General features: G+C 61.1%; 6 protein-coding genes across 11 annotated transcripts; all 6 read right to left on the bottom strand.

Annotated features, from left to right (window-relative positions):
- Positions 1 to 6,689: 6,689 nt before the first annotated feature.
- SUSD2 (sushi domain containing 2) lies at positions 6,690 to 14,304 on the bottom strand. The gene is made up of 16 exons (XM_068989962.1): positions 14,225 to 14,304; positions 13,740 to 13,829; positions 11,849 to 12,056; positions 11,522 to 11,673; positions 10,923 to 11,090; positions 10,291 to 10,465; positions 9,963 to 10,164; positions 9,667 to 9,752; positions 9,320 to 9,588; positions 9,103 to 9,246; positions 8,847 to 9,005; positions 8,306 to 8,551; positions 7,921 to 8,193; positions 7,621 to 7,797; positions 7,326 to 7,428; positions 6,690 to 7,195 (listed from the first exon to the last, which is right to left on the bottom strand). Exons 2-16 carry the CDS (start codon positions 13,813 to 13,815, stop codon positions 7,171 to 7,173), a joined length of 2,463 nt encoding a protein of 820 aa, XP_068846063.1. The 5' UTR covers positions 13,816 to 13,829; positions 14,225 to 14,304; the 3' UTR covers positions 6,690 to 7,170.
- Positions 14,305 to 24,655: 10,351 nt separating this feature from the next.
- CABIN1 (calcineurin binding protein 1) lies at positions 24,656 to 99,974 on the bottom strand. The gene is made up of 36 exons (XM_068989478.1): positions 99,938 to 99,974; positions 92,854 to 92,911; positions 92,300 to 92,392; positions 91,818 to 91,931; positions 91,193 to 91,327; positions 90,860 to 91,040; positions 88,802 to 88,931; positions 86,264 to 86,550; positions 85,258 to 85,426; positions 83,481 to 83,617; positions 82,048 to 82,265; positions 81,268 to 81,346; positions 80,659 to 80,846; positions 79,877 to 80,017; positions 78,850 to 79,044; positions 73,267 to 73,503; positions 72,946 to 73,102; positions 69,975 to 70,090; positions 68,225 to 68,386; positions 67,384 to 67,590; positions 67,150 to 67,295; positions 65,389 to 65,650; positions 64,338 to 64,598; positions 63,164 to 63,315; positions 61,792 to 61,967; positions 56,073 to 56,255; positions 54,397 to 54,728; positions 49,013 to 49,126; positions 31,903 to 32,066; positions 31,584 to 31,680; positions 30,479 to 31,153; positions 28,779 to 28,853; positions 27,333 to 27,579; positions 25,994 to 26,137; positions 25,048 to 25,274; positions 24,656 to 24,958 (listed from the first exon to the last, which is right to left on the bottom strand). Exons 2-36 carry the CDS (start codon positions 92,854 to 92,856, stop codon positions 24,815 to 24,817), a joined length of 6,348 nt encoding a protein of 2,115 aa, XP_068845579.1. The 5' UTR covers positions 92,857 to 92,911; positions 99,938 to 99,974; the 3' UTR covers positions 24,656 to 24,814.
- A 2,740-nt stretch (positions 99,975 to 102,714) lies between these two features.
- On the bottom strand, positions 102,715 to 105,472 carry LOC138093992 (D-dopachrome decarboxylase). 2 transcript variants are annotated; one of them, XM_068990176.1, is made up of 4 exons: positions 105,210 to 105,472; positions 104,692 to 104,867; positions 104,205 to 104,275; positions 102,775 to 102,915 (listed from the first exon to the last, which is right to left on the bottom strand). In XM_068990176.1, the coding sequence occupies exons 1-3, from the start codon at positions 105,438 to 105,440 to the stop codon at positions 104,245 to 104,247; spliced, it is 438 nt and encodes a 145-aa protein (XP_068846277.1). In that variant the 5' UTR covers positions 105,441 to 105,472; the 3' UTR covers positions 102,775 to 102,915; positions 104,205 to 104,244. The 2 variants fall into 2 exon arrangements, with proteins under 2 accessions (XP_068846276.1, XP_068846277.1); XM_068990175.1 differs by lacking the exon at positions 104,205 to 104,275 and having other exon boundaries at positions 102,715 to 102,915; positions 105,210 to 105,458.
- Positions 105,473 to 105,577: 105 nt separating this feature from the next.
- On the bottom strand, positions 105,578 to 111,441 carry LOC138093991 (glutathione S-transferase theta-3-like). 2 transcript variants are annotated; one of them, XM_068990173.1, is made up of 5 exons: positions 111,267 to 111,441; positions 109,828 to 109,915; positions 109,199 to 109,349; positions 107,053 to 107,229; positions 105,598 to 106,742 (listed from the first exon to the last, which is right to left on the bottom strand). In XM_068990173.1, exons 1-5 carry the CDS (start codon positions 111,376 to 111,378, stop codon positions 106,551 to 106,553), a joined length of 720 nt encoding a protein of 239 aa, XP_068846274.1. In that variant the 5' UTR covers positions 111,379 to 111,441; the 3' UTR covers positions 105,598 to 106,550. The 2 variants fall into 2 exon arrangements, with proteins under 2 accessions (XP_068846275.1, XP_068846274.1); XM_068990174.1 differs by lacking the exons at positions 107,053 to 107,229; positions 109,199 to 109,349 and having other exon boundaries at positions 105,578 to 106,742.
- Positions 111,442 to 113,606: 2,165 nt separating this feature from the next.
- Positions 113,607 to 121,166, bottom strand: LOC138094120 (glutathione S-transferase theta-1). Of its 4 annotated transcripts, none has more exons than XM_068990286.1 (5): positions 120,992 to 121,166; positions 118,741 to 118,828; positions 117,406 to 117,556; positions 114,207 to 114,386; positions 113,607 to 114,022 (listed from the first exon to the last, which is right to left on the bottom strand). In XM_068990286.1, the coding sequence occupies exons 1-5, from the start codon at positions 121,101 to 121,103 to the stop codon at positions 113,828 to 113,830; spliced, it is 726 nt and encodes a 241-aa protein (XP_068846387.1). In that variant the 5' UTR covers positions 121,104 to 121,166; the 3' UTR covers positions 113,607 to 113,827. The 4 variants fall into 4 exon arrangements, with proteins under 4 accessions (XP_068846387.1, XP_068846388.1, XP_068846389.1 ...); XM_068990287.1 differs by having other exon boundaries at positions 114,207 to 114,383; XM_068990288.1 differs by lacking the exons at positions 114,207 to 114,386; positions 117,406 to 117,556.
- Positions 121,167 to 123,866: 2,700 nt separating this feature from the next.
- Positions 123,867 to 128,072, bottom strand: LOC138093743 (glutathione S-transferase theta-4). Its single transcript, XM_068989871.1, has 5 exons — positions 127,961 to 128,072; positions 127,009 to 127,096; positions 126,352 to 126,502; positions 125,266 to 125,442; positions 123,867 to 124,214 (listed from the first exon to the last, which is right to left on the bottom strand). Exons 1-5 carry the CDS (start codon positions 128,070 to 128,072, stop codon positions 124,017 to 124,019), a joined length of 726 nt encoding a protein of 241 aa, XP_068845972.1. The 3' UTR covers positions 123,867 to 124,016.
- Between the last annotated feature and the right edge of the window lie 7,861 nt (positions 128,073 to 135,933).

The raw sequence follows: 135,933 nt of genomic DNA, 5'->3' as shown, positions 1-135,933 counted from the left end.
CGAGTCTCCTGCATCTCCTGAAACTGGCAGGCGGATTCTTTATCCGAGCCACCTGGGAGGCCCACGTCGAGGATCCTGAAGTCCCAAAGCTCCTAGGGTCCTGGAGCGTAAGTGCCAGAGGTGGAAACCTGGGAGGCGGGCGGAGTAAAGCAGTCTGGACCTCCTCCCTCACACCACATACAGAAATTAATTTGGGATGAACCTTAGGCCTAAATGGGAAGTCTAAAATAGTTGCGGGGGTGGGGGTTGATGGACCTCAAGAGGAGGGGGAAACGTATATAAACTTCTCATGGCTGATTCACGCTGTTGTAGAGCAGAAGCCGACACAAAGTTGTAACGCAATTAACCTCCAGTGAGAAAGAAAAAGTCATAAAATAATTGCCTCAGCAACTGGTCCAGCATCACTGATTATAAAGACCTTCACTTTCTTGATAAATTGCATCAGTGCTTTTGTGAAGCAGACAAGAACTCAAGTGAAGCAAGCCATCAGACTTTAACACACACTGTAAACACAGTAGGCTAGAAGAGCTTGGGAATAAACCTCAGAAATCCGTCAGCCACCAAGTCCACAAAGAAATGCAAACATATATGGGATTTTTGTCTCTGCTAAAAGAGCACTTCAAAGCAGTAGGGAGAAGATGAATTGTTAACCATCAGCACGAGAGCAAGCAGGGAGCCATCTGAGAGAGTAAAGCAGGGCCCCTGCTCTTTTTAGTTAACTCCAGTCGGACCAAGATTTAAGAATAAACCCGTTTAAAAATGAAACTGGAAAGAAAAGGAAAAAAAACCCAAAAGTAAAATTGTTCATTAGAAATGAAACTACTCCCCCGCCAAAACACCATACAGCTATTGTAAGAAAATGAGAGAATGTTCTGTTTATGCTCTTTGAGTAGGGAAGTCCTTTATTGGGCATGACATAAGATCAGGAAGCCATGTTGTTGTTGTGGTTGTTTTAAAAGGATGCTGGGGAGATTGGGATGGACACATACACCCTGTTCTATTTGAACTGGATAACCAGAAAGGACTACTGTGCTGCACATAGGACTCTGCTCGATACCATGTGGCAGCCTGGATGGGAGGGAACCTGGGGGCAGAATGCTTGCATGTGTGCGTGTGTGCGTGGCTGAGTCCCTTCACTGGTCACCTGAAACTGTCACAAATAAAAAGGTTTTTTTTTATTTTTAAAGAAAGGGTAAGCTAGGACCTCGGTTGGGACTCTGCTTCTAATGCAGGGGGTGGGGTTTGACCCCCGGTCAGGAAACTAAGCTCCCACACACTGAGCAGGATGGTCAAAGCTGTTCTCAAAAGAGAAAAGATCTGAACACACGGACATTTAAAATGTTGATGTGGAAAATATTTTAAAAGACCAATGACAACCTTGGGGAAAGATAGTTTCAATACATAACGTGACCTGAGCCTGCTTTCTTTAGTATTTAAATATTTAATAGCAAAGACCAAGACTCCCTTAGAAAGACCCGCAAGGATGTGACTCATGAGACTCTGGGAAGAGAGCTGCAAATGCTTACTTCAGTGCATACAGTCGTTCAACCTCACTGATAAATGTGCCAGTTAAAACAACGAGATCCCACAAAGCAAACAGCTGCAGCCCAAAGGCTTCGTCTTTGAATGCTTCCAAACACTGATAGCAGGGGAAAAAAACAGTCTTACACAAACTTCCCCAGAACAGAGAAAATATTGCCCAACTGTTAATGAGGCCAGCAGAATCCTGAGAACAAAACTTGACAAGGACAGCTCATGAAAGAAAAGTACAGGGTGACTTCACTCACTCGCAGAGGTGAAGAATCCCTAACTGATACATGAATTCACCACTATCAATTTGGGCTTATTCTGGGAATGCGTGGTCGGTTGAACATTACAAAATCAAGCAATTCTGGGAACTCCCTAGCAGTCTAGTGGTTAGGACCGCCAAGGGCCTGAGTTCAATCCCTGGCCTGGGAATTAAGATCCCACAAACCCGGCAACACGGCCAAACAAACAAAAACAAACCCTCAAGCGATGCACTTCCCTGCGTTAAGGGACTAACAGAACAGAGAGGAAAAAAACCACCCACCCTCTCAACAAATGCAGAAAGGCATCCGATACTTTGCCAACTTCCATGGACGACCAAAACTCCCAGGAACTAGGAACAGAAGGAAACTTGCTGAATCTGGTAAGTGGCGGCTACGAAAGCCTACTGGAAACGCCATACTTCACGGCAAAACCTACCAGCCTTCCTTTTGAGACCGAGGCCAACTTCTTCTGAGAAGGACACACGGCGTTTGCTGGCTTTCCCTGTTTCCTTTCCACGCGGAAAGAGAAGTCCTCGCCCAGGCAATCAGGTGAGAGAAACAAACACAAGGTGAAAGAACAGGCAAGGAGGACACGAAACTGTCCGTACGTGCAGGTACTTAAGAGGAAAGCTGAGAGAAACCCCAGGGAGGTGAGCAAGGCCGCCGGAGCCGAGGGAAGCGCGCAAAAAGCAGCGCTATTTCTATGCGTCCCCCACAAACAGAAGACACTTCTTTCTGGACTGAAACCACTTATGACAGCATGTTTAAAAATCCAAACCTCGAAGTGAAAGAAACAGGTATTCAAGACCCCGACGCTGACCAGTGCTGCAAACTCTAAGGGCAGGAGGTGAAGAAGTGAAAGTGAAGTGAAGTCGCTCAGTCGTGCCCGACCCTTTGCGACCCATGGACTGTAGCCCACCAAGCTCCTCCGTCCATGGGATTCTCCAGGCAAGAGCACTGGAGTGGGTTGCCATTTCCGTCTCCAAATATGAAGAAGGCTTGAATAAACAGAAGGTTATACTATGTTCACAGACTAAAAGAGTTAGGACGGTGCAGAGACCAGTTCTCCCCACATCCACCCATAAATCCGATGCAATTCTAATAAAAATCCTCTTTTTTGGGGGAGGGGTCTGTTTGTGGGGGTTTTTTTGTGTGTGTAAGTTGTGTGTGTGTAAAACTCATGTGGGAACACCAAGGACTAGGGCTAGCCCCGGCAGTGCTGAATGAAAGTGAAAGTCGCTCAGTCGTGTCCGACTCTTTGTGACCCCCCTGGACTATTCAGTCCATGGAGTTCTCCAGGCTGGAATACTGGAGTGGGTAGTCTTTCCCTTCTCCAGGGGATCTTCCCAACCCAGGGATCAAACCCAGGTCCCCCGCATTTCAGGCGGTCTTAAGCAAGAGCGTAGCAGAGGACTCACACTACCAGGTGTCGGGAGCAAGCCACGGTAACTGGGCGACCTGGCACCAGCACAGAGATACGCTGGACCCTGGGACGGGACAGTCACCTGACCTCTGACAGAGGAGACACAGCCGTGCAACGCGGCCGGGACTGTGTTTCAAAAGACAGAGCCGAGCCCACCAGGTATTCACGTGAGACAGGCGTATCCTGACCTGCCCCACACAAGGCACAGACACCACTCCAGGTGCATCTGATCATAAAATCGGACACAACAACGCCTTCATCGGAGCCGCAGAGCAGCTCGGCGACCGGGAGAGGCAAACAGGATGCAAAAAGCCCTGAGTGTAACAGAAACCGCCCCGATGAAGCTACACAGAACAGCAGCATTCTGAAGAAAGAAAACGCCGAGCGCAGCTCGCGGTCCGCCGCCTGGGGACTGAGAGGCAAGAAATTCTCGTGCTTGAGTTTTAAGATTTTTAATTGTGGTGAAATACAGGTGGGGCTTCCCTGGTGGCTCAGTGGTAAAGACTCTGCCTGCCAATGCAGGAGATACGGGTTTCCATCCCTGGGTCCGGGAAGACCCCCCAGGAGGAGGAAACAGCAACCCACTTCAGCACCCCTGCCTGGAGAACCCCATGGACAGAGCAGCCTGGTGGGCTACAGCCACGGGGTCACGAAAGAGTCGGACGTGACTCAGCAAATAAACAGCAGCAGCAAGACCCACGCGACACAGAACTGACCGTCTTCACCATTTCTCAGGGTCCCGCTCAGCGGCGCTGAGCACACGCACGCGGTTGCACAAACATCACCGCCGTGCTCTTCCCAAGCTGAAGCCCTCCAGCTCTGGGGAGTCCCCTGGTGGTCTAGCAGTTAGGATTCGGCGCCTTCACTGCTGGGGCGCGGGTCGGGGAACTGGCCAGAAACAGCGGCTCCCTATTTCCTGGGAGATCTCTATTCCACCCTCTGTCTCTAGGCATTGGCCCCGGGGCCCTCATGTACGTGGGATTGCCCAGTAGTCGTCCTTTTGTGTCTGGCTATTGCGCTCAGCACAACGGCCTCAAGGTGCGTCCACCTTCTCTGTAACAGGCGTCAGAGTTTCCTGCCTTTTCATGGCCCAGCGGAATCCCGTTGTATACAGACATGCCGCACCCGTTCACCCGTCTATCTGCGGATGGACCCTTAAGCTGCCTCCGCCTTCTGGCTGTCGTGAATAACTCTGCCGCTGTGAACACTGGAGGGTCCGTCTGAATGATTTAAAACCTTGCGCGCACAGTGTTTGTCAACACTGGTGACAAACGTCAGGTCACCTTTTGCGCATCTCTGGGCCTGGTGCCTAGTTCACAGGACCAGCGGCTGCAACGCACAGACCCAAACGGCGCCACGGCTTACTCACAGGCACGCTTATTTTTTGTTCCCAAAGCAAGACTGCATGCGTTAAACAGGTCGGGGCAGGGGCCCCTTCTACACGCTGGGCACCCAGGTTGGCATAGCTTCTAGTCCGGGGGAGCAGGGGAAAGGGCAGGTGGAGGGGTTTGCCTGGGGAGGCGTTAAGGCCCAGCCTGGAAAGTTCCCCACCCGCTTCTGCTGGCAGGCAGTGACGTGACTGCTCCAGGCACACGGGGCGCTGGAGGTTGCTGAGCCCCTACTCAAATAAACGGCTTCCGTCCTCTGCCCGGAGGCAGACTCCCCGAGGAAGCGCCGCCCGCCCCCACGGTGCAGGGCCTGGTCATCCCTTCCTCCCGAGCAGGACAGACCATGGGGACGGGGGTCTCCCAGCAAGGGCCTGGCCTGGGGGGGGCACTGGGTCACCTGGGGCTCTGTGGGAGGGAGCAGCCTGCCGAGGGGTCCCTGCCCCGACATCAGCAACAGGAGGCCCAGGGGGGAGGCGGGAGGAGTGTGAGGGCTCCTTCCTCGGAGGCTGGGGGTGTCAGGGGCCGTTGCTGCTGAGGCCCAGGCCCCCACGTGGCTCCATGGCCTCCTCCCCTCCCCCGGCACTGGGCTCCAGGGCTGTCCTCCCCTCTCTGAGGCCAGGGTCCTCACCACTGATGTTTGCAGGGGCCCTGTGCCCAGCCCTGGGGCCCTGCAGCCTCACACAGGCCTGGCCGCACCCCCACACTCCCTCAGGGCCCCGGGAAAACCTCTGCCAGGTGTTGGGGCTTCCCAGGCTGGTCGGCCCCTGGCACTGGGAAAGCCTGACGTCTGCGGCCAGGGCCACAATGGATCCCTTCTCCTGCCCAGGGTGGGGGTGAGGGGGTGACTCCCAGGCCCAGAGGGACGGGGTGGGGTGGGGAGCCAAGAGGAGGCCAGGCTTCCCTCTCAGGCCTCAGCGGCCGCCCCCACATTGCTCACCCACAAATGCCCAGCCTGGCCCTGCCAGGGAGGCGCGGGGCTCCGGCTGGTGGGAGGCCAGCCCTGCCTGATCTCATCCCCAGGGAGGAAAGTACCTGCCCTGGGGCCAAGGGGTGGGCACTCAGCCCCCGTCCTGAGCTGGGAGCCAGGGGTGGGTAGGTGCCCGGTGGGGTCTGGAAGGACATGCACTGACTGGGCACCACCCCCGGGACCCTCCCACCTTTGCTGTGTTCCCTCAAACACGCCCCACCACACGCAGCACCCTAGGACTCCCGGCAGGGGCACCTGCTGCCCGCCCCCTCCCCGCCCGGGCCTCTCTGCCCAGGACCCTCTGCCAAAGGCAGGGCTGAGGAGGTAGGGAGGTCAGTGCCTGCTGAACCGTGGGTAACCTGTACAACTTCCAAGACTGGCGATTCGAGGCGTCCCCCACCCCAGGTGGGCCTGCATGAGCCTTGGCCGAGGTGGTGACCACAAGCCTGCTGGGGCACTTGCCCGGCCCTCCCTGGTGGCCTGGGTCCCCGGGAGCGTCCACCTCCGCGATTCTTACCCTCTGCTGCCCCCACGTGGCCACTCTCAGCACGGCCGTGAGAAGGCTGCTCAGGGCGCCCTACCCAGGGCCCCAGGTGTCTCCAGGTTGCGCCCTGCCCCTCGATCCTCTTAGGCAGAGCCACCAGCCCTGGGCAGCAGGCACCCACCTCCAACCCACAAGCCCCGGCACTTCCCCGTCTGAGACCTCTGATGGAAACCCAGCACCATCCTACCCAGGCACCCCAGAGTGCCCATTCAATACCCTCACGAGAGGCCTGGGCCCTGTACACTCGCCTCTGGAGAGTCGTGGGCAAAGGGCCCAGGGGCCTGGACCAGCTGGACGTGGCGCTACCGCACTGCCTCTGGGGCTGGGCCAGAGCTGGGTGCCCAGTGTAGCACCCCGTGCACCCTTCCGCTCCCATGACGCAGTCACCGTTCTAGATCCCACTTCACAGGCGGAGAGTCGGAGCCTGGGGACGGGCCGGTCACTCTGGGTGCCGTGCACTGCCCAGGGCGACCACTGGACTCCCGGGAACGAGGCACGCCACCACAAGCATCGACACCATGGAGGGCACCAGAGCTTGTTTTCTGCCCCCATCCCAGAAGACTCAGAGTTACAAGGCTGGAGCGTAGGAGGGCTCTCTCCATGCCCAAGGCTGGACCCAGCCACAGTCTCTGGCAGCCAGCCCCCAGGGCCTGGGAATCAAGGGAGCTCGGCCCTGGGGCTCACTGCTGGGTCAGCAGGCTCACCCTGGGGGTCAGGGGCACGGGCACGGGATCCGAGGTACTGGCCTTTGCACATCAGGTACTGGGATGTCAGGGCTCGGGAGACAGGCCTCGGGATTCAAGGGTACGGAGCCCCGGGCCTGCAGGGAACAGAGCCACAGGAGCTCCCCGGTTACAGTTCGGGGTTCGGGCCTTCGGTGACAGAGCAGGGCACTTGGCTTGAAAAGCTCAGGTACCAGGTGTCCGGGTTCCACGTGTCTGGCGCTAGGAACCCGAGTATTCAAGTACTGGGGTGCAGGCTCTTGGAAGTTTGGGAGGCTGCGCTTTGGCCTCGGGGAGGCTCCGTGCATCTTGTGCCACTGGCCAAGTGTGCTTTGCTCAGGGTTGCGAACCCCAGACGGCCCTGCAACAGAGTTGTGGTCTAGCGCAGGCACGGTGGTCCCATGCCCGCCCCGGGGTGGGGGTGGGGGTGCGGGGGCGGGCCCAGGAGAACCGAGGAGGAGTGGGCCCGGCCTGGGAGAGAGGGGTCTCACGTGTTGCTCTTCCGGCGGCGTAGGAACCAGTAGCCAAGCCCAACCAGGGCCACCAGCCCCAGGCCTCCAAAGATGATGCCCAGCAGCACCGCGTAGCTCCGTCCTGGAGAGGCGGTGGGCTGTGAGTGCGCCCAGCAACCGAGTGCAGGCGTGCGCACATGCATGCGTGGGGCGGACTTGGGGCGCGGGCGCGTGGGTCGGTGGGCGGGGCTAGGCTGACTGGTGGGCGGGGTTAGGCAGTATGGGTAGGGCTAGGACTAGTGGGCGGGGCTTCTGATGGGCGGGGTGTTCTCACCTGGCTGGCACGTGGGGGTGGGCCAGGACCAGGTGCCGTCGGCCTGGCAGGTGCTGGCCTCTGCCCCAGCCAGGCTGTAGCCGTTGTTGCAGCGGAAGCGGACGGTGGAGCCCACCAGGTACCTCTCACCCTGCTTGTGTCCGTTGGCAGGCGGGGCCAGCCAGCCACAGGACACCACTGGGGTGGGGGCGGGGCACAGACGTCAGACCTGAGCTCGCCGCCCGCTGTCACCAGCCTGGGGGGCCGTGTCCCAGCGCCAGGCGCCCGCGCGCCGCCCCCCCCTCCCCCCGTCACCCTCACCGGGCTGCAGGCTCTGCACGCGAAGCAGGTGTTGCATGTGGGCCACTCGTGAGGCGTTGCCCACGCTCAGGCTCCCGGTGGCCGCCACGTCGAATTTGCAGAAACTGTCGTCCCCACACAGGTCGGCTGCCGCACTCGCCTGGCTGGGGCTCGCGGAGCTTTCCTCCGGGAAGAGGGGCAGGAAAGTGGGGTCATGCTTAGGCTGTTCCTTGAAGTTTTCCACCAGGAACTTGGAGTCGTAGGTGAGCAGAGAGGAGGCGTTCTGCACGGCCCCTGGGAAGACAGCAGCAGGCCTGGAGGGGGGGGAGGGCCTGGGGGCTCCCCGCACCTGCACCGAGCCCTCCCCAGGGCCGTGCCCCCTCCCCTCCTGCCCGTGGCCTCTTACAGTCAGCCCCGAAGCGGAACAGCTCTCGAGAACTGGCGCTGGGCGGCAGGACCTCCCCACTGCGCAGGGTGAAGTCATCGGCCGGGTTGTCGTTGAGCGTCCCGAGGAGGCCCCGCGTGTGGGTCAGGAACTTCTCAGGCAGCAGGACCGCCACACTCAGGAACGGCCCTTGGAGGCTGATCTCCAGGCCGGCCTCTGACGTCAGCATAACTGATACTCTGTCCCCAGTGGCCGACAGAAACATGCCTGGGCACACGTGGAGGTGGGGTCAGGGTCGCCCCTGTGGGTGCTGGGCTGTGACCCCACGCGGGGGCTAGCACCGTGGGCTTCAGGGCCAGGAGGGCGTCCCCAGGGCCCAGCCTGCCTTGACACTCCCGCACCCTGGGCAGCGGGTCTGAGTGCCCAGGCCCTGAAAGGAGCTCCCACACCAGGGTCCTGTAAGGGGGAGACTGGCTGTTGGCCCTCATACCCTGACTCCACCCTGTGTCCCCCTTCCCTTCCTGCTAGGACCCCCAGATGGGGCCCCCACCATCCCACTCACCCTTCAGGTCCATCCAGCGCTGCTCCGCAAAGCTGAGCACCTCCTGGTTCAGCAGCACCTGCAGGACCCCCGCACCGTCCCCCAGCCGGACCTCCACCACGTCTGAGTTGGCCTCCTGGATGGCCACCGCAGTCAGCCCCGTGCCTCGGTCCTGAGAGCCTGGGATGATGGGTGCAAAATGGGGTCCACCGGGCTCAGCTTCCCCCTCCCCAGGGATGACCCTGAGCCACCCAGAGCCCCCGGGGCCTGGCCTCACCCTCGGGCGCCATCCTGGTCTGGGCCCGCGCCTGCACCCGCAAGTCGGTCAGCGCGGCCTCCAGCAGCACGTACTCGCCACGTCCATTGAATGTGAAGTTGGTGCCGTCGAAAGTGACGAAGTGTGGGTCCCCGAAAGCGGAGGCTGGAAAGATCGGAAGGTGAGGTGGGTGGTCCTGACTCTGCCCTGGGCAGTGCGCGCCCGTCCCAGCACCCACCCAGGCGAGGGGGCCGGTAGCTGCGGCAGTCGCTGGAGGGCCGTCTGTTCATGTAGCGGAAGCACTCAGGTGCCCAGAGGCAGCAGTGGTAGAAGCTGATGACGTCGTAGATCCAGTGGGAGAGGCCGGGCACGCGGGGCGGCACGCGGTAGGGGGGTGAGCCCCAGTCGTGGCCGCGGTCCGGGGTGCTGCCCCCGGTGGAGTCGGCCGTCAGGAGCTGTGTGCCCTCCGCCGTGTAGCAGCACTGCTGGCCGGAGTCGTACTTGGGGCTGCGGCACAGACAGGGTCAGGGCCGCCCTGGCCCGGCCCCGGCCCTCCCCGCGCCCTGCCCTCCATCTCGGGCTCACCTGGCTTGCACTGAGCGCACGCAGTGCACAGCGCCTGGGTGGTAGGTGCACACGCTGCCCCGCTCCAGGTCACAGCCGTAGTCTGTCTGCAGAGGGGCTGGCGGCTGTCACCTGCACGGGCTCGGGGCTCCACCATCCCCTACCCCTGTGGGGCCTCGGACCCCCAGCCTCACCTCCCAGGCCTCCGCCTCCCTTCCCTGTGATGCCTCGAGCACCGTGGCCCTTGCTGGTGGGGGCAGCCAGCCCTAGCCTGCCCCTCGCCCACTCCCACTCTCTGTCTGGGGTGGGGGGCTCACGTGGAAGCGGCCGGAGTCAGCCCGGGCCTGGGCCAGGGTGCAAGGGCAGTCGGGCAGCTCCTCCAGGAACGTGGGCAGCTGGTCCTCCAGCTCCTCCCAGGCCAGGCACTGGTTTCGGGCCCAGGCCACAGGGTCCATCCGGAAGTCGTCACCCAGGTGCCAGGCCAGCGCGTGCTCGTTGCTCCAGAGCGCTTGCACATCCCTGTGGGGGATGCACGCACGCTCGGGGCTGCCATCCCTGCCCCAGCCCTGGCCCCGCCCCCGCCATCGTCCACTGTAGGGCAGCAGACAGACAGGCCCAGGGCCCGTCCTCCGGGGCGGTCCTTACTGCTCCCCTGCGCGGTGTCTGCTGTCCACAATGCGGAGGGAACCCACTTCCCATCTCTGGAAGTTCTGCGGGGCAGGTTTCGGCGTGAAGGTGAAGGAACCGGAGTTGTGGACGTTGGTAGCCAAGGAATACAGGTATGACCACGCTGCTGCCCACTCCTGGGAATATGGCTGCCCTGAGGGGGTGGGGGCGGGGGAGAAGGCCTCATCAGCCCCGGGGCCTGACCCAGGAGCCCCCCGGGGCGCAGGTGGGGGTGGGTGCCACGGACAGATGGCCCCCACACGCGGGCCTGCCCTGCTGGGGGAGGGAGCCAGGCCCAGGCCTGCTGGTCCTCCAGGGGCTCCGAGAGGATGGCGTGGGGCACATCTTCCCTATTTCCAGGACAAGCCGTGTATCCAGGAACTGCGAACGTCTGCACCTCCTCCAGCCCCGGTACCCAGGCAGTCACCCCCCACCCGCCTCCCTGTGCCGATCCAGCCAGTTGCCCTTTCCTGCCAACACCTTCTGGCTCGAAATCCCCGCCTGGAATCCCCCCACCTGGAGTCTCCTTTCTGCCATGTCCGTGAGCTCCAGGCTCCCGGTGGGGGTCAGGGGCTCGACCCCTGCAGCGGAGGGCCTGCTGCCGGCCTCACCTGTCTCCTCGTAGCCCCATAGCTCGATGGTGACGGTGTCCGAGGGCAGGGCCGAGGTGTTCCAGGTCAGGGTGAGGTTGCCCTGCGTGCCAGGAGTGCCGTAGTACTGCCAGCGGGTCTCGTTCACCAGCTGGCTCTTCTCGGAGTCCGACACTTTGCCGGGGTGCACTGGGCGGGGGGCGGGGAGGTGAGGGCTGAAAGAAGGCCTGGGGCCCTAGGGCGTCTGGGGAGGAGGTCCGGGGCTCTTTGAGCTGTGGGGACCTCCTAAGGCAGTCCCTCGGGAGCTACAGTGCCCTTGTAGTAGGAAAGGTCAGGGCTGGGAGAGGAGGGGCCCTGATCTTTGTCCCCCGGGCTGGCTCCTCCCCTGCCCTGGCCAGAGCCAACTCCCCCCTAGTCCTCCTCCCTCTGGGCTGGAACCCCCGCGTGGATGCCAGTGGGTGGAGAAAGGAGTCTGGGGAGCCCACACCCAGGGCAGGCCTCCAAAGTGACTGGTTCAACCAGATTATTGCCCGGGAGAGTCCCTGTGAGGGCACTGGGCCCAGGAGGGTGCGGCCCGGTGCCCTCCTCCCCTGCCATCCGGCCGTCACCGTCGGGCTCACCGGAGAGCCAGGTGCCCGAGCGCGGGAAGGAGCGGCCGTTGTCCATGGAGAGCGTGAGTGGGATGCGGCCGGACTCGTAGAGCAGGGGAGACACGCAGTGCACTCGGCCGGAGGCGTCCACGTAGCCGCGGGTCTGGATGCTCTCCTTAAAGCTGCGAGGGGCAGAGGGGGTGGACAGGCTGGGCCGGCAGGGGCCGACCCTCTCCGAGGCTCCCAGCCTCCTCCCAGGGAACCCATCGGGCCAGTAGCTCCAGCCCTCGGTCCTGGGGCCCCACCCAGCCCACCAGGGGGTCTGGGCCCCAGCGTGCCCCCTCGGGGGCCTCCCACCTGCAGATCACACTGTCAGCGGGGTTGGACCAGTTGAGATGCTGGACCACAAAGTCCTTGCCTCCCATCATGGAGCCAGAGTAGGGCGAGATCTCCAGGCAGAAATCCCGGACATCCACGCAGCAGCTGGCCAGGCCAAAGCAGGTCGGGTGGCAGGAACATGGCCCGCTCTGGTCTCCGCAGCGCTGGGAGCAGCTCCCCTGGGCACCTGGAGGAGAGGGCACGGAGGGCCGCGTCGCGCAGGGTGCCTGTCTCGCTCTCCCTGGGAGCCCCTTACAAGCAGCCCCAGGAGACAGCTGGCTGGGAACAGCGCTGACCACCATGAGGACACAGCAGAAACCCCGCAGGGCTCGGAGTCAGGGGTGGCGGTTAATTCTTAGTTCGTTGGCCTGAATGACTGGCTGGAATTGGGGGAGATCTGGGGACACGTGAAATCACTCAGTCGTGTCTGACTCTTCGCAACTGCGTGGACTGTAGAGCCCACCAAGCCTCTCCGTCCATGGGATTTTCCAGGCGAGAGGACTGGAGTGGGGTGCCATTTCCTTCTCCCCTCCCTGCCTGGGCAGACTGACTCTCAGCAACCAAGTCGGTGTGCTTGATGGGTACGCGTGCCTGACCCCCACCTCTCCCCCGCCCCGATGTGCGGGGAGCTGCCTCCACTTCCTAAAGCATCAGTGGACCGGAGCCTGCAAAAGGACCTCCCTGGCTCACCCAGCCTGGGGTCTGGGGATGTGGCTGCCAAGAGTCCCCTTGGAGGCCCACTAGGGGCTGGTGCCAGCTGAACTTGTCCCATCCTCTGCTGGGCATTGCGGGCTTGCCCACCACGGGTTAAGCCCTGAAGGGAGCCCACCCCACCCTCGGGGGAGAAGGTGAGGGGTGCTCCCCTCCTTTTAGGGGACATTTCCGGCAGAGGACTCAGCCAGGCCAGGAGAGGGGAGAGGGCAGTTTGGTGGGAGGGGGGGGTGCTGTGGGGAGCCGTCCCGCTGGGGCTGGCCTGGCCACGCGGCTTGGAGGGTGGAGACCAGGGGACGCTGCAGGCCCCTGTCCCATCTGGCCCGTCCCAGCCGCCCCCACCCCCACCCCGGCGCTGGTCAAGGGCCAAGCCTGGGCCTGAGCCACCACTGCAGCCCTGCCTCATGCAGTGCAGGGCCTGGCACTCAGGAGCGTCAATAAATATTTATTGACCGAGGCTGTGATGGCCTGAGGGGTGGGGCAGGAGGCTGAGTGAAGCTCTAAGTAAGACAAGCGGCAGGGGGATGTGGTGCCTCCTAGGATGGGAAGCTGGCCGGGAGGGGGCTGGGGAACGGGTGAAAACCAGCCTGGCCTGGCCCGGCGGGGCTCAGGGGCCTGGCTCCGGAGCGCAGGGCCTTTCCCAGGACTCGCTCGGGCTCAGCCCCCCTGAGAGGGACCCGTGGTCCTGCCTCCAGCTGGCCAGGGGGCCCAGTGGGGCTGAGGGCTCCTCCATCAAGGCTCAGGTCCCAGTCCAAGGGCTTGGCTGCGCTCACCCTCCCCGGCAACCTCCCTCCCGGCCACGACCACCTTCCGGCTCCCAGCTAGCTTAGAGTAGGCATAGCCCAGAACACCCCCACCCCAATCCCGACCAGCAGCCCCTTGGCCCTGGGCTCCCCAGAATTTCTTCTTCCTCTTAGCACCCTCCAGGATGGACACGGATCTGAGCAAACTCCAGGAGATGCTGAAGGACGGGGAAGCCTGGCACGCTGCCGCGCACGGGGTCGCAGAGTCAGACGCGACCGAGCGACTGAACGCATCAGCCCCCAGTGTGGTCACAGACCGCCAGACGGATGGACAGAAGTCCAAGCCCAGGGAGGTTCTGCGCTGGGTCTGACTGCAGCGGGCAGACAGGGGACGGCAGGGCAGGGCGGGGGCATACCTGCTGCAGGCCGGAGGCCCGGGCCGGGGACAGTCGCCAGCAGCAGCAGGGCCCAGGGCAGCAGGGACGGCTTCATGGTGCGGCCCGCGTCTGCAGACGGCGCAGCAGGGGCCGGAGGTGGCGGGTCAAATATTCCCCAAGCCCGGCCCCGCCCCGCGCTGCCGCCCCGCCCCGCCCCGCCCCGCCCGGTCCCCTCTCAAAGTCCACAGGTGCCCGAAGCGCCCGCAGGGCTCAAGCTGCCCCGTTAGCACATTCCTGGCCCTCCGGCCCCTGACCCAGGGGAGGGGACCGGCATCCTGAAGCCGGACGTCCGGGACGGCCGCTCAGACCCCGGATCCCAGTCCCCACCCCCCGCCCCCAGGCCTGCTCCGCAGGGCCGCGCTCTCGCCTGGGAAGGGATGATGCTGCGGTGGGGAGAAGGCACAGCGTTCCCTGCCATCCCGGGATTCCAGCCCCCGGGGGTCCTGGGGCCACGGGCCTCGAACCTCAGCTGCCCCACTGGGAGCTGGACTTCCCAGGTCCTCCCCACAGCCGGGGTGGGGTGCGGGAGCTGGCACCTTCCTGCCGGTGCCTGCCTGCGGTCTGCTGTGTAGGCGCTGGGGCACGGCCCCGACTGGGCGAGGGCGGAGACACCCCCGGTGGGCGGAGGGGAAGGAAGGGGGGAGGGGCGGGGCCGGGAGCCCCCGGCAGGTGAACCCTGGGGGCAGGGTGGGGGGCTGAGGCCCGGACCCTGGTCTCCTCTCTGCTCGGCTCGCTGGGCTGCTGGCGGGGTTCCGGGAAGAAACGGGGTCATCTGTGCTCTCCTGAAGCGCTTCTGCCCCGAGCCTGGGGGCCAGAGAGGAGCCGCCCCGCCCCGCCCGCCCCCGCCCCGTCACTCTGAGTTTGCATAATCTCTTCCTGTCCCACACTTCTCTTCTGTTTATGCAGGTGTGGAAACTGAGGCCCAGACCGGGAGAGGCAGCCAGGTCCCTGGGAGAGGTGGTTTCCGGGAGCCTCCGCGGCCAGGGTAGGCGGGGAGGACCCAGGGCGGAGACTCACTCGGGCCCTGCCACCTGGGCCAGGTCTAGACAGTGGTCGCTTCTCAAGGCAACCGAAGGGGACAGGGCCCTGGACCCCTTAGGGAATTGAAGCTAGCGGGGGGGGGCCCTGGGCTGTGAGAGGCCTCAGGGCCCTGGGGGGTCAGCCAGCCTGGCTCCCTGGTCACTGCCCGCTCCCCCCCACTACCCCGCAGTGATCCAGAGAGCCGGCAGGGGTGGGGGAGGGGGGGTGTGGCCACAACTGCTAAGCAGATGCTGGGCACTCAGAGCACTTCTGGGGCCAGCTGCCCTGGGTGTGGTCCTCCGGTCCCCAAGCCAGCCTGGGGGGCTGGTACTGGGACTTGCTCCAGGGCCCTGACCACGGCTTAGGGAGCACGGACGTGAAAAAATGCACAGCGTGAGAGTTAAGTTTTATTTGGGGCAAAATAAAAAGGCAGAGGAACCAGAGATCAAACTGCCAACATCCGCTGGATCATGGAAAAAGCGAGAGAGTTCCAGAAAAACATCTATTTCTGCTTTATTGACTATGCCAAAGCCTTTGACTGTGTGGATCACAATAAACTGTGGAAAATTCTGAAAGAGATGGGAATACCAGACCACCTGACCTGCGTCGAGAAATCTGTGTGCAGGTCAGGAAGCAGCAGTTAGAAATGGACATGGAACAACAGGCTGGTTCCAAATAGGAAAAGGAGTACGTCAAGGCTGTATATTGTCACCCTGCTTATTGAACTTCTATGCAGAGTACATCATGAGAAATGCTCGGCTGGAAGAAGCACAAGCTGGAATCAAGATTGCCGGGAGAAATATCAATAACTTCAGATATGCAGATGACACCACCCTTATGACAGAAAGTGAAGAGGAACTAAAGAGCCTCTTGATGAAAGTGAAAGAGGAGAGTGAAAAAGTTGGCTTAAAGCTCAACATTCAGAAAACGAAGATCATGGCGTCTGGTCCCATCACTTCATGGCAAATAGATGGAGAAACATTGGAAACAGTGTCAGACTTTATTTTTGGGGGGGCTCCAAAATCACTGCAGATGGTGACTGCAGCCATGAAATTAAAAGACGCTTACTCCTTGGAAGAAAAGTTATGACTAACCTAGACAGCATATTGAAAAGCAGAGACATTACTTTGCCGACTAAGGTCCATCTAGTCAAGGCTATAGTTTTTCCTGTGGTTATGTATGGATGCGAGAGTTGGTCTGTGAAGAAGGCTGAGCGCCGAAGAACTGATGCTTTTGAACCGTGGTGTTGGAGAAGACTCTTGAGAGTCCCATGGACTGCAAGGAGATCCAACCAGTCCATTCTGAAGGAGATCAGCCCTGGGATTTCTTTGGAAGGAATGATGCTAAAGCTGAAACTTCAGTTCTTTGGCCACCTCATGCGAAGAGTTGACTCACTGGAAAAGACTCTGATGCTGGGAGGGATTGGGGAAAGGAGGAGAAGGGGACGACAGAGGATGAGATGGCTGGATGGCATCGCCGACTCGATGGACATGAGTCTGAGTGAACTTCGGGAGCTGGTGATGGACAGGGAGGCCTGGCGTGCTGCGATTCATGGGGTCGCAAAGAGTCGGACACAACTGAGCGACTGAACTGAACTGACTGAAAGACTTTTTCCAGTTGTCACGTATGAATGTGAGAATTGGACCATAAAGAAGGCTGAGCACTGAAGAACTGGTGCTTTTGAACTGTGGTGTTGGAGAAGACTCTTGAGAGTCCCTTGGAGTGCAAGGAGCTCCAACCAGTCCATCCTAAAGGAGATCAGTCCTCAGTATTCACTGGAAGGACTGATGCTGAAGCTAAAGCTCCAGTACTTTCGCCACCTGATGGGAAGAGCCATTGGAAATGACCCTGATGCTGGGAAAGATTGAAGGCAGGAGGAGAAGGGGACGACAAGAGGATGGGATGGCTGGATGGCATCAACGACTCGACAGATGTGAGTTTGAGCAAACTCTGGTGAAGAAGGGATTCATAGGGCCTGGACTCCATCTGAGGCCTGTTCATGCTGATCATGCTCGGCCACCTTTCCAATGGACTCTGAACTCCGTGTTTAGTGCCTATGAAGACAACAACAGAAGGGTAAGACCCCCTCCAGACAGGGGAACCTTGAAGATCGTATGTAGGTTACTCATCGCCTAAGAGAAAACACACGCTAATCACCCCTTCCTCCAGACAGGCCATAACATTTTCTGTATCTATCGGAGAGTAACCTCGGGTTTATTGATTACTGGCTAATTGAGCACATGAGCACAGAGCACGTGAATGATGGGGTTCTTGGGATTGTATTTTCCTTGGTTTATGTAAGTCTCAAGGAATTTGGGGTGGTGGGTTCAGACATGTACACATGGGGTATAAAAGATTTTCACAAATGCTGGTCGGGGTCCTTGGCTAAGAGGAGACTCCGCCTCGGGCCCCAGTGTCATAAACCGCACTCCCCTATCTGCACTGTCCCTCTGAGTGAGTTTGTTTCCCGGAACGCGTGGCTACAACACTGGGAGACGGTGAAGGACAGGGAGGCCTGGCGTGCTGCAGTCCACGGGGTCGCAAAGAGTCGACACGATGGAGCCAGTGAACGACAGCAGAGGCCTGCAGCCCAGGAGACAGCCCCTCACACGGCTCTGAGAGACCGCTCCAAAGCAGCCGCGGGGAGGCCACTGTGTGTGTGACTTGGGGAAGGGTAGGCTCGTGCAATCAAGAACGTATTTTTACAGAGGTTTTTTACTAGTCTCGTGAAGCCTTTGCTGGTCACAAGGAAGAGTCATCACCATGAAGGGTTTAGAGCTTTTCTAGATATGAGGAGGTATAAGAACTGGGCTTATAAAGTCAGCTCCTGAATCCCTAACTCTCTGAAGACCTGTCCCGCCGGTTTCCTGGGGCACAGAGGGCCTGGTTCCTGCGCTCCACCCTGAACTCCTTCAGCGGGTGTTGGAGGTCAGCTGCTGCTGGGGCACATGGCTTATTCCTCGTGGAGGCAGATGCGAGCGCCCTTGGCGAGGACCACTTTGAAGTAGGCAGGGCCCTCACGGTGATAAACTTGACCGTACTTTGGGAGGCATTTCGCAGGCACTTTGTGACCATTTTGTCCCACTTTGCTAGAAAGGCTCATTCCTAGGTGGGCTGTTACTGGACTAAGTCTATCAACAATAACCAGAGGGCTCTGGCCCAGCTGTCTTACTCAGTGTGTGAAGGTCCGGAAAAATCCCCGCCTGTTCTATCTTCCCATATCTAGAGTTACACTATCACAGTCACTGAACGCATACGGAACCATACATTTGATCAACTGCTTCAGGTCAGCTAGTCATTATTTTTGCTGGAGGTTCAGTCGCACATTTGGTAATATTAACACAAGAGACAATTATCTGGTAGAACAGGCAAAGAACAACTAACGCAGCTGGCAGTATTTTAAAGGGACAAGTAAGAATTAAGCCAGGAACTTCCACTAGGTGTAACCCAGTGTACTCTCAGGCCCTCTGACATAGTACGGCTCTTCATCATTCAGGGGTGTTAGCCTCAGGCTCCCAGCCCAGCTTCCTAGTGTTACCAGGCTGGCCATCCTTAGTATAACCTACCTGCTTCCAAGATAAAGGAGGCCCTAAATCCGAAATGACCACAGCCTGATTGTTTCATTCCTTGACTAAATTTGCTTGTTGCTCCGACTGAGCTTGAGTGACTTAGAGGAAGCTTCATATGATGGCTGGGGTCAGAGCAGGCATTCTTAATTGGCCAGCTGAGAGGATCCCACCTAGTGATATCAAGAGTAGCCCACAGGGGACTGAACTTTCTTTCTTCTAGAAAAAATTTCTAAGGGTCATCCAATTAGAGCCTTGGAGTAGAGAAACTCACCAAGGTAGCCTAGAAGACTAGACACAGGTGATTGGCCACAACCCAATACTTGGACTGACTTTTTAAAACTAGCATAGGATCGTGTTCAAGATAGAAAAACGTTTGATTTATATGCAAAGGTCTAAGAAGTCAAGACAACATTATAAATGGTCATGCAAGTCAGGCCCAGCGTCTTGGGTAAGCTGCCTACCTCTGATGTCACCTTCTCTCCATCCTGGTCTAACTGTGATTTCCTCTGTTTGAGCATCCTTTTAAGGTGAGTTTGACATCAGCAGTCCTGTCTATAGACCAGTCAGAAGAGACCTATAGAAGAGGGAATTAATCCAAGGGTCAATTTCCCTTCATTTTCACTGCACATAAGCTAGTTAAGAGTAACTGATCGAAAGCCCTTCCACCCAGGTTGGAGACAGTCCTTTCTGGTGTACATAATCCCCTGTTTGGAGGTTGTGGGAATTGAGATGACTGAGATAAACTTCAGAAATAAAATTTAGAATGTCCTTTTAATCATTCAATTAAGTTTCCATTAATATAGCATAACAGCAAGGAACTTATCTGGGAAGTGAGTCAGTAACTACAGACCTCTGTTAACAAAACTGGGATTTAACATTCATCGAAATGTTATCTTTTTCTCTCTAAAATTATTCTCATTTCTACCAAATATATTCAAATTAAAACTAATTTGTTTGCAAAAATAAGTCTGAAAAAAAAAGAAAATAATAACTCTGATCTAAAAAAAAAAACAAACAAACCTTGGCCTGAAACTTTATATAACGATAATTGATCATAGGGTTTTGCTTTACTGAAATTTTTTATAAGGACTGTCAGACTGAACTTCTTAAAAAAAAAAAACCCTCTCAGGGCCAGGAAGGTCAGGCCAAGAGCTTATCACATGTCTCACCCACAGATCTTGGTGAATCCCTTCCTTTACAAGGTTGCCAAAATACCTTGAGATTTTTATACCTGATGGTGAGGTAGCTTACCTAATCTGTCTGTTAAAGCTGCTGGAAACCTGAGAGTTTACAAACTCTGGAGGGAGATAATAGAGAAAAAAAAGTTAAATGTTTCAATTCTGCTTACAAAAGTTTAATTTACCAAATTACTATAAGTCATAATTCGTTTGAAGGGAAGGTTTTTGTTACACCTGTAAAACAGATTCGGCCCAGTAACTTCTGATTACAATTGATAAAGTAACTGGGTTACTGCTGTGCCATACCTCACTTGCAGATAATAACTAGAATTTTGACTGACATTTGACCAGCACCTGTCAGAATTTTAGGAACTCCATATAAATTTTAAAATATCTATATTAGTAACATTTGCCATACACTATAACCTGAGAAGACTGTTGAGAGTCCCTTGGACTGCAAGGAGATCCAACCAGTCCATCCTAAAGGAGATCAGCCCTGGGATTTCTTTGGAAGGAATGATGCTAAAGCTGAAACTCCAGTACTTTGGCCACCTCATGTGAAGAGTTGACTCATTGGAAAAGACTCTGATGCTGGGAGGGATTGGGGGTAGGAGGAGAAGGGGACGACCGAGGATGAGATGGCTGGATGGCATCACGGACTTGATGGACGTGGGTCTGAGAGAACTCCGGGAGTTGGTGTTGGACAGGGAGGCCTGGCGTGCTGCGATTCATGGGGTCGCAAAGAGTCGGACACGACTGAGCGACTGAACTGAACTGATAACCTGAGAAGACTTACTGCTCATTTGACAATACTTCCCATGCGATGTAACATATCAGATGAAGCTAGTTTGTATCTCTTTTTGGGATGTTTCAGGAGGCTCTTTGAAGCACTCAAAGTTAGGGAGAGGTCAAAAAGACTTAGGAAACTTTGCAAAGAATATCAAAGGGGTTTAAAACACTCAGAGATAATCACAGGTCATTGTGAAACAAGTCATCACTTAACCAAAGTAACAATAAAAGATTTCAAAGGTAAATACAGAGCAGATTATCTAAAAGTAAAGAAATTACAATCTGTTATCAAAGGCAGTTCAACCTGTTAAGAAAACTTGTACCATGCACAAAATTCTTCTATTGGAGTCCACTTTCCAAAACTTTTCTGCAGACATCACTTAATTTGCCCATTCAAAAACAAACACCTCTTAGGTCAGGCATCCTTCCTTTTCCCATAATAAAATGTAACCCCATTCCTCACGCCTCTTTACTGAAAACACATATCTTACTCTCCTTAGACCTTTATATTAGCATTCTGTAGATTGGTGAGCATAAATACCAATGATAGTTTCTAAAAAAACATTTGCTTTCTTATAGAGAACATCTCAAGATGGCATCAAACATTCATTAACAGTCCAAGATACCTTTAGTTTCTCTGTAAGAGAAAGCCAGTTATCAGCAATTAATGTTGCGCGTTATCATTTTATTTGGGAGTACCCTATCCATTAAGTAAACTTCCATCACTTAATGTAGCAGAACCCTAGAAATTCAATTTACCAAAATCTGGACAGACTAAAACATAATTACTCTTAACAGAGTTTATTGAAAAGCTTTAACCCATTTACATTTTCTTTCCTAAAATGTTTCTTCATATCAAGTAAATTTCCTTGCTGACAAAGTTGTAACAGCTATAATATTATTTTACTTAGCTTATATTAAAATAAACCTAGGCCAAATGATACGAGTATCAGTCAGTTCAGTCGCTCAGTCGTGTCCAACTCTTTGCGATCCCATGAATCGCAGCACGCCAGGCCTCCCTGTCCATCACCAACTCCCGGAGTTCACTCAGACTCACGTCCATCGAGTCCGTGATGCCATCCAGCCATCTCATCCTCGGTCGTCCCCTTCTCCTCCTGCCCCCAATCCCTCCCAGCATCAGAGTCTTTTCCAATGAGCCAACTCTTCACATGAGGTGGCCAAAGTACTGGAATTTCAGCTTTAGCATCATTCCTTCCAAAGAAATCCCAGGTTGATCTCCTTCAGAATGGACTGGTTGGATCTCCTTGCAGTCCAAGGGTCTCTCAAGAGTCTTCTCCAACACCACAGTTCAAAAGCATCAATTCTTCGGCACTCAGCATTCTTCGCAGTCCAACTCTCACATCCATACATGACCACAGGAAAAACCATAGCCTTGACTACACGGACCTTAGTTGGCAAAGTAATGTCTCTGCTTTTCAATATGCTGTCTAGGTTGGTCATAACTTTTCTTCCAAGGAGTAAATGTCTTTTAATTTCATGGCTGCAATCACCATCTGCAGTGATTTTGGAGCCCCCAAAAATAAAGTCTGCCACTGTTTCCACTGTTTCCCCATCTATTTGCCATGAAGTGATGGGACTGGATGCCATGATCTTCATTTTCTGAATGTTGAGCTTTAAGCCAACTTTTTCGCTCTCCTCTTTCACGTTCATCAAGAGGCTTTTTAGTTCCTCTTCACTTTCTGCCATAAGGGTGGTGTCATCTGCATATCTGAGGTTATTGATATTTCTCCCAGCAATCTTGATTCCAGCTTGCGTTTCTTCCAGTCCAGCGTTTCTCATGATGTACTCTGCATAGAAGTTCAATAAGCAGGGTGACAATATACAGCCTTGACGTACTCCTTTTCCTATTTGGAACCAGCCTGTTGTTCCATGTCCAGTTCTAACTGTTGCTTCCTGACCTGCATATAGGTTTCTCAAGAGGCAGGTCAGGCGCTCTGGTATTCCCATCTCTTTCAGAATTTTCCACAGTTTATTGTGATCCACACAGTCAAAGGCTTTGGCATAATCAATAAAGCAGAAATAGATGTTTTTCTGGAACTCTCTTGCTTTTCCCATGATCCAGCGGATGTTGGCAATTTGATCTCTGGTTCCTCTGCCTTTTCTCAAACCAGCTTGAACATCAGGAAGTTCATGGTTCACGTATTGCTGAAGCCTGGCTTGGAGATACTTAATTTTATATTTGATGTTGATGAATGTATACATTTCTATATTAATTAGGCCAACAAACTTCACCATTAAATACCAGGTATAATTTAATATTGAATATTTCCCAGTTCCTGTGAACCTGAAATTCACTTAGCTTAATTTCTCTTGAAATTAGAATTTTCTGATTTGTAGGCGCTTACTTTTCTTTAGGCCAATTAAATTAGAGCTCACTTACAAATTAAACTTCATTAGAATTCTGAGCCATACATTCAGACACAGCAAGAGGTCTAGCCTCGCTTTCTCGGCTTCGTCATGAATCAGATATCTCAATATGAAACTCACCAGTATGTAAGAAGTATTTTTAAAGGCTTCATTCCCTGTCTTTCTTTCTTCAGTTTCACGATAAGGTAAGTGGTCCTGGGAGCTCTGATCTCAAGGCAACAGGGATGGAAAATCAGGTTCTCATTAGGACTTATTTCCTCGGGACTCCTGTTTTCAAGCTAAGTTTCTCTACTGGTTGGAATTAAACTGGTTGGGAGTCAGTTCCCGTCCAGCTGGCATGGTGTACTCAGTTGGCACAACGGAACGTTCATAAATTTTCGTAGCCACCGCCTTTTCTTTCTTTTAGTGGTTCTGAAAAGTTGGTCAAGCAGTTTAACAAGCGTTAACTGTGTAACTTGGATCAACCTAGACCATCTTTCTGACCAGCGCAGCTACGTCCTCATCTAAACCTTCTAAAAGGTGGAGTCAAGCAAAGGATGATTGTGGTGATTGGAGAATGATGATTTGGGTGTGAAGCCAGAGTATTTCTTAGAAGGTCTTTTCTTTTTTTTTTTTTTTTCTCTCTCTGTTTCTCCTTTGCTGGGCAAAGGCAAACAGCAGGAGGTGGAAGAGTTGGGAAAGAAAGGAAAAAAAGGAGAGACAGCATCTGACCAAGTAATTCAGATACAGATACACGTAGAGGGAGTGAGTCAGTGACAGACCGTTAGCAGCCTTTTTCGGTTCTGATATAGTTTCAAGAGAAGTTTCTAGATATCTGTCATCCATTGTCTGATCTTGTGGCCAGCTTTTTCTAACTGCAAGAATATAAATTTTGGAATATTAAAGGAAGCCCAATCGGCTTGTTTTAGGTTGGGAATCTCCTTTTAGCATAACTTCCCCAGTTAAGTAGGTGTGCCCCTTGTGTTAACAGAGGCACCGGGTTAGCCTCTTAGCTAACCACACAAGTTTCCTACAGCTGAGCCGCCCGGGTACCTGTTAACCAGCCCTCACCAGTCCTTTTCACGCAGCTGCGTGGCGTGGGGCGTGTATTCTCGGCCAAGCCCCACCAAGTACCTTTCCACTGGGTAGGTATCCCCTGGTGTCTTTCAGCCAGACCCCACCCCAGCATGCCCACGTGTAGCTGACTCCAGGATGGGGGTCTGTGGACGAGGGGAGGGGGCGCCCTGGCTGCACAGAGAGGAGAGCTGGAGGGGAGGGCCAGGGGAGGCCAGGAGTGCACGGTGGGGGTGCCACGGAGGGGAAGCAGCAGAGCCCTGAGGCCCCGGGAAGGGGCCCGAGTCAGGGCCAGCCCAGCGCCCTGGGTCCCCGCGTGGCTCTGCCTGCCCTGGGCTGCGGACCCTGGCAGTGCCCAGCCTCTTGGGTGTCTGTCTTCCCAGGCTGGGGGAGGGGCACGGAGTGGCCCCTGAGAGGAAGGGGGCAGCGGGCAGCAGGGAGGGTCTCTGTGCTCCAGACGAGGCCCCGGGGCAGGCCGGGCCCCTCCAGCGTGTTAGTCCCCAGGACGGACGGGCTCAGGGCGGGAGGATACGGCCAGCGCCACCCTGCTGCCGAGTTACAGACACTTCCCTCTGTAACAAGGGGTCCCACGCTCCTGTCTCACACTCAGGCCACAGCGCACGGGGCTGGTCCCGTCGGAGGGGACATGCAGTGTGGGGGGTGGTCAGTGCAGACCTGCGCTCTGGGTTCCCACCACGCAGGGGTGCAGGCCAGCCCCTGTGCCCGGCCGGACCCTCCTGCACCCCGGCCCTGGAGCACGCGGCCTCAGCCCTGTGCCCCGTCCAGGGGTGGGGGGCTGCCCTGCCTCGACGGTCCCCGGGGGAGGGGGCCCAGAAGCCCTGGACGGGGACCCCGCCCTGAGGGACAAAGAGGCCGAGGTGACCGTTTCATCTTTATTAGAAAAGCAACCAAAAAGAAAAGGATCCTCTGCCGCCGTGACCCGGGCAGAGCCCGCGGAGCGTGGACACGGCCGCCCGGGCGGGGAGGGGCACGTTTACAAAGTTGACAGGCCATAAAAAGGCCCTGCGGAGCTCCAGGGTGGGGCCGGGGCCGGGCCTCAGACATCCATGTAGTCCTCGTCCTCGTCCGTCTCGCTCTCCAGCGAGGACTCCTGGCTCGACGTCTCCAGCACCTCCAGCGCCGGCTGGCACAGGCTCTCCTTCCGCACTGTGGCGGCCGACTGTGCAGACAGGATAGCCGACTGCGCCGGCCCGGCGGGCAGGGGTCAGTGGCGGCCCAGCCTCAGCCCACCCGCACCCCCCACCCAGGGCCCCCAGGACCCGCCGTCACCTTCAGCTTCTGCTTGGTCTCCTCCGAGATGCTGCCTTTGGGCGAGAGCAGGGTCGGGGTGGGCGGTGTGACGGTGATCTCGGGAGGGAACTTGGTGGTGGACGAGGGGATGACCAACTTCGGCATGTTGGGCAGCAGGCGTGACTTGGCCCGGCCAGGCTCAGCCTTGCCTGGGGGGCCCTCAGGGGGCGGGGCACTCCCGCCGCCGGGCGCCTTGGAGCTGGCCACTGCGGGACAGATCCAAAAGGCTGAGTGCGGTCCGCGGCCTCACAGGCCAGCCCCTGTCCTTTGCACGCCTCGTCACCCTGCTCCCCTCTGGCTGTGTTAGACTGCAGGGTGCTGGCTCCCAGGCTCCCAGGCCGCTTCCTGTCTCCCTGCCCCCCCGAGGGCCTGGCTCTGGCTGGCAGAAGCGGAGATGGTGGCCCCCAGGAGCAGGGTGTCCGCTGGGGGTCCCAGGGTGGAGGGGAGCCCCGAGCCACCCAGACCTCATCTGCTCTCACGTCCCAGAGCCCGCCCCGGCCCGCGTCCACATCCCAGTGCGCCCAGGAGCCGTAGGCTGGCTGGTGTCCACGCCCATCCACCGCCCTGCTGCTTTAAAAGGAGCGGGAGCAGCCCTGCTGTCCCAAGGGTTTGAGAGAGGCCCCGCCCCGTGGAGTCCCCGGGGCCTGGCTGCTGAGAACTGGCTCTGAGTCAGGCAGGGCCATGGATGCGATGCCGCGTGCCCTGCCCAGCCTGGCCCCCCGGCCGCCCTCCAGCTCCGTCTGGGCCAGGTGGCCTCGGCTTGGGCTCCGCACCACCCAAACCACTCCCGTCTGCGAGGCGGAGCGTGGGGGAGGGGGCTCGGGCACGCCTGCCTTTCTCCTCTACCCCTGCCCTCGCCGTCTCCAGGGCCCTCTGCTGGGACGCCCCCGTCACCTGCTGGCCCCGGGGCGGTGCCAGGCCTTACCCTGGCTGCAGGCAGGCTGGGTGCCAGTTCGGGGGGCGGCCTCTGCCGCGGGGCCCTCAGGGGCCGTCTTCACGTGCTCGCTGCCCCGCGGCTCCTGGGGCGGGAAGCCCGGGCCCTCTGTGCCTCCTGCTGGCTCTTCTGCCCCTGGGGGGGACACAGAGCAGCCGTGGGGGACGTGCGCCCCCCCTCAGGACAGGGCCCCCACCCGGACCGTGCCCATGCCCGTGCCCTCCTCCGACACAATGGCCCGGGCGGGGCCAGGCTGTGAGCTGCTCGCCCGGACATGGACACCCAGTGAGCCCGACACCACAGGGCCCCACCCCAGTGCCCAGGAGTGGCTGCTGGACCTGAACGACCCAGCTGAGGACGGAGCGGGCTAAGTGGGCCCTCCTGCTAGGCTACACCTTTCGGACAAGGAGGAGGCTGGGAGTGTGCCCCCAGGCCCCCGGCCGGGACCTCCTGTCCTCCCCCTCCTCCGGACGCTCCTGCCACGCCCGCCACGTCCCCAGGAGCAGGGGTTGCCAGCTGCCGCTCGCCTAGCCCTCGGCTCCAGCTCCTGAACGACGGGCCGGCCCTGCCTCTCGCTCTGATTGCCCGGCTGTTTCTGGGTTCCAGGGCCTAGTCCACACGTGGCAGAGGCAGGCACAACCCCTGGGGCGGCCGGAGCCACCCTGCTGGGCCTCGCAGGGCAGGCGGGGTGGCGGGCACCCTGCGGCCAGGGGCAGGAGCAGGTGGCAGAGCCGTGACGTGGGCCTGGGGGCGTCTGCTCTGGGCTCTTCTGCAGTGGCCCCGTGCTGAGCTGTCCCCGCCAGGCTGGGCACACCCGTCCTCACACAGCTGTCCCAGGGGCCTGGCCAGCGACCCGTGGAGCTGCTCCGTCAGGGGCGGGGGCTTCCTAGCTGACTGCCACCTCCAGGCGCCGGCCCAGGTGTGCGGAGCCGGCTGCGGAGCCGGCAGGGACAGGCGCAAGCGTGTGTGCACGCGTCCTGGTCGGCCGGGCTCCCCTGCCCGCCGTGGGCGGCGCTTCCCAGGGGCACCTGAGTATGGAAGGAACTGGGGCTTCCTCCTGCCCACAGAGCCCCTGCCCCGCGTCCCCAAGCCCGTGGCTCGTCTCCGGGGGCGCAGACCACCGAGAGGGCATGTGAACCTGGGGCCTGGACCCTGCACTCTGCTGAGCCTCCGTGGGGGGAGGAACACGGCGGGCAGGGGGTGGAGACGGCACTCGGGGGTCACTGGACAGGAGGTGCCCACATCTCTGTGCAGCGACAGGCCTGCCGTGGGGACCGGGCCCACTGTGGCCCCACTGGGCCTGCCCGCTGGGTGGAGGGCACGGACTCACCTGGGCGCAGGGAGGGCGTGCTGGGGGTGGCCTCGGGCCTGTGCGGCCGCGGGGGCCCGGAGTCCTTGGCCGGGTCTGGGGTGGAGGCAGTGGCCGATGCGGGCCGAGGCTTGGTGTGGCCGTCGCTGGGCCGCGGCTGGGCATCCGCCGGCGTTGATTCAGGGGCTGCGGGGGCTGTGGCCGCGGGAAAGACATTCTCTCGGGTGTCCTTGGGGTGCTTCGGGGTGGTGGGCATGTCCCCTGCCGCCTGGGGGGGGCAGAGTGGGGGTGAGGGGGGCACACCCTGTTGACGTCGGGGGCTGCTGGGGGCCCGGGGCTCTGCCTGAGGACGTCCAGGGCACGGCAGAGGGGCCCCAGGCTGGCAGGGACCTGCACCCTGCCATTGCTGGGTGCCAGCCGGGAGGACCGTGAAGCCGAGAGCTGGGGCACAGGGGCACCCCAGGCGGCGGCTGCAGCACCGGCCAGGCCTGGAGGGTGACCTCCCGAGGCCACTGGCAGGAAGGGCCTGAGAGCGGGAGTGACGCGGGCTCTGCTGGAGGCGGCTCCCGGGCTCAAGGCTGCGGCCCCAGATTCCGTTGCACAGCCCTTCGGCCCTCCGGAGCCTCCCGCCCACAGGCACACAGCTCCCTGCTCGTCTGAAGCCCCCCACTTCGGGGGTGACAGCCGCAGCTCTGTGCAGGCAGCTGCGAGGTGGGGCGGGGCCCCGCGCGGTGCCCAGCGGCAGAGCCCCGGCCCCGGGCCCACCGTCCTCTCTGAATCGCCGGGGGGGGGGGGGGGGGGGCACGCTGGCCCGAGGGTGCAGGAGCTTCAAGCCTCCTGGGGGCACCCGGCACCCCACCCTGACCCCATCTCTCCTGATATCTGCTCCCCAGGAGATGCCCCATCCCTGGGTCCATGGGTGTGGACGCCCTGCCACTCCAGTGGACCTCCAGGGGGAGGACAAGCGAGACAGGACCTGTCTTCTGAGGGCAGAAGGTGAGAGTGCAGTCCCCGCCCTCCTGCTGCTGGGGCGGGGTGGAGTGGCCAGGCCAGGCCTGGGGACTGAGAGGCCACACTGACCCCATGACAGGTACCCGCCCCTGGACCCGGCGACCAGCCTGTGGCCAGCTCCACCTTCCGGGGTCACCTGAGCCGGCCCTGCCCCAGCCCGGCAGCCCTCCAGCCAGCTGCAGGGGTCTTCCCAGGGCCTGCCGGCCCACCCCAGGGCCACCTCCGTGCCAAGGAGCCGCCTCTGCAGGTGAAGCTGCGGGGGTGATGGGACCCTCACGCCGCCCGCACTCAGCGCTGGGGTCTGGGCCCCACCCTGGGTCCCTCCCTCAGGGCCTGAGGCTCAGCTGCCTGCTGCCCACCTGCCCTGGGGCCCCCAACCATGGGGACAGTCCCGGCCTGCAGCCTGGGGCCTCGTGCCCCGCACCAGGCGGCTGGCACGGGTGGGGCCATGCTTACCTGCCTCTGGGCGGCAGCCCCGAGGTGGGCCTGACAGAACTTCACGGCCTGCTCCAGGGCAGCCTCCTCGTCCACCTGAGCAAAGACACGCCCGTGGTCAGCAGGCCTTGACGACAGCTCCCAGGACGAGCCCCCCACGCTGCTCCCGGGGGACCCCAGCCCCGCCCCGGGCCCCAGCCCCCAGGGCGGCTGCTTGGGGACCAGCTGGCCATGCCACATTCACGTCTGTGGCCGCGGGACTTCACCCTCGGGGGCAGAGGCTGAGGGGGGCCTGGGCGACGAGCTGCCCCCTCGACCCCCTGGAATGTGGGTGGTGGGCCGGGCTGAGGGAGCCCAGGGGACAGTGAGGTGGGCGAGAGGCGGAGGGGGGCGGGCCTGGGGGTGGCCCTGGGTGGAGGAGACACCGGCCTGGGGTGGGGAAAGGGCCCGCCCTTGCTTGCAGGAAATCCAGGGCTTATGTTTCCTAGTTTATCAGCAACAACAAAAAAGTCACTGCTGATGCTTGAGAGGGGATGATAAAACAGTTTCGCCAGCGGCGGTACACGTGGACACGACCCCGGAGCGGGGCGGACCCGACCCAGGAGGGGGGCGGACCCGAGGCAGGAGGGAGGTGGACACGACGCTGGAGGGGGCTGTCAGGGAGCTCACCCTGTGCCCACCTGACACTGCCCGGGGCTCTTCCTGTGGAAAGAACTTATTTTTCTCTAATTAGAGGGAAAATAAAAACCTATGCCTGAGGGACTAAAAAACACAGCAGGCAGCAGAAAGAGAGAGGTGGCAGGGCCTCCCCACACCAGGCCTGACGAGGCTTCCGCAAGGCGGTCTCCTTTCTGAGAATAGTTACAGACGTTCAGAACAGCGTTGTCTTTTCCAGTACACCTTTCCCCAGCTTTCCCGAGGTATAGCTAAGTAAAGCTGTAACATGTTTGTGCAGAAGGCAATGGCACCCCACTCCAGTGTTCTTGCCTGGAAAACCCCATGGATGGAGGAGCCTGGTGGGCTGCTGTCTATGGGGCTGCACAGAGTCGGACACAACTGAAGCGACTCAGCAGCAGTAACATGTGAACTCTCTGGGGTTCAGAGTAGGACACCTCGGGGTGGCTGGGGACGACTGGACGCCCACCCGTGGGGCCTGGTGGGGAATGACCGGACGCCCACCTGCAGGGCCTGCAGGGATTGATTGGACGCCCACCCGCAGGGCCTGCAGGGATTGACTGGACGCCCACCCGCAGGGCCGGCAGGGATTGACTGGACGCCCACCCTCGGGGCCTGGCGGGGAGTGACCGGACGCCCACCCGCAGGACCTGGTGGGGAATGACCGGACGCCCACCCGCGGGGCCTGCAGGGATTGACTGGACGCCCACCCTCGGGGCCTGGCAGGGAATGACCGGACGCCCACCCGTGGGGCCTGCAGGGATTGACTGGACGCCCACCCGCAGGGCCTGGCGGGGAGTGACCGGACGCCCACCCGCAGGACCTGGTGGGGAATGACCGGACGCCCACCCGCGGGGCCTGCAGGGATTGACTGGACGCCCACCCTCGGGGCCTGGCAGGGAATGACCGGACGCCCACCCGAGGGGCCTGTGGGGAATGACCAGACGCCCGCCCGTGGGGCACCAAGGATGGTGCCACCAGCAGGGACCGTGGGGCACCGCCTGACGAGCACCCGAGGCCTCCGGGGCCTGCCCGCAGCCACCCACCTGCTTGAGGAGCATGTAGGTCTCTGACATGACCCTCTCGATGCGGCCCAGGTCGCAGGCCACGCCCTTCTGGCCCTGCTGCCACACGCGGTAGGCGTCCAGCAGGAGCGTCTTGCCGGACTCCGTATCCTCCAGGAGCTTCCTCTTGCGGCTGGGCCGTAGGGGCGCCTCCTCAGGGTGGGTGCCTGGCCTGGGCCCGGGGGTGGGGGCGGGGGCCTGGGCGGCGGCGGGCGGGGCTGGGGCAGGTGGGCCGGGCGGCCGGGCGCTGATGCTGAGCTCCTCCAGGGACAGCTCGGTGGGCCGGCTCTCGGGGCCCCGGTCCCTTGGGGGGCAGCCTGGCTGCAGGGGTGGCGGCCCCCGCTCGGAGTCCACACCTCGGGCAGTGGCGTCCCCCGTGTCCATGGGCTCGGTGGGGCCGGCCCGGGGGCTCTCCTTGTCCTTGCGCTCCCCGGCCTGGTCTGCGCCCTCCCCCGTGTCTGTGGCCATGGGCCGGTGGTTGAGGGGGCCTGCTTTGCCCCCTGGCTCGGAACCTGGCCCTGAGCCATCGGCCAGAGGGGGCTTCTTGGGGTGCGGGAGACCCTCCTTGTCGTCCTCAGGACTGGCCCTGTGGGAGACGTCTGTGGTCATCCTGGCTCCAGGGAAGCCACAGGCCTTGGGCCCGAGGCGTTCCGACCCCTACGAGGAAAGCGATGGTTAGAGGTGCAGTCTCTGGTGTTCCCTGCCCCCAGGCACCGGCTGTGCCCACTGAGGCCACTCCGGTCCTGCCCATCTGCCCGCTGATCAGGGCTGGGGCCACAGCACTGCCTGCAGGGGCCCTGGCGGGGGCTCTGCCTCTGAGGAGCAGCCGCCCTGCCCCACCGGCAGGTGCGCTGGCTGCAGAGACCAGCCCACCCAGGGCCCCCACCAGGGCCCAGCCAGGCTCGCTGGGCAGGGGGCACGGTGGCCAGACAGCCCTGGCTCACGGCCACCCCCATGCCAGGGTGGCCACTGGCCTCCGGGTGCCCAGCCATGAAGAGACAGTGAGCACAGCTCCTGGAGCGGGGCTGGCTGGGTGAGGGCGTGGGCTGAGGGCCCTTTGGATGGCGTTGGTGGGCAGGGTGCGTACCTCCGTGAGCTCGCTCAGCGTGTCCTCCAGCACCTTCACCGTGAGGATGAAGGCCCGCTGTGCCAGGACCTGGCGGTCAGCATCTCGCAGATACTTCCTGCAGTGTGCAGGGGAGGCCACGCGTCACAGCCACGCGGCAAGGGCCGTCCGTGCCCCCCTGCTCCCAAAGTGTTCCCGGGGCCTCCTTCCGCACACCCGACACTGTGTGTCCCGGGTCCCCGGGGCCGAGGCTCTGAGCCCCAGGGCTGGGGGTGGGCTCGGCCCGCCACTCTCGGCCGTCACCCGGGACTCTGGGCGGCCGCGGCGGGGCTGCACTCACTTGCCCTGGTCCGGGGTGCGCTGCAGCATGCAGGAGACCTTGAGCAGGGTGCCGTGGTCCCGCAGCTGGGCCAGCACCTTGAGCAGCAGCACGACGGAGCGGTTCATGTGCCAGGCGAAGCTGCCCGGCCGGTCGATCTCGTCCACGGGGATCCGCCAGATGCCCTGAGGAGCGGACCGGGCGGGCGTGAGAGGAGGGCCCCGCGGATGGGGCGGAGGACACGCGCACGGTTCTGCGCCCCCTCTTTGGAGAGCTGGCACCGGCTCTCTGCTGACCCAGTCGTCCCCCCAGGGAAGCACGCAGGGTGCGCCCATGTCCAGTGGCAGGACCGGGAGATGCCCGGGCCCACGAGGCTCCCTACGGGTGCTGACCACACAGGGGTAGACGGCGCGGGGGGGGGACCTGCTCCTAGTGGGAAACCGCCGTGAACCGTGGCAGGTGGGCAGGCCAGGCAAGCCCCAGGCCTGGCCGTCCACAGTGCTCCGTCCAGCAGTGCCTGGAGACTCTCGAGGGCCCCCCAAGAGTGACAGGCCGCTCCCAGGGATGCTGGATGCCGTCTTCCCTCAACACGTCTGCCCAGCGTTCTGGTGCAGCTGGGACCCCTTCCACTTCCCTCCTGGCTGACCCCACTGTCTGCCGGCTGGGTGGGAGCGCCCCCGCAGACCCTGTGCCGTGCTTGGCCCCAGGCAACACCCGGACCAGAGCCAGCACCCCCAGTGTTGCCCCCATGGCGACCCCCCACCAGCACGGGGCCAGTCAAGGGGGGACGACGGCCAGCACAGCTGAGGGGGTGCAGTGAACAGAAAAAAGCTCACACCTCTGAGCTGCCAAGGGCTGGGTGCTGGACCTTAGGAACTGCATCTCTGGGGCAGGCTCCCAGGCCGGCCCCACAGCCAGCACCCTAGAGAAACTCCTGCCCAGGAAGGATGGCACCGTGAGCCCCAGCGCTGCCTCCTGTGTGTGGCGCCCATGGTGCCATGTCCCGGGGAACCGGGCGACTGCCCACGGCACCCCGTCCTGCTACAGCAGTCCCGGGGCGGGGTTGGGGGAAAGCCAGGCTACCCCCCGCCCCGAGCCTTCCAGGCAAGCGAGGAGCTCCACACCCTCAGGGCCGAGTCCTGCACCCTGCAGCCTGGCCACCGGCTCTCAGTGGACACGGGGGTCCTTCCGGAGAAGGCCGAGTGGCCAGCCCTGCACTGCCTGACAAGCACCATCCGGCCAACACGGGGCCGGGGTCCCAATGCTGCGCTTCCTACCGGCGGGCGCAGTTTCTGCGGCAGCTCAGGGGAGCAGCGCCCCTGCGGTGCAACAGCAGGGCCTAGAAGGGCATCGCGGGCAGCCGCGTGAGACCCAGGAAGGGCCCATGCTCCCCTAGCCCCCTGCAGGCATCCCGGTGGTCCCTGCTGCAGTCTGCACACGGCCAGTGATGGAGACACGCTTGGGGTGGGGGGAGAGAGGTGTGCAAGGTGAGCCAAGGCGCGCGCAGATGCTCCGTGGAGGGCACAGCGTCACGGGGTGGGGGGGGTTGGCCTCCTGCTGCTGCTGCCAGCCCACGGGGTCATCGCAGGCAGTGAGGGCCTCGATGAGGACACTTGCCGGGTGGTACCAAGCAGTCGCCTGCCGCCCACCTGGTCACGTGGTGGCGGCGACTGCCCATCTCGCCCTCCAAGGCTGCCCTCCCCTCTCCCACTTCCCACACGCCGCTCCTCCCAGCGGGGCCTGCCCAGTCTGGGGAGTCACCATCACGACTCTGGGCGCACGGCTTGGCTGGACCTGCTCTCGGTGGTGGCGGGGAGCCGAGGTCAGCAACGGGCAGGCAGCCTGGAGGCCACAGCCCTGACCCAGCTTTCTGGGGCAGGGGCAGCCCCCCTGGGACAGGCCTGATTCCCATCCCCTCACACAAAGGCTCTTCCCTACTAACCCCAGGCTGGATAAGGACATGCAGGCGGTACGTTAAGACCAGCAACTTTAGAAAGTCAGGAGGTAAAAGCAAGTCAAGCAGAGTGCACAGAAGGTCAAGAGGAAAGCAGCTACCGCAAGCCCTGGGCAGACTGCGGGGCCACAGGCGGGCAGGTGGTGAGCAAGCCCACAGGCCCGCCTCCGCCTCCATGGGCTATGCTGAGCTGCGCATCTGGGAAGGATGAGCCTCGCAGGGCGGGGTGGGAGCGCCTCCCACGGGAGCCCCTGAGAGATGGGGAGCCCCCGAGTGACTGGGTACCAGGCGAGGACGCCACGTGTAGGGGGAAAGGGAAGCGGCCACGTCTCGCCTCTCCCGCAGCGGAGGCCCCCAGACCCACCCAGAGAGGGCTGCATGCAGGCCCCGGGGAGGCAGGGGGCACGCTGGGACCAAGGGAAGGGCGTGGGCAGCAGGGCCCGACAGAAGACCAGGATGCGCTTGGGGGCCCAAGGGACAGGCTGGAGCAGGACGGCAGGGAGCCAGACCCCCACCAAGGGTGGCGGCGCTGGTGGGGCTGGAGGCCACGGCTCGGCCCGTGTGGGCACTGAGGAGTGGGGGGAGGGGGTTCAGCGGCGGCCTCAGCGTGCCCAGAGCTCGCCCGTGTGCCCGGCAGCTCCTCTGCAGGATCTCAGGTGACCCTGCTGCCCACCGCTGAGGCTCCAGGCTGCTGGCGGGCGGATGAGGTCACCGAGACCGACCGCAACCGCCTACTGGATAATTCATGGAACCCCGGATTCTAGGCCTGGCGTAATGCATGTGCTTAGCCGTTCAGTCGTGTCCGACTCTTTGTGACCCCATGGGCTGCAGCCTGCCAGGCTCCTCTGTCCGTGGGGATTCTCCAGGCAGGAATACTGGAGTGGGTTGCCATGCCCTCCTCCAGAGGATCTTCCCGACCCAGGGACCGAACCCCAGTCTCCCACACTGCAGGCGGCTTCTTTCCTGTCTCAGCTACCAGGGAAGCCCAAGAATACTGGCGTGGGTCATCTCCTTTCCAAGGAATCTTGCCCACCTAGGAATGAGAAACTGAGGTTTTCCTGCATTGCAGATGGATTCTTTACCAGCTGAGCTACCAGGGAAGCCCTAGGCGCTTAACACTAGCTCCTGAACCCTCCCTGTAGCCGAGAGCTGGGCACATTCCTGCTGCTCTTGAGGAAAATGGGCCGAAGCAGCTGACCACGGACAGGTAGCCCGCTCTCAAGGGCTGCTGGGAAGTGAGGCCTGGAGGGGGGTCTCGGGGAGGGGACGGACGGGAGAGGCCCCCCTGGGCATGGGGCACTGCTGAAGCCCACAGCTCAGCCTAAGACCAGCACACCAGGGTCTGAGGAGAGCCTCTTCCTGGAGGGGCCGGGCTCCTCTACCCCCACCCGGGAGTTCCTGGCTGGCTGGCCGGTCCACACCTCCCTAAATGCCTCAGCGTGGGCCACTGAGGAGCGCAGCTCCCTGGGCAGAGGAGGGCAGCCGGAACGGCCTCTCCATGGGGCCCAGGGCTGGCTCTGAGCCATGCAGACGGGAGGCAGCAACCGAGACCTGTCCCGGCCCTCATAGCAGACCCACCAGCTGGGCCACCACTCAGGATCCCAGGCCTCGGGGTCATTCAGTCAAGGCCCCTCCACTCCAAAGGTGGAGACAGAGCCTCCCCCGGGAAAGCAGGCGGCCGGGAAACGCCAGGGTAGGAGAGCAGGCCGCTTGACACACAGCCCGAGCCGTGCTCAGCCCCGGGGGCCAGGCTCCTCTGCGAGGGGGACACAGCGAGGCTCAGGCCGTGGGGGGCTGAGTGGAGACCCGGACTCGTCCTGTGTCCACACCCGCAGGGACAGCTGGAGTATGTAACCAACTGTGCGCAAGGTGGCCCAGGGACCCTGGGGTGGGACCGGGGCGCCAGGGCCAGATTCCTAGCCCGGGCTCTGCGCGCCCGCCCTGGACGCTCAACAAGGACCAAGAAGTCAGCAGCGCGGCCTGTGACTTACAGAGAATCGGGGCCGCCGGGAACCAGGCAGCGACACCCAGTTACTTCAGTCTCCGGCTGGGGCGGACAGCGTGTGGGGAAGCCAGGGGCCTCCCCAGCGCCCAGAGAGCCTCAGAGGCTTCCTGACCAAGCCCCGGAGCCCCGGTGCGGGCCAGTCCTCCAGCTCAGGCTGCTGGCTCCTCCCACTGGCCCCGCTGCCGCAGGCACGGGATGCGGCTGTGCCCCGGGCACCCGCATGGCTCTAACAGGTGGGAGCACCAGGAAGGCAGAGAAGAGCTTGCCTGGGGCCTGGGGGAGGGAGCGAGGAGGGCGGGGCCACGGGGCCCAGGGGTCTTGGGTGGAAAGAGGCAGGAGCGGGTGGCGGGGCAGGCGACCCCCAAGGGCCCACGTCCACCTGGGGCCTCCAAAGCCCAGCCCGCCTGAGCAGGGGCTCCAGGGCGGTGTCAAGGGCCGACCCCACGGCCCCCGAGACTCTGAGCTCTTCTGCGTGTGTCTTGGTCAGTAGGCCTGCTGCTGTCTGCACAGAGGTGACCTTCTGCGGGGCTACCCGGCCGGCCTACAAGACCCTCCAGAACAGGAACGTTCCGGGTCAAGGCCGCACACCCTGCTCCACGTGCCCTCCACCTTGGGGCAGCTCACGAGTGGCAGGCCTGGGCGGTTTGCGCCCCGGGTGGAGCCCCGCTGGTGTGAGGGGGGCCCCTGGGTCCTCCAGGGCAGCTTGGCTGGGCAACTGCACAGAAAGCCAAGTGCATCCCAGGACCTGGGCAATCACACTGACGGGTCTGACGCTCCCCTGGAGGAGTGGTCTGTGCCGCAGGGAGAGGGGACAAGAGAGGCTGGGCTGAGGAGGAAGTGGGGAGAGAGCCAGGACCCTGGGAGGGGGTGGTTCAGGAAAGGCCAGGGAGGAAGCCCTGTATCAGGAGCCTCAGCCCAGGGCCGGCGGGGCAGGGGGCCGGCCCCCTAGGGCTGGCCTTGTGACCCAGGAGTCCTGAGCAGATGGCGTGGAGGAACGCGGAGTTCTCGTTCTAGTATTTAACTCAGTAACGGAGCCCACGCGAGACTCTCTTACATCATCACAAACTCTCTGTCACTTCAAGTGAGCCCAGCACATCATCCTGCAGGGGAGCCCCAACTCCCCCAAGTCCCCTCCAGGGAGGCCACGTCCCCTCCTCACCCACGTCAGGAAGGAGGCCAGGTAAGAGCTCTTCTCCCTCCCCTGGGACTGGACCCCTCCCACAGAGGCTGAGGCTGCCTGCCCAGAGCTGCGGGGTCCAGGCCAGCCCAGCCCCCAGCCCCCAGCCGGCCCCCTTCCCAGAGCTGCTCAGTCCAAGCTCCCTGTTCACAGAGTGCCGGAGGGAGAACCCGCCTCCCCAACAGAGGGATTCCTGCCCCCCCTTGGCAAGGGCGCAGCAGTGACTCAGCGCTCCCAGCAGGAGAGGCCAGGAGAGCCCGCTGCCGCTGCCGTCCCACTCCGTGCAGCAGGGGCCTAGGGGGAGCCCTCAGCAGCGCCTGGGTGCGGGTGGGTGTCAGGGTAGGAGAGCAGGGGCCTTTCCCCCAGAGAAACATGAAGACTTTGCTTCCAGGACCGCCTCGGTGCTGCAGGCCGACCCCGAGCGGTGCCAGGAAGAGGTCAGTCTCTGGACAGTGAGGCTCTGAGGTCAGGAGCGGAGGAGGATACCAGCGTCCTCCAATGTCCTAGGGAGATACCTGTTACCCGGAACCCATGCAAACCTCCCAACAGCACGACCACCTGCAGAAGAACAGGCAAGGCTGTGCAAGGCTGCACCCGCTGCCCACGGGCCAACCCCCCACCATCTCACGCCCTGCTCACACCTCCCCCGGCGAGACCAGTTTCAGGACCCGTGGCAGAACTCAGCCTACTTCCCGCTCCGCCCCCGGCGTCCACCCCGCCTGTCCCCTACTGGGGGCAGCGGCGCAGCCGGGCCAGCCAGCTGGGCACCGCCTCTCCCCTCGCAGGCCGGGCGGCTCCCTCTCCTCTAGGAACCGCCCCGGTGGAGTAGGATGGATGGCCAGCTTGTGGGCTCCTCATTGCCCTGAAGCCCTGCTGCGCCACGGGCCGGGCGCCTCCCTCAGCAGACAGGGCCACCAGCTGGCTCCAGGCCCTGGGTTAAGGGCGTGCCAGAGCCCGCCTAAGTTGAGCACCCCTGGGGGCAGGAAGTCCTGAGGCCTCCTCTGCAAACCCCTGAGGGCCGCCTCTGGCCGTAGGGTCGCACAGAGGCCGCCAGGGGCGTCCTTGCCCTGGTCCCGGGAGCTCTCCAGGCTGGGCCGAGAAGGGCAAGGGAGTCCCCTCGCCGTCCACCGGGTAGAGTCCCCCGCGCGGGCAGGGGCTGGGGAAGCCTGCCATTTGCCTGCAGCCAGCGCCCGCCCGTTTCCAGGCTCTTCTGCCAGACGAGACGTCGCACAACACGGGGTCCCCAGAACTGCCAGACTGTTCGTCCCCTCCCCCTCCGGGGAGAAGCAGAAATGACAAACAACGAAGTGCTTGCGCGGAGGCAGCCCACCCGGCAACTGCGCCGGGGCCCCGCCCGCGCCCTCCCGCCCACTCGCGGCGGGGCAGCGGCCCGGCCCGGCGCGGGGAGTAGGCCCTGCGCTCGCCGGACCCGGCACCAGCTTCCCGCCCCCGCACAGCAGCTATTTATAGCCGGGGAAGCACCGCGCCGGGCGCCGCTGCCCACCCGCCGGCCGGCTCACCAGCCCCGGGAGCGGCCCGCGCAGCTCCGGGCCCGCGCCGCCCGCCGCGAAGTTGCCGGGTCGGCGGCGGTTGGGCGGCTTTCGCTTTCGGGCGGCTGGCGCAGCGCACACCCCCGAGCCCACTCGCGGCATCCGCCGGCCGGCTGGGCTCGCCTGGGGTTCGCGGGCGGGCTTCTCGCCCGGCCCCCGCCGCCCCCGCGCGCGCGCCCGCCCGTCCGCCGCCCACCTGGCGCTGTGCGGGCCCCGGCCGGGGGCAGGGGGCGCCGCGGCCCCGCTGCCTGCCGACTTCCTCCGCCGCGGCGCCCGGGAAACCGCGGCCCGCGGGCTTCCTGCCGCTCCGGGCGGGTGGGCGGGCGGGGGGTCGGGCGCGCGAGCCGGCCCAGGGGACTGAGCCAAAGCTCCGGAGCGCGGGGAGCCCGCGGGCAGAGGGGCGAGGCGGCCGCGGCCCGCCCCAGGCAAGTTCCTACCCGCCGGCTCCGCCGTGGCATCTGTGCAGGGAGCTAGGGCGGGCGCCGGGCCATGGCGCGGAGGCTCGCTCGGCGGGCCGGGGCGGGGCGGCGGGGCCGGACGGGGCGCGGGCGCTCGCTGCTCGGCCTGGAAGCAGGCCCAGCGGCACGACTGACTTGGCCGGCCAATCCGAGCAGATTCCGGGCCGGGCCCCCGGCGGTACCGGGGGGCATAGCCCTTGCCACGGGAGGCTGTGGGACCGGGCGTCCCAGGCCCAGCGGGGCAGGGACGTCCAGGAGGTGGATGGCAGGGCGACAGGAGCCAGCGGTGGGCCGGGCCAGGCGGTCCACACCCTGCACCGGCGCAGCTGTGTGCCCAGGGCCCCTGGAGTTGTGCCCTGTGCAGGGCAGAGGCCTGGGTGAGTGGGGGCCTGTCCTTGCTGACCCAGTGGGCCGGTGGGAGCTGGAGTGCCGACTCTCCCAAGACCATCCTCCAGCAGGGAGGGCAGGACAGAGGCCACTGCGCCCTGCAGGGGGCTTTCCAGCTGGGAGGGGTGGCTTCTCCAGCTGGGCTGTGAGTCCCAGGAATAGATGAGACTGGGGGGAGCAATGGGGCTGGGCAAGAGGCCCCGCAGGCTCAGGACTCCTCTTCAGAGCTCCACGGGTGCTCAGGGATGAAGAGTGGGCGTCCCTCCTGGCAGGGCAGCCGAAGCCCCAGGGAGCGCATGGCGCCTTCCCCAGCGGTTTCCTGTGGAGCGACCCTGTGGAGGCACCCCCCAGGCCCTGGTTGCTTCTCGCACCCTGGCTGAGAGGCGCAGCAGCGACGGGGACAGGGCTGATGGAGAGACACTGCCACCAGCCCAGGCTGGGCACCGGCTCCCTCACCATTTCTCCCCTAGCCCAGCACCACCATGACTGACCCGCTCTCCTCTGACTGACACCCAGAGGCCTCAGGGCCGCCTGGCCCATCCTGGTGACAGCCCCCAAGCCAAGCAGCTTCCACTTGTCCTGCCCAGGCTGGCTCCTGCCCACCAGCTTTCCCAGGCTCACCACGTGCCCCTGATCCAAACAGGCCCAAGGCCAGCCTTCAGCCGGCAGCTTTTGCACTCCTGGGCCACCCTGTGTCCAGGGCCACAGCAGCAGTCTGGCAGCCCCCTGGAGGATCAGGACTCCGCCTGGCATTGGAAGGACCTGGGCTGGGCTCCCAGAGACCACAGAGAGACCGCAGACCTGCAGGGAGACTGGCCACCTCAAGACTGTGCCCACGGCGCTGGGTCTCAGGCCAGGAGAGCCTGGGCCGCGTGTCCTCAGGTCGCAACAGCCACGCCTTGTCCACACTCGTTTTGCCACCTGCCGGGAGCTCGGGCCACCAGCTGTCCTCGTGCGGCCCCACCTGGCCATCCCTGTTCGCTCTCTGCTCCCCACCACCTCTTGGGTGAGGCACGTGCACCCCTGTGGGGGCTGGGAGCCCAGAGGTGGCCACCAAAAGCCAGAGGGAGCCACAGGAGGTGAGACTGAACGACTCTGGCCTGTCTGCGTGAGTAACCCTGACGGGGCAGACAGAAGCCTGGAGGGGATCAGCGGCAAAGTCCAGGAGTCTCCAGGTGTCTGTGTCAGATGAGCAGCAGAGAACGAACAGAGGCCTTGGGGTGGAGGCCGTCATCTGTGTGCGAGTGGAAAGGAAGACCCCAAGGCCAAGAGGTGTGTGGTGGCCTGGGGTGTGGGACCCAGACAAACACGCGCAAGCCCCAGGCCTGCGCCCGGCGGGGCACATAGCAGGCCTGCGCGCACCTCTCTGGACCCCTCGTGCTCGCTGGGCAGCGCAGGCCTCTCCAGTGGCCACCCCCTCCTGGAAACACGCACCTGTGCTTCGCCACACACGCCTGAGGCCCGCGCCCCCAGACTCAGGGCTGGCTGCTGCCCAGGCACCCCGGCCATGCTGACCACAGGGACCATGTGGCCCAGGGGCCCCGCGCAGCCACCCCATAGGACCTGAGCCGACACAGGCCTGCAGACTGCCCCTGGTTCCTCCCTGTGGGCCGTTAACCCAGCCCTCTCCCCCTGACCTAACCCCCGTCTTCCTGGGGCTGAGTCCAGTGATGCCCAGGGTGGCAGGAATGCATCTCGGAGCTCGCAGCTCACGCTCGCAGTGCGGGACCTTCACACTGCCAGCTGGTGTGCAGGCGCGGACCTCCCCAATGTGGGGTGCCAGCTCCGACTGTCGTGCACCCGGGCAGCCTCTCTTCTGGGAGCGTGCCAGCCCTCTCCTTCCCCCAGTGGCTGGGAAAGGCACTTGCCTTCCCCCCTGGGTGCACAGACCCCAGCTGCCGCCCCACCGTGTTCCCACTAGAGCCTCTGGCGCTCGGGAGCAGCCCAGACTGCACTCTGCAGAGGGTCGCGGGCAGCACCGAATCCAGCCGCTTTGCCTGTCTGACCCATGAGTGAGGACATGGGCGTGAACGGGGGCCTTCCCGGGGAAATGGAGGGCCGTGTGCAAGGACGACCCCGTCCCTGTGGTCTGGGGTGGGATCCACCTCAGCAGACGGCTGTTCCAGCAGCCACACTCAGCTCCGCGGGGACAAGCACGCCCACCAGGGCCTGACCCGCAAGCCTGCCCATGGGCGCCAAGGCTGCCGTGGGCAGGCTCAGCCAACAGCCACGGCCAGCTCGGCTGACCTGGTGAGTCCAGGACGGGGTGGGGGCCGGAGGGGCTTCAGGAAGAAGGGACAGGCGTCCGGGCTGGGTGCTGATGGCCGAGGACCCCTCATATGGAGGGGGGACGGTCAGGGGACCCACGTGGGCGGAATGCCAGGGGCCTGGGGGGCAGGCAGCCTGGAGCAAGGGGCTGGCAGGCTTGGAGGTCTCGGTGACCTGGCCAGGGCTCACCAGGGCCTCTGCGGAACGAGAGGGTGCTAGGGCTCGGTTCCTCTGCACTCCTCCACGTCAGGGGCTTGGGAACAAGAGCGGTTGTCTCTGGGGGACTGCTGAGCCACCCGGTTTCATCTCAGGAAGGGCCACATCCTAGAAAAGCCGTGTCTGACATGCACACGGAGAAAACTAGGCTAACCCCTCCACCCGCTGACCCCAGCTCCCAACACGGGCCTGCGTGGGCTTGGGGGCGTCTGTGCCTCGGCCCATGCCTGGTGTCTCTCCTGGACGACTGACACGGGGTCCTCCGCACCGTGGGTGGCAGGGCTCAAGCACGGACCACAGACACAGCCAGCATCTCCTGCAGAATGGCCGGAGGGGAACAGGCTCGGCTCGCGGAGCCCAGCCCCCCCTCACAGGTGTGCGGCGTCATCCCCGCCCACGGGGGTTCTGGAGCCCAGGGCGTCCCAGCCCACCTGAGGAGGAAATGAAGCCCAGGCCAGTGCTGCTGGGGCCGGGGCCGGGGCCGGGGCCGGGGCGGGGCATGGGACGGAACCCGACCCTGTGCCGGCCTGGTGACGGGCTGGGCCTGCTGGGGAAGCTCCACCTGCTCTGGCGTACCCTCGTTTCCAACTTTCTACGTGTGATCTGGGGTCGATGTTTCAGAATTTGTTTTTAATCAACCACATTCCTGCAACATCCTTCCCAACTGGCCCTGAGCCCCTGCACCCCCTCCCAGTGGGCTGGTGAACTCTGCTCCACGAGGTCCCTATCCCAGCTGTGGCTGCCCCCGCCCATGGGGCCTTCCTGCACCCGCTCCTGGACGCGGTGGCCCCAAGACACACGTGGTCCTCGATAACGCCCTGAGGTGGGTCTGGGAAGGCCCATTTGCAGACAAGAAGCTGAGTCTAACCAGTGCTGACCAGCTTGTCCAAAACTGTCAGCTGCAGCTGGGGCCAGGTGTGGGGTAGGCCCGGGGCTGGCTGGGGACGAGGACGCGCACATGTGTGCGTGTGTCCCTGGCCAGGCCAGTGAGGTCTGTGCTCCACCCTCAGGGGCGTGTGGGGGCCGTAGCCTGTCGTCCTGGAAACCAGGCGGGGCCCCCTAGAGCTTGCTGCTCTAGTTTGGATTTCAAACTCAATGCCACTCTCTCAGAATCCACTCGGCCAAGCTTTCCAAGTAGGAAAAGTGGAAGGAAAAGGAGCCTGGCTCCCGAGCGGGGAAGCCCTGGCTGGCGGGCAGAGGGGTGGTGGGGTGGGGACCACAGATCTCCCCCGGGTCCAGGCCCCCTCCTCCAGGGAGCGAGTGGCCGGAGCAGGTGGGCCCAGCCCTTCCTGACTCTGGGAGCTGCTGCCCTTTCGTGTTTGCCAACGGGTGTGTGAGAAGGCGCTTTTGGAAAAAGGGCTGGAAAACCACTGACCTCATCCAGCTGGCCGGCCTTTGGACATGGGGAAACTGGGCTCAGAGGGGTTGGACCTGGAAGTCAACAGCAGGGTGAACCCACAGGCAGGGCGACGTGCCGGGCCCCCCGTGGGCGCACAGGAGGCCCGAGGTCAGGCCTGGCATGGACGGGGCGTCCACAAGCGCAGTGCATGGACTGAGGTCTCACAGGGCAACCAGCACGGCAAGGGAGGCGGCCCGCAGGCCCAGCCCTGGTGGCCACCACGCGGGACACTCCTGAGCTCAGGGAACAACAGCGCGTCGGCTCCACACCCTGAGGGATCCGCCTACCCTGCGCCTGGGCTCGCAGGCCACTACCCGCCCACAGGCTGGGCGCCGCGGGGAGGGCCTGGATGTGGAGTGAGCTGGGTGCCCTGTGGGCCCAGAGGACCAAGCAGACTGGCGCAGCCCTGCCTCCCTCCCCCAGGACAGGTCCCTGAGGCACCACCGCCCCAGCCAGGGCCTTGGGGAGCCCCACCAGGTCCTGCTCCCGCGGCCCCAGCAGACACACCCCACCCCCAGCCCTCTCCATCATTGGTCTGAGCAGCTCCAAACCCTGGGCCTCCTCCGGAAGTTGCCCCCCTGCAGTCCTCCAGACGGCGCCTGGCCTGGGGAGGCATCCCAGGGGACGGAGCTGAGCCTGCTACGTGCCTGCCTCAGAAAGCCTCAGCGGGGCCACTGGTCCTGGGAGCTGGCTTCTGACAAAGGACTCGCTGTAGAAAAGGTGTCCCTGCTGGAGACTGCTCTCAGGAAGGTGACAGGGCAAGCTCCCGGCTGCTGGCCTTGGCTGGCCAGAAACTCTGGCGTGGAGGCCGCCCGCAGGACGTGGGCCCCGGGCTGCGTTCCGCACCCCCCGGTGGGCCGTCACAGTGGGCTCAAGGATGCCAGGGGCTAAAGCCCCCCCACTGCCTGTTTCTGCCCAAGCATCCTGGCAGGGGGCACTACAGTGAGCCCACACTGGCCTCCAGGGGCCAGGTAAGCATGCAGGTGGGGGCAGTCCACCTGGAGTGGGGTTTCCCAGCCCCACCGTGCAGCGATCTGTGACCGCCGTGCTCCTGTCTGGGCGAGGCCTGGGCAGCCTGTGCACCTGAAGGCCTTAGGCATCTGCTCCAGACCGAACCGGGCCCAGCGCGAAAAGGCCACAAAGTCCGCCAAGCTTGCAGAGCCGGGGGCATGGGAAGGAAGGAGACGACGGCGCAGCTAAGAGATCACAAGTTTGCTAACCTTTTAAAGGCTCTTAAAAACTGGGCCTGTTTTCCCTGGAGAACTTGAAGTGACTCTTTTGTTTACTCTGCTTCTGCAGCCAGCCCATCGATCATTCCAACAACGCTAAAAATAACACCGCGGCGGACGGACCCATACTACAGGCCGGGCTGGGGTGTCCTCGGTTTGAATGCCCCCTTCTCTTGTGTACCCTAGTCCCCTCTGGCCTGACCGGGGTCCTTCACCCCGACGTCAGGACGGTGCTGCTGCGCTCGCGCCCCCCCGCCTCCCTTCCAGTGGCTCAGGGAGCGGTGCAGGGTGTGGGGAGGGACACACCTGCCCCTTGTGGCCGTGTGCCCTCGGGCCGGTGCCCAGGGAAGCCGTGGTCTCCTGCCCAGGCCACGCGTGCCCCTCATCACCAGCGGGCCGACCTCAGCATGGGGCCAGCACCAGTCTCACCCTCCCACCAGCCACGCTTCGGCATGAGACAGCGCGAAGCCCCAGTCCCTCCTCCAGCCCTACCGGGAGTGGAGCCCCAGCCTGGGCGCCTCCCCTGCTGGCGCCGCTGTGAGACGGGACTGCCTGTCCCGCCGTGCGTGGGCCTGGGGCCCCGGGACCTCTCTCAGCCCAGCTGGCCCTGGCCTGGCACGAGTCGGCTCCACACTCAGCGACATGCGCCTCAAGGTGTGGGCAGAGGGACTGGTCACAGCCGGCCAAGCCAAGGGACGTGGACGTGGTGGGCCCAGCCTCGGACAAGCCATGGGCTGCTGCCAGCGGCAGCGTCCTCCCCGGACCGGCCTGGCTCCGGCTCCAGCGGGCGCCGGTGCAGGGGGAGGGGCGGGAACATGCGGCGTGTGCAGAGCAGCGCCTCTTCCCTGGGCTGAGCCTGCGAAGGGCCTGCATTTGGGGCTGCTGTCGGGGGCGGTGCGGTGACTCAGCGGCAGGGGCAGATGCGAGCCTGCGACGAGGGGCTGCCCACCAGCCCCCAGGCGTGGAGCAGGGAGGGGGCATGGGGAGGGCGGCCGAGCTTGCTGTTGCGGCCGGCTCTGGCAGAGACCCCCGGGGCTCTCAAGGGTAGGAGGGGGTCACGTTTGCCCACCAGGGACTGCTGGGGAGCTCCGAGCCCTGGAGGCCGCCTTTAGCCAGCACAGCAGCACTCTCCCGGGGGGAGCGGGTGCTGGCCGAGGCCTGGCCTGCACGCTGGGCACCGTCTCTGACCTCAGGGGCCCCTGGCTGGGAGCTGGGCCTGGCCCTCCCTAGCACCTGCCTCTGCAGCTGGGCGGGGCTGGCGGACCCTGTCACCCACCACTGGAGGCGGTCAGGATGGGACGGACACCTGCCAAGAAGCGCGGGCGCCAGGGACGGAGGGCCGCCTCTCCCTGCTCTGCCCACCTGGCAGCTGCTCCTGCGGGCTCCCGAGCAGGGGCCTTCCTCCCACCAGGGCCTCGGGGAGCACTCGGCTCCAGGGCACAGACACGTCACGACACAGAGACGACTCCTGACGACCGTTTCTCCTGTCGGTTTAAGCAGCGTGGAGCTGGGACAGACAGGACCCCAGGCGTGGTGCCTGCTGAGTGTGCCAGGGCCTCTGGGGCAAAGGGACAGGCCAGGGCATGGGAAGGGACCCGTCGCCCTGGGTACCCCACGGGCAGGCCGAGACGCAAGTCACTTTGGTTCTGAGAGCCCGGGCGGCAGGGCAGATGGGTAGGGTGCGCTGCCGCACCAGCAGAGCCGCTGCCTCTGACCGCGGGGAGAGGGCAGGCGCAGGCACCGGGCCGCACTGGCGGGCCCAGGGCTGCGTGTGCACAGCGATGTTCGCATCTCAGGCTGCCCCGCCTGAGCCTGGCAAGGCCTCCACCCTCTAGCCAGGCCCGTCTGGTACCAGGCCCCCCGCTGCACCCACCGTCAAGCCCTGAGCAGGCCGCCTTCCAGTCCTCAGGGCCCAGAGCGTGCCGAGGGCTCCCACCCACCTGTCGTGATCACCTGCCAGGGGCAGTGCTGTGCCGGGTGTGGGCCTTGTGTGGAGTATAGCGGTGGGAGCCCAGCCCGCCCGGCCAAGGGTGCTGCGGGTCCCTGCAGCCTGAGGTGGGGCAGGCCCGCGGGCAGGGGTGGCCCATGGCTCCGCTCCGCTCCCTCCCGCTCGGGACCCTGCCTCGCTGCTGGCACAGCCCAGAACACGGGAAAAGTGCCCGCTGGGGCGCTCCAGTCGCTTCTTTCACTCAGCCTGGAAACTGGGTTGAAACAGGGAAAGAACCTGCCTGCTAAAATCAATGAGCGTTTTGGGGAAGGAAGGAGCGCCGTCTCTAGCCTCGTTACCATGGGAATGTTTCTGGATTGACGACCAGGAGAGAGAGGCGCGCCCTGGACAGCTCCAGCTGCCACAGGCCTACCACCAGACGCGCACACGCCTGCCCAAGAAGCCCTGGAAGCTTCTGGGCCTTAGAGACGCGCCCCCGGCCTCTGTGCCCTGGTCTGCTCTGTGGCCCCTCAAGGCTGGCACTGGCTCAGGAGGGCACCACTCGGAGGCCCAGCCCCGCCTCACTGCCTCCCGACAGCCTGTGTGCCCACGCTGGGTTCCCCGCCCCCTGCACGGTCGTCCTGAGGCGCCACCATCGAGTCACGCGGCCACACGCCGTCTGCCCGTCCCTCCCTGGGGCCCAGGCCAGACCATGCCAGGCAGACAGGGCCGCGGCCTCAGCCAGCACCACGCAGCAGCCCTGGGTCTGCTCTGCCGAAGGCCGGCCAGGCTGCTGTCGGGGGTGGGGGGTGCTGGGGCCATGGCTGCCCCAGAGACAAGCCTGGGCTGAGACCCAGCCCACCTGGGCTCAGTCCACAGATGGGACTTTGCAGGGCAGTGGAGGGGTGGGTGGGAGCCGGGGCCTTGGTCAGGCTGGGGGTGGGGGTCGGGGGGCTGGACATGCGCCAAGTCCATGCCTCTCCCTCAGACGCCGCACGTGGTCTCTGCCGTGGGCCCCCAGCCTCCTCACACCCCGAGGAGGGCCCGGTGCCGCCTATGCCCTGGCCGCCCTCCTACCCGCGTCCGGGCAGGGCCACACCAGGGGCGCGTTGTGTCGGGTCCCCAGCTCCGCAGCCAGCACACACACACGGCCACGGGTGGCCTGCAGCCCTCGGGGAAAGTCCCCAAGACTCAGAGTCAAAACACCACCACCAAAAAACACCCCCCGCCACAGACACACAGGCGTGTCTTCTAAAGGTGGACGGCAGGCCTGACTCTGCACACGAACGCTTGAAAGGAGCGGCGGCTGCTCCCCACGATGCCGCTGCGGAAGGCAGGGCGCCCGGGGCTGAGGGTGCGGCTGGGCTCGGCCGTGCGACTCAGCTGTTGGCAGCCACAGCATGGCCCCATGTTGCTCCACAGCTGTCAGACACTGCCTGTGACAAGCGGGAGGTGGGTCTCCCAGCCCCAGCCCCGAGGCCCTGCCAGCGCCTCCTCAGGGCCAGCCCCCAGGCCTCTGCCCCACACCAGGCCAAGGCGGCAACCCCAGCGCATTGGGAGGGAGAAGAGGGGTTGTCCTGACCCCCCAGGCCCGTCAGCGGGCTCTGCAGCGGGCAGGCCACGGAAGGACACCCACATGACGAGGGGCGGTGGCTGCGGCCTGGGCATCCGGGCGGGAGGGAACTCCCGGGTCCACCCAGACTGACTGCGGGTTCAGTCCCCCACCTGCCTGCGGACACTCCCAGGGAGGGGCTGGCAGGGACACGCCCCCAGCTCCAAAGCCCTGCTTGACCCCTGGTCACGCCTGAGTAGGAGGGGAGGCGCCGTGGACCCAGACACCCGCACCCGGCCGCCCCTCAGCTTGAGAGCCAGCATCTGCCACAGCCTTCTAGACCCAAGGCCCGCCCGCCCTGCTCCGGCCCAGGCCAGTCCTGCCATCTGCTTTCCCAAGGCGCACAGGGAGCCGAGGAAGACACAGGAGAAAGCAACGCTCAGAGGATCCGTGCAACATGCCAAAGCACCCCTGAGGACGGGGGGCAGGCTGGGGACCCAGAGGTGAGGCGGCGAGAGCGCAGACCAGCGGTCTCTGTGCTAGCGGGGCGAGGCAGCGAGGCCCGGCCGGGGGACAGCCGCGAGCTCCCAGGGCCCCAGGCGCGGGCCCCTACCCTGTGTGGAGCACCAGAGAGCACTCAGAGCCCAGCACTGGCCACACTCGCTTTCTCTGCAGCAGCGTGGCCCCAGCCAACCTTGGTGCCCAGGCCCCCTCGGGGGGAGCAGGGCGCAGGCCTGGGGCCCCTCGCATGGAGCCCCCTGCATGGCCCTGGATCCCTGCCAAGCTCTGCAGGCCTCTCCCACAGGTGCCAGGAGGGGCAGCCACCTGCCAGGAGCCTCTCGGCAAGCAGGGGCCACTCCCCAGCCTGGCGCGCTCTCGCCTGCGCCACCCCGCAATGCCTCCGAGGACGCCGCCCTCCCGCCCACCCCAGGGTCATTTCCCGCGCCCGCCACCCGTGACGGGCGCCGGCAGCCCACAGCTGCGGAAATCAACAAGGCACAGTACTCACGTTGAAGAAATTGGTCTTGTTCCTCTCGCAGAAGAGCCCCTGTGCCGGCATGTGCTGCAGCTGTTGCCACGGGACACCACTGCCTAGCAACACGTCGCGGGCCCACCGGAGGTTCTGGGGAAGCAAGAAGTAGGTTGGGAGTGAGTGTGTGGGCAGCGTCGGGCACCCACGGGGAGGGGGGCGGTCCCCTCCTTCCAGGCTGCGCCAGCCAAGCAGCAGTGCCCGCAGACAGCCGTCCTGTGGCGCTCACGGCCCGGGCTTGATCGCCCAGCCGCGAGTGCATTTCTGAGCTGGTCTCGTGCCCTGCACAGCTGAGCTAGGAGAGCGTGGCCACAGACTGCCTGGGGAGGGCACAGACGGATGCCTGGCCCTGCCCAGATGCACAAGATACTGCAGGGACCCAGCACCCCACTGTTGGCCGGAGTCCCCCAGCAGCCCAAAGGGTCCAGGTTGACTTGTTAGGCTGTGGGAGACAGCCCTGAGCCTGGGGGAGCTGGCGCTACAGGACGCCAAGGGAAGCGAGTTGGTGGGAGGGGCTCTGTCCACGGCTCAGGCCGCTGCTCTCTGGCCACGGTACCTCTTGGTGGAAGCAGGGAGGGCGAGGCCTGAACACCAGGCCCTCGAGGGGAGCGCAGACTGGGCTGGTCCATCAGCCTCCTCCAGACAGCTCCTGGGAGCTGTTAGAAACACCCCGCTGCCCCCCAAACAGGCTTGCAGGGGCCTGGGTCTGTGGCAGAGGTACATGCCCGTGCCGGTCCGTGTGGGGGCGCCCCGCAGCCGTGGGGACTAGACCACCCTCTCCAGGCCTCCGCTGCCCACGTGGAGGATGGCGGTGGCCACTGGGCCACTCCTCGGGCCAGGATGCCAACAGGAAAGCTGCTGTCTGCACACCCACTCCTCCTCCCAGGAGCTGGCCTGCCCTGACCTTGGCGACTGGAGCCTCCATCCTGCCACGCCCTCCCCCCTGCCAAGCTCTCAGGGAGACGTCCCTGGGAGGCAGGAGGCTGGGGTGGGCGTAACGCCAGTGTCTCCCCTGAGTTCCCTCGGTGTGGGGTTGCCTCAGGGCTCACAAGGCCGGTCGCACGTCCCTACCTGGCGGGCAGCATGAACTTGCCTGTCCTCATACACCTGGAGCAGAGAGGCCTCGGGCCCCGCCCCGCCCCCGAGGACCCCGGCGGGCTGCACCAGCTGAGCCTGAGGGGGAGGGCTGGCCTGTGCTCGGGGCGGGGGGCCGAGGCCCCTCCCTCACCTCACGTGGCTCAGGCCCCTCTGCCAGCCTCACCCTCTGTCACTGGGCATTGCCTCCTGGTGACACGCCGGTGGGAGCTGCTGTCAGGGAGCCGCCACGGCCCAGAGGGGAGGATCTCTGAAGCGGGCAAGGCTCAGGAAGGCTGGGGGGCGCGGGGAAGGCCTCGCGGTGGAGCACCAGGCAGGCCCTCCTCTCTCTGTCCTCACCGGGAGGCCCAGATGAGCCCCTGCTTCTGGGTGGGGTGCAGGGAGGGGCCCGGCCATCTCCATGCCCGGCCCAGGCTCGGCTTCTTTCTCTCCGGACGCCCGTGACCTGGGAGGGCCAGAGCAGGCAGAGGATGGCAAGAGCAGCCTGGCGCGGGGACTCCGCGCCACACGGGGAGAAGCAGGGAGCCCACCCGGGGAAGCACGCTGCTCGTGGCCTCTGGCCCTGCAGCTCCGTGGGGCCCGCGGGCGCCTCCAGGCAGGCAGCAGCTGGGCGCCCGCGGGGGCGCTGGCGTCCCGGTGTGGCTTGGGCTGTATCTCCCTCACGGGTCATCGCTGGCGCCTCTGCTGCTGCTGCTGGCCCTGTGTGTGTCTTCTTGGAGAGATGTCTATTCAGGCCGTTTGCCCGTTTTCAAGTTGAGTTGGGTTTTAATTAATGAGTTGTAAGAGCTCTTTGTGTCTTCTGGATACAAGCCTCTTGTCAGATGTGTGGTCTGCACACCTCTCTCCCACCCTGCCGGTCCTCTTCTCACTTTGGCAGTGTCCCCTGAAGCACAGACGTTCTCCACTTCGATCGTGTCTGGCTTACTTACCTATTTTTGGTCACCCGTGCTTTTAGCGTTCTATCTATGGAATCATCGTCTAATCCGAGATCACCTAAGATTTACATGCGTGTTTTCTTCTAGGCGTCTTGTAGTTTCAGCTCTGAAATTGAGGTCTTCAATCCATTTCAAGTTAATTTCTGTATACACTGAGATGGCATCACCTACTCCATGGAAGTGAGTTTGAGCAAACTCTGGGGGTTGGTGATGGACAGGGAGGCCTGGCGTGCTGCAGTCCACGGGGTCGCAAGGAGCCAGACGCAGCTGAGCGCACAGGCAGGCCTCCTGCCTCACTCTGGCCGCCCAGTTATCCAGCACCATCTGCTGAGAGGATACTGTCCTCTTCTGCCACGAGAGGATTGTGGCAGCCCCGCTGAAACTCTAGTGACCACAGACGCACCCATTCAATGCTGGACTCCCGACTCGCCTGCGCTGGCGTGTGATCGACCCTGAGCGCGGTGCCACGCCGGCTCTCCTTTTGGCTGTGACGCGACACACGATGTAAACTCTGCCAGAGGCGCCGCTGTCCACTGAGCGGCTCACAGTGCCGAGCGCTCACACCGCTGCGCAACCGCCTCGAGCCCCGCTGGGGCTCTTCACCTTGCCAGTCTGCGCCCCGCCCATTCAGCAGCAGCTCCTGGGGCCACACGTGCGCAGAGTCCTGCTGGACGTATCCGTTCTTTGCGTCTGAACAATCTCACTGAGGACACCCGTGTTGGAGCAGGCATCAGAATGTCCTTTGTTTTGAAGGCTGAATAATATTCCACTCTGCTTTGATTACTGGAGGTTTGCAGTGAGCTCTGATGCTGGGACGTGTGAGTTTTCCAGGTCTGTCCCTCTCCAAGACTGTCTGGCTCCCGGAGCACACTGTAACCCACTGAGTCCTGACCCTCGCGGCAGGTAGGGTCGCCGGTTCCCCGGGTGAGCCGGAGGGAGCAGGCTGGCGGAGCCACGCAGAGTCACTCTCCAGCGAGCTCCAGGGCCCCTGTGCTGAAAGGCCTCTGAGTGGCCCATGTGGACGGTGGGAACCACAATCTTGAGTAATGCCACAGCCTAGGACTCAGACTCCTGCCGAGACCAAGCCCTTGGGGAGTCACAGAGCAGCAAGCACTGGACTCGGGTGCGGCGACCTTCCCCGAGGTGTGGGAGTGTCTGGGAGCCTGTGTTCTCAGGCGTGCCCCCCCACCGCGGGCCAGTAGGACCCACACCTTGGGGGGCCCCAAGGCGGGAGTCTGGTGTACAGCAAAGCTGACCCTGGGCTGGAGGGCAGCCTTGGGGGAGGTCAAGGGTCCCCAGGGGCGGACGACTCCAGAAGGGATAGGAGGGCTGCAACCCTGGGCGGTGCCCACACAGAGGAGACAGGCTGTGGTCCTCGAGTGGGGCCCTCGGGCAGGACCTGAGGAGTCTGAGGCTGGCTCCGCTGGGGCCGCTCTGCCCTGGGCAGCCACAGAGCCATAAGCAGGGAGCACGGAGATGCCACCGCCACGCCCAGGCAGACTCGACAAGGAAACAGACTGCTGCTGAGCCTGCGCAGCAGGAAGCGTCTGTTACCCAACAGCTGCGTGGGAGGTGGTCACCGCTGGTCAGAGACAGGCCACCAAGAGCTCTGGCCGGGCCCCAGGACGGCAGGCTGCTCGACCGGGCCCGGCACTCAGCCCACGAGGCAGTGAGGTGTTTGAAAGCCACCCAGCAAGGCCTCTGTGCAGAGCGAAGAGCAGCCTGTGGGCCCCCGGCTGCTGCAGAAAGGGACCTCCATTTTGGAGAAGCAGGCCATCAGGCGGGACACGCAGGGACCGAGGAGCCGCAGACGCGCGGTGTGACCCCGCAGAACAGACAGCTGGGCAGCCTCGTCCCTGCCGCTGGGCCCACGCCCACCCCACAGGTCCCCCAGCCCATCAGCCCAGCACGGGGGACCCAAACAACCTGGGCTAATTTGCAGAAAAGCACAGGGCCAACAGTGAGCAGTGTAGGGGGGCACGGTGGAGACGGCTGGGCCCCGGAGCCGGGCTGCCTGACGTCGAGCAGGGAGGACGTGACCCCCGACGGTCACTGTCATGCAGGCAGATACACACGCAGGGGGCCTTTGTCTCACGCCAGCAGAACTGTGGACAGCGCCCCCAAGTTCTCTAGCTGACATAAGTGTGGTTTCCCGCTTTTCAAAAACCCTCCCAGCAAAGACACAGGCTGAGGAGCCCGCGCGGCCCAACCCCAGGCCCAGGCTAAAGCCATTTGTGGGAGTGCAGAGGCGCCCGGGGCCCCCTGGGGCCTGCGACGCAGCCCTGCTCTCCCTCCAGCAGCTGGTGACTGCCCCTCCATTCTCAGGGCATCTCACCCCCCAGGTCCCACCTCGGCTCTGCTTCTGGAGGAGGGGAGAGCACTTGCAGGCCCCGCAGGCTACTCCTGAGGGGCTTCATTCAAACCCAGGTCTGCCGGGTGCAGAAGGCCCGGGCATGGCCGGACGCAGCCAGGCAGGCGGGGACGCGCAGCGGGGGCCAGGAGAGCCGGACAGCCCGCAGCCCGTACCAGGCTGCAGTGCCCGTGTGCCCTGCCCTGGGGAGCCAGCCTGCCGCGTGCACAGCCACGCTGCACCGCGCCACGCCCCCACAGCAGCCGTCAGGGGGCTTCCTGCCACAGCCAGCTCCGTCTCAGGCTGTCTGCCCTCCCTGTCTCTTCAGGCCCCCAGCACGGGCCTCTGGGGGTAGCGGCTCCTGAGCCCAGGCCTTACTAAGCGGGGGAGCCAGACAAGAGTGGAGGACCCCGGGGCCACCCCGCCAGCCCCTTGCCCGCCTGGGCAACGCCCTCCCCTCCCTGCAGCCACCACAGCTCCTCCACACTCGGGCTCTGAGAGCGGTGCCTTCCTCCAGCCTCAGCAGCGCCCCAGCCTGCCTGGGCCCCACTACTTTCCCTGTGGGACCCATCACAGCGGGACTCGCCTCACCGGCTCACTGGTGCACTGCAGATCTGCCCCGTGTGAATGCAGCTCTGGGGGGGCTGTCTCCCCAGCTCCTCCGGGCAAGTCGGGAGCCCAGAAAAGGACACAGACGGACCCCACTCCCCCCACCAACACTAAGCGCCCGCAAGAGAGGCCTGGTGGGAAGCGCGGGAGCCCCGACGTCCGGGGCCCCGCTGCTGAGTCTACACGGTCCGCCGGCCGAGCTGGAGGAGGCCGCCAAGGCCAGGAGGTCCACTCGAGCCGCGCCCCCTCCCAGCCGCCCTGCCCACGCGAGCTGCGCCCCTCCCAGCCGCCCTGCCCACGCGAGCCGCGCCCCTCCCAGCCGCCCCGCCCACGCGAGCCGCGCCCCTCCCAGCCGCCCCGCCCGTGGCGCTCACCCGGTGGGTCCTGCTGTGCGTGTAGAGGAAGGCCAGCCGGTAGAGGCTCTTGTAGTGCTGTGGGAAGCGGCCGAGGCAGAGGTGCAACGAGGCCACACACTGCTCCGTGAGGAACTGCCGCTGCTCCTCCGCCCCGGTGGGCAGCCCCTGCGGGAAGGCCGGCGGCTCCGCGGGCGCGTCCGCCCGCCTCCTCCCATCCCCCGGGGCCGGCCCAGGCGTCTGGGGCTTGGCGGGGCCGCCAGCGGGGCCCGGGGGGTCGGCAGCAGGCTTCTGACTGCCCTGCTCTGTGGCCCGGGAGCCTTCGCTGCTCTCCGAGGACTCCTCGGCTCTCCCTGCGTTGAGAACAAGGAGACTGTCACCTCGGCTCTAGAGCCCTCCTCGTGGCCGGTGGCACCGGCGACAGAAGCGCCTCGTGACAGCCGCACGGTGGGACAGGGGCAACCTTGCAGCAGGGGTCTCCGCCCCCAGGGCCCCACTGAGGCCTCCGTGGCCTCCCGTCTCCTCCTTGACAACACAGGTCATCCAGCTGGTGTGCAGCAGAGGTGGGGCTGCGAGCGGGGCACGGGGTGCCCCTGCAGATGGGGCGCAGGCTGTCCACCTCCAGGCAGTGCAGGGGCACGAGACATGGTCCACAGAGGGCAGGCGAGGCGCCCCTACCCAGGGAACCACCTGCTCCAGGCTCGGCGCCCCCCACCCCAGCCTCCCTCTCCATCTTAGGGGAAGACCAGAGGAACTCTGTGCCAACCCAGTACACCCACTGCCCCCGATCAATGCCCCATCCCTGGCCCTTCGGGGGACACCTTTTCCGACCCACAGGGGTGAGGGACAGGCGGCAGGGAGCAGACAGCCGGGGCCTCCCGAGCACGCACAGCTCGGGCCACATGACCACACCCACATGTGAGCCCCTGAGCCCAGACTGTCCCATCCAGGGCCTGTGTGGTGCCTCTGGAGCCAGGCCTGGACCCCAGGGACAGGTCACCACCCTCGCACCAGACAGGCAGTGTGGGGGGCAGATAAGGGTGCAGACTCGCCCTCTGGACGTCACGTGCTTGTCTAGTAAATGGGAACAGCCAGCGCTTTTCCCAGGGATGCTAGGAGGCTTGGCTGTTGCTGCTGCTATCTGCCAAACAGCTGTGAGCCCCAGCCGGGCCAGCGTGGAGACGCTTTCGAAATCCACGGCTGGCCAACCAGCCTTGGCCTCAGAGCATGGCCAGGATTGCTTGCCTGCCTGCAGCCTCCCAGCAAGGCCAGAAGTGGGGCTGACCACTGGCTTCCACAGTGGGGCCTGGGGATCGCAGGAGTGGGGAGCTGGGCAGACCCCAGGGCCAGATCAGGGCCCTGCCAATTAAGGCGGGAGGGGGGCGGTTCAGACCAAAAAGCAAGCACGTGTGATGCACGGGACACTGTGTGGCCGTCTGCACCGGCTCAGGGGTCTGACAAGGACAGCGTCACCAGTGCTCACTGAGCGTCATGCTCCTTCCTGAGATGCTGCGTTGAACTCCAAGACCTGCAAGCAGGCCTGGGGTCATTCCCACCCTTCGGGAGAAGCACCGAGGCCCGGCCTGTGAGTGACTCGGCTGACCGCGGTCCCGGGCACTGGTGGAGGGGCCAGGGCAAAGGCCAGGCCACTCCCGGGATGCCTGGCCGACCAGCCGCGCCGAGTCAAGGCTCCGTACCTCTCTCCTCTGTAGCCGCCGGAAGCTCTTTACCAGACAGTCCTGGGTGGGAGCCGGGAGCGGGCGGCCTCTTCTCTGCGCAGGGCCTCCGGGAGCCCTCCTGGGAGCTGGCGGGCTCGCTGAAGAAGTCCTGGGTGGAGCTCGAGTCTGAGAGCGCCACGGCCGTGCTGTCCTGGCTGCGCTCTGGGGAGGGCGAGGGTAGTGGTGGGTGAGCCACGCAGCGGGGCCCAGAGGGGCCTCCCCGGGAGCCCCCCGCAGCCACTGCTCACTGCCCGGCCCGCCACCCTGCAGGCATCGAGCCCCCCGCCGAGGCACCAGTCTCCCAGGGCGTCCTTCCCTGGGGAGCGGTGCTCTGGTGCGTGTCTGACAGCAGGCTCTGGGGGACAAGCTTGCGCCTGTAACATCCCCGGGTCCTGCATCACGAACACTCCCGCCGCGGCTGACCACCAGTTGCCAGCGTGATCCGTCGGAACGTGGGGCTGGGAGGAGACGTGAGGTAGTGGCCCACCGCAGGGCGTTCCCACCATAACAGGCACACGTGACCGAGAGGGTCAGGGCTTGGCCAACGCCATTAGCCAACGTGTGGTGGGTCTGCAGTGACAGTACAGACACCTGGGCTCACCCACAGGGTGCGGGCCACAGCTGGGGGAAGGGCGTGAAGCCCTGGCGGGACCTTTTCCCCAAGGGAGCAAAGCCAAAGGCACCAGGCCACACAGGGCAGGTGAAGCCCGCGGGAAACACCTGCCCTGCACGAGGCCCGAGGCCCCAGTGCTGCCACCCCAAGATGCAGGGACCCGGCCCTCTGGCTGTGCAGCGGCACCCAGACCACAGAGGACCAGCAGGGCCCAGCCCAGGCCGGAAGGTGCCGGCTCCAGGACAAGAACTCTGCTGCAGGGAGGGGGTGAGGATGCAGAGGAACCCCCGAGGGGCACACAGAGGCGCGAAGTGAGTGGCAGGCAGAGACGGACCCTGAGAAGCCTTCCGGCCGACCAGCCAGCCCGGAGCAGAAGGCAGTGTCGGGGGAACTGGAATCCGGGGCGGGGGGCCCTGAGGAGGCCCGGCAACGGCGGGGCCTGGCCCCCGCCTCGTCTGCCTCTGCCCCCGCCTGGTGCCCGGGAGCACAGCGCGAAGCCCGCTCTGGGCGTGAGCCTCACTCCCTTCAGCGTCCTCTGTCCTGCATGTGCTGTCCCAAGCCCACGAGAAATCTCAGACGCACACACACAAGCAGAAGAGCACTGTCAAGAGACAAAGCGGTCGGCACGGCCATGTCAGAGATGCCCGCCCCTCCTCTCCACGCTCAGTGTCCCTCAACTGTCACTGCCAAAGGAGAGCCACAGCCACACAGCGTGGGCTGACCGCGCTCAAGGCAGGAGCCCGACGGGGGGAGGGGCGCGCCGCCCACGCCACGGAACCGTGTCACCCGAGGACAGACTTCAGTCCCTGAAGACGTCTCAACCCCAGTGCAGATGCTAAGTTACTCTGTAAAAAGACTTGTGAATAAACCAATCGGAGAGATAACATATGACCATCACAAGAGGCTGCAGCTCGACAGGGAAAGGGCCTGAGGCCTGCAGGGCCACCGTCAGACAGTGCCCTGCAGCTCTAGGGAAGAGGGGCCCTGGGGAGCAAGAGCGTGTGAGTGCTCATGCCCGGGAACCAGAGGACACGTGTGTCGCTCCAAAGATGGCCACTAAGGGGACTAAGGGCCCTGGGACAGGTCTTTCCTATCTTCTCTGTGTGTCTACGAGGGTCAGCCTAAGGCTGCTGAGAACGATCCTGATTTTCAGTACTACGAAGCAAGCAAGGTTTCACACTAAGAAGCCAGTCAAGCCCCCGTGAGGCCTTTGCAGGGGTTGTGCTGGGGGCTTCCAGGCCCCAGTCCTAAGGCAGGGCCAGACCCAGCGGACAGCTGGGAGACCCACAGGGCTGGACAGGTGGGCCTTCCAGGCAAAGGCACACGGTGGACCCTGGGGACCACCCACCACCCAGGCACCCCTCCCCCACCTCCAGGGGGCGCCCAAGGCCCAGGGCAAGGGGACAGAGCTGGAGGTGCAGGGAGCAGGGCCCGGCCGGCTGACTTAGGGCGGGCCGTCCCCTGCGGCTCTCTCCAGGCAGGTCTGACTCAGCCCACAACCCCTGGACTCTGAGGGCTCCCAGGCCAGCCCGAAAGAGCTCTGGTGACAAGACACGCAGTCCCTGCTGTGTTTTCTCCGTTTGCTCCGGCAGGATGACTGGAAACGGCCCACGGCCATCCAGTTTGTTAGCTCGGCTACATGAAGGCTCAAGGAAAGAACTGTATGCCCGTGTGGTCAGAACCGTGGCCACTCCGGCTGCTGAACCCCAAGAGGGTGACCCCTGTTCCGCTGGCCAGAAAACAACAGGTTCTAAGAAAAGTCAGCCTGAGTGCAGTCAGTGTTTTCAGAACTCTTTACACTGGCAAGGTCTGCCCCAGTCGGGCCGATGACCACCAGGAAAGGACCCGTCCACTGGGGGCAGGGCTGGCCGTGGAATGGGGTCCCCCGCTACAGGCCCCGCAGACTGGACAGAGGCCCCAGAGAAAAAACACCAGGAACCCACTCCACACTTCCCAGAAAGGCAGCAGCAGCCTCCCCTCAGGGTCTCTCTTCTCCCACCTGGTCACTCAGCGTCCGAACACCATGACGTCTCCAAGCTCCATGTCTTTGCTCCCACGGTCCCTTGCCTGAAATGGCCCTTCTCCAGGAAGTCCTCTCGACCCACCAAACCCCAGAGGCAGCTCATGACGCTCCCTTGGGGCACCAAGCGCCGCCCCAGGGACACACAGACCCAACCAAGGCCTCATCTAGGCTCCCCCAACGGCGCCCTCTCCCAGGCTGAGCACCCACCAGGCACTCCCCAGACACCATGAAGAGCTGCAGCCTGAAGACCAGGGAGGGGAGGAAGAGGAGGCTCACGGGCCGGCCCTCTCCTGGCTCCCCACCTGGCCTGACGCTGGGCCCGCCCTGTGGGGAGGCAGGGGCGCCCGGGCACCGTGGGCAGGGCTGTGCCCAGAACACAGCCTGCCCTGCATCCACCTGTTCTTGAGGACGCTGCCCCGCCCCGCCCGGACGTGCCCGGGCCCTGTCCTTCAGAGACCATGCGAGAGTCTGCCGCCTCTGCGACCTTCTTAAGTGAAAAGCAACGAAGCGACAGGAGTGCAGACGGAGGGGCCTGCCAGGCAGGCGGGCAGCACAGGGAGGCCGGGGCTGCAGCGCGTCTGCCCAGAGCTGGGGCGGAAGCCAAGCGCGTCAGACATACACTCTCCAAACACCGCACAGCGACGCGGAGGTGCCCTGGCCACGGGCAGCAGGGAGCTGGACTGAGGGGCAGCATGCGTCAGCTTGGTCCCTGAAGCGAGCCGGGGCAGCGCAAGCGGGACGGCCAGGGCGGTGCGCTCAGGGTTAGGGGCGGCACGGGCAATGCTGGCGGAGGCAGCGTGGGTGACCGTGGGGACGGGCACAGGTGTACATGACACAGGTGGGGGATGGCGGCGTGGCAGTGGCGATGGATGTTGCGGGGCTCCCCGAGGACCTGCATGGCCCACCAATCCCGGGGCTCCTGCTGCACATGGGCCCACAGGCACCCCGCAGCCCGGCGGCCCCGCCCTCCTGACCCCCACACCCCTGTCCTGGCTAAGCTTCGCCCAGAAGGCAAGGCCACAGGCTGCCTGGAGGGCCCACCCCAAGGCCCCCGCCCGCTCCGGGACTCTGAGGTGACACGGAGGACATCAGGAGACAGCAAGGGGCCTGGCCAGTCCATTCCAGGGCCAGGTCGCTCTGTCAGGCCTACTCCCTGGACCCTGCCGGCAGCGACCCCCCCACCAGGGAGACATACACACCCAGCACCCTCGGCCTGCAGGGGCCTCCCAGGGGGGCCTCCCCACTGCCCACCTGAGACTCCAGCTGCCCCCGGCCCAGCCCCAACTAGCCCTGCAGCCTCCTGCCCTCAGCCCGCTCCCTCAGAGGGGACAGGACCCATGGCCAAGCCCGCCAGGTTGCCGCAAGCACGGGCGCCTGGTGCCACACCCGGGACCCGGCCCGGAGCCACCGCACAGAGCTTCCTGCAGGGACCCAGACCCGGGACCCGGCCCAGAGCCCTCGCACAGAGCTTCCTGCAGGGACCTGGACGCACACACGCACAGCACACATGCGCGCTGCACACCGCAGCGTGGGGAGCACAGGGCCTGCTCCGGGCTCTCATCCTGCTGGGTCAAGCCCGTGTCAACAGCCATCTCTGGAAGCACCCTGAAGGCGCCAACGCACTCTGGCGCTGAAATCCTCAACAGCATCTCCCGAGATGGGCGAACTGAGAGGTGAGGCTGCAGGGCTGCAGAGCAGAGGCCTCGCGCTGTCTGTCCCTCCTGGTCCAGCCGGGGCCCTCGGTCAGCCATGTGCACCTCCCGCTGCCCGGGGACTGCTTGGTTCCAGGCACTCTCCCCAGGGCTGCGGGCGGGCGGCAGAAAGCTCCCCACCCTGGTGTGGGTGGCTCAGAGAGCACCCAGGCCTTTGACGCTACGCTGAGTGATCATGAAGATGGTGAGCAGGCATCAAGCTCCCTACACAGGCCCTGGCCGCCTTCCAGAACCTCTCCCAGTCTCTCTGGATAAGAGCTGACCCAGGCGCACTCTGGGGCTGAGGCGGAGGCGCCCTCAGGAGCAGCGCGGCCTGAGGTGGACCCGGCGCTCAGCGGCCCATCCAGCGGGCAGCAGGGTCGCCTGCAGGGCTGAGGTGGCACCTGGCTGTGTGCGCGGCTCCCTGCACATGCCTCCGGAGCCAGGCGCCCAGCACACATGACACCAGCACCTGTCTGCAGTGCTCTTCTCCCCAGCGCCACGCACACGCGTGTGCCAGGGCGGGACCCCGAGTGGCGCTCCCAACCCCGAGGCTGGCCTGGCCCCAAGTCCTCCAGAGAGCGCCTGGCAGAAAGGACTTCCCGAGTAGGGACTCGTTTCCAGTGTTTTCTCAGTGTCCTCAAGATGAAAGGTCCCAAGAGGGCTCACCCTGAGGTGCGGGGCGGGGAAAGGCCTGCTTGGGGCACGTCTGTGGGGTCATAGTGGGAGGACAGGCCTCCCAGCTCCGGGTCTGTGCTCCCTGCTCGGGGCAGGCGGGTGGGGACGGAGACACGCAGCACACGCTCAGACGGCCCACGCAGGTCTGCACACGCACACCCACAGCCGGGGGGCCCAGCCAGCACGCGCTCCCCTCAGGGTGCAGACGGCAGCCCAGGGAGTCGCGTGGCCCGGGACCCCCGCGGCTCTGCGGGGCCCTGCTCCCACACCTGCCCTCAGGGCCTGGCCTGCGTCCTGGTGCGCCAGAGGGGAGCGCGAGACCGACTGCGAGGCTGGCATGCATGCCCGAGGTGTTAGTGAGGATGTGGTGACCGGCCGCCGCCTGCCCGGCCCGCATGGGGAGCTGGCCGATTCCCCGCCAGCTCGTCTGATCCCCACGGCCTCTCAGGTCCCCGGCCCGCAGCCGGCAAGGCGGACTCGCGGAGGCCCCCGGGGGCGGGGCAGGTGGCGGCCCTGAGCATGTGGGGGCAGAGGGTCAACGGTGAGTCCATGAGGTTAATGAAGACCGCAACATTGCCCGTGTCAGCCCACACCCGGCACCCCCTCACACAGCAAAGCAACTCGTTGCCCGAAGCGCCCCCCCGGGACTGGCGTGCCGCCCTGGGCTGGCGGGAGGGGGAACAGGGACTGTACCGTCCGGCGTGGCCTGCTGGTGGGGTTTTTTACATTTGACGTAATCGTGGTCAACCGGAGTGGCTGTGTAAGGTGGGGAAGTCAGACCTGGGCCAGAGGAGGGGAGGGGGGCTCCGGGGCCCGGCAGTGTCCCAGCTGAAGAGCGGGAGTCCTCGTCCACCAGGCAGGCCTTCTCCCTGTGGGCCAGAGGGCGGGTGCATCAGGGTCCATCTCCCCTGAGGCTGGGCCAGTGCCTCTGGTGGCACCCTTCCCCTTTGGTGGCACCGTCCCCTCGGGTGACCCCGTCCCCAGGTGGCAATTGTCCCCTCGGGTGGCACTCGTCTCCTTGGGTGACACTGTCCCAGGGCTGAAGGGGTGGCCCCAGGGGCCCTACTTGGGCTCCAGCCCTAGCCAGTCACTGCCCAATCTTTACAGCTGTGCCTGCTGCCAGCTCAAGTCTCACAGCAGGCAGACGCCTCCCTGGAGGCACCCACCCCACACCCCCAGCACCTCGTGTGACACCCGGGGCCTGAGGGATCTCATCCTGGTCAGTGTGTGGCCACGCTCACACGTGCAGAAGGAAATGGCCGCAGAAAGCACGGCGCCCTGAGCTCCTCTCGGGAGTAGCACGTGCCAGCAGGTGGGGAGCGTCTCAGAGGCAGTCCCAGACCCGCCGCCGGGACCGCCGACCTCCAGCTCATGTGGGAGGGCGTTTCCCACATGTACAGGAGCCGGGAGCTGAGTGCGCCGCTGGAGCACGTGCGGACGCACAGCGCGCTCTGGGGAGCCGCGGGGAGCAGACGGGCGGGTCGCCATGCGCCAGTCCCCGCTCACGCCTGCCAGAGCCTCCTACATCTAGCGTCCGTGTGCGGCACTTATATAATTGTCAAGTAAAAAAAGAAAGACTTATGATCACACAAAGCCCATGCCTGCTGTGTCGGGAGGGCCCTTTCTGACGATGATCTCTGGGTACACTGCGTCCCACCTGGGTGATGTCCACACGTGTGCCCACCAGTCCCACAAGCTAACAGCACGGAGCCCAGCTGGGCATAGGCCCAGAGATGGGGCGAGCTGAGCCAAAGCTCCAGGACGTGGACACCGGGTGACCCACACCCCAGGAAGGCCTGCCAGGCAACCACATCACGGCCCCAGCGCCCCGAGCTCAGCGAGGCTGAGAGAGGACCCTTGCCTGGGTCTGGGGCAGGAGGCTGCAGTGAGCAGTGTCCACGCAGGCACAGCTGTGCTGGGAGGTGACAGAGCGGTGCAGGGCGCTCACGCACCCTCTGCATCTGGGGTTCAACAGAAGGACCCCGGCCGCCACTGGGAGCCTGGGGCCTGGCCTGACTCCTGAGCTCATGATGGCCCCACCCAGCCGCCAGGAGCACCCACTCACTTCTCTGAGGCTTTGGGTGCGTTCTTCTCCTCGCCCCTGGCAAAGGGCCCTTCTGCAGCCTCCTTCATGAAGCTCACCAGGACCTCTGCACTGACCCCGGAATCTGGCCTCCCCAGGAGCTTCAGGATGGATGCGTGGAGCCGGAAGTACACCTGGGACAAGGACGACACGGCGTGAGCGGCACCCCCAGAGGCCGAGCGAGGCTGCCTGTCCCCGACCCCCTCCCCCAGGGGCTCATCCAGCACCGCCCTCCCTGCACCCCCCCGCCTGCCCTGGCACCATGGAGAGTGGACTCTGCCTGCACACGCATCCCTGCACCGTGGGCCCCAAGAGGGGAGGCCACACTGGAGAAGGGCTGGGTGCCTACGGCGGAGGGGGCCTGCCAGCCCCTCCCACTACGTCTCATCAGGGAAAAAAGACCGCTTAACAGGTGCTGAGCATGTCACTTCGTGTCTGCGTGTTAACAGGAAATACGTCCAGAAAGGATAGGGCCCAGATTTTAACACAGAGTTCTGCAACCAGGGAGCTGGGATCGCTGGGGGCTTTCAAGTTTTCAGTTTAAACACTTTTGAACGATTCCATTCTTATGGTTTCCTTAACCACTGATGACCGTTAACTTAATCAACAGAAGCAAATACAGAAAAGGAGCAAGCACGCAGACTCGGCCCCAAATTCCCAGCGGCTTTCTGGGCAGAGCAACGGTGGGGTGGGCGCGCGGCCTGAAAAGGGCGACGCTGACGAGCCCCAGGTCCCAGGAAGCCAGGAGCCCCCAGGCCTGCACCGTGTCCTTGGAGGCCGCCTCGTGGACCACGTGTGCGCCAGGGAGGACCCCGAGCATGCCGCCTGAACCCACACGCACACCCAGGCAGGCACACAGTCTGCTCGGGAGGAGCATGCGAGACTGTGACCCGGGGGTCCAGAGGGTCGCGGCTCCTCGGCTCCCCCGTCCCCCAGCTGGGAGCCCCCCCCGCCCGAGCACCTAGGGAGCAGGCTGCAGGTGCAAGGGCCCGGAGCTGCAGGGCTGGGGGCTGACGCTCCCCCCCGAGAAGGGACAGTGAGCACCCTTGAAGGGGAACGGCCGCTGGAACAGGAGCGCACACGGTGCCGCGGGGTGGCCGCAGGGCCGTCTCGGGAGCGTGCGCCCACCCCCACCCCGCGGCCGGTGCGGCCTCACCTCCAGGGCCTCCATGGCCAGCTCGGGGGGGTTGTGGTAGTGGATCTTCTTGGGGTAGCGGGCCGCCTCCTCGTGCAGGAGGTGGCTGGCCTGCCGGTAGTGCCGCAGGTACGCGGTGGGCGGCTGCTGCTGCTTCTCGGCCACCTTGCCCAGCATGTAGTGAATGAGCCACTCCTCCTCGTCCCCATCGCCCTCACAGCGCGCCGCCGCCGTGAAGCAGTGCTGGGCCGTCTCTAGCATGCTGTCTCGCCGCTCCTCCAGCTGCAGGGGACACGCCCCGCCCTCGTCTGACTGCGGGGTCCGCAACAGCCCTGAGGGCGGCCCCCGGACCCCTGATCTAACTCTGGGACCCCCAACAGCCGTGAGATGGCCCCCGGACCCCCCTGGGCCCGCACCAGCCCCCGAGAGTCCCTGGGACAGCCCCGGGGCTCTACACTAGCCTTTCCTGCAGGCGCTCCCGCCTCAGTTCAGCTCCCTACACTGCGTGCTCCTCACGGCTCCGCAGGCCCGGGCCGCCCCCACTCAGCGCGCTGCACGGAGTCAGGGGAGGCACGAGGCCGAGGGCCCCGCGAGCCCATGTGCTGCTCTGCAGGGTGCTGGGGGGGGACGTCCTCGGCCTGGCGACAGAGACCTCGCTCAAGTGCAGGCTGATGGCGCTCGGCCGGGGCGAGGGTCCCACTGGCTAAGCACCTGCTGTCCCCAGGCCTCCCTGCGGCCCCGCGACCATAGACGGCCTTGACCACAGGCAGTCCACATGCAGGTCCCCTCGTGCCTGCTCTCCAGGGAAGCCTCCCCAGACAAAGGCGTCCTGCCACACGCGCCTGGACATACCACGGAGCCCCTCTGCGTCCCCTCAAGGAGCCGAGGGAGCCCCTGCACACCCACACCACACCCCAGCAGCGCTGACAGCCCCCCAAGGGCTCAGCAAGCCCCTCAGAAGGGAGAGGGAGGGGACAGCGGCTCTGCCGTGGCCCGGAGCTCACCCCCCGGCCGGGGTGTGCGGGCGGCGGGCACCCAGCGGGCGGGGCCGAGCCCCTCCTGCCGCCCTCACCTGCTGCACGAGCTCAGCGGGCAGCTCGGGCCTCCACTGCTTCAGCTGGCGTGAGGCAAAGGAGTGCAGGGCGTAGGACATGGTCCCGAACTCGATCCACAGGGACAGGTTCGAGCTGTCGATCTCGAGCGCCCGCCGGAAGCAGCTGAGCACGGGTGTGGCGTGCTTCCAGATGGGCCCGTCGCTCTTCAGCTCGTTGGAGTTCAGCTTGTCTTGGATGCGGCTGGCCCGGGCCAGAGCCATGCCCGCCCAGGAGTCGAACCTGCAGCCACGACGGAGCGTGGCTCAGAACTCTGCTGCCACGGGCACCCCTGAGCCGGAGAGCCACCCCGAGGGGAGCGCAGGGCGCAGGTCTCCAGGCCCTCACCACTGCCCGGGCACTACGCGGGCGGGACAGCCCTGGCACGGGCAGGCCTGCCACCCTGCTGCCCTCTGCCTCCCTGCCTGGAGGGCGGCCCCACAGGGCGGCCCCGGGGGTGCACAGGGGCTCTCCCGCAGCTGTGACCGCGTGCCCTGCAGCCTCCCTGAGCCTCAGCTTGGGGCAGCTCAGACCCTGAGACCCCCGTCACCCAGCTTCCACCAGCTGTCCCCAGGACCCAGGGCAGGGCCCAGCAGCCAGATGACAGCGAGGGGACCACGCGATGCCTGAGACCCAGCATCCTGAGACCACCCCAGAGGGGCTGCAGGGGAGAGCGCAGGGGCCCCTCTGAGATCCGAGGCCACACGTGGGCCCTCAGAGCCCAGCGTTCTCAGGGCGCAGCACAGAGGAGCAGCATCCACACGGACACACTGCCCTCCGGCAGCTGCCAGTCTCCACCCGTCCGAGCAGAGCCATAAAGCTGGCCCCTGGCGTCCCCGGACCACACCACGCCGGGGAGCCCGCCAGCTCACAAAGCTCCCTGGCTCTCTCCTGGCACTTCCGCCCCCCGGGCCCAGGAATGAGGGAAGGGGAGGCCTGAGCGGATGGTGAGCAGTCTTTCTCCCCGGAGAGGGGGCTGGGGGGAGCACGGTGGGAATAGCTGGGGGCCTTCCGCCTGGGCAGTTCCTTCCATACCCTGCCACAGCAGCACCCACGGGCCTGCGTGCAGCCAGAAGGATCTGCTGCCCTGGTCACCAACAGGAGTGCGCAGGACGGACGCAGGCTCACAGGCCTCCAAGGGCTCCTCTAGGTGGCTTCTCCCTCAGCGGTGAGAGGCACATGCTGGCTTCTCCCCTCAGACCTCAGACCCCCACTCCCTGGCCCGGAGGTCTGACGAGGCAGACCTCCCCATCCCCAAGAACACCCAGGAAGGCTGCCCACGAGTGCCCCTTGGAGCCTTCGGACACAGGTCACTCGCAGAGGGGTCTCTCTTGACCTTGGCTCTCCAAGGCATGGCTGGCTCTCAGTCCAGCGAGCCGGACCTCACGACTGAGCCAGCCCTTCGGGAGGGGCAGGCCAGTCCCTGCGTTTCAGGCAGAGGCCACCAGGGCCTCCGGTACAACTGGCTCGCAGATCTGCGCCAGCATGGCAGCCCCGCCCCAAGGAGGAAAACAGCCACGATAAGAGGTGTGGCCTTGGAGGAGGCAGGCATCCAGCCGACTCCCCGGGGCAGGGGGCCGGGGCCGGGACCAGGAGTGGAGGCTGCGCCCCAGCAGGCTGGAGCCAGGCAGCACCCCCACACCGCAGGCCGGGAGCAGAGGGCCGCCCGAGACCGGGGAAGAGGGCTCCGCGCGCTCGTCTTCCTCCTTCCGGGGGCCGCCCTCCCGCAGCCCGCTGCTCACCTGTCGGGGCAGACGCAGATGTCGTGCATGTAGAACTTGATGGCCTTGGACTGCTCCTTGTTCTTGAAGTGGTAATCGGCCAGGAGGTAGTAAAGCTCGTTGACCACTGGAGGGGAGGGGTCAGCCCCTTCGGGGAGGCAGGGCACCTGGCAGGCGAGAGGGCAGGCGTGAGGGGCCGAGGCACACAGGCGCTGGGGTGCGGGAGACGGGCCCCGGCCGGCAGCCAGCCCCGACCTCGAGAGAGGTGCCCTCGATGTAGGCGGACAGTCTGTCCAGGCTCAGGGCGGGCCGCTCCGTGCGGGGCACAATGGTGGCGATCCTCCTCAGGAGGTTGGCCAGGTCGGCGGACACGGTGCTGGTCTTGTAGCTGTCAAACTCGGGGAGGGTCTTGGGCTTGAAGTACTCGAACATGAACAGGGCGTCCTCCCACAGCAGATCCACCTGCAGGCAGACAGAGGCGGTCGGAGCGTAGCCTGGGGCGCGCACGGGGAGGGCTCCACGCAAGCACTCTCGGCGGCCCCTGGCAGCAAGGCCACTGCACACGGGAGCCAGAAACCACACCCATGCACGTGAAGCACCCACTCACAGACGGCAACCCCCAAACCCACTCATGCGGCGGGGAGAGCGCGAGCCAACACAAGCCTGGCCTCTATACAGACAGACTCTGGGGCTGAGGGCCCCTCTGCGAGCCCACGCCACCACGCTAGAGGCCCAGTCGCCTGGCTGCCAAACGCTGAGCAAGGGCCTGCTCTGGGCCGGGGCAGCTTGCACCCCGAAGGGGAAACAGCAGGACTCTGCCCACAGGAGTGCGCACTTCGGGGTGGGCTCCCTCAGATCAAAGCTCCACTGACCGTGTTCAGGAGCCATGAGCTAACACCCGCTTGCAGTCTGAAAACCCAACACCAAACGAATGGAAACTCTCTAGGGGATTATCTGTAGGACTCCACCTAGGGGGAAACATCTACTGCAGAAGTGCCGCGCTGCTGCGCGTGTGGGCGACTAGCTCAGCCGCGCACCCAGCTCTTGCAGGGAGGCCCTCCCTCTGACGGGCCCGCCTGATGCCGCAGCCGCTCACCTGCTGGGCCGCGTGCTCCTCCAGGTACCGGGCCTTGCTCTTCTTGCTGGGGTAGCTGTACAGGCAGTAGAAGCACTGCTCCAGGGCTGTCTCCAGCTCCTCCTTGTGCGGGTGGGTGTCCTCAGCGGTGGGCGCAGCCAGCTCCTTCTGGAGGACGCGCACCTGGCAGGAGGGCAGGTGGGAAGAGGCGCCTGGGGGCGGGCCCACCAGCTCCGCTGACCTGGGGGGCGTGCCTGGGCCCAGGGGCCAGGACGGGCCCGCCGGCCCTGCAGCCGCTCCGCAGGCCCGAGGAAGGCCCGCCCAGCCTCCCTGCTGCCAGCACCCAAGCGGCTTCTAGCTACACGAGTTCATTTCGCCGTTCGCCTGCCCCCCCAGGCATCTACACGAGCACCATCTCATGCTGGGCACAGGGAGACGCCGTCCCTGCCCTTGGGACCCTCAGACTCCCCCGGAGGGGTGTGAATTAGAGAGTCAGTCACGCGGCAGACGGTGAGTCCCGTTAGGGCGGCGGGGGCCTGTGGCAGACACCAGCGAGGCCCTCAGAGGAGGCGATCGACACAGCCAATGGGTGAATCTGTGGAGGCGGAGCCACGGCCATCGTTATGCCCTGCTGTTAGCAAATGCACGCCCTCTTCAAGTGTCTGTGGTATTTTCCACCAAGACTAGAAACAAAAAGCAAGTCTCCACAGGCACCCACTCCAGTGCTCTCGCCTGGAGAATCCCAGGGACGGAGGAGCCTGGTGGGCTGCAGTCCATGGGGTCGCACAGAGTCGGACACGACTGAGCGACTTCACTTTCACGCACTGGAGGAGGAAATGGCAACCCACTCCAGTGCTCTTGCCTGGAGAATCCCAGGGACGGGGGAGCCTGGTGGGCTGCCGTCCATGGGGTCGCGCAGAGTCGGACGCGACTGAGCGACTTGGCGGCAGCAGCAGATACTAGAGGCTAGGCACAGTGCAGACCAGACCTTCTAACCTGACTCAGTAGAGTTAGGAATGGGTTCTATAGAGACAGCGGATATCAAAACTTATGACATGCAGCTGAAAATGTGCTTGGGGAAAAGCTATAATCTTTACCACAGGTGTATTAGAAAGTGATCGCCAACTAAGCACTTACGTCAGTAAGTTAGGAACACAGAGCAAACCCACACAAAGTAAAAAGCATTAAATGCTAAAGTACTACTTAGTGACCTAGCAGCAAAGAGAAAGCAGGTCAGTAGCTGGCTAATATTGGTCAACCAACAGCTGGTTTAGGTGAAGAAACTAATTTCAACCAACCACACGCAACACTTCTCAACGAAGGACAAGGAAGCGCAGAAGAGGGATGCTGGCGGGGCAAAGGGGCGGGACCAGGCGCCGCTGCCGCTGCTGCGACATCTACGTCGCTTCAGTCGTGTCCGACTTAGTGCGACCCCATAGACGGCAGCCCACCAGGCTCCACCGTCCCTGGGATTCTCCAGGCAAGAACACCGGGGTGGTTAGGGGCACTGCAGAGGCCGTAAAATCTGAAGCAAACGCCTGAACAATGTCATGCTTACGTGAACCCTACTGAAAACCAGAACTGCCTTGAGAAAATAGTCTGAGTGAATCTGTAATCACCAAAGAAACAGAGTCAACAAGTTTAAGTGTTACAGAGAGAGAGAGAGAGAGAGAGAGAGAGAGAGAGAGAGAGGCGGAGAGGGCAGAGAGCCACACAGGACGTGCACGCACGTTCCAGACCAGGGCTGACGGCGGGTGGGGGTGGCACTTACGTAGAATCGCAGCAGGGCCCCGTCCGAGTTACAGCACCAGCCCCGCCGGCCCAGGTACTCGTGGGCCGTGTTGAGCAGCATGAGGGACGAGGGGAGCGTGGGCAGTTCGGCCGACGCTGGGGAGAGATTGGGCGACGGGGTGTCAGCATGCACACAGCGGGGAGCAGCGGGCCCCCGCCCCGTCTTTACCAACGGCCCCCACAGTGGGCCCCCTGCTTGCCCCCCTTTCCTTTCTCATCTGTTTTTCCCTTTTTAAATCAGTGATGACGCGTCTGGCTTTACTACCGTAGAAGGCGCTTATCAGGAAACAGCTCAGCTCACACAGGGAAGTATACAGCAGGGAGGGCCCATCCCCAGGAAGCAGGGCGCCCCCCACCCCGCCCATAACCGGGGCTGACATCTGGTGAACATCCCAGGAAGCATCTCTCCATGCGCGTGAGACACTTTGAAAGACACAGGTAAGTCGTTCACAACGGTAGAGCCCACACTGCACACACCACTGCTCAACTTCAAAATCCTCATATTCAGGTCTATTTAATTATCACAGGAGGAAGAATAACAGCCAAATCTTGATCAAATGTCCGAGTGTCGCTGGCAGTGCCACTAGCTGCCCTAGACACCTCGGTGTGTTTCAGACTCTGAGCCGTGGCCCATCGGTCTCGGGACGGAGCACTGGAGCGAACCCCGCCCAGCAGAACCAAGGTTCCTCCATGACACCTGTGGCATGCTTTTCATTACTGGTCAGTCCCAGCCAAAAAAGGTTTGAAAAGCACTGCTTAAAGAAGTCAGAACACGAGCAAGTTCAAGCCCTTCTGGTTGCTCGTGCGCTTTATGTCCGTTTCCACCTGCAGCAGCATCGAGCGGCTGCCGCCTGAGTCGGTGAGGCACGGCCCGGCTCCCAGTCTGCCGGCTTGCACACGCTGCTCCGGTGCCGCCCGGGATGACGCGGACGTCCTGCTCTGCGCCTACGCTCAGCCTGGCCGCTGGCTCCCTCCCAACGCACATTCCCTCCCGGCGCTCTCCCTTCCTGCCTCCCGCTGGCTTACTGACTGTCCTCCAGCAATGCTCCTGAGACGCCCTCAAGGAGCTGGAGTCCACTGTGATCACAAATGGCTGGCTGTGCGCCTCGGCCCACACGCACCTGCCGTGAGAGCCTCGTCGACACATGGGCATCTCCCCGATGGCACTGACCCGCGCCAGGAAAACTCTGAGACGAGCCTCGCTTCAACTGCTTCTTCAGTTTAGAAACCTGACATCCCCTTGTCCTTGAAAGACCCCCTTCGCCACGATGTACCTGGATATAGACTGCTGGGTAGCAGCCTTTCGGGGACACACCACATGCTTTCAATCTGCAGGCTCGGCGTTAAAGCTGCAACTCAGGGACCTATTCTTGTACTTGACGCTGGGCTCCCTGCAGCCGCGGGGGCTCCCTCACCCCCATACCTCTGTCCTCCACGTCTTCCACCTTCTCCAGCACGGTGAACTCTCCACCCTCTGCGGGTCCAGTTGTAGGCTCCTGACTGTTCTGGTTTACATGGGCAGCCAGCCCACTGAGATCCCTGTCTCCCCGCCCACCTGTCCAAGGTTTATGGCATTGGATTGTCTTCCTTTCCTTGTTTGCTTATTGGCAGTTTTTACAAAATACTACATTGTGTTTACATAATTAAGAGGAGACTCTTAATCCACAAAACTTTTTGTATTATTTTTATAAGAAAAATAATGCATGTTTATAGCTATAAACCTTTTTTTCACCACTAAAACTTTTTTTGAAAACACAGAGGCTCTATTTGTCAAGAGTTCTAAAGATATCTATTCTAAAAATTTATCCAAAAAAGTCAATTTAGCAGAAGCAAAAAGGTGAGCATGAGATGCTGAGCCCAGAATGACCCAGTAGACAGCCGCACGGCCGCCCTGGAGGCTGGACCACGCAGCGCGCTCCCTGCCGGCAGACGGGCGGTGCCCTCCTCGGCCTGGCTCCTCCCCAAGCCCGCCCACACGCCCGGCTCTCTGGGGCCCTGCCCAGCTGCCCCACGGCTGCGTGTCTCCCCTGCCCGGCCATCCATCAGGCCTCAGACTGGCTCTGTGGGTGCTGCTGGTGGGCCTGCTTCTCCCCCTGACCATGAACCATCAGGGACAGAAGTTCTCGTTCGCAGAGGCCTGACAAGCAGAGAGCTGCTGACAGACGGCTGCGGGTGCAGCCCTCCGAGCAGGAGCGTGCAGGGGCTCCACGGTCGCCTCAACATGGCTGCCTGCGCTGCTGGCGCACTCGGCTAACCCGTCGAGGGGCTAGCGGAAAGCCCCGATAAATGCACTTTTAAGTAGGCTGAGTAAACACATGAATATGTGTGTGGTAATCACAGCTACATAGAAAGCATGTACCTTCGTCAAGTTTATGCTGAAAATGCAAGGAAACCGAAGGATAAAGTCCACCTGGTAGAGGAACAGTCTTGGCCGGATGTCACTGAGCTGCTGTTCTGCTCTGGTCTCGCCTGCTGAGCACGGGTCCACAGGAGCTGCCCAGGCTCCAGCGCCAGCCCGTGAAGGCCCTGCTCACCCCGCAGGCCCGCCCTGAGTGCCGCCGCCCGAGCCGGCCCAGCCCGCGCGGCGGCTGCGACTCCGCTGCTCCGGCTGCCCTCCGGCGACCCTGAGACGCGCCACTGTCCCCAGAGCGGGTGAGGCCGCCTGCCTGGCCCGGGGTCCCAGCCGCACAGTGGAGCCTGTGCCCGCCTGCCCTGTGCCGCCCAGGCCCCCAGCCAGGAGAGGCCAGTGGCTCGAGGCTCCGGGGCCCCACTCCGCATGGGGCTCGCCCCTCGCACTCGATGGGGAGCACGGCGCGGTCTGTGGCCCTGCCCCGCCACCCAGTCCGTACAGACACTGCCACTGCCTCCTTCCAGAAAACTTCCAGCGCCCGAGCCCACGCGCGTCCGTAGCCTGATGCAGACGGGCGAGAGGCACCCCCGTGCCCCCGCACCTTCGTCCGCCGGGCTCTGGAGCTGCTGCTGGTGGCACAGGGAGCGGAAGGCGTCCTCCTCCTGCCGGACGACCCGGAACAGGATGACCCAGGGCAGCACCGAGCCCACGTGGGGCTCCTTGGGCTCCTCCTGCACAGCCATGCTGCAGTCGATGACCTGTGGGACGGGGCGTCACGGCGGGCAGCTCGCCAGGCTGCGGGCTCTGGCCGGGGGCGAGGCGGGGGGCGGGGGGGGGGGTGGGCGAGGCGGGGGGCGGGGGGGGGTGGGCGGGGGGGGTGGGCGGGGGGGGGAGCGGGTGGGGCAGGGAGCAGCCGGGTTACCTGAATGAGGTTGCTGGTGAGTCGGGTGAGGCCACCGGCAGAGGACAAGTCCCGCAGGATGCTGCCATCCGCCGACAGAGCCTGCTCCATGCCCTGCAGCAGCTGGGTCACTGTGGCCACCCACTCCTCCTTGGCAGCAGCCTCGGTGGCGCTGACCATCTGCTGCACCGCCTCGTTCAGGGCCACGTCGGAGCACTCGAAGCACTGCCGGTGGTCCCCCAGCCGGAGCAGGGAGTCCTGTGAGGGAGGAGAGGCTGAGGGGACACGCGGCCACGCTCCCCACTCGGGCCCTGGGGACGGCAGGGCCCCCCGTTTCTTGGCGCATCGAGCAGGAGTCACTGAGGTGTGCTGAGCCCACGGGCAGAGGTGGAGGCCGCAGCCAGAGCCAAGCCCTCTCGGTGAGAACACACAGGAGGCGCGGCTGCGAGAAAGTCAAGGAAAAGACTGGGGCCCCCAGCATCACCCTCACAGGACGCCACTGCCAGTGCTCCAGGCCAGGAAGAGCCAGGAAGCAGGAGACTGGCTGCCAGTGCCCGAGGCCAGCAGGACCCCCCTGCCTGGGGCGACAGACCGTCCCCCAGAACAGGCCGTCAGAGGGAACTGGAACGCAGCAAAGGGGCTACACCTGAAGCTAACACACAAAACTCACCAGGGTGCCTATAAACTAGAAACGCACAGCCAGAAGATATAACGACCAGCAGTAACATCCTGCTAAAACAGCAACCCAAGATATCAGGACAGGAATCCACACGACCGTGAGGAAACGGCACCCTTATGCTGAAGATCGCGGCAGGCAGCTCATTTACGCGGGGCGACGGAGCCTCCCGCGTGTCCCAGAGCAGACTCCAAGCCAGGCCCCCGCCCTACAAATGCTCAGAGAAGTGGGCTACAAGCAAGCACGAACCCCACGCCTACCATGGCTGGGAGAAGCCCAGCGCACGGACCCCTGTCTGTCCACTGTCGCCGCCTGCCGGCCTCCCTGTGGCAAGCAGGCTCCGTCAGAGGGTGCTTGCCTGCCTTGCGCCAGGCGCACTGCAGGAGCTCCATCCTGAGTCTGCAACCACAGGATGAAGGCTGCTCGAGCCTCGGAAAGGCTTTCCAAGCATAAAGAACAAACGCACCACCGTTTGAAAATATCAAGAGATTTGATGCACTAAAAATGCAAAACTTCTGTATGTCAAAGAAAACAGAAGCTGCAATTTAAAATCAGACAAAAAACTGACAAAAGCATTTGAGGGGGAAAAAGATTCACTTCAGTTCAGTTCAGTCGCTCAGTCGTGTCCGACTCTTTGTGACCCCATGAATCGCAGCATGCCAGGCCTCCCTGTCCATCACCATCTCCCGGAGTTCACTCAGACTCACGTCCATTGAGTTGGCGATGCCATCCAGCCATCTCATCCTCGGTCGTTCCCTTCTCCTCCCCCCAATCCCTCCCAGGATCAAAGTCTTTTCCAATGAGTCAACTCTTCGCATGAGGTAGCCAAAGTACTGGAGTTTCAGCTTTAGCATCAGTCCTTCCAAAGAAATCCCAGGGCTGATCTCCTTCAGAATGGACTGGCTGGATCTCCTTTGCAGTCCAAGGGACTCTCAAGAGTCTCCTCCAACACCACAGTTCAAAAGCATCAATTCTTCGGCGCTCAGTCTTCTTCACAGTCCAACTCTCACATCCATACATGACCACAGGAAAAACCATAGCCTTGACTAGACGGACCTTAGTCGGCAAAGTAATGTCTCTGCTTTTGAATATACTATATAGGTTGGTCATAACTTTTCTTCCAAGGAGTAAGTGTCTTTTAATTTCATGGCTGCAGTCACCATCTGCAGTGATTTTGGAGCCCCCCAAAATAAAGTCAGACACTGTTTCCACTGTTTCCCCATCTATTTCCCATGAAGTGATGGGACCGGATGCCATGATCTTCATTTTCTGAATGTTGAGTTTTAAGCCAACTTTTTCGCTCTCCTCTTTCACTTTCATCAAGAGGCTTTTTAGTTCCTCTTCACTTTCTGCCATAAGGGTGGTGTCATCTGCATATCTGAGGTTATTGATATTTCTCCCGGCAATCTTGATTCCAGCTTGTGTTTGTTCCAGTCCAGCGTTTCTCATGATGTACTCTGCATAGAAGTTCAATAAGCAGGGTGACAATATACAGCCTCGATGTACTCCTTTTCCTATTTGGAACCAGTCTGTTGTTCCACATCCAGTTCTAACTGTTGCTTCCTAACTTGCATACAGATTTCTCAAGAGGCAGGTTAGGTGGTCTGGTATTCCCATCTCTTTCAGAATTTTCCACAGTTGATTGTGATCCACACAGTCAAAGGCTTTGGCATAGTCAATCAAACAGAAATAGATGTTTTTCTGGAACTGTCTTGCTTTTTCCATGATCCAGCAGATGTTGGCAATTTGATCTCTGGTTCCTCTGCCTTTTCTAAATCCAGCTTGAACATCAGGGAGCTCACAGTTCACGTATTGTTGAAGCCTGGCTTGGAGAATTTTGAGCATTACTTTACTAGCATGTGAGATGAATGCAATTGTGTGGTAGTTTGAGCATTCTTTGGCATTGCCTTTCTTTGGGATTGGAATGAAAACTGACCGTTTCCAGTCCTGTGGCCACTGTTGAGTTTTCCAAATTTGCTGGCATATTGAGTGCAGCACTTGAACAGCATCATCTTTCAGGATTTGAAATAGCTCAACTGGAATTGCATCACCTCCACTAGCTTTGTTCGTAGTGATGCTTTCTAAGGCCCACCTGACTTCACATTCCAGGATGTCTGGCTCTAGATGAGTGATCACATCGTCATGATTATCTGGGTCACGAAGATCTTTTTTGTACAGTTCTTCTGTGTATTCTTGCCACCTCTTCTTAATATCTTCTGCTTCTGTTAGGTCCAGACCATTTCTGTCCTTTATCGAGCCCATCTTTGCATGAAATGTTCCCTTGGTATCTCTAATTTTCTTGAAGAGATCTCTAGTCTCTCTCATTCTGTTCTTTTCCTCTATTTCTTTGCATTGATCGCTGAAGAAGGCTTTCTTATCTCTTCTTTCTATTCTGTGGAACTCTGCATTCAGATGCTTGTATCTTTCCTTTTCTCCTTTGCTTTTCGCTTCTCTTCTTTTCACAGCTATTTGTAAGGCCTCCCCAGACAGCCATTTTGCTTTTTTGCATTTCTTTTCCATGGGGATGGTCTTGATCCCTGTCTCCTGTACAGTGTCACGAACCTCATTCCATAGTTCATCAGGCACTCTATCTATCAGATCTAGGCACTTAAATCTATTTCTCACTTCCACTGTATAATCATAAGGGATTTGATTCAGGTCATACCTGAATGGTCTAGCGGTTTTCCCTACTTTCTTCAATTTGAGTCTGAATTTGGCAATAAGGAGTTCATGATCTGAGCCACAGTCAGCTCCCGGTCTTGTTTTTGCTGACTGTATAGAGCTTCTCCATCTTTGGCTGCAATGAATATAATCAATCTGATTTCGGTGTCGGCCATCTGGTGATGTCCATGTGTAGAGTCTTCTCTTGTGTTGTTGGAAGAGGGTGTTTGCTATGACCAGTGCATTTTCTTGGCAAAACTCTATTAGTCTTTGCCCTGCTTCATTCTGCATTCCAAGGCCAAATTTGCCTGTTACTCCAGGTGTTTCTTGACTTCCTACTTTTGCATTCCAGTCCCCTAGCATGAAAAGGACATCTTTTTTGGGTGTTAGTTCTACAAGGTCTTGTAGGTCTTCACAGAGCTGTTCAACTTCAGCTTCTTCAGCATTACTGGTTGGGGCATAGACTTGGATAACTGTGATACTGAATGGTTTGCCTTGGAGACGAACTGAGATCATTCTGTCGTTTTTGAGATTGCATCCAAGTACTGCATTTCAGACTCTTTTGTTGACCATGATGGCTACTCCATTTCTTCTGAGGGATTCCTGCCCGCAGTAGTAGATATAATGGTCATCTGAGTTAAATTCACCCATTCCAGTCCATTTTAGTTCCCTGATTCCTAGAATGTCAACATTCACCCTTGCCATCTCATCTGACCACTTCCAATTTGCCTTGATTCATGGACCTGACATTCCAGGTTCCTATGCAATATTGCTCTTTACAGCATCGGACCTTGCTTCTATCACCAGTCGCATCCACAACTGGGTATTGTTTTTGCTTTGGCTCCATCTCTTCATTCTTTCTGGAGTTACTTCTCCACTCATCTCCAGTAGCATACTGGGCACCTACTGACCTGGGGAGTTCCTCTTTTGGTATGCTATCATGTTGCCTTTTCATACTGTTCATGGGGTTCTTAAGGCAAGAATACTGAAGTGGCTTGCCATTCCCTTCTCCAGTGGACCACGTTCTGTCAGACCTCTCCACCCTGACCTGCCCGTCTTGGGTTGCCCCGCAGGCATGGCTTGGTTTCATTGAGTTAGACAAGGCTGTGGTCCTAGTGTGATTAGACTGATTAGTTTTCTGTGAGTATGGTTAAGACCTTTAATATATAAAAAGCATTCCAAATCAATAAGAAAACACGTTCTGCCAACGGGAAGCTGGGCAAAGATCCAGTCACTCCTGCACAAGCAGCAGCAGCTCCCCTGGCAGCGGGGCGGCCTCGTCTCAGGCCCAGCACGGCGTGGTGCCTCCTCAGCAGGTGCCCATCCCTCCGGGGTGGTGGGTGGGGGCGGGTGGTGCTGTCCTCTCACCCAGAAGCTCCAGTCCACAGAGCAGGAGTGCCTGAGCTCCTCGGCTGCCCCCTGCCCCCAGCCGAGGGCACTGAGGGTATCGCAGCTCCTCCCCGCCCTCATACAGGGCTGCCTGACCTCCTTCCCCTCCTCCTCACCCCTGCCTCCCCTTCCGGTTCCACTTGCTCCCAACCACACCTCTTACCTGTTTTCCAATTCACGAAGCCTGAGAGAAGCCAGAGCTTCCTTCCCAAACCCAAGTGGAAGGCCCCAGGGAGGTAATGAGTCTGAGGGACCAGCTGGCAGCCTAGCCCGCACAGCCCAGCATGCCCCGGGCATCCTCCTCCATGCCCACACGCAAGAGCTCGTGAGGCCCCATGGCAGGCCTCTAGGGCAAGGGCGAGCATCCGTGCCCTGGGATGAGAGGCGGGAAGGCCCCGCCCCGCAGACGCCAAGCCTGGCGAGCCCCTGGCCGCCGGGGGTGGGGGCGGGCTCAGCTGCGGGAGACGGGCGCTCAGGGGCCGAGAGGGCCCGCGAGCCTCACGCGCCCTTGCTCCTTCCCGCCAGGGCTGGCCCTCCAGGCCGGTTAGTTCACCGCGCTCCCGTTTCGCAGTGTACGTGCACTTCACCTAGTTTTACACGTACTCAACAGTTGATTTTAGAGCCAGTAAAAGAGAAGACCAAGCGATAAAGTAGAAAAATGCATTTAGAAAAAAAGAAAATAAAAAGCCAAAAAGGCAGATGGACCATCAGGTGGGTGGATGGCTGAGCCCAACTAGCCACACGAGGTTCAGAGCCAAAGGCGGGCTTCCCTTGAGCCCACCTCTGAGCACCTTCGCCCGGTGCCACCACGGGGAGGCTTTCGTTCTGCTTCCCTCAGAGGAGACGGTGGAGGGCGCGGGCGAGGCGGGTGCGCTCACCTGCAGCAGCAGCAGCTGGGCCGGCCTCTCGGGCACGGAGGTCATGAACTGCAGGTGCCTGGCGCGGTCACAGCCGCTGGTACACAAGGTGGGGCGCAGCAGGCGCACGACAGCGCGGTGGTCGCCGGCCTCGTACAGCCGCTGCGTCTCCTCCAGAGACTGGCAGCGCTCCAGCGACCGCAGGTTCTTGTCAATCTGGAAAAGGCCCAGGGTCGCTGGCTGACCAAGCCATCACGGGCCCCCTGGGGCGGCCAGGGTTCTGCCCTTATCAGACCCAGACGAGAGGCATTCACAGCAAACAACTGCTTTACAGACAGCACCTCTGTGAGGGTCAAGGCGTGCCAGTCTTCAAAGAACAAATACACCAAAAATCACAACTACCCCCAAAGCACAGGCTCCAGATAGAGGATGCTAAAACAGTTAGCCAGCCTCCCAGCCACACTCCAGCAACCCAGCCTCCTGGGCTGGGGTACGAGGCCGCAGAGATCAAGCAGGCCCCGGCCAGAGGCAGGAACCCACCACCGACCCCTGAGTCCTCTCTGCCAGGAGGCCTGCCAGACACGGGTAGCAGGCCGCTGCACTGGGCCTGGCCCTGAAGCCACTCTGCAGAGCCTGACGGCCACCCTCAGCCCAAGGACATGTCACAGACACGGAGCTGTGGGTGGGGGTTGGGGGCTGCACAGTAAGGCCAGGAGAAGAGTCACAGGCCGCTGGCCAGCCCAGGGCCAGAGCAATGCTGGTCTGCTTCTGGGGACGTTCCCTTCATCCTGCTGGAGCGGCCCCGCCACACGGGCCTGGGAGCCAAGCAAGACCCCTCCCCACCCCCAGCAGACACCCCCCCGCCCCGTTCCCAGCCGGCTCCCATCCCTGGCCCCCGGCAGGTGCTCCATCAGGGCTGAGCCTTCAAGTCCACGGCACCCTGAACACCAGGGCTGCCTCTCCCGGGCCCCCTCCCGGCCTGTCTCCTAGTCCGTACGGACAGGTCAGGCCTTTGACAGGGAAACACCGTTGAGGAAGCTCTGCTCACCTCCTCCAGGGAGACCACTGAGTCGTTGTGGAGGTTGGGCAGGCGGATGACCACGTCTCTCTGCTCGGCCCCCGCGGCAGCTGAGCTCTGCAGCATCTCCGTGCAGATGTCATAGTTCTCCAGGGCCTGCTCCATGTCTCCCTGGGCAGAGGAGGTGCGCTCACCGACTCGCCAGGGCTGCCTCCCGAGCCCCTCACACGGGGGGCACCATGGGGGTGGGCTGGCCGATCCCCACCTTCCCCCCTACACAGCAGCTGGCCAGAATGGAGGCTCAGCACGCATCTACTGAACGGATGAACGAACGAATGATCCACACCACGGCCCCCAGGGGAGCGCGGTGACCCCTGTGGCAGGGGCGCACGGCCCAGAACCTGTCCAGGGCTCAAGCGGAGGTGACAGAGTTGTGACTCCACTGGGCCTGCCCCACTCTGGAACCAACTAACCAACTGAAGGGTGCCACGGTGTTCAGGGGGCTGGGAGCCAGCCAGCCCGCCCCAGTCCTCCCCATGGCTCTCAGTAAACACAAGCAAAGGGCCAAGGCCACGAGGCAACCTCTCTGGGTCCGTGGGGCCCACGAGACCCTCCCGGTGCTGTGGCTAGGTGGGTGGTGGGCACGCTGGCTCCAGGACCCTGAAGATCCCCCCGACACCGCGCTTCCTGACGCCGAGCCCAGTGCCCAGGTGCTATCAGGCACGCACACACACGCTCCATCATGCGACCAGCCCCTCCCCTCCGTGCTGGGTGCCCAGGCTTCCTCCCCAAGCAGCTGCCCCCAGACCAACCTGCAGCGCCAGGAATCGAGCCTTCAACCAGTACACGCGGACCACAAACTCCAACCAGCCTTCCTCAAACAGGTCCCGTTGGGATGAGGCAAACGACAGCTGCAGGAGGTCCCCCAGGAAGTGGGCCCCTGGGAAGTCGGGGCCGAACCTGCCATTCAGCACGCCTGCGGGGCAGTTCCGAGGAGACACTGAAAACCGTCAGGCCGGAAGGAGTCAACCTCATGAGTGGGGCCCAGATGCCCTCCTGCTCCCCGAGGCCCTGAGCCCTCGGAGCCCCATGGTCCCAAGTGGCCAGCGTCAGAGCCCGACGGGCCCAACAAGGATGCAGAAACCCTGGGGCTCGCAGGCCTCACCAAGCAGACTGCGCTGAGCATATCTGGGGACACGCAAAGTGTCCAGTGATGACCTGAGGAAACAGAGGTGCCCCGGCCTTCATCCCGAGTTACCAGCAGGCAGGTGGCTCCCGTGGGGCTCAGCCACTTCTCAGAGGCCCAGGCCTTTCCTGGCCTGACGAGGTGGCCTAGGAAATGTGCCCTTGGAGGAGGGACTTGGCCCCGGCTCCTGCCCCCTCCAGAAAGTGGGCCCCCATGGAACACGGATGGGGCCTACCTGCAGAGCTCCGGCCCTTGGTCAGCAGCCACTGGTCCAGCTGCAGCTCCATGCAGGAAAGAGACATCAGCATCATCTCCTGCAGCACAGGCGCGGGGTCAGCAGGGTCAGCAGGACCCCGACGCCAAGGGGACCTGACGTGCGGGGGGCCCGACGTGAGGGGGCCCAGGGGCCAAGGGTGGGGACACAAGGAGCCTCAGCTAGACTCGACTCTGATGGGGACACCACTCTGCCCTCTACTGTCCATTCCCTGAGTCATAACCAGTGGCTGCTGCCAGGATCTAAGGACAGATGGACCTCCCTGGGATGGACTCAGGAACACCGGTGAGACCCACCCGCCCCCTGTCCTGGGGACCGTCCCGTGCAAGAGGCAGCCCTGCCCCCCGCCAAGCGCAGGCCCTCAGCCCTGACAGCGCCCGGGGTGGGGGCATGGCTCCCCCGCATGCCAGGAAGCTGAGGCTCAGCAGTAAGGGGGCGCCGGCCCAGCCAAGGGGGCACAACTGACAAGTGACCCAGCGGTCTGTCCGGGGACCAAAGCTCGGCCCCACCACCACGCCCCCCTGCCTCGGGGGGGCGGACCCGGGCAGACGCCGCCGGGAGGCAGTCCCAGACGCGTCCCAGCAGAGGCTGCCTGCCCAGGGGCCCCTGACCCACACGGCCCTGAGCACCTGTGAACCCGGGGCTGCTCCACCTCTGGGAGCCCTGGACGCCCCCAACGCTGCCCCTAGAAGCAGCTGCCCTCCTCCGGGGAAGAGGGGCCAGAGTGCCCTGCAGACCCACCTGGATGTGCCGGTTGCTGCAGTCCCTCAGCAGCGGGTTGGGCAGGCTGGCGCTGTGCCTCCGCCAGCTGTGGTAGGTGCTGAGCACGACCTCCGCCAGGCCTGGCGGCCAGCGCAGCAGGAACCTGAGGCCCATGCTCTTCAGGAAGCGCACCATCAGCTCCAGGACGCCCCCGTTGCTCAGGTTCCCCAGCAGGAAGGCGTGCACGTCCTGCTTCTCTGCCGGAGGGACGTCCCGACGTGAGGGGGGCCCGACGTGAGGGGGCTCCAACGTGAGGGGGGATCTGACATGAGGGGGCTCCAACGTGAGGGGGGATCTGACATGAGGGGGGCCCAACGCAAAGGGGACCTGACGTGAGGGGGGCCCGACGAGAGGGGGAGCCCGACGTGAGGGGGGATCCGACGTGAGGTGGGGCTCCGACGTGAGGGGGGCCCGACGCAAAGGGGACCTGACATGAGGGGGGCCCGACATGAGGGGGGATCTGACATGAGGGGGGTTCAACGTGAGGAGGGCCTGACATGAGGGGGCCGGACGTGGGGGGGGGCCCGACGTGATGGGGCCAGATGTGGGGGGGGCCCGACATGAGGGGGCCCCGACGTGAGGGGGAATCTGACATGAGGGGGGCCCAATGCAAAGGGGACCTGATGTGAGGGGGGATCTGACATGAGGGGGACCAGACGTGAGTGGCGCCCGATGCAAAGGGGACCTGACATGAGGGGGGCCCGACATGAGGGGGGAACTGACATGAGGGGGGTTCAACGTGAGGAGGGCCCGACGTGAGGGGGCCGGATGTGGGGGGGGGGCCCGACGTGACGGGGCCAGATGTGGGGGGGGCGCGACATGAGGGGGCCCCGACGTGAGGGGGAATCTGACATGAGGGGGGCCCAACGCAAAGGGGACCTGACGTGAGGGGGGATCTGACATGAGGGGGACCAGACGTGAGGGGCGCCCGATGCAAAGGGGACCTGACATGAGGGGGCCCGACGTGAGGGGGGATCTGACGTGAGGGGAGCTTGACGTGAGGAGGGCCCAATGCAAAGGGGACCTGACGTGAGGGGGGAGCCCACCGTGAGGCGGGAGGCCTGATGTGAGCAGGGGGCGCCGACGGGAGGAGGGACCTCCATGCCAGGCCTGCCTCCTTCCGGAGAAGAGGGCGGCAGTGTGGAGAGCCCGCGCCCCCCACAGCTGTGGATGCCACCTGTCCAAGCCTCCCAGCTGGGGGGTACAGTCTCACGCAGCAGCACAGCGCCCAGCACTCAGCCACACTCAACAGTGAGACGCACCTTTGGGCCAGCAAGGCCCGTACCAGGACGGCCCAGCACCTTACTCGGCCGAGCTCAGAGCTCAGGCGGGACAGAGCCAGACAGCCCTGGGCCAGCCCTGGACCACCACCCAGACATGGCCCCAGCAGCGCCCGCGGTGCCCACTCCTACCAGACTCCATGAACGTGGCCGAGTCGGAGGACAGCCTGTGGGCCCCCGCGCTGGGGAAGCTCTCCAGCTTGGCCTCTGGTGGGACTTCATAGCTGTTAAAGGGGTCGTCTTCCTCCTCAGGGTCCAGCTTTCTCAACCTGCAAGGAACACACGAGACTCACACCAGCCCGGCTGGCCCCAGGCAAGGAGGCTCCGCCTCTGCAGGCCTTCATGGCCGGGTCTGGCCCGTGCCTTGCCTCTACCCATCCCATCAGGTGGTCACCAGGCATTGGGCGGCGGAAGTCGGAATACAGCCAGGGATCAGCGAGCCCTGTCCACAGGAAGCTGACCTTCGAGTGGGAAACACAGAAAGGACCCACACAGAGACTGATGCCCACAGGGAGCTGGAGACAGCGGCCGCAGGACTTTGCCTAGACAGCAGTCGGCCAAGCCTCCACATGCTGAGGCCCAAAATGCGCTGGAGGGGCAAGGCAGGGGGGCCAGGTGGCACCTCCACGATGCCTCACAGTGCTCTGGGCTTGGGGGAGAGGCGGCCACTCCCGGAAGATCCCCCAGGGACTCCGCTTTTAGTTGTCCCCGCCACCCCCCACGGATGGACAGGTGGTGCCTCCTGACCTCACGGTGCACAAACGCATCCCCCGCCCCCTCTGGGGACTGCACCCAGCCAGCCACTACGAGCCCCTGCCAGCCATTCGAGGAAGCTGACGCGAAAACCACACAGGAAACCAGCAGTTGAAACAAAGGTAAAAGAGAAGGAAGACGCCATTCCCCACCAGCAGGGCTGGGGAACAAGGACCCAGGCGGGGCAGCGGGAGGGGGCAGGGTGGGAAGTGGCTCCCCCGCCGGGGCTCCCACCAGGAGGCCTGCTCGAGGAGGCGTGGCTCGGAGGAAGCCACCAGAAAGCCCACGTCCTGCTCCCGCTGAGAACGGCTCCACTCGGGCACGTCCCTCGCCCCTCAGAAACAGAAAGGCAGGGAACTAGGAATGCCAAATCCCGTGGCCAGAGATTCACGAGCCACGGGGAGCTCCTGGCCACCCCGCCCTCATCGGCCTGGATGCACCACCCTGGAGCCGACCGTCAGGAGACAGAACCAGCCGAGGACCCCAGAAGGGTGCTCACAGACACACAGCCACCTCCCAGACCCCAGAGCCACAGAAGGGAGAAAACGGTGCACAGTCTCAAAAACACACACAGGGCACGGGAGAGGACGCCCCGGCTCACAGGACGTGCCCCTCGAATGTCGGTGGGCAGACAGAACCCGCCTGCTCTCTGCACTCAGGCAAAGGCGGTAGGAAGTCTAGCACCAGGCCCCAAAGCGTCTGAGGGAGGGGAGAGGGCAAGACGCCGGAGAAGACCCAGGGGACGAGCACAGGGGCGCAGACCCCCTTCCCTGGGCAGCCGGGCCCACCTCCTCCTGGGAGGCTTCTCTGGGGAACCCGAGAAACAGGGGACGACTCCCAAACCCGCCATCCACTTTCTCAAGCCCCAGGGACCCTGCGAAGCCCGGAGAAGCCAAGCGGGCACCTCCCTGAGCACGGGCCCCTCCCGCGGGCTGTCCCGGCATCTGCGCCTGACAACGGGAAGCCCAGGCTTGAGGCGTGAGCAGGCAGCCCCAGCTCTGAAGACACGCGAGTTCCGCTTCCTGCCTTCAGGACGTTCGGAGGCCCCAGTCCAGGGGCGGAGGAGGCACCCACAGGGGAGGGCGGCCCCAGAACCAGAGGTGGGAGGGAGGCGGGAGGCTGTGGGCCTCCTCTGCTGAGACCGACAGCGCCGCACCTGGACGGCAGGAATTTCAGCAGCAGCTCCTGGAAGTCCACCTTCTCTTCCTTCTTGCATTTGGTGTTTCGGACGCGGGCAGACCGCCGCTTCGCCGTCTCCCCGCTCTCCTCGGAAATCTTCTTCCGTTTGACCCCTTTCTTGGATTTATCTCCCCCGGAGACATCACCTTTACAAAGAGAGCAAGTTGAAAGCTCAGGAGACTTGGGCCAGGGAAACACACCTCAAGGCATTCAGTCATTTTATAACCTGCCTGCACGTTTAACTTAAGGCTTCTCGGACATTCAAGAAATTTTCCATCCCCTCTAGCAAAAAAGAGCCTGAGAAAAGACCATTTCAAATCCCTTAATCTCACCCCTTTCTCACCCACAGGCCAGGCCTCAAGACTACTTTCCATAGCTACAGAATGCCAGGATCTCAGGGTCAAAGCCCCTCCACCGGCTGTCCTGGGATAGGGCTAAGCAAGCAGCAGGGACCCTGACTCTGCCCAGGCCCGAGGCCCAGTGACAGGATATGGGCAAGAGGGTCACATGATTCCTAGCAGACAGGTGTCACTGGTGACGAAGTTAAGTTAGACACCATTACATACGAGTTCATTCAGAACCTTCTTTAGCCGCCACGTAGGCTTTATCAGGGACACAGCAATCAAGGAAAGGCTCAGAAGCTTTGGTCCAAAGTGTTTTTGGAAGGCTCCAATGATGATAAAAATCAGTAATGCCATTCCAAGGGACATGACCACAGACAGTGGTGACTGCTGGCTGCTGCTTAAGCTGGGAGTGTCAGTGCCCAGCAGCACAGCGGGCAGGGCAGGGGGCCTGAGGAGCTGCGCCCGAGGCCAACCCCACCCCCAGGGCCCCATTGTTGAGGGAGGCTGGCCAGCAGCCCGGAGCTCTCCTGCAGGGCCAGGCGGCGGCAGGACCCGGCCTTTGGAGAGGGCGGGGCTCACCAGCTCCCACTGCCGCTCAGCAGACAGGGCCCCCTGAAACCCTCCCCGGGGCCCGCTTACTGGTGGGGACACCCGTCTCCAGCAGGCTGGGGCTGTGCAGCGGGAAGCTGGCCGTGGCCACTGGGGTGAATGCCAGCACGGGCTCTGGCACGGAGGCTGCAGGGCTGGCGCTGGCAGGGCTTGGCTGGAGCACACTGACAGGCACTGCCTCCTCGGGGGACGCGGGACGCTGTCTGGGGTCCTGATAGTCAGACAGGTCGATCCTCTTGCCCAGGCTGGGCCGCGGGGGCTCGCACGTGGTGAGGTGGTGGTATGTGGCCAGCAGGCTCTCACCGAGGCACCTCCAGCTGCAGGGAGAAGGTCACCACGCGGGTTCAGCACCCACCACAGGGAGCCCAGGGCCCAGGCCGCTGTCCCCATGAGGGCAGGGGGCCGGGGTGACTGACCGCTGATGTGGAGCCGCTGGGCTGGAGCGGGGCCCACACCCTCCACACTGCCCGCAAGAGCCCCAAGGCATCTCAGCCCCACCAGGCAGGGGCAGCTGCGGGCTCAAGTGATAACCCCTTCTGAGAAAGGTCCCGCCTTTACCGCCTGGTGGCCTCGCCCTGCGGCCACTCGTCTGACTTCCTGGGGGAGGGCTACTGACAAGGGTGTGCTCTAAAGGGGCCCCACAGCTGCTGGGCCGGAGCCCGCCGGGCACAGCCCGAGCACGCGTGTGTCTCATGCAGAAGCCGTGTTGCGTGTCGTGTTGTGCTGAGGTGCGGCCCGGGCTGCGCTGCTCGCTGTCTGCTGCTCTGTGCTCTGCGTATCCCGTGTTGTGTTGCGTGCCATGCTGTGTTGTGGTATGACGCAGTGTGGCGTAAGGTACCCACCCACCCATCCCTGAACAGCTTCCCAGGCCCTTCGACTAAAAACCAAGGCCTCCACCTGTCGCCAGGGTGCTGCCTGCCCCACCTCACTGCCTCACCCCGCCCAACACACCCTCACCTTCGCTCAGTTCTGCAAACAAAACCGCAGCCCACACGCTGCAGGGCCTTTGCACAGGCTTCCCTCTGCCCGACCCATGCCCACTCCTCCCTGGACTCCAGCTCTGGCCCTAAACCCTCTCCAACCCACGCAGCAGCGTGACCCCGTCATGAACGTGGACTCGCAAGCAGGATGCCAGGCCCTGGGGGGGTGGGCTGCTCCCCACCCACTCTTGGCCCCTCAGAGCCCTGATGGCCCCCGTCCACCTTCCCCTCTCCCCTCGGGCGGGCGGTGAGAGGGGCTGACAGGAGTGTGGCAGGTGGTGGATCAAGGACAGCATGGAGAGAGGGAATCCCAGCAAGGGAGGCCCAGCCCATGTCCTGCGGTCACCTGCCCGTGTGCCCCGTGTCTCCACCCATGCAGGGCCCAGCGGCCACCTGGTACCCCGGACAACCTACGTGAGGAAGGGGATGGGCTGCACCAGCTTTAGGTCCGGCTCCTTCTCACGCACCGTCAGCGCCTGCCGCCTCCTGCGCAGCCCCAGGGCCTCATCCACGATGGCCTGCGACTCGGCTGCGCTCACTGACACCTCGTGGATGGACATGTCACTGAGAGTGTGAGGGACAGAGGCGTGACCAGGGCACATCAGAGCCATGGTGCAAATCCTACACACCGGCATGCAGTTAATACCCTGTAATCTGTATTAATTCTTCCCACAAACAAAATTAGCACTTGGGCTGCAAAGGGCAGTAATTAGCGTTCTCAACACCCACGTACACAGCATGACTAACGCCCTTTAATCTGCTCACAACCGGGCAGCGGGCCTTCACCCACATCAGAGGGCCACGCTGACGGCAGGAAACCACATGCCACTCTCATCCTTCGCTGAAGAGCTTATAAGGATTTCACTATCCCACACTGCCCACCTGAAAACAGCCCTCAGAGCAGCCAAGCTCACCAAAGCCGACGGAAGTCAACAGCAAGGGCAGGAGCTTGAGGCCTGGCATGCCTCCCACAGACACACCTCTGCCAGCGGAGGTCCCTCCCTGCAGGGCTCCCCCGCACTCGTGGGCTCAGCACCCACCTCCCCAAAGAAGGGCAGCCTCTCGGGATGGATGGGAATAAGAGACGTGGTCTCCTGAGGCATAAACACTGGGACAAATGACCGCTAACCCCTAGTGGGGCCAAGCTGGTACCACGGGCGGGGGCAGTGGCAACGGAGGCAGCCCGAGCTCGGCAAGCTGCCAAGGGGGGTTTGGGAGCCAGAGCTCGGCAGAGGCGGGCGAGCAGGCCAGGGAGGGGCGGGGACCCCGGCGAGGGCGCCTCGGAGCCAGGGAGGCGGACAGGGCAGGGCCAGCAGGGCCATCAGGGCCAGCCCAGAGCTGCTGGGCCCAGGCCCGCTCTCCTCCCGGGGAGGCAGACAGGAGGACTGGGTGTTCAGGCTGCAAAGGGCCCCCCGGGCGACGCTACTGAGCACGGGCCCCTCCCAGAGGCAGACAAAGAGGGTCAGAGGCGGGCTGGGCAGCGCGGAAAGCCCAGCCTCAGAGCGGGGAAGGCGGGCACGAGCTGGACAGAGCCGGCCCTGGGCACGCGCAGCAGAGGCGCGGGCAGGGCGGAGCGTGAGCGACCCACCACTGGAGGAACATGCGGAGCGAGTCCTGGCGCAGGCGCGGCTGGTCCTGGAAGATCTGCTCCTTGAGCACCAGCCCCTTGCTGTAGCGGCAGTCCTTCTCCAAGGCCTTGCAGATGAAGTACAGGCATGCTGGCGGAGAGACAGGCACGGCCTCAGGCTGCACTGGCACCCTGGCCTCGCCGGCGATGCCAGGGAAGGGGCCCTGCTCTGGGGGCCAAGAGACGCCGGGCAGACAAGGATGCGGCAGTACCTGGACCCATCCAATCAGGAACCATTTCTGAAAAGAGTAACCCCGAGGCTGCCGGAAGGGGAGGACAGGCTGGGCAACCTCTCTGGGGAACAGGGGGGCGTCACACACAGACCTTCGATCTAGCCCACCCTAGGGGGCCAGCTGCCTGCAAACGACTGCCATCTCCCTCCGCTCTGGACTGGATGGCTCAGGGCCCGGCCCAGCTCCCCAGGCTGCGTGCGGTTGCAAGGCACTCTCATCAGGAATGAGCAGAGGAGGACAGAGTGGGGAGAGGGGAGGAAAGCCAGGATGGAGGGCCGGAGGGAGGACGGAGCCAGGCCCCCTTGCCAGCCACCCACTGAAGGAGAGCCCGGCTCCCAGGGGAGGGCCGGGAGCAGAGAGAAAGACAGAGGCCCTCTGCTGCTGTGCCCGCAGCAGAGGGAGGCCTGCCTCCTTGGCTCCGGGATGCCCATCGGCCCTCACAGGCACACACACCGCTCAGTGCCCAGGGCCATCTTCCGCTCAAGATGGGTTTACCAAGTGCAGAGCCTGAGCCAGGGCACAGAGATGGCAAGATACTGAAGGCCAGGCCTCCAGGGGGCGCTCGAGCTCCAGGACGAGCCCACGGAGACAGGGAAGATGCAAGCGCCAGAGTCAAAACGGGGAAACGGGCAGCGCACAGACGGCCACAGACGCACACACACCTCTGCAACGGGACGCGAGGGTCCGCGGCCGGAGGAGAGCCCGCGAGCGAGCGGGTGGTGCCAGCCGCGCAGAGAAGAGGACAGACAGCAGAGGCCCAAAGGCGGAGGCCGCGGGCCGCGCAGAGGAGAGGACAGACAGCAGGGGCCCAAAGGTGGAGGCCACGGGCCGCGCAGAGGACAGACAGCAGAGGCCCAAAGGCGGAGGCCGCGGGCCGCGCAGAGGAGAGGACAGACAGCAGAGGCCCACAGCGGGGGCCGCGAGAAATGCCGGCCCTGCCTGGGGGGGCAGGGGTGGCTGAGCGGGCTCTGGGGACCCAGGGAGAGGCTGGGGTCGCCTCGGGCAGTGACCACAGGGAGGGGACCAGCAGCTGGCCCCTGCCACCAGGCTCGAGCACATGGAGCCAGGGAGGAGTGTGGGCCCAGCCTCCGCCACCCTGTCCTGCCCCACCCACACCTGGAAAGGGAAGGAAGAGCCGTCAGAGCCAGGAACTCCCGGCTGAAACCTTCACCCAGGCTGGGCGCTGGTGTGTGTCTGTGCCCGAGGCCAGCTACCCTGCACCCTGTCCTGCCCAGGGCCCTCCTGCAAAGCCGCCAGGAGGAGCTGGCCCAGGAGGCCCAGGACCCCGTCAGCGCCCGCCTCGGGATGGCCCACAAGGGGCCATGTGTGCCCTGCAGAGCAGAGGGCCAGGCAGGGCAGCGAGTGACGCCACCACAAGGCAGACGGGGGCTCCATCTGGCACAGGTGTTTCCAGCATCCACGCTGCTCTACAGAGGGGGCAATGATAAGCCGCGAGGAGGAGGAAGTGAGCTTCCGGCACTGGGAGCGAGACTGCAGCCACCAGACCGCCCATTAGCAAATCACAGAGCAGGCCTGGGGCAGGAGGCAGCGGCGCTGGAGGGAAGGCTGAAGGGAGCCCGTCTTCCCACCATGGCGCCAGCGGCAGACCGCGACTGAGGAGGAGAGCGAGCAGAGCACAGCGGGGAAGCAAACGCACCTCCACTTCCCCTGAACGCCGGGCAGACAGCCCTTGCGCGTCGGCGCAGGCCCCGAGCCCAGCCAAGCCGCCCACCCGCCCGCATGCCGACGCAGCGCGCGCAGGAGAACTCAGCCGCGCCCCACTCACTGGTGTAGTCGCTGAGGGTGTACAGGACAGTGATGAGGTTGTCCAGGCAGGGCCAGTGGTCAGGGTTGCACCGCAGCCCTTCCTCAAACGCGTGGCGAGCCAGGGGCACCCGGATGAGCCTCAGGGCCACGTGACCGATCTTATACCAGAGGCTGACGTCCGTGGAGTCCAGCATGACCGCCTGCAAGCAGCGCCGCAGACGCGTGCTCAGTGAGCCCCGCCCTCGCCAGCAGGCATCCGAGGGGACAGCGCCACCCCCGCTGCCCAGAGTGCCCAGGGACGACAGGGGAGCCACGCGGCCCCCAGGGGCTGCCCGAGGCCCGCGGGGAGCACCTCCAGGTAGAACTCCATGGCCGTCTCCAGGTCCTCCCGCTGGGCGGCCAGCTGCGCCAGGTTCTTGTACGTGGAGTACTTCAGCATGAGCCCAGGGTGCTTCAGCCCCTCCTTCTCGTCGCCAGACGGAACCGCCTGGGAACGCGGCAGAGAGGTGCAAAGTGAGAGCCAGGCCTGAAGCCTCCGCAGGCCGTCAGCAGGGCCCCGGCCTCTGTGCAGGCCTGGGGGCCAGTCCAGAACCACCCTCCACTGGAGAACAGTGTGGCCCTGGGGGTCTTTCAAGGACACCCCCACCCCCACCCCAGCTCTGAGCACACAGACGAGAAAGGCCAGACCCCTGGGACGCAGTTTGCAGGCCATCTGGGCAGCAAGACAGGGAGGGGACGCGCCCGACACGCCCGGCACACCCGAGGGCCCGAGCGCGGACGGCGGCGCCCACAGCACACGTGCTCTGCCGCTTCCCAAATCAGGAGGCCCTGAGCCATCCACACGGCCGCCTCCATGCTGAGAGCGGACAGAGCGCCGCAGCTGGCAGACTGTGACGTGCGCGTCTCTGGACTCGCCCAACCTTGGAGCACCGCAGCAAGGAGGGCGTTCCGCACGTGGGAAAGCCTGGCGCACTCACCTCCCGCAGCAGGCGCGCCTCCAGCAGCTCGTGGTAGGCCTTGGCGGACTCCTCAAATCGGTCGTGCTTCTGCAGGTCCAGGGCCTTGTGGTACAAGGCAAAAGCCTCTGCTTCCTGAAAAACCAAGACGGGAAGCGTTTTCCGAGAGCACAGAGGTGTGTCTCTTCAAGCCGACCGTGCGTGTGGGGGCTGCACTCCAGGCTGTGTGAGCCGGCCTCGCTGCAGTGGAGACGGTCCTGAGGCCCCACCCTCCCAGGGGCTCACTGCTCAGCGGCCCCCCAGGTGGACACAAGCAAGGTGGGCTCAGCTGAGTCCAGGCACCAGCAGGCAGCAAGCCGAGGGCACAGCCCGAGCAAGGCCAAGGTTCCAGGAGCCCCGCTGACACCTTCTGGGGGGGGCGGCCACGTCAGCCAGAACAACCCAGAGCCCAGGAGGGAAAGGAGACTCCAGGGCCAGCTGCAGAGGAGCCCGTGACCACACACCTGTGCCTCCTTCGTCTGGGTCTTGTGACTTTTAAAGCTCCCTTCATGATCATCTTCGACCGTGGAGCTGGCATTCAAGGCTGCGATTCGAATCTAGGGGCAGAGGTGAGAGGGAGGAGAGCTGCTCTTAGATAAAACATGGCTCATCTCGTCAATAACCCACAAGGCGCACAGCTCTCTGTAGCACACTCTGCCTCAAACAGCTAGGCCTCCCCAGACGTGGGGCTGAATGGCAGGTGGCCACCCAGGGAAAAGGGGACCTGGAGCATTCTGAAGGGACCACGCCAACCGGCTTAGGGAACGTGTCCACTACAGAAGGGCCAGGCTGGGGACACCCAGCAACAGCCTGATGCAGCAGAAGACCCAGGCACCAGAAAAACAGCCTCCAATGACACGGCTGTGTCTCTCTGCCACAGCGATGCGGTCCTGCCAACCACCCACAGGACGGCGGACACCCACACCCTCGAAGGTGCCCACAGCCCCACTCGGACAGCCTTCAGGGCCCCCAAGAACCCGGCCCTCCCCCCGGAGGGAGGCCGAGCACCAGCACATACCATGGTCGGAGCCTCTGGCACAGGCAGCTGCAGCGGGCAGGGCCAGCCCACTCGGCTCCTGGGGAGGGAGCAGGACAGGCTGAGGGGGGCCAGGAAGAGCCGGGCCCGGGGACGGCTCGGGAAGAGTCCAACGACTCTGCAGTCTGCCACCTGGGGAGCCCCTGGCCTAGGGACAGAGCGCCCGCCCTGGCCAGACAATTGGGGACACGGCGGAGAGAGCCTGACACAACCCCGGGGCTCACTGCTCAGCACAGTAGTACACTGACGAACAGTTATTTCTTCAAAAGGTGAATAAAATGGAAACACAGGCAGCAGGTAGAGACCAGGTCACCTGCCCAGATGGGGAAGGTGAAGGAGGAAGGCCTGCGATAAGACTGGGGTGCAGGCGGTGGCGGGGGGGGGGGGGGGGAGACAGGGGCCTGGAGGGCGAGAGGGGAATGTCAAAGAAAAAACTATGCGGAAAACAAAGGAAAAACTTAGAGGCAGGCAGACCAGTGTGAAACCTGTAGAAATTTCACAGACTGGTGAGGACGTGGAGAAATCTGACCCTCACACCCTGCAGATGGGAATGAGAGCAGCGAAGCCTACTGGCAGCGGCAGCTGCTCAGAGTGCTAGGGGCCACTCCCAAGGGAAACGGAGACTTGTCCACAGCAAAGCGCGCCCACAAATGTGCACAGCATTGTTCTGCATGGCAGACTCCAGGTGGGGGCAACTCAAACGCCCATCACCTGACGAATGGACACAGAAACTGTGGGCTGCCCGGACAGCCAGTGGGTTATCATTCGGTCCTAAAACAGGCCCAGCAGCTGACGAATGGACACAGACGATGTGGGCTGCCCGGACAGCCACTGGGTTATCATTCGGTCCTAAAACAGGCCCATCACCTGACGAATGGACACAGACGATGTGGGCTGCCCGGACAGCCACTGGGTTATCATTCGGTCCTAAACCAGGCCCGGCAGCTGACGAATGGACACAGACGATGTGGGCTGCCTGGACAGCCACTGGGTCATTGTTCAGTCGTGAAACGGACCACAGTGCAGCACCTGCTGCCCACCGCGGGCACCGTGAGGGCACAGCCACCGAAAGAAGCCGCCACCGAGGCCACAGGCTGCCGAGCCCACCCATGTGCCCGCGCAGATGCCACCAGGCCACAGCAGCGGGAGAGAGGCGGGGCCAGGGAGAGGGCCTGGTGGGGTGGCTCCTGCCGGGACAGGGCCCCTTCAGGGGGAGGGGACAGAGCTGGGGGGTGCACAGCTGGGTGGACACGCCCACGCTCGCGGGTCTGTGGGGTCTGCTAAAGGGAGACAGGGCAGGAGCCTGACTGCGGCAGGGGTGCCGAGGGCACGCCCCAGGGGGAAGCCCACAGAACTGAGCCCTCAGGGGCCTCCAGAGGGCAGCAGGGTGCCGGGCAACACCGGGCTCCAGCCGACGCAGCACCACCAAACGCTCCAGGGAGGGCAGAGCGAGGCGCCAGGAAACGGCCCAGCCGGGGGTCAGCACAGAGCCCCGCGTGGGCCCAGCAGGTAGTGTAACTGAGCCTGGGCAGAGACTGAGTGTGTGGCCACGACTCCCGCCAGCAGAGCTCACGGCTGCGCCCTCCACACGGGCTCTGTGGTCTCCAGGGCGAGCTCACGGCTGCGCCCTCCACACGGGCTCTGTGGTCTCCAGGGCGAGCTCACGGCTGCGCCCTCCACACGGGCTCTGTGGCCCCAGGGCGAGCTCACGGCTGCGCCCTCCACACGGGCTCTGTGGTCTCCAGGGCCCTCACAAGGAAGGAGGAAGGACAGTCTCCTTCGCAGGCAAGGGCGACACTGCCCCACTAGCTCGCTAGCTATCTCATCTCCTGGTCTCTACATTCAAACAAGCAAAGCATGCCGCTCATTAGCTCTGGAAACGGTGGCTTCACCATAAACTACGCTGTGATGGGCACTGTGATCACCAAACGGCCAGGGGGCGGGGGGCGGGGCGCGGTAGGGAGCAAGAGCAGAGGAGAAGCCGGAGCACACGCAAACGCAGAGGGATTTTTTATCGCCCAGAACACAGATCTTTTAAAATCCAACTATTTATTTTTGCATCAATACGAAAATCATCCGAGGAGTTAACCTCATAGAGCCTGGCATCCCAGGGTATTTGGGAGAACACTGCCATTTCTTCTTCGAATTCTAGGAACTTTATACGCATCTTATTTGGGAACATAACATAGCTACCAATTCAGTGGACACGTAAGGGAGAAATGGACATTTCATGTGGCCAAATAGAAGGAAACTTCATTAGCGGAATACCTATGCCTGTCTCTACAAAACGCATACAGGTAGCAGAATATGTTCCTAGTGGAAAATGGAGTACTCAAAATATGGACACTTCTAAAACCTTACCCCGTAGGTAGAACATGTTTGTGTTATTTTGGCCTAAAATGCATAACTTCTCTCTAATCATGAGAAAAGAGCAGACAAGCCTAAAATGAGCAATATTAGACAAGCAGCAGGCACCCCACTCCAGTACTCTTGCCTGGAAAATCCCATGGACGGAGGAGCCTGGTGGGCTGCAGTCCATGGGGTCGCTATGAGTAGGACACGACTGAGCAACTTCACTTTCACTTCTCACTTTCATGCACTGGAGAAGGAAATGGCAACCCACTCCAGTGTTCTTGCCTGGAGAATCCCAGGGACGGGGGGGCCTGGTGGGCGGCCGTCTATGGGGTCGCACAGAGTCGGACACGACTGAAGCGACTTAGCAGCAGCAGCAGCAGCATGGCCAAGAAGTTAATAAAACACTGAATAACTTTAAGGACAGGGAAAACCATAGGCTTGACTAGACGGACCTTAGTCGGCAAAGTAATGTCTCTGCTTTTGAATATACTATCTAGGTTGGTCATAACTTTTCTTCCAAGGAGTAAGCGTCTTTTAATTTCACGGCTGCAGTCACCATCTGCAGTGATTTGGAGCCCAGAAAAATACAGTCTGACACTGTTTCCACATCTATTTCCCATGAAGTGATGGGACCGGATGCCATGATCTTCGTTTTCTGAATGTTGAGCTTTAAGCCAACTTTTTCACTCTCCTCTTTCACTTTCATCAAGAGGCTTTTTAGTTCCTCTTCACTTTCTGCCATAAGGCTGGTGTCATCTGCATATCTGAGGTTATTGATATTTCTCCCGGCAATCTTGATTCCAGCTTGTGCTTCTTCCAGCCCAGCGCTTCTCATGATGTACTCTGCATATAAGTCAAATAAGCAGGGTGACAATATACAGCCTTGACGTACTCCTTTTCCTATTTGGAAACAGTCTGTTGTTCCATGTCCAGTTCTAACTGTTGCTTCCTGACCTGCATACAGATTTCTCAAGAGGCAGGTTAGGTGGTCTGGTATTCCCATCTCTTTCAGAATTTTCCAGTTTATTGTGATTCACACAGTCAAAGGCTTTGGCATAGTCGAGAAAGCAGAAATAGATGTTTTTCTGGAACTCTCTTGCTTTTTCCACGATCCAGCGGATGTTGGCAATTTGATCTCTGGTTCCAATGCCTTTTCTAAAAACAGCTTGACCATCAGGGAGTTCATGGTTCACATATTGCTGAAGCCTGGCTTGGAGAATTTTGAGCATTACTTTACTAGCATGTGAGATGAGTGTAATTGTGTGATAGCTTGAGCATTCTTTTATGGTTTTTCCTGTGGTCATGTATGGATGTGAGAGTTGGACTGTGAAGAAAGCTGAGTGCCGAAGAATTGATGCTTTTGCACTGTGGTGTTGGAGAAGACTCTTGAGAGTCCCTTGGACTGCAAGGAGATCCAACCAGTCCATCCTGAAGGAGATCAGTCCTGGGTGTTCATGGGAAGGAATGATGCTAAAGCTGAAACTCCAGTACTTTGGCCACCTCATGCGAAGAGTTGACTCACTGGAAAAGACTCTGATGCTGGGAGGGATTGGGGGCAGGAGGAGAAGGGGATGACCGAGGATGAGATGGCTGGATGGCGTCACAGACTCGATGGACGTGAGTCTGAGTGAACTCCGGGAGATGGTGATGGACAGGGAGGCCTGGCATGCTACGATTCATGGGGTCGCAAAGAGTTGGACACGACTGAGTGACTGAACTGAACTGAACTTTAAGGACTAGGGTTGCAACTATATAGAAAAGTGACAGTTGAGTTAATAATATTGTATCAGGATGAATTTCCTTTTACTGACAATTGCACTAGGGTTATATAAGATGTTAAAGTTAGGGAAGGGGGGGCGGGGGGGGGGGAATTTGGAAACTCATTGTATCATTGTTGCAATTTTCCACACTGGAGTGGGTTGCCATTTCTTTCTCCAATCCATGAAAGTGAAAAGTGAAAGTGAAGTCGCTCAGTCGTCCCCAACTCTTAGTGACCTCATGGACTGCAGCCTACCAGGCTCCTCCGTCCATGGGATTTTCCGGGCAAGAGTACTGGAGTGGGGTGCCATTGCCTTCTCCGAGTCTAAGTGCAGTTTAAAAGACAACCTACAGAATGGGAGAAAATATTTACAAATGGTGCAACTGATAACGAATTAATTTCCAAAATATACAAATACTTCTCACACAGCTGAATATTGAAAAATACACAATCAAAAAACAGTATAAGTTCTAAATAGACACTCCTCCGAAGAAGACATACAGGACTTGCTGGACACACCGCCCAGTGGTTAAGACTCCATGCTTCCAAAACAAGGCCACAGGTTCAGTCCTTGGTGGGGGAGATGCCACATGCCACAGGGCAACTGAGCCCACGTGCCAGAACGACCGAGCCTGTGCCATGGCGTCCTCAGCCCGCAACTGCTGAAGCCCAGGCACCCTAGAGACCGTGCTCCAAAACAAGAGAAGCCACCACAGTGAGAAGCCTGCGCGCAGCAAACAGATAGTAGCCACACAGCAACAAAGACCCTGCACAGCCAGAAATAAAAATACAGGCGGCCAAAAGACACATGGGGCTTCCCTGGTGGCTCAGACCGTGAAGAATCCGCCTGCAATGCAGGAGACCTGGGTTACATCCCTGGGTTGGGAAGATCCCCTGGTGGAGGGCATGGTGACCCACTCCAGTATTCCTGCCTGTAGAATCCCCGTGGAAAGGGGAGCCTAGTGTGGGGTCCTAGAGTCGGATGCGACTAAGCGTGCAAAACACACATGAAAATATGTTTAACATCACTAATTATTCAGTCAGTTCAGTCGCTCAGTTGTGTCCAACTCTTTGCAACCCCATGGACTGCAGCACACCAGACTTCCCTGCCCATCACCAACTCCCAGAGCTTACTTAAACTCATGTCCATAGAGTTGGTGATGCCATCCAACCATCTCATCCTCTGTCGTCCCCTTCTCCTCCTGCCTTTAATCTTTCCCAGCATCAAGGTCTTTCCCAATGAGTCAGTTTTTCGCATCAGGTGGCCAAAGTATTGGAGCTTCAGCATCAGTCCTTCCAATGAATATTCAGGACTGATTGCCTTCAGGATGGACTGGTTTGATCTCCCTGCAGTCCAAGGGACTCTCAAGAGTCTTCTCCAACATCACAGTTCAAAAGCATCAATTCTTCGGTGCACAACTTTCTTTATGGCCCAACTCTCACATCCATACATGACTACTGGGAAAACCACAGCTTTGACTAGATGGACCTTTGTTGGCAAAGTAATGTCTCTGCTTTTTAAAATGCTACCTAGGTTGGTCATAGCTTTTCTTCCAAGGAACAAGTATCTTTTAATTTCATGGGTGCAGTCACCATCTGCAGTAATTTTGGAGTCCCCCCCAAAACAAAGCCTCTCACTGTTTCCATTGTTTCCCCATCTATTTGCCAATCAGAAGGGCCATCATTAAAAAGTCTACAAACAACAAATGCTGGAGGGCATGGAGAAAAGAAAATCCTCTTACCCTGTTGGCGGGAATGTAAACTGGTGCAGCCACTATGGAGAACAGTAAGGAGGTTCCTTAAAATACTAAAAATAGAGCTACCATATAATCTTGCATTCCCAGTCTTAGGGATGGGGGGTGGCGGGGGACGATGGACCTAATTTGAGTTTGCTTTTCAACTATTTAAAAACGTAAAAACCATTCTCTGCTCTTGGGCTGTAGCAAAACAGTGGGCTAGTGAGCAAAGAATGATTTCTACATTTTCAAATGGTTGAAACACTTCGGGACACAAGAAAATTACGTAAAACTTACATAAGACTCAAACTTCAGTGTCCTTAAATAAAATGTTATAGAAACACTGCCCCACTCTTACATACTGTCTTTGGCTGTGTCCCAAGTACTTACTAGACAATGTAGAGCCCCCAAGTACTCATATCATTATAAGTATACACATAGTCACAAGAAATAATAATATTATAAAAAAGCAAAGAGAGGCCGGCTAACTGGAAAAGACAGTGATGCTGGGAAAGATTGAAGTCGAGAGGAAAAGGGGACGACAGAGGATGAGATGGTTGGATGCCATCACCGATTCAAATGGACATGGGTTTGGGTGAACTCCGGGAGTTGGCGACGGACCGGGAGGCCTGGCGTGCTGCAGTCATGGGGTCGCAAAGCGTCGGACACGGCTTAAGCAACAACCAAAAGAAGGGTCAACACGGAGGGAAGCCCAGCCGCGTGGAAGCCGCATACACAGCACGCCCTGCAGTGACCCAGGCGCCCGAGAAGCGAGAGGCCCCAGAGCCGCCTGCGCAGCGCCCCCCGCCGCGGTCCGGAGCCTCGATCGGCCCCAGGGGCGGCGGGGCGGCCGCGGCTTGCAGCCTGGAGCCGCCGGGCCGCGGGGGGAGCCGGGGACGCGCGACACCACCCGCAAGGGGCGCTCACCGCGCAGCACCGCCGCGAAGGTGGAATGGAAGGACGCGAGGCGGGGGCTCAGCGCGGGGCCCTGCGCCGCGACCGCCGTCCCCAGGCGAAGCCCCCCACTCTCAGGCCGCCGGGCTGAGCAGGGAGCTGGCTAGAGGCCCCCGCCGGGCCGCTCCGGCTCCCGGCCTCGGTCTCTTCGCGGGGAGCGCTGGCGCCAGCCCGGCCGGGCCCCGCGCCCGCCGCCCCTCAGGCTTCCGCCCCCACCCCAGCCCTCAGAGTCGCGCCCCAACCCCGTCGCCCGCGGGCTCACCAGCCGTCTCCACAGCAACCGCCAGGGCGGCCGACCCCCAGCGCCGGCCGGCTGCGCGCCTGACAACAAGGTGCGCTCCCATTGGCTCAGGCGCCGGCTGCGCCGGCCAATCAGAGAGCGCGCACGCGCCGTCCGGCGCGCGGGGCCCCGGCTGCCTGCGGACGCGGCCACGCGCAGAGCTCCGAGCGCGGCTGCGGACTCGGCGCCAGCTCCCACCAGTCCTGGTAGCTAGGAGGCGCCGGGTTGGAGGGGCCAGGCCCGCGGCCCTGCACAGTAACTACCCTGCGCAGTAGTATCAGTAACGCACTACTGTTTCAGACTTCGGACAGGTGCTGTGGAGACCGCGGCGACGTGGGGACACTTAGAGCGAACAGGGGAAGGAAGAGCATCCTCGTTGACGTTTACCCGAAGCCTAAAAGACACAGATACAAGCAACTCTTGACGCAGAAGATAAAAGGGCAGACCTAAATGTATGACCAGAAACTATGAAACTCTTAGAGGAAAACACAAGCAGAACCCTTGATGACATAAACCAAAGCAAGATTCACGGGAAATAAAAAACAAAAGTAAACAAGTGGGACCTGATTAAACTTAAATGTTTTTGCACAGCAAAGGAAACGATAAGCAAGGTGAAAAGACAGCCCTCAGAATGGGAGAGAATAACAAATGAAACGACTGACGAAGGATCCGTTTCCACAATATACAAGCAGATCTGAAGGGTTTCCGACGCAGGGCCTGGGACTTAGGGGGCAACGGTCTTGGGAGCTACGTGTTTTAGGAAGGGGCTTCACACTGGTTGACATTCACAGAGGCCTGAGTCCAGCAAGAAGGATTTAAAGTACAAATGTTATGGCTTTCCCTTTGACTTTAGTAAAATCATGGTGAAGAACTCGTAGACAGTTAGGTACAATAAAGCTTTATTGATATGCCAGGAAGTACAAAAATAACTTAATCACCAACCTTAATTTGGGGTATAACCTGGTGGGAGGTGGTGGTGGTGGGAGGGTTTAAACAGACCATAAACAGGTGGTTTCAAAGTTTCAGAGATAACTTGCAACCTTGGATACAGCTCTCACCCCTGAGTTGTATCATGAAAGATGTTCTGAAGTGAAACTTGAATAAAAATGGGGAGGGTGTTCCAAGCAGCAGGGAGCTGTGTAGCAAAAGTCTGTGCTGAGAAACAGTGCAGGCTATGCAGGAGTCTCATGCAGCACCGTGTTATCAAGGGGCAAAATGGGGGGCCCTGATGCCCGAATGGGTCAAGGGGCCAGTCCTCACTGCAAACAGATGACCTCACTCACTGATGAGGATGACACTGATGAGGAGACCAGATTGGATGCTGTTACCTTGTGGTCCTGGAAAGGTTTTAGGCCTGAATCCCTCCTTGAGCGCTTCAACCACTCATTTACCTCCAACCCACAAACATTCCCTGAGCCCCTTTGGGAAGCAGGACATCCATGCTGGCAGAAGGAATGAGTGCCGAGACAACTGGGACAGGGAGCCAAGGGTAGGACCTCCAATCTGTAGCTTTTAACAAGTTCTCAGTGGTGGTCAAAGCTATGGTTTTTCTAGTAGTCAAGTATGGATGTGAGAGTTAGACCATAAAGAAGGCTGAGGGCTGAAGAATTGATGCTTTTGAATTGTGCTGAAGAAGACTCTTGAGAGTCCGTTGGACTGCAAGGAGATTAAACCAGTGAATCCTAAAGGAAGTCAACCCTCAATATTCACTGGGAAGGACTGCTGCTGAAACTGAAGCTCCAGTACTTTGGCCACCTGGTGAGAAGAGCTGACTCATTAGAAAAGACCCTGATACTGGGAAAGATTGAAGGCAGGAAGAGAAGGAGATGACAGGGGACTAGATGGTTGGATGGCATCACTGACTCCGTGGGCATGAATCTGAGCAAGCTCCAGGAGGTGGTGAAGGACAGGAAAGCCTGGCGTGCCGCAGTCGCGAAGAGTTGGATGCAGCTGAGCCACTGAACAGTGGTGGCCAGGTAAACACGGTGGGCTCAGTAGGCTCAGGCACATTCCTTAGGAAACTTATTAACCAGGCAGACTGCAAAGCAGTTTGGTATTCATTGGTGCACAAGAATGATCAAAGCTTTAAGGGGGCAGGGAAAGTATTGCCCAGAGATGTAAACGCTGCATCTGGAAGAAAGCTGAAAAGGAGACTTCCATGCCACACCTCCACCCCCCACCCCCACCCCCACCCCCACCCCACCCCCGCATCCTCTGCAACGCAAAAGCATGATATGGCTTTAGATTGGCGGCAGGGGCCGGGGCAGTAACAAGATTCCATTCATTCCATTTCCAGAAGCAGAGGCTGCATTTCTGGGTTTGCCATTTGGCATGTGGATCTTACAAGGTACACAGCTACAGAGAATTCTCAGCAAGACTCACAAGAGACGATGGGAGTCTGGCAATGCCCAGGGAAGGGCCCTGAAGCCCGGGCTGAGGGCAGGAATGTCGGGTCAGCAGAGTCTGCAGGAAGGCCTAGGCGGGACCAGTTGCCTGCCGCTCCCCGCCAGCCTGAGCAGGGGCATGAAGAGGAGCGACTCCAAGAAGCCCTCCACCCTGATTCCAGCAGCCAAATATAAGACATGAAACACAGCCCCTGAGGACAGGAACAGCCCACCTCCCAGGTTCCCTTAAGGTCCCCACTTCATAAACCAACCTGCTGTCCAGAGTGACCCAGAATGCCAGGGGGTGTGGGTGGGGGAAGGCAGTGGCAAAGGGAAGTAGAGAAGTCAGGTTTGAGACAAAGCTCGCTTAATTTATTTGTTGTGAGGATGGGGAGGAGAACCACACGGAGGTGCCAGAAGCTGGTGTCCACCAGGCCCTCACTGCCAGGAGGCCTCTCTGGAAGGGCTGTCAGCTCAGAGGCCCTGGATGCCCTACACGCCCATCATAAAAAGGTCATGACTGTCCCCTTCTTGCCAATCTGCCAGCGCTCCAAGGGGAAAAAGCGGATCATTATCCTTCAGGAGATGGAGAAAAAGATGTCATCAGCTCTTTGGCTAACGCCTTACATTCTAACATCCCCCTAGCCAGACATACCCACTGTGGGCTCCAAGGAGCCTGCCTTAGCCCCACCAGGCATTTTGCAAGCCTGTCTCACCCCATGAACACTCTCCGCAAACCCCGGACAGGGCAGTGGGCATGTCAGGGGTGGAATGGTGGCTGCACACCGTCATCACCCACCCGGGACAGACAGGCAGCCTCTGTGGTCACTGTATGTGGGTTCATGGGGAGCCTTCTCTCTCCCAAACTGCAGGCCCCCAGGAGCACACATGTGCAGTATCCCAGCCCCTGTTTTTGCAAAGCCTGGCTCAAGGAGTCCAGGCATAAGCACCTCCCTCCCCACATTATCTGTGGAGTGAGTGAATGAGCTCCTCTCCCAGAAGTGACAGGAAGTTCCTTGTGCAGAAACAGGATACTTGGGATAACCTAGGGCCAAGGAGGTATATGTGACAACCTCAGTTGTCCCGTCCCATCTGTAAATGGGCATAATGGAGCTATCTCCATTGTGGGATGAGATGTCCCCATAATGGGATGGCATGTCCACATGGGGGCTGTAGACAGAGGCACAAAACTTCGAAGGATCAAATGGGGTCATGCATGTGAATTACCTATCAAATCTCTGGTATGTGGTAAATTACAGGTTGCTTATCATTGTTAGAATTCTTATGGCTCCCCAGATTAAGGGCCAGGTCTAAGCACCCCCAGAAGTGACCATTCTTCACCCACTCTTTCTGGGCCAACAAAGGCTCCATTCTGAAACGTTCTTTCAAGATTCTTATGCAGTTAGTTCCTCATAGGCATAGACTCGGCTTGGGAATATTTTTCACCCAAGAAGAAACCATGACCTTGCCACGGAATCCCAGGTTTGGGAGCCATGGGGCCTTCTTATTAGAAGCCGACTCATTAGAAAAGACCCTGATGCTGGGAAAGATTGAAGGCAGGAGAAGGGGATGACAGAGGACTAGATGATTGGACGGCATCACCAACTCAATGGACATGAGTTTGAGCAAGCTCCAGGAGATGGTGAAGGGCCTGGAAACCTGGTATGCTGCAGTCCATGGGGTCGCAAAGAGCTGGACACAACTGAATGACTGAAAAACAATCACCGAGGGCTTCTTGGGAACCATTTGATCCATGCCTCTCTATTCAGAGAAGAGAAGGTTACAAACCAGACATGGCTTAATTCCAGGTTTGTTTGGATTCCCCCACCTGCATGGGACCCAAAGGTCACAGCCTCAGGACATACCCAGAATTCCTCCGGTCCAGCTTAGAGAAGTTCTAGAAGATTACTCCTGTTTTCCCAACATATGGAAAAACCTGAGGGCAGATGATAGGTGGCTTTGGTTCTGCCGGGGTAGCAACATTCTGCCCTGTCAGGTGCCAAGGCAGGTACAGTAGTGTCGTCCCATGCAGTGCTCCCAGGAGTGGTTAAAGGGGAGCCTTCCCATTTCACAGATGGAAACACGGAGGTCCAAGAAGCCATACCTTGCCCAGGTGTCACAGGCACCACTGCAGAGCCAGGAATTCATTCAATTCCACTACCACTCTCAAGGTGGGCCGTCCACCGGCCCATGGGGTCAAGGGCCCAGGCGGCACCAGATCCTTCTTGTCCAGCGTGAGGAATTAATTTTCCCCCCAAACTTAGGAGGGGCCTGAGGTGGGATCCCGGCCCCCAGTGGCACAGCAGTCCCAAGAGGGTCCTCTCCCTGCCCCCCCCCCCCCCCCCCACGCACCGGTCCTCGGCCAGGTCCAGCTCCTTGGTGAGAAACTCGAAGAAGCGCGCGCTGTGGCCACGGTTCTCCTCGGCCGTCCCCACCACACCGATGGAGGAGACGAGCAGCTGGGCGCTGGGCTCCGCCGAGCCGTTCACCACCATGGCCAGGCCGGACCGCACCGTCACGTTCACGCGCTGCGGGGACACGGGAGTTTAGCCTGAAGGCGGCGTTAGGCGGGGATCGTGCTGAGGACCTGGGGAGCGCGGGGTGCAGACGCGCGAGCTCCACGGGGGTCAGGGCTGGGGGCACGGGTCGGGGTCCTTGGAGGTCACTTCGGGGTCACGGCCGGCCAAGCCGACACGGAGCACGTGTTGCGGACGGGGCCGCAGGGCCCTGGAGTGCGGGAGGACGGAGTTGGCGGCGGGCGGGCGGGCGCGGAAGAGTCGGGGTCACGCTAGGGAAGCGGGGTCGCAGATAGAGCCCGACCCCGGTCCGCCAGCCTCCTCCCCGCCCCGTGCTCCCCAGCGCAGGCTCACGTCCTCAGGCTTGCTCAGGATGGCGGCAGTGGCCGCGCAGAGCCGCTTCTCCAGCCCCGCGGGCACGCGGCCGGCGGGCAGGCTCGTGTCCAGCTCTACGAACGGCATGTGCAGCGGGAAGGGTGCGAACGGTCGCCGGGGAGAAACGAGGCGCGGGGTCCGGGTCTGTGTTCTTGAGGGTCGGGCGACGGGGAGCGGGGGCGGGGCGCAACGGAAACCTGCTCTCCTCATTGGCTGGACAGAAACTCAGCGCCCCCTGATTGGCTGTCTGGGCTACATCCCCCCCGGGTCTCAGCAGAGAGCCGCCGCCAGGGCTGGCGCTGATTTCCGGAAGTGTGGTAGCCCGGCCCCCTCCTTGTGACCCCGCCCCCAACGAGGTATTGGCCGTGCCGAGCCCCGCCCACACACCAGGCCCCGCCCGCGCCCCGCTCCGGCCGTGCTGGCCGCGGCTTCCTGTCCCCTGTGGCTTTCCAGCGCTTTGGCTAATATTTAGGTGGAGGTCTGAACACGCCCAAATACACACACCCGGAGGGGCTACCCCCAGGCTCCACGCTAACAATGCTACATCGTCACGGAGTATTAAAATTTTTTTGAATGAGTTGTCTCTGCGTCGGGCAACTCACGTTCGACGTGCTAAAACGCTCTTCTTTTGATCAGACCAGGTGAAGCCTGGGGGCTCGAGTGGGGCTGGGCAGAGACCCTCGAGTTCGCTGCATCCCTGCCTGGTACCCACGGACAAAAACACCCTTGTGGCTTCTTGTGCCTGTGGCAACCTTGCCTCACGGTGAAGGATCGCCCACCAGGGGGGTGGTGATAGCCAGCCAAAGCCCCGGTCGAATTACCAGCAATGTTTACGGGACGCTGTATTTTTTAGGGGTGAAACAAAAGCTGTTATTGAGCGTGTGGATGTCTGTTGATGTGGCCAAACGTGGTACTTTCATCAGCGTTGGAAAGCTGTTAGAATTGTAAATAGCAAAGGTCGTTGAACTTACGTGGGTGTATATGAACGATTCCAACTACATACCTAAAACTTTATGTAAGTGGGCATATTAAAGCACTCACCCTTTGTCCTTTAGCCTCAGGGCAGAAACCAGGGAAAATTTTCGAACAAGAGAGGGCCAGGGTCACTTTTGTGTTTACTGGGGCTCTTTCCAGAGTTCACATGGAAGTCAGCGTGCAAGGGGTAAGGGTGAACTTAGCGGACGGACAGAGGAAGGCATGCAGGGCTGGCGTGTGGAGAGCACTGTGGCCCGGACGCTGAGCGGGAGCCGTGTTTCGGCCCACAGCCGAGGGGAGGGAGCGCCATTTCTTAGAGTGCCGTGGCAGGCTCGCCGGGACTCACTACAAGAACAGTTGCGCTAAGGGCTTCAGCCTCTCCTTCACGGCAGTGTCTGCTGGAGGCAGGTCCTTGGCCTGCATGAGGACCGCGTGGGCCTCTCGGAAGAGGCTCTCCCCCACCGCAGCTTCCACGCGCTGGCGCCATGCGGCCAGCTTAGGCCGGCTTTTGAAGATGTCACAGCCGGCACTGACGGGCTGCAGGAGAGGGAGCTGACTGGAGGGCGGAGGTGCCCAGGGAAGCAGAAGGCCCCCCCTGGCCTAGGGATCCCCTGGGTGGATTTCCCCGCCTCTGCCACTAGAGGAAACACCAGGAAACTGCTCAGTATCCCTGCAGGGTGGGGTTTGAGGCCGCTTTTTACAGATGAGGACCCTGAGGCTCAGAGGGGACGTGGCCCACCCAGGGCCCCCCTCTACCCCCAGCCAGAAAGAGCAATGAGAGCTGGTGCACGGGCTTCCTCCCAGTGTGCCCCGCTGCTCAGCAGCCCCCCTGCCCCACAGCACTCACGTGCATCAGCTCTGTGATGGCCACCAAGTCCGCCACTGAGACGTGGGGCCCGGCCAGGAAGTCCTGGTCCTTCAGGAACTTGTCCTCAAGCAGCTGCAGGCACCGGTCCAGCTCGGCCAGAGTGTTTGCCAGTGTCTCAGGGGGCACCCGTTGGCCCAGGAACACGGGGAACATCATCTGGCAGGCAGAGAGGGGGCTCAGCGTCTGCCTAGGGCCCGGCCTGGTTCCGGCTCTCATCCTGTTGGCCAGCCATCCTGCGCATTTCTCCTCACTCCCGTCACCCCTTCCCACCCACGGCCACCACCGGCCCGGGCCTCATCGCTGACTCACGCATGGCCAGCCTCCACCTCTCCCTGGGTCCTGACACCAGGCAGCCAGGGGATCCCTCTGCAACCCCAGTCTGCCTGTAGCTTCTTCCTGCATAAAGCCTGCCATGACTCACTACTGCCCCTGCCCCGCAAAGGTCTCAACACACAGCAGCAGCCATCCTCTCCCATGCTCCCACCACCCCCGACTCCACCCCAGGCCTCTCACATGGGAGTCTGTGGGAATGGGCCTGCAGATCCCTCTAGGATGTGCTTGAAGTGTATGCTCCTAATCAGTGCACCTGGTGGGGGCAGCCTCTGCACTGCCAAGCTCCCAGATGACCGTCTTGCTCGCGGCCCATGGACCACACTCAGTAGCAAAGATCTACACTCACTCTCCTCAGCTTCTCTCCATTCGGCCCTCAAATGCACCAGGCTGCCTCCCCGACCACAGCTTTTATTGTCATTGTTGAGTCCCTAAGTCGTGTCCAAGTCTTTTATGCCCCATGGGCTGTAGGCAGCGGCCAGGTTCCTCTGTCCATGGGATTTCCCAGGAAAGATTGTAAGAGTGGGTTCCCTTTTCCTCCTCCAGGGGATCTTCCCGACCCAGGGATTGAACCCGAGTCTCCTGCACTGGCCGGCAGATTCTTTACCACTGAGCCACCACAGAAGCCCATGGCTTTTAAAGCTATGGAAACTTTCTTTGGGCCAAATGGGCCCCAAGATGGAACTCCCTGGCGGCGCGGTGCTAGGACTGCAAGCTCTCAGTGCGCTGCTGAGGGCCCAGGCGCAGTGCTCAACCCCTCACACACACAGGATGACCGCTGGGTACTGGGCGCTGATCACGGCTCAGGGCTCATGGCAAAGGCCTCTGCACATTTGATAAGCAAAAATGGTATCTGCATGCTCCTTTAATGCGCATTTGCTTGGTTTTTACTGAAGTTAAATGTTTTCATCCACTTACTGCCCCTTTCTCTCTGTCCTTCAGCTACATCTCTGCTGGTTTCCTCTGCCCGTTTTTCTCCTGTCTTTGTCTGATGGGCTTCTAAGAACATCTTAAATATCAAGAATGTTACTTCTTTCTAACATATCTTTGCCAAGATTTTCCCCAGTGTTTTTTTTTTTTTGCTGGCTTTAATTCTCCCTTTTTTTTCCCCCTTCTTCTACAGATTTCACCACATAAAATTGATGAGTCTTTTCTTTAAGTCTCTCACTGTTATTAGGCTTATCAATCTTTGCATACCCAGAAATTAGATCAACATTTAGTGAATATCTCATTTCTTCCTACTTCGAGGTTTGTCACTTAGCATCTCTCCATCTGAAAAGTACGTGTGTGGCAAAGCGAGGGCTTGATGCTTTTCCCCGACAAGAGGCAAACATTCCTAGGCAGTGTGACATGTGCAGGAAAGCAGAGGGTTCATTTCCAGCAACTCGGGAATCAAGACCTGAGGAGGGGGGGCTTTCCTGGTGGCTCAGGAAAGCCCTGGTTTAGTATCCACCTGCCAGTGCAGGGGAGGACACGGCTTCCATCCCCAGTCCCGGAAGACCCCACGTGCCTCGGGGCCATTCAGCCTGCGAGCCGCGAGTCCTGGAGCCCGTGCCCCCGAGCCTGCTCCCAGCAAGGAAGATCTAGCGGAGCCGAAAACAACTCAACAAATAAATGTGTTTTTGATAAGACACCTTGGGGGAGTCGTTCCCAGGCTCTGTGCCTCAGTTTCCTCTCTGGGAAACAAGTCCGTTGCCCTGGAGCCTCTCTGGCATTCTAGCATTTAGTGTTCTCAGCTTCGACAGAGAGCCCGGCCCCTTGATCATCCTGGAGGGCTCCCTGCCCCAGGGCTCACCTTCTGCCACATGGCCCGGGTGCAGCTCATCCGGAGGGCCGTGTGCTGCCACGACAGGTACTCGTCCACGCGGGCTCGGGCCTGCAGGTCTTGGGGGTACCAGTGGTCAGGGGCCTCGTACTTGCGGGCCAGATACAGCAGGATGGCCACACTGGAGGACAAGGGGGGTGCAGAGGACATGTCCCAGTCACTCATCAGCCGTTCCACAGGGACCAGGCCCTGGGTGAGGCCTGGCCCTGACCTCACACGTCTTTCCCTAGATCCTGTGGGTGGAGCATCTCAGCGGCTTCCTGGTTCTGGTACACAAGCAGGAATCCGAGGCCCAGAGGGGTCGGGTGACAGCCAGGGCCATACAGGTCTACACTGGGCCGTCTAGCATCTCCGGCACCGAGGGGAAAACAAAGTGTCGTGGGGCTTCAGAGGACTCCAGTACCATTCCCCCCAGTCTCCGGAGCTCAGGCAGTGCCAGGAGAGGCCAGGCGCCCCTCCAGCCCTGGGCACCTCTGCCCACTTCAAGCCACTCTCCACCCCTTGGGCCGGAACAGGGACTTGGGATACTCAAGCCATGAGCCAAGCCATCAACGGTGGACACACAGATGGCCGACAGGTGCGGCCCAGGGGCCCTTTACCTCTCAGCCAAGGTGAAGTCCCCATCCTTCAGGGCTGGCACCTTCCTCAGGGGGTTCACCTGGACAAAGTCATCGCTGTGGTTCTGGCCTGTGGAGTGACCGGTGAGGCAGCTGGGGAGAACTGTGAGGCCTCTAAGATCTCTGTCCACTCCCACCCCAACAACCAGCCACCAACTTTCTGGGGCCCCTGTCCTGGTGGGGCGTCAGGAAAGAGAAGGCCACTCCGCTGGTCAGGGGGTGACATCCCCTGAGCCCACCGGAGGTTCCTGTTCCCGTGTCCACCTGCTCTGGACCTGGGCTAAGGAGCATCTCAACTTGGGCTTGGGCAGAGAGACGGGAGGGTGGGTTTCTGCAGCCGCAAACCCCCAGCCCCGGTCAACTCCATCCCTGCATCAGGCCCTCCAGCCCCCTCCCTGGGCTCTAGGCTGGTCCCCTGCAGAGCCCCACCTCTCTGTGCTAACTGGGTGACCTGTCCACACACCTGTTCCCAGATCTGAGCAAACCTCACTCGCACCAGCCATGCCTGACCTGCTCAGCCACCCAGCCTCCTGCAGGTCGCTCCTCTTTCCTTCCTGTGCCAACCCTTCCAGACTCCTTCCCCACCAGGGCCCCCCGGTCTGGCTCACTTCTGCATACTGCAGGCCTTCCACCACCACTACCAGCTCAGGCCCGTGTGGAGGGGACACCAAGTACTGAGTGTGAAGCCGGAGGCTTTAGCGGAGCAGGGCTCCAGCCTTGTCACAGGACCCCAGCCTGGTCACAAGACTACCTGCGGGCCTTTCTGCTCCTTCCCCCTTGTGGGCAGGATCACCACGATCTATTCTCCCTCCAGAAACAGCCTCTGTGCTCGGCCCTCACCCCAAGGATCACTGAGAAGGCAGAGCAAGGTGGCACCAAAGCAGGAGGTGGCTCGGGCTGGGGCGCCAGAGGCAGAAGGCGGGCAGACTCAGTCAAGCACGGTGTCGCTCCCAGCCTGCCCCGAGGGGCTCTGAATCCAGAGCTCCTGCTAAGGTCCGGTGACAGCCCTGCTCCCTCCGCGGGATTCTGCCCAAGTGGAGGGGACCTAGGCGGGCACAGGTAGGAAGGAGTAAAGCGGAGGCCAGGTACAGGCGAACAATCTTCTGGGCAGTCACGCGTGGGGGCTGCCGCTGCTGAGAACCAGGAGGCCGCGTCTCCGTGGTATGGAGAGCCGTCTCTCCACTTTCCTCCACTTCGCCCCGCCCCAACCCCGGCCGCACCCGGCACTGCTATCTACCTGCTCTGTCCCCCTTAACCTGGGTGTGAAGAACGGTTGGTATTCACTAGGCAAAGGAACGACGGACAATACACAATCGATGGCCGAAGCCACGGTTTCCGACGGGAGCCTGTCTGCACCGGCCTCCCGACTCGGGGGCCACAGGGACACCCAGCTCCCCGGCCTGCTTGCTTGTCCGGCCCACCTTTGAGCAGGTCCACGGTGCGCAGCTCGAAGGGGATGCGGTTCTTCTTGGCGAAGATGTAGACGGCGCGGCAGGGCTGGGACAGCAGGTCCAGGTAGAGCTCCAGGCCCATGGCGGGGGCGGGAACGGCGGGCAGGACCCACGACGGGAACGGCGGCGGGCAGGTTCCACCGGTCACCCAGCCGAGGGGTGTGCGCAGCTCCCGGTACCCGAGCCCGGCCACACCCTTCCCGCCCATTGGACGGCGCCGGAGGACTTTGGGCCAATCAGCGGCGGCCTCGCTCTCCCGCCTTCCCTCTGCGGGGTTCTGAGCTGGGCTCCGTTTCCTGCCCGGCAGGGTTCAAGGAGACAGACTCTGTGTCTCTCGCGTGTCAGTCCCCTCACCTGAACAGCAGCGTCTAACCGGCGTCAAATGGGACGGGACGGGAGGGGTACTGGGGGAACGAGACCAAGGGCGCTTCCAGAGCAGCCACTCAGTGAACTTCGGGTCAAAGGGTGAGCCCAGGCCACCTCCCTCCTCAGAGCGGGGGCTGGAAGAGGAGGGACGTCAGAGTCCCCAGGAACACAAACAGGAGTAGAAGATGCCGCAGCCTCCCGGGGGCCCACGGCCCAGGCTGGAGGCGGGGGAGGGCGCGTGGTCCTCCGCACCCGGCAAAGACCAGATCACCACCTCAGGAAGCCGCCCCTCACCGCGCTTCCTTACGCTCCCGGCTAATCTTCGCCTCCCTCCTGCAAAACAGAGCCTCGTGAGACCCATCTATGAGGTTTGTGGGTGGGCCCGGAATCTTCCCACTTCCTTTGAAGGGCCAAACCCCTCCAACCTCAAGCCAGGGGCTCCTGAGGTCTTTGGCTGTGATGCCTTCACCCTCTAAGCAAGTCTCCCAGGTGAAAAAACCCGTGTCCCCAGGGACTTCAGTCTTCCCTGATAGCTCAGTTGGTAAAGAGTCTGCCTGCAATGCAGGAGACCCCAGTTCAATTCTGGGTTGGGAAGGTCCCCTGGAAAAGGGATAGGCTACCCATTCCAGTATTCTTAGGCTTCCCTTGTGGCTCAGCTGGTAAAGAATCTGCTTGCCATGCAAGAGACCTGGGGTCAGTCCCTGGATTGGGAAGATCCCCTGGAGAAGGCAAAGGCTACCCACTCCAGTATTCTGGCCAGGAAAATTCCATGGGCTAGTCCATGGGGCCGCAAAGAGTCGGACACGATGGAGTGGCCTTCACTTCACTTCACTTCCAGGGACTTCCCTAGTGGTCCAGTAGCCTCTTTGCTCTCAAGGCAGGGCACCCAGGTTGGATTCCTGATCACAGAACTAGATCCCACATACCACAACTGAAGATCTTGCGAGCTGCAGTTAAGGCTTGTGAGTGCCTGTGCTGGTCGGGTCTGACTTTTTGAGACCCCCATGGACTGTGCAGCCCGAGAGGCTCCTCTGTCCATGGGATTTTCCTGACAAGAATACTGGAGCAGGTTGCCATCTCCTCCTCCAGTGGCTCTTCCTGACCCAGGGATTGAGCCCACCTCTCCTGTATTGCAGACCTACTAAGACCTAGGGCAGCCAAATAAATAACTTAAAAAAAAAAAAAAAAAAAAAACAAAACCTATTCCCAAACCCAAGATTCAGAGAAAGCCCAACTGGGGGAAAGAAAAAAAAAACAAACAAACCTTGAGAATAGCTTGGCCTTCCTGGGCCCTTGGCTCCCAGTTTAACAAAGATCTATCCCATCAGGAGAGAACTTTCTCCAGGTTGGATGCGGCCATGTTCTCCACCCCCTCTAGGGGACTGACCTCCACCATAACTCACGTTTGGCAGGACTACTGTGATATCCAATCTCCCTGCTTCCTCCCTGGCCACCCTCCAGTCCAACCCCCACCAACAGTCAGAATGTTATTCTAAAGTGCAATCTGAGCATTCCATTCCTGCTCAGGTTCTGCAGCTCCGAGGTGTGGCAATTCAGGCCCCACTTGACCGAGTCCTGACCGGGGGAGCTGCTGTTTGACGTCTCCTCCCACCACCCTCTCAGGGTCGGTGCAGGACTCGTGATTCACAATGCTTGGTGCTGAAAGGATGACTGGCCCTGCGAAGAGAGTGTTGGCGACTCTGCACCCAACACACCTGGAGACCTGCTACCTCTACTGTCCTCGTCGAAGAACCAGTGGAGGGCAGGGCATTTGTTAATTTCACTCTGGACAACCGGTCTCCGGAAAGCTAATCCACCGGGCCTGCGCAGCCGGCTGTCTCTCAAAGAGAGGCCAAAACCGAGGCCAGGACAGATGGAAGGTCAAATAAAGCACACCTCAGAGTTAGAAGCAAAGGCTCAGGCTGAGCCCAGGTTTATTTCCCAGACTGGAAAGAAAACCCAGATGAAAGGAGACGAGGTCTGGGTGTGCCATTCTCCTTGTGGCTCTGCAGCCCCAGCGACAGACGGGTGGGAACCTGGCCCCAGGAGCAGAGGGCTCAGGCAGGCAAGCCACGCCTGCTCTCCAGGTCTGCCTCCCAAGGGACAGCAGAAATGAAGCTGCCCCGCGAACTGCCAAGGGCAGAGCAGACGCGCAGCTCCCTGGGTCACTGGATCATGGCCAGCACTTTGGGCAGCATCTTCTGCTTCAAGGTGGGGTCTGCAGGCTGAGAGTCCTTGGCCTTCAGGATGACCTCATGGGCCTCCTGGAAGAGGACCTCCCCCACCGCTGCCTCCACGCGCTGGCGCCACGCGGCCAGCTTGGGTCGGCCTTTGAAGACTTGGCAGCCGGCACCCACGGGCTGTAGGGAGAGAGGGGCCGGGATGGGTGACCACGTATCGCAACACCAACCTGGTCTGGAGGCCATGGAACTCCAGAAGGTCTCTCCACAGGGTCCCACAGCCAGGCGCATGGTGTGAGCAGGACTTCAGCGCCACCCAGGACCCCCCTGCCTCATCCTCCCCCCAACCACCCACAGCACTCACATGCATCAGCTCCGTGATGGCTACCAGGTCAGCCAGAGAGATGTGGGGCCCGGTGAGAAAGGCTTGGTCCTGGAGGAACTTGCCCTCAAGCACCTGCAGGGCCATATCCAACTCTGCCAGTGTGGCCGCCAGCGTCTCAGGAGAGACCAGCTCACCCAGGAAAACAGGGAGCATCACCTGCTGGGCGGGCAGGCAGAGTGGGGGCTTAGGGGCCGGCATTCCTACCTGACCTCCAGGGCAGCACCTGAGGCTTTAGATGTGAACGGTCCTTAAATATAACTGTAAGGTCTTTAACTATAAAGGACCATCAGAGGGTAATTCTGATTTATTCATGTCAGAAAACGCTATAGAGTAGTTAGAAAAAAAAGCATTACATCCACCTGCACCACCGTGGGAAAACACAAACTGCAGAATGACCTGAGAGCGTTTCTATAAAACTGTAAGCACTCAAAGCAAAGCGTTGTTTTGGGGCTACACATAAATGTGAGAATGTACAAGGTCACGAACTGAAAGGACTTGAACCAGATCTCAAGGGGCAGGCAGTGGGGGCGGACTTCAGGAAGGGAACTGGCAACAAAGAGGCCGGTTGGTTTTTGTTCCCTAATGTTTCTTTTCTTATATATATCAAAAATGATAGAAGACACAACAATGAAACTGGTGACCCAGAATTAAAGATACACTTTCAGAAAGGAGGAGGGCACCTCTGAGAAGAATACGGAAAACCCACCATGATGACGCTAGAAAGAAAATAACCTTGTGTTTTTTTTTAAGTCATAAAAGAATACAGAACTTTAAAAGAAAACGGAAAAATAAAAGAAAGAACAAAACGTAGAAAAGAATAAACCCTAAACCTGCCTGTCTGATATGGAAACCACCAGCCACAAGAGGTTCCCGAGCTCTTAAAATATGACTGGTCTTAGATGAAATGTGCCATGAAATGTAAAATACACACCAGGAAACAGACACGCATCAATGGAAGGGACAGCGAGCCCAGAAATAAACCCACACGCTTCTGGCCAACTAATCCACCACAAAGGACACAGGAATATACAAGGGGGAAAAGACAGGCTCTTCCATCCGTGGTGCAGAGAGGACTGGGCAGCTACATGAAAAATGAAATTAGAGCATTCTCTAAGACCACAGAGATAAACTCAAAATGAACGAAAGACTTAAACATAGGACCTGAAACAGTGAAACTCCTGGCAGAAAACACGGGCGGAAGCCCTGAGGGGCACTCAGGCGTCACTGCTGATGGACGCCGGTGTTGCCGCCACGTTCTGGCTACTGCGAATGGCGCTGCTGTGAACGTGGGTACAAGCATCTCTTTGAGATCCCGCTTTCAGTTATTCTGGGTATACGCCCAGAAGTGGAACTGCTGGGTCATATGGCAATTGCATTTTTAATTTTCTTGAGGAACCACCATGCATTGCCCACAGAAGCTCTTCCCCTTCCCATTCCCATCAAGAGCACACGGGAGTTTCGATTTCTTCTTATCCTCCCTAGCACTTGTAATTTTGCTTATCTGTCTATCTGTCTGGGCTTCCCACGTGGTGCAGTGGTGAAAGAATCCACCTGCTAATGCAAGAGACAGGTTCGACCCTGAGTCAGGAAGGAGGAGGGAATGGCAACCCACTCCAGCCTGGAGAATCCCATGGACGGAGGAGCCTGGTGGGCTACAGTCCACGGGGTCACAAAGAGTCAGACACGACCGAGCAAGCAATCCTTGACCTATCTATCTATCTGTAACAGCCATCCCAGCAGGGAGGAAGTGGTATTTCATTATAGACATTAAAAAAAAATCTTTACTGAATTTATTACAATACTGCTTCTGTTCTGTGTTTTGGTTTTTTGGCCACAAACCATATTGGATCTTAGCGCCCCAACCAGAGATCGAACCTGCACTCACCCCCTGCATTGGATGGCCAAGTCTTAAACACTGGACCTCAGGGAGGTCCCCTCATTATAGTTTTAATTTGCATTTTCCTAAGGATTAGTGATACTGAACATATTTTCACGTGTTTATTAGCCAAAATCATACCACTGATACTCTGAGTATTTTGGGTTAAGTAAAATATATTCAACTGTTTCTTTTTACTTTTTAATTACGGCTACTGGAAAATTTTAAACTACATATGTGTCTCACTCTTTACTTTTGGGCAGCACTGGACAAAATGAGCTAAATTCCAGAGGGCATGAACCCTCCCAAGGTAAGCCACGTTCATCCCTGGGGTCCAAGCAGATCGGGGTGCAAGCCTGCCATCTGTCTGGGAGTTTTCTGATGAAGCAGCCATGTGGGGGACGTAGGGCAGGGCTGAGAAGCAGAGCGATCTCTTGCTTGTAGTTGGAGCTTAGATTCCAAATCCTTGCTGGAGGAAAATGAGCAACCTGATTCCACCTTCAAGACATTTCTGAAACCAGAGATGAACTGAACTGTAACTGAAGCCACATCCCAGCCCCAATCCTGACTAGCTGGAAGAGATGAACCTCCCACCTAGGATGCTTGATAGAAGAAAGTGCAAGCCCCGTGTCAGGCATTTATTGTGCACTCCGTGTCCACTCTCCTTTTATATAACACGTAGCACACAGTGAGAAATTATTGTGTGAAGAAATAAGAAATTATAAGACAAGTAAAGAAAGAGGAAAATGTAGGTGTTCCCTGGTGACCTAGCGGTTAGGATTCGATGTCACTGATGTGGCCCAGGTTCAATCGCTGGTCAGGAAACTGAGATCCCATAAGCTTCACGGTGTGGCCAAAATATAAAAGGAACAAAGAAAAAGAGGAAAATGTGACCCCTAATCAAGATGGCAAAAGACAACCAACAGAAACAAACCCACAGAAAACCCAGGGGCTGAAATTAGCTAACAAAAACTTTAAAGTAACTATCATAAGAACCAATACGTTAAAGAATTTAGAAGAAAGGATAGACCAAGTGGGTGAGCAGATGTTGAATTTCACCAGAGAAATGGAAACTCTAAAAAAGAACCACATGGAATCTCTAGAACTGAAAAAAACACTTACTTCAAATACAAAGAATGTACTAGACGGGCTTAATGGCAGCTTGGGCAAACAGAGGAAAGAACTGGGAAGTCAAAGCCAGGTCAACAGAAGCTACTTAAACTGAAAGGAAGAATGTGAGGTTGCCGTGCCCTTGTGGGGCGATGCCCTCACCGGCCCCCCTCCCCGGGGAGAGCACCTCACCTTATGCCACAGGGCTCGGAGGCAGTTTCTCCGCAGGGCTGTGTGCTGCCAGGCCAGGTACTCGTCCACACGGGCACAGGCCTGCGGGTCCTGAGGGTACCAGTGGTCGGGGACCTTATACTTGCGGGCCAGGTAGAGCAGGATGGCCACGCTGCGGGCGAGGGGAGGACGTGTTGGAGGGCGGGGGGCAGGGGGACCACTGAGCTAGGGCTTGATACAGAGTCCCTTCCTGAATATTCCTGACCACACACCAAGCTATTTTCTCCGTTTCCAGAACAGGAAGCCAGGCTTTAGAACAAGGATGGGACTTGCCCAGGGCACACAGGCTTTGGAGGGTGAGCTGAGAGTCTCCCTGAGGCTAACAGGCAAGCTCCTATCACCGGGCTAAATTCCGCGGCGAGTCCTGCCACAAGTTCGGAGCACAGTTTCTGACGGGAGGACCAGAGAGAGCTTCCTGGAGGAGTCAGCACCAAAGCAAAGCATTGCAGAAGCTCAATTGCTTCCAGTTCCTTCCAGCCTGCATCCACTCTCATCATCCCACATTGAGACCCCCAGGAGGCCCAACGCTTCAAAAAGGCTTTCCTGCCATCCCTTCATCATTTGTCGTCCCTCTGTCCTCCCTGAAGCATCCTGCCGGAAACACAGGAGGGTGTGGGAGCTGAGGGATCTTGGACCAGCGGGACAGACAAGGCTCCTGCAGCCCCCCTCCTGCCCTGGGTTAGCCGGGCTGCCTTGGTGTTGGGATGGCAGGGCCGACCCGGAAGGACAGTGAATGTGGGAATTCGGGGCCACTGGGAAGGCCTTCAGGAACTCGGGGTACCCCAGGGGCTGGGCACCCCAGCCAAAGGAGCAGAAAACCTCTGTATCTGCCCCCGGACCAAGCTCCCTACTGGGAATCCTGCTTCCACACCGAGCTGAACAGTTCACTCTTTTTTTTTTTCTCCTTTTGTTCCCAGCAGGGGAGTTCCGAGGAAGACGAGGGTCCCTGCTGTGACGGCAAATGTCCACGTGACTGGTGGTCCTCCCAGGGAAGGGCAGCCCAGAGATGGGACCGCCGGGAGACTTCAGTACAAGTTTGGCCAGGGGGCAGCCCTTTGGGAGATGAACTGCCCTGCCCTGCCTTGCCCCCCTGCCCGGGAACCCCCCCTCACCAACCACCACATGACTCGTAAGGTGCTTGCTTTCCCAACCATCTCTGTGAACTGAAACTGTGGGCCGGCAGGAGCCAGGAGTCCAGCCCTGACTCTCTGCGGGATATTGGACCGAGGGCCCTTCACCTCGGAGGGACGAGACGGTTCCAGCGGGGTCTGCCAGCAACCTTGGGGCCCCAGTTACCTCTCGGTCAAGACGAAGTCCCCGTCCTTCAAGACTGGCACCTTCTGCAGGGGGTTCACCTGGGCAAAGGCATCGCTGAGGTGCTGGCCTGCGGAGAGCCCAGCGTGGTGCATAGTGGGGAGGAAAATGCCCCGCCCTGCCTGGCTGTGTCCACCTGTTGCACCCACCCCCCTCAAAAGGCCCCAGCCACAATTTCATGGCCCTTCTCCAGCCCCTGGCCGCTCTTGGTGTGGGAAAGGCTGGCGGGGGCTGCTGTGGGAGAAGTGGGAGGTTCTGCCAGCTGGTGCAAAAGAGAGCTCGACACCCCTTGCCAAGTTCCTGTGGGCGCAACCTCCCCCACTAGGAGCCCCCCTAAAACAGAGCTTAAGGAGCTCCATCCAGGGCAGGGCCTGTCCTTGCTCAGGCCCGCAGACTCCCACCCTCTGCCTTTTCACCATCGCCAGCATCACTGGCTCCTGCATGGGGTCTGGGGGTGTCCCAGCTGCAGGGACTGGGAGACTGGTCCTCTTAATGCCACTTTCCCTGTGGACCCTAAGGATAGGTTCCCAAACACAGGCAAGTGGCCTCTTCCTAGCATCCACTTGAAAAGTGAAAGTTGCTCAATCGTGTCCGACTCTTTGTTGACCCCATGGACTACACAGTCCATGGAATTCTCCAGGCCAGAATACTGGAGTGGGTAGCCCTTCCCTTCTCCAGGGGATCTTCCCAACCCAGGGTTCAAACCCAGGTCTCCCGCATTGCAGGCGGATTCTTTACGAGCTGAGCCACCAGGGAAGCCCAGGAACACTGGAGTGCGTAGCCTATCCCTTCTCCAGGGGATCTTCCTGACCCAGGAATCAAACTGGGCTCTCCCACATTGCAGGCGGATTCTTCACCAACTGAGCTATGAGGGGGTGTCCATTTACTTGCAGCCAACTTCCCCTGGACCCTCTGTGTCCCCTTGCTCACTCCGCCCTGGGCACCAGGAACAGAGCTGGCCCTGTTCTTAGGGTCCCACTGAAGCTCCCCGGAAAGGTGCAGCCCAGAGTCCCCTGGAACCCTGACCTCTGCTTGAGCTTGAGTGAGTGATTTTGGCCCCTTCAGATGCAGCCAGAGAGAAACTTCTGGGGGGGCACGGGTCATCACTGCTGCCTCTGCTCAACAGCTTTCAGGGGCTCCCCAGAACCCCAGGAGCAGGCAAAGCTGCTCAAAGCCATCTGCTGTCCCCCACGCCCTCACCTCTCCAGCCTCTCTCCTCCCTTTCCCTCCACCCTTCAGACTGTCCCTTCACCAGGACGGTCCCCTCCTCTCCTGGGGAAACACACCTCCTGCAGTACCCTCTGTGAGACAGCCTGGCTGGGACGCCTCTTTGTGCCCACTCCGTCTCCCCTACCCCACACTCTGCAGAGGTGACCGCTGGGCAAGCCAGGGGGCCAGTCCCCTGAGGAGGCTGGACGAGATGGCGATTCAGGCCTCGGGACCGGCTGGCACAAAGGCAGAACGGCAGGCGAGCCTCACCCAGCTGGGGGCGCTGGGTGGAAGGCTCAGCCGTGCAGAGTTGCCTGACTTGTTCTGTGCGCCCCCCACACGCCTCCACCCCCCGCCCGGTGCTAGCAACACGGGAGCACTGCCTTCCCTACCCTCAGCTGCCCTGGCATGCCAGCTGTGCCCTTGGGACTCGGGCTCTGCCAGAGAAAGTGCAAAGTGTGCAGGGCTCATCAATGCCCCCCCGCCGCCCCCGCAGTCCCCCTCCTGCTCTCCGCATCCCCAGCGCCGGGTGCGCCTTCTGAGAACGAGTGAGACAGGAAAAGGTGGGCGCAGGCGAAGCAGGAGGAGGAAGGAAGGGGGGTGGCGGGGGACGGGGGCCCCCCAGGGCAGCGGGGCCAGAGCATGAGCAGTTGGGCCGCAGTGGAGGGACCTGCTCTGCCTCACCCGCCGAGCGGCCCCCGTTCCTTTCCTCCTGCCCCTGTCTCTTCACCCAGCCCCTGTCCCCTATGCCTAGTGGCAGCCGCTGGTCGCCAGGTTCCTGCATTCCTCATGCGCCGCGCCGCCCCAACCCCGCCCCGGCTCTTTTACTCTGCTTCAACTGAGCCCTCCACTCCTCGTCGCTCATTCCAGGGACCCAGCCAAGTCTGGGGATCCCCAAATCTCCGATCTTCCTGGTGGCTGGCCGCAGGCCGGGTGAGGCTCGGGAGGCGCTGCCCTGAGCAGCGTTTGACCTCCCCTCCCCACCCCCACCTCTCGGTCCCGCAAACCCCGGCCGGGCGTCCACCTTTGCGCAGGTCCACGGTGCGCAGCTCGAAGGGGATGCGGTTCTTCTTGGCGAAGATGTAGACGGCGCGGCAGGGCTGGGACAGCAGGTCCAGGTAGAGCTCCAGGCCCATGGCGGGGGCGGACCGGCCTCGCCACGCAGGGGACACGGGACTCAGCGGCCCGGGGCCGCGACCGCAGAGCCGCGCTCGGCCCGCCCCCCACGCGCCGCTCCCCATAGGCGCTCGGGCCGCGCGCTCGGGTCCAATCGCCGGCGCCCGGCGGGTCTGCGGGGCGGGGGCTCCGGAAGGTCCCCCTGGGGGAGGCGGGCCGGTCACAGAGCAGAACATCGTCAGGGCTCCTGCCGGCTGCGGCGTGTGTCAGAAGACCCTGCTTTAGGGATGAAGAAATCGAAGGGGGTCCAGAAAGTCCGACTCCAGCATCCGCGATCTTGGCCCCAAGCTGCAGACATCCGGCGCCATCAAGAGGCAAGTTCAGTTCAGGCGCTCAGTCGTGTCCGACTCTTCGTGACCCCACGGACTGCAGCACACCAGGCTTCCCTGTCCATCAACCAACTCCCGGAGCTTCCTCAAACTCATGTCCATCAAGTCGGTGATGCCATCCAACCATCTCAACCTCTGTCATCCCCTTCTCCTCCTGCCTTCAATCTTTCTCAGCATCGGGGTCTTTTCCAAGGAGTCAGTTCTTCACATCAGGTGGCCAAAGTATTGGAGTTTCAGCTTCAGCATCAGTCCTTCCAATGAACACTCAGGCCTGATATGACCAAGAGGCAAAGCCTCAGCACTCACCCCCTTGCCCCAGCGCACCGCTGGAATTTGACACAGGTCTTCCTGCCCCCCAGCACAGTGCCTCCGTCTCATTCTCTGAGTGTGTTTCTTCCTCCTCTGGGCCTCTGTTTCTCCATCTTTGAGAATGATGGGAAAGATCCAGCAAGCCTGATTCTGGGCATATATCCAAAGAAAATGAAAACAGAATCTCCAAGAGACAGACACCTCCAACCCCATGTTCACTGCGGCCAAGCTAGAGCAACAACCTAAGTGTCGGTTAAGGGGTGAGTGGATGGAGAAAATCTGGAGATTACTCACGGACGTGTATTGAGATGGAGAAGGAAGATGGCTGCCCACCTCAGGACTCCTGCCTGGAGAATCCCCATGGACAGAGGAGTCTGGCGGGCTGCAGTCCACGGGGTCGCAGAGTCGGGCGTGACTGCGTGGCTGAGCACACACACGGGTCGAGGACTCTTGTACTCAGCTTTAAGAAAGGAAATCTTGTCATTTGCAACAACATGGATGGACCTGGAGGTTATTATGCTAAGTGAAAGGTCAGACACAAAAAGGCAAATACTGCCTGATCTTACTTGTGTGGAATCTTAAAAAGTGGGGCTCTGACAAGCAGGGGTTAGAACGGTGGTTACCAGGGGCTGGGGTGAGACAGGGTTTGGCAACACACTGGTTAGAGAGTAGAAGGCTTTGAGTACCCAAGATGAATAAGTTATGGAGCGTGGTGACTATAGTTAACAGGACTGCGTGGCACACGTGCAATTTGCTGAGTAGTTCTTAATTATTCTTACCAGGAACAACAAAAAATGGTACCTGTCTACTGAGGAAAGCACAACCTGAATGCTGTGAGTGACGTTTGATCCAGGGTCTTGCGGAGAACGGTAGCCTTTTCAAAAATCCTTTTTTTTTTTTTTTCGATTAGCTGATCTCTCGTTTTTCTATCCTCTGTCTCCACTCAAATCTTATTTATTTCTTTTCTCCTGTTGGCTATAGGTTTAGTTTGCCTTTCTTTTTCTACTTCTCCAGGTGTAAGTTAGGTTGTTGATTTGAGATCTGTATGCTGCTGCTGCTGCTAAGTCGCTTCAGTCGTGTCCGACTCTGTGCGACCCCAGAGATGGCAGCCCACCAGGCCCCTCCGTCCCTGGGATTCTCCAGGCAAGAACGCTGGAATGGGTTGCCATTTCCTTCTCCAATGCATGAAGGTGAAAAGTGAAAGTGAAGTCGCTCAGTCGTCTCTGACTCTTAGCGACCCCATGGACTGCAGCCCACCAGGCTGCTCCGTCCATGGGATTCTCCAGGCAAGAGTGCTGGAGCGTGTGAGATCTGTATGCATTCACAGCTATTCAGTGGCCTCTCAGCCCTGTTTCCTCCCGTAAGTTTGGGTCTGCTGTGTGTTTAATTCTTTAAGGTACTTTCTAATTTCCCTTGTGATTTCTTCTTTGATTCATTGGTTGTTTAAATGCATTTTTAAAAGCATTTCATTTCCTAGTTGTCCTTCTGTTATTGATTTCTCATTGCATTCCACTGTGTTCAGAAAACACGCATCATATGATTTCAGTCAGTTTAAATTTCTTGGGATTTATTTTATGACCTCACCCAGGGTCTGTCCTGAAGAATACTGCATGTGCTCTCTAGAAGATCATGCATTTTATGTTGCGGGTGCTGTGCTGTGTGTAGCCGGCAGGCCGATGGGTTTAGTTTTTTAAAACTATCTATATTACTTGGCTGCAGCAAGATAAATATTTATTGCTTAGTTGCAGCAAGTGGGATCTCCGATCTTCATTGTGGCATGAGGGGTCTTTAGTCTGGGCAAGCAAACTCTTAGTTGCGGCATGTGGGATCTAGCTCCCGGGCCAGGGATGGAACCTGGGTTCCCTGTGTCGGGAGCATGGAGTCTTAGCCACGGGGCCAACCAGGGAAGTTCCCCGATAATGTCAGAATGTGGCTCAAACCTCCATTTCCGGCAGGATCCCCGATCTCGTTATTCTATCCATTAGTGAAGGTGATCACTAAAGTCATCAGCTGTCACACTGCCAGTTTACTCGTGTGTAACCTTTCACCTTCCAGTTCTTTTTGGAAGCTGGGGCGACTCGCGACTGCCACGCAGCCCCAGGCGTATCTCAGGCTCGGGAGCCGCGGGAGTTGTTTCAGTTCTTTACTAGGCAAAGAAGCAGAGAATTTCAGCGTTTCCCTTAAGGAGAGGGGCTCCGGGGGCTGAGCCGGCCAGGCCCGCAGGGTGGGCCGCCTCTACTTGAACTTCTGCAGCAAATTGCCGACCCTCTCCTTGACCATCGGGTCCAGCGTGGAGCAGTCCCATTCCGCCAGCTTCACCAGCCGGTCGTGGGCCTCGCAGAAGAGGCTGGAGCCGATGGCCAGCTCCACCCTCATGCGCCACTCGGCCAGCTTGGCGCTGCTGAGGAAGACGTTATGGTGGCCAGCCATGGGCTGTGGACAGACGGAGAGGAAGGCGTGGTCAGCCTGTGGACCAGCCCCACCTGGGCCCCGCCTACAGCCGCAAGGCCCTCCCTATTCGCCCCTGCGGCCAGTGAGCCTGCTGACCTCCGAGGCCTGGCCAGGGCTCACAGGTCATGTAACAGATGGAGGCGGGGGTGGAGGACCTTGAGTGGCTCGCTTGTCGCTGGTCTTGCTCCACGGCTCCTGAGTCCCTCTCAGAGGGGCCCGTGACCCAGGGGTTCCCACTTCTCCAGTGTGAAACCTCCCAGGGGTCTTGCCTTCTTCCATGGAAACCCCCTGGCCCCAGACGGAGGCGGGAGGAATTCAGTTATTTCTCCCTGTGTTGAACCTCCCTCTGTGATCAAGCACAGGAACTGCGATGAGAGACCCAGCCGCAGCCTAAGAAACATGAGCCCACGATGTCTGGGGTGGGTGTGGGCTGAAGCGTAGGGGACTGCACCACGTGGGACAGGAAGACTGGGACTTTCTTTCCTCCCTGTGCTGGTCTGTACTGCCACTGACCAAGGACCAAAGTGGCCACTGTGCATCCTGGCCAGGGTCTCAACTCCATCCTGCACACCAGCTTGGTCAGAAGAGCCCACCCTCCCCTGAACGCAGAAGCTGCATGAATGTCCCCCACCCAGAAGTGTCCCCCGCTGCAGAGCAGATGGACCCTTAGGCCCAAAGCCAGGGAGCGGCCCTGTCCAACTGCCCTGACTGGAGCTCTGGAAAAGAGGGGCACTTTGGTCAGAAGGACACTTTGGAAACCTCTGGACTCTTCCTGGAGGGTCCTTTGGGAGGAGGAGGCCCCTGGGATCCCGGCTGACTGAGCAGGCTCACCCTCCAGCTCCCATCCCCATGTAGGACTCTTCCTGAAGCACTAATGACCACCATCCTCCCGGTTCAACACGTGGGCTTCCTGTGGTTCGCCCCGGGTCAAGGCCAGGCACCCAGGCATGGCTCCCCCTTCTCCAGCTTCTCTGCAAGTTATGGTTGCAGGCGAGTCCCTCGTCTGCTCTGTCTGCCTGCCCCCGCTGCAAACCTGCATCATCTCCACCAGGGCTACCAGGTCGGCCAGGGAGATGTTGTCCCCAGTGATGAACATCTTGTCTTGCAGAAACTTTTCCTCGAAGAGCTTCAGGTTGTTCTTCACCTCCTCTAGCATCTGCTCCGTCTTCTCAGCTGGGACCTCGTCACCCGTGATCATCGGGATCAGCAGCTGCCCGGGGTGGGGGAGGGGAGAGAGAGGAGGCCCCGTCTGACCCTCCAGGCCTCTGGAGGCCCCATCTGACCCTTGCCTGCTGAGAGAGGTGGTGGACAGTACCAAGGACGTAAAGTGGTATCGCCTCCGTTGGCAGTTCCGGTGGGTAGAAGTCGCCTGGGGCCCTTGTTCAGAAGGATGTGAGGGACTGCCCTGGTCCAGCGGCTAAGACGCTGAGCTCCCAATGAAGAGAGGGCCCAGGTTCGATCTCGGGTCAGGGAACTAGATCCCACATGCTGCATCTAAGAGTTCGTGTGCCACGACTAAAGATCCCCACGCTGCCACAGAGATTGAAGACCTTGCGTGCTCCAGCTAAGACCCAGCACAGCTCCAAAAGATTAATTAATAAAAGATTTTTTTAAAAAAAGGAAGGACTCAAGGTCCCAGCAGGAAAGAGTCCTGTGATTGATTAGTCATGTCTGCCACAGGTGTAGTGTAAGAAGTAGGGGCACGTGGACTGCTTATTTGTCATCTTCAAATATGACGGTCTTTACGGGCCCTTTCACTTTTTTTTTTTTTCTCCCACTGCACAGCTTGAGGCTTGCAGGATCTTAGTTCCCCAACCAGGGTCTGAACCCGGGCCCCAGCAGTGACAGCACCGAGTCCTAACCACTGGACCGCAGGGGAATTCCCAGCTCTGATCCCTCCAGTTCAGAATGAAATGTCTTGAATCCTATCCTGGCTTGAGTGACACCAGCCCCTCCCGGGTGCCCTTCCCCTCGTCGCTATAAGGCTCTTTCTTACCCAGTGGTCCGTGTCACACCCCCCACAGCTCTGTAAGGTGGGCAGGAGAGGGAGCTGCAGAAATGAGGCTCCGAGCAGGGTCGGGGGGATGCTTGCCTGAGCCCCAGTCGTGGGCCCCCTCACCTTCAACCAGAGTATCTTGTTCATGGGCAGCTGAATGGCCGTGTGCTGCCAGGCCATGAACTCGTCCACACGGGCGCGCATGTGCAGGTCTGGCGGGTACCAGTGCGAGGGGGCGCTGTACTTGCGGCACAGGTAGAAAAGGATGGCCACGCTGCAGAGAGGACAGTCAGGGCACTCCCCAGGCTGGCCCGCCCTTGCTCGATGGCCACCCGGCGCCGCCTATAGGCCCCCAGCTTCCCTCCTGGAGGGGGCTGAGCCCAGAGGCCTCAGGAAAGGCAGTCAAGCCCACCCCCAGCAGCGAGGGCCCTGCGGGGAAAGGGGGTATTGGTGGGTGGCCTCAGACAGGGCAGAGCAGGTGGGGAAGTCCCTGGGGAGGTCATTCCGAAACGTTTGCAGGTGAAGGATGGGGTGGCCAGGAGGCAGGGGAGCTGAGCGGGGTCCAGGTGATGCACAGTGAGCCCAAGGGGACCGCCGACGGAGCTGGGGTGGGTCCTGGGTTCCTTACGCCCCTGGTTCTCTAGCGCTTGTTCTACTTCGGTGCGTGTGAACTGTCCCGTCGTAAAGGAAAGCCAGCGATCAGCAGCGCAGGTGGGCCGGGTGGGAAACTCCCCCAGGAGGAGCGGAGACTCAGGGTGCGAGCGCCGGGAAGACAGTTACCTTTCAGACAAGATGAACTTCCCGTCTCTGAGGCTGGGCAGCTTCCTCAGGGGGTTGATCTCGATGTACTCCCTGCTGTGGTGGTGACCTGAGAGGGGCAGGAAGCTCTGAGGCTGCTGAGACCCCGGGACCGAGAGACCGGGGCCCCCCAAGACAGAAACAGTGCCTCTTGGAGCATCTTCCCAAGAAGGGGATGCTGCGCCCCAGGGGAGAAGCACGCCGCCCCCAGGTGAGGCGGCGCACCAGGGAGCCTAACAGGGGCCAGGCCAGCGCGCTGCCGCCCTCCCGGGCCCTGCGGCCAGGGCGGCCCTTTGGCTCCAGGAAGCTGGAGGCCTCCAGCCCTCACCCTCAGCTCTGGGCCCAAAGCCACAGCCTGTGAGTGCACAGAAGCCCTGGGGGCCTGGATCCCAGCTCCAGGCCTCCCGCCCCCTCCAGGCTCTGCAAGTGGAGATTCTGCAGCCCCCTCTGCAGTCGGGGCGGTGATGGAGACCCGGGCCATGACTCTCACCCGGGCCCCGGGGAGTCACCCTGGGCAGGTCTGAACACTTGGCGGGGGTCAGGGTGGGGTGGGGTCGGGGGCCAGGGAGCAGGTGCGTGAGGAGTAAGTGCTCCTGTGACCCTGGCCGCCCTGATCGGCAGTTGCTCGGCAGCGGAGAAGGCGGGTGCGCTGAGTGAGAGCCCGGGGACCCCTCTTGCTCCCACTGCGCCCCACCCCCCGCCCCCGTTCATCACAGTGAGGAAGAATCTGCGGGGGAACGGCAAAGGCGGGCGGGGCAGACACAGAGCGGACAACTGCCCCCACCAGGAAGCTTTTCTTCCTTTGTGCACTTGGGTGGGGCATGGCGTGGGTGCGTGAGGGGCGGCTCTCCTCTGCCTCCACTTCTGTGAACCCCTGACCTAGCATCCTGTCTGCCCTGGCACCCAGCCCACCCGGGCAGCCGCAGGTGCCCACCTTTCAGCAGATCCACAAACTGGAAGTCGAACGGGATGCTGTTCTTCCTGGCGAAGATGTAGACGGCGCGGCAGGACGCGGACAGCAGGTCCAGGTAGAGCTCCAGGCCCATGCTGGGCCCCACCGCGGCTGGCAGACGCCCAGCCGCACGCAGCCCACTGCAGCCTGTGCCCTGGCCCTGTGCCCACCCACCCAGGCCCGGCGCCCTGCATTCTGGAACTCATTGTTCTCTTGGTGTTGCCATGAGGCCCAGAAGCCTGGAATGCTCACAGCGGGAAGGATTGTGAGGACAGTCGGGAACAGACCCACAGCCACACCCAGGGTGGCTGTGAATTTGCCCTTCCCTTCCCTGGGGGCACGCATGTGTGTGCCCCTGGCCCGTGTCTGAGAGGGGCTTCCGTGTAGGAACTCCTGGGGCCAGGCCTTTATGGCAGAAAGTGACCAAAGGGGCATTATAGGTTCCAGAAGCGGTGGGGGTGGGGGGGTGGGGTGTCTAGCCTGAACTGTGGCTAGAAATGGGTGCAGAGAAAGAAACCGGAAGCTGGTGGGTTGTCAGGGCACTGGGTGACACCAGCGGGGACTCAAGGGGTCACAGAGGAGCTCAGAAGCTTCCAGCCTGGATTGGGACCAGCCATGCCCGAGAGCCAGGCACCTGGACCCAGCACCCGGAGGCAGAGGAGGGTCACGCGGGAGGCCTGAGTGCTGCTGTCTCTGAGCTGCTCGACTTGGGGAGATTCCCAGACCGTTTGGAAACCGGGAGAGCCCACTGACTAGAGCAGAGCAAGGCTGGAGACTAGTGACGGGCACACAGCACGCTTACTGCAGCCCGCAGACCACAGGGGCATGGCCGGCCCTCAGCGGACCTGCTCCTTCACCTGCTGCGCCAGCTTCTGGGCCATCTGGGGGTCCCCCTGGGTCTCCTGAGGCTGGAGCACACGCCTGTGGGCCTCCTGGACGAGCTCGGGGCCCAGGGCAGCCTCCACATGGGCCTGCCACGCGGCAAGCCGGGGCCAGTCTCGGAAGAGGTCACAGCCGACGGCAGCGGGCTGGGGAAACAGGGCAGCTGGGGCTTGGGCTCAGTCTGCGCCCACAGCACCCCCGGGGCAAGTGGGCAGGAGAACCTCACCTGCATCAGCTCCGTGAATGCCATCAGATGCTCCAGGGAGACCTGCCCAGGGGCCAGGAAGGGCCTGGCTGGCAGGAGCTCCTGATGGAGGTGTCCCAGAGCGGGCGTCAGCTTCCCCAGCAGCTGCTCCACCTGCACAGCACCCACGGGCTGCCAGGAGAAGAGGGGCAGGAGACACTGGGCCAGGAAGAGGGGAGGCGGCTTATCTCCAGGCCCTGGAAGCCTCCCAGCTCTTTTCCACCCCTCCCTTGGCAGCCACTTATCAGTGAGGCCCTCTGGGGCTTTGTGTTCAGGATTCCAAGGTTTCATTCAGGCTCTGAGAAAAGCTATGCATTTCACTCCATCTCTGGCAAGTTGGGATACTGAAAGGCCAGAAAGATGCTGGCAGTACTCTTAAATGAACGCATTGGTATTTCTGAGACTGGTGACTGGGTGGAGAGGGTTTAACGCACACTGTGGCGCTGTCTGAAACTGCCAATAAGACAGATTAATAATACACCAAGATAAGACCCAAAGGGCATATAATAGTGACGCTGCTCTGTGTGGAAAGGGCATAATGAAGCGTCATAAATGAGTGATGTCTGCCTGGGGAAGAAGACAGGACCCCCCTGGGGGTCCTCAGTTCAGTTCCGTCTCTCAGTCGTGTCCAACTCCTTGCAACCCCATGAATCGCAGCACGCCAGGCCTCCCTGTCCATCACCAACTCCCGGAGTTCATCAGACTCACGTCCATCGAGTCCGTGATGCCATCCAGCCATCTCATCCTCGGTCGTCCCCTTCTCCTGCCTTCAATCTTTCCCAGCATCAGAGTCTTTTCCAATGAGTCAGCTCTTTGCATGAGGTGGCCAAAGTACTGGAGTTTCAGCTTCAGCATCCGTCCTTCCAGTGAATATTCAGGACTGATTGCCTTTAGGATGGACTGGTTGGATCTCCTTGCAGTCCAAGGGACTCTCAAGAGTCTTCTCCAACCCCACAGTTCAAAAGCACCAATTATTTGGCGCTCAACTTTCTTTATAGTCCAACTCTCACATCAATCCATGACCACTGGAAAAACCATAGCTTTGACTAGACGGACCTTTGTTGGCAAAGTAACATCTCTCCTTATTAAGATGCTGTCTAGGTTGGTTGTAACTTTTCTTTCGAGGAGCAGGCGTCTCCTTGGAAGAGCCACTTTCAGGGCTGCAGCCACCAGCTACAGTGATTTTGGAGCCAAAAAAAACAGCTCCTGCCCAAGCCTGCAGGCTGCGGCACGGAGGCTCACCTCGCGCAGGTCGCTGTTGGTGGCAGGCTGCTGGATGGCCGTGTGCTGCCGGGCCAGCACTCATCCACACGGGCGCGGGCCTGCAGTGGGCAGGTACCGGCGTGCCTCCATCTGGTATTTGCGGCTCGGGTATAAAAGGATGGCCACGCTGCGGGCAGGGGGCGTCAGAGATCTCCCTGCCATGATGGCTTCCCCCGCGGCTCAGCCTGCCTGAAGTGTAGGAGACCCGAGTTCAGTCCCTGGGTTGGGAAGATCCTCTGGAAGAGGGCATGGCAACCCACTCCAGTATTCTTGCCTGGAGAATCCCATGGACAGAGGAGCTATACTCCATGGGGTCGAAAACAGTGGGACCAGACTGAAGTGACTTAGGATGCTTAGCACGCCCTGCCACGACTCCAGCCTGTTCTCTGCCTCAGAGCCCAGCTCTCTGGGTCAGGGGCCCTTCTCAGGCAGGTGAGGCAGACCAGCCACGCATGCCTTATTCCTTTCCTGGGTGAGTTATGCCTGGTGTTCAGGGTCTGGGGGAGGGGTTCAGAGGGACCTCAACTCTTTTTTTTTTTTTTGGCCACATGGGGGGGGGGTAGCCTGTGGGAGCTTAGTTACTTGACTGGGGGATCGAACTCCAGCCCCCTACAGTGGAAGTCGGGAGTCTTAGCCACCGGACCCCCAGGAGGGCCCCCCACTCCTGAGCGCCTGTGGGCTCTAGGCACCTGGTGCTCAGTCTCCATCCTCCGACAGGCCCTGGGAGGTGGTTACCTTACTCCCCTGTCTTACAGAAGAGAAGCTGGGGCCCAAGGCTCAGGACCTGCCAGCGGGCAAAGAGTAAGGATAGGGGACTGGCATTCAGAGAGCAGTGAAGCCCCAAGGCCGCCCGGCCCCTGTGACTCTGAAAGGCCGTGCTGGGGCATCTGGGGAGGGGCTCCCCTGGGGCCTCAGGCTTTCCTGGCTGCCTCCAGGCTGTGCAGGCCTAGGGGGTGGCCAGCATGCCCTCCGCTCTGAAGCTCCCAGATTTAGCCCCAAAGCAGCCCCCTGGTCCAGGTCCCTGCCCTCTGAGCTGGACTAGCTCAAAAGAGGAAGGGACTGCTGGAAAGATTATCAGCCTTATGTCTGCCTCCAGGCAACGATGAGCCCCAGACGCAGGGCGCCTTACCTCTCAGCCAGCAGGAAGTCCCCATCCCTGAGGGCAGGCACCTTCCCCGCGGGGTTCACCTCCAGGAATTCGGGGTTCAGGTGCTCCCCTGGCGGAGAGGGGAGCAGAGAGAGTGCAGCGGAGGCTCAGCGCAGGGTCTGGCCCCCGGGTCCCCCCTCCACGGAGCCCACCTGGTTCTGCTCACCCCGTGGTGCCAGCTCCACAGGCCATTCTTCCTGGTGAAAATGTAGATTGCATGGCAGGGGGGCAAGTAAGGACTAGAAAGAGGTCAAGGTCCATCCCTGTGCCTGCCTCCTGCCTGCTCGCCACTTGGGTCCGATGCATGCTTCTCCCGAAGCCTACTCCCCCATGACTGGCTGGGCCGCCAGCCAGGACACTGCACCCCCTGGCCTCTGCCCCAGTGAGCATCTGGTCGCTGGATTTTCTTTTCTTTTTTTTTTTTAAGTTTTTTTTTTGATACAGACCATTTTTAAAGTCTTTATTGAATTTGTTACAATATTGCTTGTGTCTTAGGTTTTAGTCTTTTGACCCAGAGGCATGTGGGATCTTAGCTTCCAGACCAGGGGTCGAACCTGCAGGAATTGGAAGGCAAAGTCTTTACCACCGGACCGCCCCCATCCCATTCCCTGCCATGGTCTGGCGGCTTCACCAACTTCCAGACTCAGCCTGCCTCCAACAAGACTCTTATCCTGCGCACACAGCACAGGACCAGAAGGCATTTCCTCTTTCTCCTTTTCTTTCTTTCTTTCTCATGTGGGGAGCCCTGGAAGACAGCCTCCCCGGCCCCCAACCCGCTCCACCCCACACCACATATAAGAAAATAAGTCACTCCACTGAAAATAGAAATGTGGGCATTTCCCACATTAGCTGGCCTGATGGCTAAGACTCTGAACTTCCCCTGCAGGGGACACAAGTTTGGTCTCTGGTCCAAAACTAAGATCCCATATGCCCAAGGTGCAGCCAAAAAAAAGAAAATAGAAATGTATGTAAGGGAAACTTGAAAGCGTGGTGTGTTCATCTGTGCTGCTTCGGATGCTTAGGGGCCATTCCCTGCACGTCTGTGTTTGGACTCACCGTTGGCCGTAAGCAGCCCTTGACTACAGAGCAGGGCGAAGGCTCCGTGATGACTGAACACCGTGCAGCGTGTGCTCTGGAGGCCCTGCTGGGCTTCAGCCGCAGAGGAAGAAGTTGTTCAGCCACTCAGTCCTGTCCTCAGTCACCTCGTGGGTGGCGGCATGCCAGGCTACCCTGTCTTTCACCATCTCCACAAACGACAGGAAGAGGCCACAGGAGAGGACATGCAAGAAAAGCCCCCAAGTGTACTCCTAAAAATGTAAATCTCCAGTAAAACCGGCCTGAGAATCTATCGGTAAGAAAAAAAAATGATGGAAGAGAAAACTGGGCAAAAGACGTGAACTTTTTTCACATAGCAATTTCATCTCCTGGTTTTAAGAAAATGAAAGAAAAGTCAGTGTTTTTCTTGCATTTGCTGTTTTTCAAGTTCAGTTCAGTTCAGTCGCTCGGTCGTGTCTGACTCTTTGCGACCCCATGAATTGCAGCACGCCAGGCCTCCCTGTTCATCACCATCTCCCGGAGTTCACTCAGACTCACGTCTATCGAGTCCGTGATGCCATCCAGCCATCTCATCCTGGGTCGTCCCCTTCTCCTCCTGCCCCAATCCCTCCCAGCATCAGAGTCTTTCAAGTATCTGACTCAAAATAGTCAACATGCCAGAGCATCATGTTTGGGGGTGGCTGTTCTGACCTTCAATTATAAACAGGAATCAAATGGCAAACACCAGATTCCTGACCGTGGAAGCGCCCTGAGAGCTTCACTTAAGCCTGACCCACGACGGGGATGCGCAAGTATTTGTACCGTACTCTCTTTAATAAAGCAGAGACATCACTTAGCCAACAAAGGTCCGTCTAGTCAAAGCTACGGTTTTTCCAGTAGTCATGTATGGATACGAGAGTTGGACTATAAAGAAAGCTGAGCGCCGAAGAATTGATGCTTTTGAACTGTGGTGTTGGAGAAGACTCGAGTCCCTTGAACTGCAGGAAATCAAACCAGTCCATCCGAAAGGAAATCAGTCCTGAATATTCATTGGAAGGACTGATGCTGAAGCTGAAGCTCCAACACTGGCCACCTGATGAGAAGAGCTGACTCATTTGAAAAGACTCTGATGCTGGGAGCGATTGAAGGCGGGAGGAGAAGGGGACTACAGAGGATGGGATGGTTGGATGGCATCGCCGACTTGATGGACATGAGTTAGAGTAAACTCCGGGAGTTGGTGATGGACAGGGAGGCCTGGCGTGCTGCAGTCCATGGTGTCGCAAAGAGCTGCACACGCCTTAGCGACTGAACAACAACGGATTAACAAGAAAGGTCACTGCAGAAACAAAAGTGACGTCAGATAATCCTTCTCCTGGACGTGAGCATCATGCCGCCCCTTAGCAGCCTCTTACCAGACCTCACTCTGCCCCTCGGGCAGCTGCGGCCAGGGCAGGCGTTCCGGAACCGCCTGGCCCGGGGTCGCCTGTGGTCCCGCCGCGCCCTGCCGCGCGGAGTACGCCGGGAGCTGCCAGCTTCGCCCCGCCCCTCAGAACTCCGCCCCGCGCGCCAAGCACGCCGGGAGTGGGCCGACGCACCGCCTCGCGGGCTGCTCGGCGCGCGGAGCTTGCCGGGAGAGAGGGATGTGGGTGGGTTGCCCTGGCAACGGGCGGCTGGGCGCGCGCTGAGCCGTTGGAGTCCCGAGACCCGAGCGGCCGCTGCGCGCGGGGCTTTCGAGGGCTGCGGGTGGTTCGGTTACTGCCCGGCGGCGGCCAAGCCTGGAAGGAGAGGGCAGGAAAAACCACACGGGAGCGAGGCGTAGAAGCGGAAGAGAGGGGCCTGGGGCGAAGGGAGGGAGTGCGGCGTCTCAGGCCGTGTCGAGTGAGGGGAGCTGCAGGGTGTCCCAGAGCGAGGGGAGGGAGGGGAGGGGAGACGAGCTCGGAAGGTGCCGGGAAACGGAGAAGAAGGAAGAAACAGCGGGGCGGGCCTCCGGGCAAGGCAGGTTTCGTGGAGTCACATCACTGAGCAAACTGTAGGAGACCCGATTTCATAGCGTCATCATGCCCCAGCCAGAGACGCCCTATCACCGAGCAAACCGTGGCAAACCCGTACTCAGTGTTGGAAAGAGAATATATTTACGCACACGACAGAGGAGGGACAGAATGGTCAGGGAAAGGGGAGCGGGCAGGTCGGACACCGGAGTCTAGACGCCGTTGCGGAGCAGGGAGGGTCCTCGTGGATTGCTTGCACGTGTGGTTGGAAGTCTGAACACAGCCCTTTCTGGCGCCTAGAGATCTAACCGCCTTGACTTCCCTCTGCCTGTGAGGGATTTATCTTTGGGTTAAGCAGGGGAAAGAGGAAGGGACAAGATGCCCAGTAGGGATTGCAAGGAAGGGATGTCAGTGGGAGGAAAGGGGAGCGAGCACCATGAAGTCCATCCTGGTGAGAAGTAGGCACTGGTTTTAAGAGAACTCCATGTCCTGACGCCCAGTCCCATTTTGCAGCTTCTGAGTGAGGTGGACCAAGTTAAGACTAGGGGCTCTGCACAAGAAGCCTGTCGGTAATTCTTGTCAATAGGAGATTTCACATGGGACCCCACCCACCCACCATCTTGTTGAGGCTCCATTCATCCTTTGCCCGGGTACCTTGAGGTCCCAGCTCATTTCCCTCAGGGAGGACCTTGGTGGTCTTCTGATAGAACCTGCTGTGACCTTAGGTGAACAGCCCCTGTGGGCGAACGGGGGAACGCACATTATAGAGAACATCACAGATTGTTGAGTTCCCCAAAGTTTTCTGAGGCCGCCTTGTCATCTGTAAAACAATTGCAGCTCTCCCCTCTCCAGAGGTGGTTATATGGAGACCTAGTGAGACCCTGCAAGTGCTTTTAGAGGGTGTGGGCCCTCTAATGCAAGGATGAGTTACTTGAAAGGCCAGTCCATGTGGCTTGTGGAGCCACTGGGGGAAGGAAGGGGCTGGAGCCCGCTGCCACCACTGGCTAGCTGGGCCAGGTCAGCTTAATGTGTAGGCCCTCATGTACCCCCATTCCCCCTGGCCCTGCTTTGGGCCCAGAGACCTGGATTTAAATCCTGGACCTGTCACTTACTAGCTGAGTGATCTTGGGCAAGACATTTTGGCTTTCCTGCTTAAGTAGGACAAAGCTGGCCTGTGACTGAAACCATAGAAACCAAGGCATTTCTGGTTCCAGAAGGAGGCTGCTGTGGCTGGGGAGGGGCCCTGGCCAGGAATCTGTTAGAGACCGTTATTTTGTCACCAACTGGAATGGCCTTGGGACAGAGCACAGCTGTCTGCCTCACCCTGCCTGTCATGCTGTCTTTCTCAACCCTGTCACCCCCTTCTGCCTTAATGTTGGCCTTGGCCTCAGTTTCC

The sequence above is a fragment of the Capricornis sumatraensis genome, chromosome 17 (assembly GCF_032405125.1).
Source record: "Capricornis sumatraensis isolate serow.1 chromosome 17, serow.2, whole genome shotgun sequence".
In the NCBI taxonomy this organism is placed as follows: domain Eukaryota; kingdom Metazoa; phylum Chordata; class Mammalia; order Artiodactyla; family Bovidae; genus Capricornis; species Capricornis sumatraensis.
This window is presented reverse-complemented; position numbering and strand designations above follow the sequence as displayed.

Bases quoted from the DNA above. Each gene is read 5' to 3' on its own strand.
- SUSD2 (XM_068989962.1), bottom strand. From the start codon at position 13,815: ATGAAGCCGTCCCTGCTGCCCTGGGCCCTGCTGCTGCTGGCGACTGTC. The intron at 11,674-11,848 runs GTGGGAGGCCCC...TGCCCCTCGCAG, and splicing joins GCTGACAGTGTGATCTGCAG to CTTTAAGGAGAGCATCCAGA. The intron at 10,466-10,922 runs GTGAGGCCGGCA...CCACCCCCTCAG, and splicing joins ATGGGGCTACGAGGAGACAG to GGCAGCCATATTCCCAGGAG.
- CABIN1 (XM_068989478.1), bottom strand. The intron at 80,018-80,658 runs GTTGGTCTGGGG...TCCTCTGCCCAG, and splicing joins CTCGATTCCTGGCGCTGCAG to GGAGACATGGAGCAGGCCCT. The intron at 25,275-25,993 runs GTAAGGCCTGGC...TCTGTCCCGCAG, and splicing joins CCAGCCTGCCTGCAGCCAGG to TGGCCAGCTCCAAGGCGCCC.
- LOC138093992 (XM_068990175.1), bottom strand. From the start codon at position 105,440: ATGAGGAGAGCAGGTTTCCGTTGCGCCCCGCCCCCGCTCCCCGTCGCC. The intron at 104,868-105,209 runs GTGAGCCTGCGC...GTGTCCCCGCAG, and splicing joins TCCTGAGCAAGCCTGAGGAC to CGCGTGAACGTGACGGTGCG. The intron at 102,916-104,691 runs GTGCGTGGGGGG...CATCTCCTGAAG, and splicing joins CTGGACCTGGCCGAGGACCG to GATAATGATCCGCTTTTTCC.
- LOC138093991 (XM_068990173.1), bottom strand. From the start codon at position 111,378: ATGGGCCTGGAGCTCTACCTGGACCTGCTGTCCCAGCCCTGCCGCGCC. The intron at 109,916-111,266 runs GTGGGCCGGACA...GTCACTCCACAG, and splicing joins CACCGTGGACCTGCTCAAAG to GCCAGAACCACAGCGATGAC. The intron at 109,350-109,827 runs GTAAAGGGCCCC...CTTGTCCTCCAG, and splicing joins GACTTCACCTTGGCTGAGAG to TGTGGCCATCCTGCTGTATC.
- LOC138094120 (XM_068990286.1), bottom strand. From the start codon at position 121,103: ATGGGCCTGGAGCTCTACCTGGACCTGCTGTCCCAGCCCTGCCGCGCC. The intron at 118,829-120,991 runs GTGGACGCCCGG...GGCTCTCCGCAG, and splicing joins CACCGTGGACCTGCGCAAAG to GCCAGCACCTCAGCGATGCC. The intron at 114,023-114,206 runs GTGAGTGCTGTG...CTCTCCCTACAG, and splicing joins CCATCACGGAGCTGATGCAT to CCCGTGGGTGCCGGCTGCCA.
- LOC138093743 (XM_068989871.1), bottom strand. From the start codon at position 128,072: ATGGGCCTGGAGCTCTACCTGGACCTGCTGTCCGCGTCCTGCCGCGCC. The intron at 127,097-127,960 runs GTGGGCACCTGC...TGCCCCTCTCAG, and splicing joins GTTTGTGGATCTGCTGAAAG to GTCACCACCACAGCAGGGAG. The intron at 124,215-125,265 runs GTTTGCAGCGGG...GTCTGTCCACAG, and splicing joins CCCTGGTGGAGATGATGCAG to CCCATGGCTGGCCACCATAA.